The sequence below is a fragment of the Pezoporus occidentalis genome, unplaced genomic scaffold (genome assembly GCF_034315485.1).
Source record: "Pezoporus occidentalis ecotype Australia unplaced genomic scaffold, CSIRO_AGI_Poc_V1 ctg29, whole genome shotgun sequence".
Classification (NCBI taxonomy): Eukaryota; Metazoa; Chordata; class Aves; order Psittaciformes; family Psittacidae; genus Pezoporus; species Pezoporus occidentalis.
The window spans coordinates 2,072,005-2,216,183 of NW_026914829.1; the positions used below are offsets into that span (position 1 = coordinate 2,072,005).

The 144,179-nt window shown below is 38.7% G+C and overlaps 1 protein-coding gene across 1 annotated transcript; it reads left to right on the top strand.

Annotated features, from left to right (window-relative positions):
• Positions 1-1,592: 1,592 nt before the first annotated feature.
• On the top strand, positions 1,593-109,212 carry COL21A1 (collagen type XXI alpha 1 chain). Its single transcript, XM_062626143.1, has 30 exons — positions 1,593-1,648; positions 26,730-26,847; positions 28,142-28,693; positions 33,925-34,093; positions 34,227-34,443; positions 37,784-37,957; positions 40,636-40,713; positions 43,156-43,164; positions 44,862-44,945; positions 47,018-47,080; positions 59,133-59,186; positions 61,729-61,782; positions 64,801-64,854; positions 65,662-65,715; positions 66,859-66,912; positions 66,990-67,043; positions 70,993-71,046; positions 90,101-90,145; positions 90,522-90,575; positions 95,076-95,129; positions 96,449-96,502; positions 96,850-96,921; positions 97,804-97,839; positions 98,262-98,306; positions 100,376-100,408; positions 102,730-102,876; positions 102,965-103,019; positions 103,823-104,023; positions 106,965-107,042; positions 107,798-109,212. The coding sequence occupies exons 2-30, from the start codon at positions 26,760-26,762 to the stop codon at positions 107,983-107,985; spliced, it is 2,874 nt and encodes a 957-aa protein (XP_062482127.1). The 5' UTR covers positions 1,593-1,648; positions 26,730-26,759; the 3' UTR covers positions 107,986-109,212.
• Positions 109,213-144,179: the final 34,967 nt, after the last annotated feature.

The following is a 144,179-nucleotide window of genomic DNA, read 5'->3' on the forward strand; positions in this document are numbered from 1 at the left end:
AATGACACCACTGCTTTATTAATTAATGTAGATTCTGTTAAAAGCAAAGTTTATACATACAGCATTGCAATGTTTCTAAATTCATTCCTAGGAAACACAATTGTTAACAGAGCATCATCAAAAGTTAAAAATCATGCATGTTTAAGGCGTCACAATGCATTGATTTTTTTTTTTGCTAAAATAGGTATTGTCTACCTTATGACAGTTCATATGTAGGATCCCTCAAAAGCCTCTCTTCTAGAGGCTCTTTAACATAGGAATAAAACCCCCACAAAATACACATGTGCGCGTCTTTAGGTATGTATAGACACATTCATATGAATGAATTCACTGTCAGCAATCAAAATGTATCATCACAAACTGAGGTATACATTACTTTGTTGCTGAGCTGCTCGGTTTTCCAAATGTGTGGTCAGAGCAAGGATGGGAAACAAGGTATTGCTATCAGTGACGGTCCATTCAGGTGTTCTCAAATAGTGCCTTTCTGGGATATGATTTAGATTGAAAAACATCTAATCCTCTTGTGTGTTTGGATAGGCAGACAACAGCAGGTTTGATTTAGTTTTTTTTCATTCTTATTTGTACTGAACTGAAGGTGATAGCTCTTTCTGTCAAGTGTGGAGATGTTTGCCTGAACTTTGTGTGGGAGTGTGCAACACACACATTTACTACCTTGTTTGGTCACAAAAATCTGCAGCTCTTCAGCTATCCTCAAAAAAGGTTTCATGTTAAAGTGCGTCCGGTGAAGGTGAGGGAGGCATTTGTGTAACAAGTGCGAATAGTTTTGCATGGACAGAAAAGGACTTGTGCACCTGAGCTCTAGTATGGGTGGTAGTACTGTGGACGTGGTTGAAAGGGTTGTGTGGTGGTTACTGTAGGTTTGTGGGACAGCACAGAATCACACATTCATAGAATCACACATTTATAGAATCACAGAACGGTTTGGGTTGGAAGAGACCTTAAAGCTCATCCAGTTCCAACCCTGCCATGAGCAGGGACACCTTCCACTAGACCAGGTTGCTCAAAGCTCCATCGAACCTGGCCTTCAACACTTCCAGGGGTGGGGCATTCACAGCTTCTCTGGACAATCTGTTTCATTGTCTCACCACCCTCACAGTAAAGAACACCTTCCTTACATCTAATCTAAATTTACCCTCATCACTTCAGAAAGTGTGAAACCACATGTACAACAGGAGTGCTGAGGTGTGTGGCCAAATAATCTTTTAGTAAATTCCCCATACAAAGTGCTTCTGAAGTGAACAGTCCATCATCACCAAGTGACTTTAGGCTACTGGTCTGACCCTCTTGTATCAAATTACTTGCTAATTCCAGATGGACCCCTGAGTAAGGATGTTCTTCTAGAGCAGGGAAAGCCTATCTGACCTCCTGCCAGGGACCAGGCGGGATGGAGAGGGCGCGCAATTCGCGGGTGCATAGGAGGCGCCGGAGGGGCGCAGCAAAGCGGCGGGCTCTGCTCGGGGCCGTGCCGGGGCACGATGCCGGGACACGATGCCGGGGCGCGGGGCCAGGCGGAGGGGCGGGCGAGGGCGGTGCTGCCAGCGGGGCGGGGCGGGCTTCCGCGGGCCGGGGCCGCCGGCGAGCGGGCGTGGGGCAGAGTCGCGTCGCAGCGAGTAGAGCCCTTCGGCAGGTGCGGCCGGCGGGTGGCGGAGGCAGGGCGTGCGGCAGCCTGTAGGTCAGCGGGGCTCCCCGGAGGTGTGGGGAGGCGGGCGGTGGGCTCCCCCGCGTGCTTCAGCCCCGCGGGGCTCCCTTCGCTCCTCCGGAGCGGCTCCAGGGGCAGCCAGGGCCGGCGGAGACGGACCGGGACAGGCCCCCGCCCCGCGGAGCACGGACGTGCTTAGAGAGCCGCCGGTATGCGATGAGGGGATGTGTGCCCTACTTTTAACGGGGAGCTTGAAGTGTATTGTGCCAAGTGATGTGGGCTGGTGGCAGTGTGATTGCAGTGCGTGCAGGAGGGTTGTACTGGCGTGAAATCCTCACTTGTTTTTTGGCACGTGGTGAAATCATTTATGTCATGCTACGTCCTTCTGTCCGTACAGAAATCTGCTTTATTCTTTTATCACGCGTGAAACAAATTAACTAACTTTGTGTGTTAACTTCTGTGATATTTTGTGGCATGCAGTTCAGGCTTTACAATAGTAGAAGGGCTCATAATAACTCCAATTGTACTTGTTTCAATACCTAGAAGGAAAAAAAATTGCTTTGTGGGATGCTTCTGATTACTGCTCTTCAGTTGTGTAGTGCTTAGATGTGCATGGTACTTACAGTGCCAAAAGCATCTGGTCTCTGATTCAAGGATTTCACAGGCTAGAAGAGCAGTCTACTGGTTGATTCTGAAAGTCTTCCACCTTTCAGGCACCTGAGGAAGCCTTGTGAGTATAGTAGACTTAGTAAACATACATGGAAGCTTTCCCTAAGCTGTATTGATTGTGGGATGCTTATTGTATATATCTCAAATATTTATTCAAATGCATAATACTGAACTAAAGAATCATTACAAAATATTTATTTGAAGAACTGTTCTAAGTATTTTCCTTAGAAAATTTAGTTTTCAGCGTGAAGACTTTGATAGGATACAGCATATTAAGGATGTGCAAAATCAAGACAAACATCATTCTGGGATGCATAATAGGATGGTTGCAGGTGTGTGATGGCATCTCTTGGTAGTTGTGACTGGTCAGTACTGTCTGGGAGTTTGGACACCGCAGTTCCAGCAGAGTGTTGCCAGTTAGGTAGGAGATGAGTAGCAAAGGTGATCAGAGATTTAGGAAACATAACGTATGAGAAAATGGTGAAAGAACTGGAATGTTACAGTCTAGGGAAGAAAAGACTGATGAGAGATGTGATAACAATCTTCAACTGTGTAGTTGGTTGCTGTAGAGTGGCGGGAAACAAACTGTCTGCGCATTCAGTGGAGATGTAACAAGAACCAGCATGCTGAGATGCAGTAGGAGAGATAAGATTAAGTGGTAGGGAAAGTCCTATCTGATTGTACAGGTAATTGAGCATTGGACTGTCCAGGTAGGTGCAGAATCTCCTTCACTGGAACTTTTTAAGATCAGATCTGACATTCATTTGCCAGAAATGCTTAAGGCAAGGACCGCTGTGCCTTTGTACTGTGAGAGACACTACATGATCTTTCCAGGTCCCTTACAAGCCCCAGGGGTGGCAGAGGCTACCAGGAAGCCATACTGTGAACCCACACTCTTAGTGATCATGCATGTCAAAGAAGTGGCTTTGTAAGGTAAACATGGCTCAGTAATCCATTTATAAGATTCCACTCACCTGCCTAACTTTATACTAGTTTTTATGATTCTTCTTCCTTCTGCTCAAACTGCGTTTGCAGTTGAAGTATAGGAGCAGTGGTGGATGATCTGATTAAGAACATCACATCTTGGTTTGGCACCATCAGAAGCAGTAAATTCACTTATTGGTAAATGTTAGGAGATTGGAGCTGAGTTTCAAAGTACAGTTCTGTAAACTGTGTCACATTGCTCCCTTCAGATCCTTGGTAATACAGGTGCCTCTCGGGCAATCCATGAGGCAAAACTGCTTCAGTTTAATTTATCTGTATTTTGGCTCTGATTGTAATCTTTGAAATTACTTGGATTATAATTCAGTTCTTAAACATACTCTGAAAAGTGTAGTTTTTTTTTTACTGCATTTTCTACTGTTTTTTGCCAAGTCTAATTATTAGCTCATCTGAAATAGATGGTTGGACTGAGACTTGGCGTTTTCTTCCCTCACCTTCATTACCTAGAGGTTTTTGCTGCTTTGCTCAAGTTTTATTATTTTAGTGAGTTATTCTTTGTATTATTATTATCAATTTACATATTAATTATTTTAAAAATTCTGCCACAATTTTTGCTTTCAGTAACTGCTTGTGAAATTAGCCTCACGGTCCAAAAAAGGATGACTTAAGTTTTCTGAACAGTGCTGTTTTGTAAGAGTGGAAACAGACAAGGCCTAACCTCTCTTTCCAGGTTACTTATTATTTTGTGTCCATGTGTTCTGCCCTTACTGTTTTAGAGAGGCATTGAATAGATCTGATTGAGTCTTTCTAGTGTCTCTCTACAAGACGGGCCTTTTTAATGCTCTTAATAATCTGCATTATTGAGATGTCTTTGTTTCTGCCTTTTTTCTCTTCTTTGAGCTGACACAACCAGAGCCGAGTCCAGTAAAGCCCAGTAGCCCCATTGAAGACATGATGTTCATGAGACATCCTCTGCTGCTTTGTCTTCTGCTGCTTCCCATCACACCCATGGCGGCATGGTTCCATAGAGTACTCAAAGAAACCAAACTGCACCTTACAAAATGCATTGGTTTCCATTTATTGTTTCTGATGTCAGTTTCTTGCCCTATATGTCATTGAAGTTCCTCTGAATCATCTGAAGGGATGCATTTTGTCAGGGCACAGCAGCAGGGGCTCCCCATGGGGGTCCATCAGGGCAGGGCCTGGCAGACAGGGCCTGTCCCAATACTCCAGCCAGGAGCAGGGCAGCCAGGGGCAATGGGGCAGTCTCAGCCCTGGGCATTGGGACCCCCCTGAGGACAGGCTGAGGACAGGCTGGGATGTGGGTCTGTGTTTGGGTGCAGCTCAGTAGAGTCCGTGACTGGGTAAGGCAGTGAGGAACTGTAGACCAGCCCTTCTGTGGCATCATGAGGTAGGGGGCTGTTGGCCCTAGGGGGCTGACAGGGGGTTCTGGGCTGTGGGAAGTGGCCAGTAAAGGCCTGTTAGTGCTATGAGGGCCCTGACATATTTCAAAGATTCACTGATTGTGTGAAATCTATCCATGAGCACAGTAGTGGTGATCTGAAGTATCGGAGGATGTAGGCTTTAGGGTGAGCCAGAAGGAACTGGAAGGCAAGCTTTGCCATTTGTCCAAGGGTGATGGTCCCAAGGAGATTGCTGGAGAGTGTATCTGCCCCAGTTAAACAAAACAACAAGGTCTGATTGTTTTGCAATAGAGATGTGTGTGGTTCAGCGCTCTGTCCTTCTGCAGGACCTCCTTGGCTTGCTTGTGCTGGAGCCTGTAGGGGTACAGGGTTTGATGTCCCATGTGCATGTTCTTCCTGGAGAATCCAGTGCATGTCCTTGAGCCCAAGCAGTGACCACATACAGATCCTTGCATTGCAGAAGGCTCCATCAGCCGTGTTCTACTTGTAAGTAGCCAACTTTACTCATCTGGAGTAAAATATAGGAGTAAAGCAGAAAATTAAGGAGGTTGCTACATATTATACATATAATACATATTGCTTTGTTAAATAAATTAAAAAAACAGAACCCAAAAAACAGTCGAGGCTTAGTGTTTCTTCCCTGCTTTTGCCCATGAAAATAGGCTGGGTCCTGCCAGGCTTCAGTGTTGCGTCAATTAGAACTGGACTGGCAGTGGAAAAAAACAATATATGGCAGAAGAAAACTCAGACCTTTGGGAGGGGTGCATAGACAGAATGGATTGAAAGACTTGTTTCTTCTGTCTAGTTTCTGGGGTGCTGTGAGACTCACAAAAGAAACTTTTCTAAATTACCATTAATCTGCACAGACATTGTTTTAAACCAGCACTGATTGATTTAGCCTTCCAGGGTAGATGTCAGACACACTATTCGTGATTAACAGCAGATAGAAACCAGATTGATGAGCAGTGTTGATCATACTGAATAATATTCTGAATGGAAACGAGTACAAAGTAAATACATGTCAACCTTTTGGAATTTTGCGTGATTTATATCATTTCAGTGTTGGATTGAGTAATTGATCTTTTTATCAGTGTCTTTTATGCTGCAATAAAACAGGATTTAAATAGTGAGAAGTTAATAGCTGCTCTAAGTAAAATACACAGACACTGGAATGAGACACATTCTCTTATAACTAAGAACATGCAAAAATTGCAGGGAAGTTTGTTTGAACTTGATGTGATGAAAAATAAAACTATCATTTATGCCAGTGGGAGATTTACATTTTTTCTTTAAGTCTCTGTGAGTTCAAAGTAAGTCTGTTAAGATTACTGCATTAGTACATAGAAAATCTAAATTTCTGCCTTTTATATTAGTACTTTAAGGCCTCTTCACAGTTCAGCTTTTTAGTCCAAGATTTTTCTTTCTCCCATGATTAGTTCCAGCAGTACCTTGCGCTGAAGCTCTGGTCTGAGGCATGGGATGCTGAAGTAATAACAAAGAGGGGCTGGAGGCATCTTAGCAGCGCAGAAAGAAATAAATACTGATGTGGCAAAGTGAGTGGGTTCTGGAGATTGCAGGGGGGAGGGCAAGGAGGGGCTGGGATCAATTGCAGCTCTCCTAGGGCAGGAGGGGCTGAGAAGTGTCTGTAAGGGCCATCGCTTTTGGCAGTGGGGTTAGGGGTGGAGGTCCTCTGGGAACTGATGCGGGGAGAGGTGCGAGGAGGGCTCAGGGGATTTTTAGAACCAGGAGGGTTTGTGGAAGCTTTGTGGCAGCAGAAGCTCTCTTACTCCCTCACAATTTTCATCCAGACCAGCTTTCCTCATTGTCTTCTCTACTGTCCCATGCGGTGGGTGCCTCTTATACCTCTGCAGCCACTGATTTTTCCTTGAGCTAACAGTTTTCCTTTCCCTATTCATTAGCCCCTGCCAACTCTCCTCCCCCTTCCAGGCTTTGGGAAAAGGGCTGGGATCTCAGTGTCACTTGGTCTGGAAGTTGGGAAGGTAATAAAGGGAGGTATGAGGAGAGCTAAGTGGAAGACAGCACTTCAGTGACCTTGAAGAGCAAGGTTTGCTTCTCTTGGAGTCCTGTGTGATGTGAGAGAGATGTACAGCACAGGGGTATGGCAGTGTGCTATAGGGGTATGTACACTCATCTCTGCTCTTTTAGGTGGTGGCAGAATTGGTATGTAAACAGGAGATGCTGATCAATGGTTTGGGATGCAGCTCTGCCATCCCCATCTTCTTTGGCATAGGTAAAATCTGCTGGTAGAAGTGGACTACTTGCTTACAGGTCTGCAGGTTTGTGTGTGTGTGTGTAGAAGACCTTGAACAAAAATGTCATTGTTGAGGCTTTGTATGTTTTAATTGGGAAGTTGAGATCATCTTGGAGGGCTCTAAATTTGTGTGTGTGGACATGGTGTACCTACAGCTGAAGCAACTGTAGCATGCTGTGATGGGACAAAACTGGTATGATTTTCTTTTTTTTTTAAAGATTTTTTTTCTGTGGAATATCCTAGAAAAGCATCTTTATCCAAGTTGTCTCTGAAAAAGGGAATCTGAGTTGTTGGAATGAAGAATGTCCCAACTTCTGTGGTTGTGGTGTACATTAAAAGTGATACTTGATTAGCTCAGAACATTTTTGTGTGTTTTAAACACCATTTACCCAAAGCTCTCTCTTTTTTCTTGCTATTTAGTCCAATTTATCAAATGTATGGTATTGATTTGCATTATCCAAACTGCCAATTATTTCCCCCTTTCTTTTGTGTAAATCTTCAGAGCCATGGTGATGTTAAAGATGTTCTAACTTGCCGGGACTCATTTATATCCTACATCAACAGAAAGTGGGAAAAAAAACCCCTGAGCTCTAGGTTGAGATTGAGCCAACAATTTTTAAAGCATGCTAGCTTGTATTTTCCAAAATATTTTATAACAATCAGTACTTTCTTCATTAAGTAGAGTTAATGATTTCCAAAAGTGTTTTTTTTTCTTTTTTTTTTCAGTGAAAACTGTTACAGCATATAAAAATGAGCCCAGTTAAGGTGATTTGAAGACACATAAGAGTGCTGCAGTTGATACAACAGGAGTATGTCTAGGCTCAGCCTTTAACAGATACTTGGGAAGTCTTTGTTTTCAAGAGCACCTTGTGCTTCTTTTGGTCTCAATAGTAATTCCAGTTCTCACCCCGTTATGAGTTCCTTAATTCCACAAGAGCTTGCAGTATTTTATGTGGAGAGGTCAAGATAACATTCCATAGCAGTATCAACAGTACAGTTTATTAAAATACCAGATTATTGAGCTCTTTTTAAAATCTTGTGGTATAACCTGTGCTTCACTGAACTGTTGCCAGGCTAGCAGGGGCGCTGCCAGGAAGGGACCACACAGTTCCATGATGAGTTTTCTAGATTATCAGTGTTTATGTGAAGATGTGTGAAGTGGTATTTTAATTCTATTCCTGATATCAGACACTTAAAAGGTTCAAATTATAGGTGCAATTAGAGAAATGCCTACTGCCTTCTGTGTTCCCAAATGTAGTAATTTATTTTTCTTATTTTTTTAACCACCTGGGATCTCCTGGATGGCTCTGTTGGAGCTCTGGTTGAGACAGACTATTGTACAGAGATCTAAGCAAGGCTGTTTCAAAAAATGTCTTTTCCTATAATTGCAGCTCTCTTTGACCAGATCAGCATGTTCCTGCTTGCTTGCTCGCTCTTGGGATCTAACACTGATTTCCTACTATTTCCCCTTTTTCACTGCAAGTAGAGAAGATGATAGAATATCCCCAGTTAAATAAGAGGAGAAAATAATCACTGTAAGCATTGTTGCAGTGTTCTGTGTGAAGAGGAAGCAGGTCATCTATGCAGTAACTTAAATAGTGGATGAATTATGCAGAATATGACTTGAATGGCCCATTGCTGGACTGTTGGCGTTGTGAATTCAGTCCTCCCTCGGCTGTGGGAAATGTTTCAAAGCAGAAAAGCACTTTATTGAGTGTTTCTCTGAGATTAGACTTTATGCCCAAGTCAAAACCCCAGGGGAAAGTTATATAATGCTGAAGTTCCATTTATTTAGAGGGCTGATTACTTATGGGAGGAGGACACAGAAGTCTCTAGCTCTTAAAATCTTGCCCTTGATAGTACAGGACTTAAAGTAGTAGTCTTCTCCTGGAAGAATGTAAGTCAAACTGAATGCTAGTGTTTTGCTAAGGAATTGTGTGCCCTCTTTTCCCAAGTGGAATGATATCTGTCTAGTTGTCTCATTTTGTTTAAAATGTTTTCATTAGGAGGGAGTGGAACTGGACAGGCAGAAGTGAGAGAACTTTTGAGATATGCCATGAGATTCACCATGAACTCCTAAGATAGAACAGTGTGGAAAAATACAGCCAAGAACACTGGAGCTATGTAAAGAGTGGAGCCTTTCATAGAAACTTCAAACAAAGGATACTCTAGGTGGAAATGCAAAAACAAAAGGTGTTAATATGTTGAGGGGAATATTCAGAGACAAGCCCCCTAGTTATCTTACTTACCAGAGGGAAGTGGAAACTCTCACCTACTGAAAAGAAGTCTTTGTCTTTCAGAAACTCTGTCACTTGCAGAGAAAGCAAGGATCAAATGGCAACCATAAGCAAACCAACCAAACAAATTAAATAGCTTTTTGAATAGCTCTACCTGGAAGTGGAAAGAAACGAACAGGGAAATGATGGCAATTAAGAGACCTGGAGGAGATTTTTCCTATGCCTGAAAAGCAAAATTGAGAATCCTTCAGGTCCCATTTAGAATTGCAGAAATCATGAGAAATCACTGATAATAACACTTGTCTAAATGCTGTCAATGTATTAAACGGTGAGAAATATACTCTTGCAGTATCATAGAAGATAAAGTGATAAAGGAGTTGTTTGGTTTTTACTGCCATGGAAAAGAATGAGGCTTGGGGAAAGGAAGGAAGATTTGCTGAATAGGGGTAACAGTGATTTTTATTTATTTATTTCTTTTAAAGCCCTAGACAATGGAGTTTTATGTTTGTTATTCCCTAATGAATTTCAAATGAGAAGAAAGGAATGTAATTGTTTGCCCCTGTGATGAAGTCCATTTGCTGTGTAAAGAGGCCCACATGGTCATGGTGTGCTCATGACTCAGCTTGACAAATTTTGCCAAAAGAGGGGGGAGAAGCCAGGGTGCAGAGGATTTCGCTAAGGAGCTCAAAAGAGAGAACAGCTGCATCTAATTTTCAGAAGCACATACTTGTCTTCGAGGAAGCCGAGCAGTACCAAGAAAAAAGCTTAATTTGTATATCCTGAAGAGTAAAGGCATCCGTTTATTTTATCTCATGTTTTCTGATCTGATTTAAACAAGGTATCTGCCCTCAGAAGAGGTGTTTCTTGCAAAAGAGAATTTCTTCTTTGTGTATGCATAAGTATACCTACTTATGCCAAGTACTCAGAAGTTCATGGTTTGATGGTACCTGAAGTAGCAAGAAAAAGGCATTCAGCAAAACTGCCTTGGAGCTGTCCAGTACAGACCATTTCCTTTGCAAAAGTTTCGGTCCTCTGCAGAAGAACTGATTCTCTCTGCTCCTTGATACTTGACCACATGCAGTTTTGGATTAGTTTCCCGGTTCAATCTGTCTTATTTTTAAATAGAGCTGGGGTAATGGGTGTCTTCTGCAGAATTATTTATAGGTTGTGTTTGGAAAGTTGGGCCACTGCAGGCAATGAAATCCTGCTCAGAAATCAAACTGATATGAAATTTCTGTTATATGCTGATTTCATCCTGGAAACTCCACTCTACCAACACCATAATAGAACTCAAGCATGGAAGATCGACACCTTCAGTAAATAGGTAATCACTTTAAATCATTAGCCTATTTTCTTGTTTGATTAAAGAGGAGTCATCCTTTCTTTCCTGAAAATGGATAGGCAAAGAAGTAGAGAATATTTTTATAATGTGGAAAATATTAATAATTCATAGTGCAGACGGCTTTGAGCAATAGTGTACTCAGTAGCTTCTTTAGGGTTTTGCTATCCAAGATGTCTCTGAGCAGAGCTGAAGAAGTGTCTCTCTGACACTCACTCGGTGATGCTCCATAGCACTGATGGACAAGACTTGCCCATCAAAGGCTGTGCCTGACTCCAATCTACCCTTCACCACTAGGAGGTTGCCATATGGTACAGAGGGTTCCTGTGGTGGTTTAAACCCAGCCAGACAGCTTGTTCACTCACTTCCCCCCCTTCTTGCCCTCCCCCTACTCCTGGAGGGACAGAGAGGAGAATCGAAAAGAATGCAACTTCCCCAGGTTGAGATAAGAACAGTTCAGTAACTAAGATATAACACAAATCACTACTGCTACCACCAATAATAATAGTGATAAAGGCAATAACAAGGGAAGAGAATACATCACCTCACCACCAGCCGACTGATAACTCGCTCCCCCTCCCAGCCCGACCAAGCACCAACTGATACCTCCTCCAGCCCTCCAGTCCCAGCCCTTCCGGGTAACTCTCAGTTACATCCTGGGCATGACGTGCTGTGGTATGGAATACCTCTTTGGTCAGTTTGGGTCAGGTGTCCTGTCTCTGCTTCCTCCTGGCTTCCCCTCCTCCCTGGCAGAGCATGAGGCTCACAAAGTCCTTGGCCAAACCAAAATATCATTGTTATCAGCTCTGTTCCCGGGCTGAAAGTCAAAACACAGCACTGCACCAGCTACCAAGAAGGAGAAAAATGACTGCTACTGCTGAACCCAGGACAGTTCTGTACCTGTTAGTTGTACCCTGTTCTTACCTCTTAGCTTACTAGAGGACTAAAATATAGAAATAAAGCTTTCATGAAATTTTGAACCTTTTTTTAATTCATGTTAGTTAAGTCTACTAAAACTTTGTCTATGAAGCAAACTCCACAGACAGGGAGCATCATATATGTAAGGGAATACATTTAGAAACTCTTCAGCTGGATGCATTTTGATCTCTTTTTTTTTGTGTCTGTTGTCTAACAGATTATTTATTGCTATATGCTGGATAAGTTTGTTGTGAAACTATCTTTTTTTTTTTAATTTATCTTGTTCTGTGTTTGCTTAATAGTTGTTCATGCTGCTGGCTTACAATATGTTTGACAGTTTATGAATCCCGCAATTTAGTGTTTCTAATAACGCTATAAAAATGAACATGAATCTCATGCATCATGGAGAGAAAATATGAATGAAATGATTTTATGCTGGTGCTTCACAGCATAAATGCAGGCATTGAATTCTGATGAATCTGGAGGTTTTGGTTTGTACTATGACAAGCACTAACGACACCTCATTTTGTAACTAACTACTTTGCACTGAGTATTTAAAAATTAACTGGTGAAAAAAAAAGTAAAAACTTGCTATTGTTATCTCCAGCATCTTCAGTGTTCTGGTGAGAAATGATCAAACTCTTAGGAACGCTTACAAAAGGTTAAGGATTGGATACAATTAAAAAGGATCACTTCCAAAAGGGAGGCTGCAGGATACCATGGTCTAAAGAATCTGTGCTAGTAATGCTTTTAAACCATGGCTTTTCATTTACCGTAAGAAATGCAAATTTGAACTGACATTTAACAGATGAATTTATCTCTGCAGGCCTTCTTTATATGAAGTCACGAAGACTGCAAGCTTGGTGCTTTTGTCCAGCTTTGATCCCTAGGTTCAAGTGCCAGAATAAACACTGGAAACGTGTTTGCTCTGAAATAGTGCAAGTGATGCTCAAGACTTTGTGTTCTTGGGAAGACTGAGTATATTAGAATTCCCTCCTATATATAAACAAAGAAACAAACCCCAGATCTACCCATTTTTCTAAGAGTACCAGTTTGGCACTTTAAAAAAAAGCCCATCTCAACTTGAATAACTCTGGATTATGTCTGAAAGTGCATCTGGCATCTTCAGAAATGTCAAATTTCTGGCGTGAATAATAGCATTGTGTTCCTTCCACTTTTTTGAAAACCATGTATTAAAATTTATGATAATGTAAAATCTGCTTTTTTTTTTTTTTAATTTTGAAAAGGTAAGTTATACACCCATTTATGCAAGAAAGCTAGCTTAAGTAAAGGTGGCTGATTCAGAAGTGTGATGCTCCTGAACTACTAGCAAATTCTAGGCCCCTTACTGTAAAAAAGAAATAAAGGGCAGAACTGTTTGCTCTGTTCTTTTGAACAGAAAAATTTCAAGTGGAATGGCATGAAGGAGGCAGAACGGGAAAGTCTTCAGCTATTTACTGTGTGTGCTATAATTCTGTAAAATACATAATTGATCAGAGTATTCTGAGGTAGCATGCTCTTTATGCAAAGTAGTATTTAATTATTGCTCAAAAGAGGGGGAAAAGTGCCTTGTTTATACTAGTTCCCTGGTGGAAATCTAGGAGGTGTGTGGGTGATGAATGCTTATGACTGGGATTACTGCTGAGTATAGTAGCAAATCTCATCTCTGGGGCCCGGGTGACTCTCTGACCCATATGTTGAAGATTTCTTCATAGCCATAGAGTGGGAGGAAAGAATTTGCCCTCTTCCCATGTGCTGTACCTTGCAAGATGGAACAGGATGCTGCATTCCACCCCCACTCCATCCTTGCAGTGCCAGGTTGTGGGGAATTGTCTGCAATAGCTGAAGAATAATTTTTTTTGCAGTTTGTAACATTGAGATTTCTGAGAATTTCCAAGTGCGTAACAAACTTGCATGACTGTGACTGTTGTAAAAACAAGCACCTCTTGGACTTTAGTGTAGTTCTCATGGCATCCTGGAGATTTGGAGTTGTACTCCTATTGTACTATTAAATCCTGAAAGTCTGAATGTTAAACAAGTGGCCTATAGCAGAGATTGTCTGTGGCAAGAGAAAAGAAAAAAAATATATATATCTTGTAGGTAAATGGTTATAGCAGTATTACAGGGCTCAGGGGCTTTTTCATAGGGAAAGATGAGATGGTACTCAAGGTTCTGATACCTTAGTAGTGGGAGAATTACTCCTCAATATCACTGTATAGCTCAACATAAAACAAGAATGTGATAACTGGGCAGTTATGATACAGATACAGTGCTATGTATCCAACTATGAAGTATATGTGAAAATTCAAGCACACAAAGACATGGGAGCATTTTTAACACGCTAATGGAAACTGACCCTAAACAACAAAAGAGAAGAGCTGGAGTTACTCATGAAAGGGTGAAATCCACCAGTACGAAAAATCACAGGCAGTAAGAGGCCACTTTGAATGTTGAAAGCTGAAGAGCTGGTAGATGTCATTGCTGACTTCAAACTGGAAGATACTCGATAGGTATCTAACAGGCAGGAATACAGCTGCATATTCTGTGTGTGTGATTGGGAAGAGTAGCTGCTGGGTGTACTCTGAATACCTAAACTTTGTCTGCTGGTTACTTGCCTGTCTGCTGGTTTTGTTGCCAAGAGGAAAGGTCAAGGTAGGGGTGGCAGTGGACTCCCGTGAAGCCCCATTCTGTTCTCTGTGGCAGCAGGGTAATGTACCTAAGGGACAGGGTACATGCACCTTAAGGGCAAGTGCCCTGCAAGTTGTATTCTGAAAAGTGAGGAGGGTAGTGGAAATGAACTGCAGAGGTATGGAAACGTAGAGATTGGAAGGGACCTCCTGGGTTCATCCAGTACAACCTCTGCTCAAAGCAGACTCAGTGTAGGCTGGATAGGGTCTTGTTAAGTCCAGATTTGAGTAACTTTTGCAGTTGAGATCTCCCAGCAGCTTTCTCTGCATTCAGGTAGGGAGGCTGGGGATAGGGGAGGGAGGAAGAAAACCTAATTTTATTCCTGTTTCCCACTTAGGCTCCCACAGCCTCCGAACAGTATTGACCAGGACTGCACGAAGTTTCCTCATCCTTGCTCCCCATGCCCCAGGAGTCCTATGGAGTCCTGTAGACATCTTGCCTTCCTCTCAGTTTTCTTGTAGTGACTTGTGTCCGTGGCACTCCCCTCAGTTCAGTATGTGCTTTTGCTCTGGGACTGTGACAAAACACACAAGTATGTTTTGATGTTTGAGGTTGTATTGATTTAGTGTGGCAGGGTTTTGGTATCAGGGGTTGTACGGTGTGAAACAAAGCTGGAAGTAGAGGAATACATGGGAATTTTCTGGGGAGGGAATACATAGAGATGTGTAGTGCTGGAAGGTCCTGGCTATCTCCCCACCTTATACCTTTGCAAAACCTTGGTGTGATTTGCCTGTTCATTAGTTACTCCTTTGTGCAGCTACTGGGTCTTTAGTTGCTTGGTGGACTGAAGGAAAAACATGAAGGTGCTTTATGAATGTAATAAAAATTTTCTTCATATAGCAGGCTGTCAGAGTCTCCCATTGTAAAGAATCTGAGCTTGAATACTTGCTGGAATATCTTTAGTCTTCTTGCAGGTGCAAAGCAGCTAAGCGTGTACATTTTGCATGGTTTTAATTTTTGCTTGGGATCATACTTTGGAACTGTGAGTGTTTCTCAAAGTACCAGATTTTGGATATACTTGAAACAGCAAATGTTTATGTTTTCTTCTTTAAGCATGCATGTGCTAAATTTCTGTTTTCTTCCCTCAAAAACCTGTTTAAAATATTAAGGGTCTGATTTAGTATCACGGGAGACAACTGGAGTTCTTTCAGAGTTTTCGTTCGGGTCCCAAATTCCTCTGGAATTTCTACCATTTCCATTCCATCATTCACAGCCTCCTTTGAATGACTGGTTAATATTTTCAGTAAAAAGACTAAGTAAAAAAAAAACCAACAAACAACCAAAAGCTATTGTTTAAAAACCATAGAATTGGTAAAACTAAAATTCTTTTTGTCAATTTACCTCATATGAATTATCTCAGTTTGATGTCAGTGGCTTCATATATCATTGTTAAAATGATAACATATAATTGAGTGTTTTGAGTCTACTTCATGATACCTTCATGTGTAGTCTAAAGACTGTTCTGCTAAGTTAAATGGAAAAAACATCCATTCATTCTGTATCATAAAACAATAAAATCAAGTTTTGAAGTTTGGACAGAGGCTTTAACCAGCTTTCCCCATGGCTACAGATTGCTATTAAAAAAAACAAAGCAAAAAACCAGAATCTGTTTAGCCTTTTATTGTGTTTCTGATGTTTCTGGAAATGGGGGAAGAAGAGGGAGGGCAGTCAAAGAATTGTAAAGGACCAAGCTTTCAAATAAAGTTTTGGAACAGCTAAACCAGCGGTCATCATCCTTATTTCCTGCAGCATTTGACAGTATTTAATTAGCAATGAGAATAGCATTAAGTACAATTTGTGGAAAGAGAAAACCAACATGTGGCTGCCCCTTCCCTGAAAGGGTTCAAGGTCAGGTTGGACTTTGAGCAACCTGGTCTAGTGGAAGCTATCCCTGCCCATAGCAGAGGGGTTGAGACTAGGTGAGCTTTAAAGTCCCTTCCAACCCAAACCATTCTATGATTCTATAATAGCACTGATGGTCTTGATCCATCGTACTCGATGAAGGAATTCAAACCTGTTTGAGGGATAAACAAGACAAATAGAAGAAAAAGATAAGAGAGAAAATATAACTTCTGGTTTTGAAGTTATATTTTGTTGGCCCTTACTTGCATGAGGCAAACACAGCCCAAAAGCTGTCCATCTTTCCTTCACTTAGCAAACATTTCAAATCACCTCTTGTGTATTTCATACTACTGCTCCCTTGTTTTCACAGCAGATGTTGCAGTCATTGCATTGCAAAGTAACATTATAGCTAACCCAGCCCTACCCTCGCTTTTTTAAAAAGTGGAGAACAAAAATAAAAAGATGGAAAGAAAATAAAGGTTAGGGGAATAGAAAGAAGCAAGTGACAAGTTACTGGTGGAAATGGGTATCTTGTGTGTCAGGACCTAGCTGAATTTAGTAGCACTGACAGGGTTTCTGAATCCTGGGCTGGCTTGCTTTTCTCAAGACTTTGAGCCCGCAGCAGTAAAGGACAAGCAATTCTGTTTATCTCTGGTCAACTAGTCTTCAAATTGCATTAGAAATTCTTACGTGGATTGGTTCCATTTTTATGTTGCCTTTATGCCTCTTTCTATGAACATTTGTTAGAGATTGTTGTAGCTTTCTCTCAGACTTGAGCCGATTTCTATAATGCTTTCAGTGTAAACTATATATAATTATATGTAACTATAATTACGATATATAATTTCCAGTTTATTGCATTACATGCCACAATGTCTATTTTCCTTCTGTTTACCAACAGTTGTCACTGGCCCAATTGAAGTCTACAGTCCTTTGCTCAGGCAAAATGGTCTCCCAAACTATTGCTCAGGGTAGTTATTTGTATTAAATAATTTTTTGTTTCCCTCTTTGGTAACATAGATACATATACATGTGCACACGTGAAATTTGAACATTTTGGTTTCCTGTAGCAGTAAGTTCAAACATCTCTCATGCAGGATGCTATTACTGTATGCTAGATGAATTTCAACTCTACAATTTGAGTGTCAGATGTTATCCTATTGATTAGCTGTTTTGTTTTCCTTGGGTCCATCCAAAGAGGGAAAATTCTATGGAATCTCAAGTTGCTTGATAAAGAGAGAAAAAACAGCATGGGCTTTTCACAGATGGAATGAAATCATGGTTTCCAGGGAGATCTCAAATTCATTTGTTGCAGGCAGAGTGCTGAACTGCCAACTGTGGTTGCTTACATACGTTGCCCATCCCATATTGTTTTCCAATCAGTCGTGTATCAGTCCAGCGCTGTGGTAAGCCTCCTTTTTCTTTAATGTATAATAACTAATTGCCAGCACCTGGCCCAGCATCCTCTTGGAATGGGAATAAATCCAACAAAGTGCAAAGTGCCAGAAAAAAATTGATTTAAAAATACAAGCCTTCTGTGACTTCAGATCTTGGAGCATAAAGAGCAAATTTCTCTGCTGTAGACTGGAGGAGTCTGTGGGTTTGCTGTGCTTTACTGAATCATGTGAAAAATGAACAGTCAGGCCATGCCACTTAAGAGGGTTCTTTGCTTTCAGAAATATGTATCTTCTTGCTTGGGTTACAACATCTATTCAACTGCTTACTTTGGTCTTTGATATACAGCATCAAAGTTGGTTTAAAACCTTTATGCAGTTGATACAAAGCCTTCTTTCTGAAATATGTTGAAGATATATAATTTCTTTAATCCTCTCTGCTCCTTTATATGATCTGCATGAAGTATTACATAATCTGCATAATACTTTATGCAGAGTATATATATATATATATATATAAACTATAAATATGTAATCTTACCATGCAGTACTAATTCCCATGGGTTTATTTTGTTTGTATTGAATACCTTTCATAGTGGAAATTGTAATAATGTTTCAGAATAGTTTCATTTAAACTACCAGTCCTTTGTTTTTTGTTTTTTGTTTTTTTTTTTATTTTTGTATATTACGTCTCCCTAAAACGTCCTTTCGAGTGAAGATCAAAGTGGTTTCCTTTGTCAGTAGTTTTGGGCAATACTCTTTTGACTGCTACGTCAGCCATTTTTAATGAGAGATTTAATTTGTGGCTGTGGCACAAAGGAGTGAAATACCAAACATAAATTTGAAGTGGTTGTTAGTGCCTTTAGTGAGTTTTTGGAGAGAAATCCAAAATCTGTGTCTGAGCAGCAGGAGCATGGCTTGAGGGACCACGGATGTATATGCAGAGACAGATGAGACTGATTTTTGAAAATGCAGTCAAGATGTGATGCTTCTGTTTCTCTGAGGTCTCCAATATTCATTCACTTTCTGTCGGTGCTTGGACATTCTCCTTCAGCTCACCCAGATTGCTTTGCCATTTGCCCTGCATAGCTCCCATTGCTGCAGCTGTGGACTTGACATCCTCACTTACTCAGCTACAATAGGTCTTTGCCTGCATCTGCTCTTGCTGTTTTTCATGTGTTTCTCCAGCTGTCTGGAGATCTCTGTTCTTTAGTCTTTCTATCAGGTAGGCTTTTAGATTTTTAGAGATAGGGGAAACACAGCTGAGCTTCTTACCCTTGCCACTGTTGCAAAAAGAAAGACAGCAAAGGTAGTGGAAAAGGGAAGGGGAAGCCCAAGCAAAAACCCCATTAACCTTTTCTTCTTAAGGGAGCCCAGGCAATGCTTTTGGCTTGATTTCAAGGTTAAGCAATAAAATACATCAAACTGCACTCTGGGCACTTTGTATGGCCATGTATTCTTATATAGATGAGAATGGAATAATTTCAGAATTACTTTTCATTCTTGTTGTACCATTAAAGAAAAAAAAGAAAAAAACCCACCTCACAATATGTGTAATTAAACACATAATTTTCTTTCTTGATCCCTCTTAATAAGAGGTCATTTGAACTACTCTGCAATCATGTATTTAATGTTGTAGAACATTCCTGGTATGAATGTGATTATGCTGGTGATTATGCCAAAATAGTTAATTCCAACATAGAAAGAAATGTTATGGCAAATACTAATGTACTTGTCACTGTTGGAGATTTTATCTATTTATATACAACCTTGTATTTATGTATGTGTGTATATATATGTGTGTGTGTGTAAACTGAGCCTAAATTAACAGTGTCTTTGTAACCTTACCCTTCCCAGGAAATGCTGTTATTTTTTCAAATGTTTTTAAGTATAATAACCTCATCAGTTGTGCCCACCAAGAAAAATAAATGAAGAGGAAACATATATCGAAAACAAGAATGCAGAATGGGACTGAAATCCAAGTGAAATAAACACAGATTCACATGTATTACTTGATAAAAGTAATTGACTTGGAGTAACTCCATAGACTTTTTGAATGCTTAGGACTGATAGTATAAGTTAGGAATAAACAGTTAAATTGCCCTAACATTTTATTTGTACAACCTGTTAATTTTGAAAACAGAGAGAACAAATATAAGAAGGTGGTGCAATGTTGCATTGCTTTTCCACATTATTTAATGTATATAAATCAGGATTTTCAGGGTTGCTTTACTCTTACTATACAGTTTCTATAGTATTGTGTAAGTTACAGGAATGCAAAGTATCTCCTGTATGTCCTTTCAATCATTATTGTTGTACTGTTTTAATATTTATTTTTTTGTAGGCCAAACCGAATGATCTCTGGTTAAATTAAGAGATGTTTATACAGTGATGTAATAGGAGAGAAGTGTTAATTTATACTTGGAAGGTGAGATATTAACCTGTGGTCTGGTTATTTTCCCAGAATGCTGGAAGAGGTTAAAATCATACCCTTCCTGGCTTCATTCTTAGGCAGTAACTAGTGATGGGAAGAAGTGAAGGAACTTATCCTCTCAGTATTTATCTTCAGTGTGGTTCTTCAGGAAGAAATCTTTATGCAACAGAGAAGCCAGGGCTTCCAAAGAAAGGAAATCTCTGCCCCTTCCGCCCTTCTGCAGTTTGAATAGTAAAAAAACTGCACTGAAGAAGAGCAAATATTTTTTTATTCTGGAACACTGCAAATTGCTCTGAGTAGAAAGTTTCCTCAGAGAGTATTCCTGGGAAGAGTAAAATGATATGCTTATCTGGGTGCTGGAAAGCTGGAGCTGGGTATGGGAAGACTGCATCAGTAAACTGCCTTTGCGATACAGAAGGTGCTGCTTTTAGGCATTTTAAAAGCAAAGAAGTGGAAATTCTGCTTAGGCACCTAAATTTCCTACTGAAAATTTAGATTTGAAGTTCTTCTGCTGTGCATGGATGCATGAGATGTTGTCATTTGAACCTGTGGGCACTTCCGCGTATCAAAGCTGTTCTGGGAGTTACATGCCTTTGGTACCTCTAACACACTAGCAGCCTTGAATCCATTCAAAAATTGACTAGGAGCTGTTGGTTTCAGTAATGGCTGTACCACATGTCCACTGTGTGGGAAACGTGGGTCCAGTTTGCTTCTCAGCTGGAGGTGTTCAATGGCCCTGTTAGTGCAACTGCTGTTGCACAGCAAAATTGCAGCACCCAGAAGAAAGCAAGAAATAAATTACAGGAATTGTCCAATTGGTTAAAGCTGTGCCTAAAATGACACAACATGTATGTGAGTCAATATGTCACTGATTTCCATACTTCATTGAGTTCTCCTTCCATATGTGACAGAAACTGAATGCGCATTGGGGAGGCTGTAGTTTGTCTGTCACAATTCACACACAAGGGCATGTGCTGATGCAGCCAATTATAGTACCCCCTTTTTCCTCTGCCTTTGGTGAAGATAGAAAAAATACTCTGCTAACTGTTTTGGTGTAGAACAGGATCTTATACTACTGCCCTGTGAGTCATGCTTCAAGGGACTGATGTGCTTAGTAGCACCGCTATGGTTTTATCTTTAATTTACTCTGAAATGCACAGAAACTTGCCTGAGATGCAAGTCTCAAAGATACTCAAAAATAGCTGGTATATTCCACAACCTCTTACTTCAGGGTCTCAGAGCAGAGGCCAGATAAGCAAAATAAGCTGTTTGGGATCTCTCTAAGATAGACAATTTTACTGCAGAGGACTGTTTCCGTTCCCTCTAAACATCCCTTTTGCTATCAAAGTGGCATATAAAAAAAACAAAGATAAAAAGCATACAATGAAGAACAGAAGAATAGCCATAATGAGTCACACTAAAGGCCCACCAAACCCAGTATCCTGTCTCAGTTAATGCCTGATAGGCCATTGCAGCTCTAATTTCAAAGGTTTTGTGGAGTTGAGGGATAGCTAAAGGCTTGCTTCTGATGCCCTGTGTCAATCAGCCTACTGCTTTTAAATTTTTCCAGAATTATAAAGCCTCTGGGTGCAGCGCACAGTCCCATTTATGGTGGAAAAATGACATAACCATGGGGGATGCCTTGAAAAATGCAGCAGCACATATGCTATTTCTCCACTAATACTTTTTCAGTCTGCAACCCTTTGCTTTTGCTGGATGCAGGGTCTGTACTTATTTAGTAAGCCTGTATGGATTTCTCTTCCATGAGCTTCTATGTACTAAGAAAGCAATTTGATAAATTATTTCTTCTGGTTATGTTTCATAAAACCACAAACAAATCTTAACAGAAAATTTGGAAGAAGACGGGGGCTATAAAATTGTTATCTAATTTTTTTTTTTATTTCTCTCCCCTCCAGCTTAGCATAATGTCATAAAATCATAGAATCATCTTGAGTTGCAAGGGACCCATAAGGATCATTGAGTCCTGGCTATTGTTTGTAGATGCGGAGTAAATAAGGAGCAAGTGTGAATCACGTGTCCCTCTGTCTATGCAGTGCTGGGACAGATTTACCATCCCTTAGCACATCCCTGCACAATCTGACCCAGGTACTATAGCTCCAGCAGCTACAGTTTGGCATGAGGACCATTGACTTCTCATGGCAGCCAGGAAAGCTCCCAAAGGCGGAGAAGAAAGCAGTGAGCACTTCCATGGACCACCATAGAGACAGTATCGCTGTTTCTCTAAAAAAAGCCTGGAGATAGAAAGGACATAATCAGCAGTGTTGAATTTTGGCTTTTGGCAACATCTATGGTGAAGTCCTGAGCTGGTATTAATGGTGGTCTCTCCATTAAGGCACTTGGGCAAGCATTTTCTGTTAGTTATTTCAAGTACACTTCTGTTGCCTGTGCTGTAATTACTGTGTCAATGAGGTACAGGAGTTTGATCTGTGGAGTTATTGGTTTGGCATCTCTTTTGACTGTTAAAAGTGCAGTGCTACATTATTATTTTCTTTCAACTAAATTGAACACTGGACAATTCCTGGAATTCTTACTGACTGGTTGCTTAAGTGTTGGGTTTATCCTTTTAATTTTGGTTTCCATTAATAAGTCCATCATGGACTACTGAATAGCTATTTGGCTTTATACTTACAGTGAAGTTCTTAAGTTCAGTATCTCAGAATTTTCAGACAATGTTGTAAATGAAATACAGAAGGACTCTTACAGATGGAAAAATTGATCCATTGAGGGAAGACAGTTTGATTCTGCAAATCAGACAAACTTTTGCCAATTATTTTACTGATTCTTTTCAAGAAATATGACTTGGAGCATTGTTTTCATTGAAAGAAACCTTGCTCTGATATGATAGTTTCATTACTTTAATGTCTTTCAAGTATAAAGATACACACTGAAGGCTGCTGCAGCATTCACTGGTGAAGAATGGAAATTCTTCACTGTGAGAAGTGAGACATTTATGATTCCTGCCCTGTAATTCCCTCCTGTGCTCCCCAGCACTGATGCCTGATAGCTTGTGAAGGTGTTCCCAGTATTATTTCTCTTGCCAGTGGGGCAAGAGTGAGTTTAATATGCCCCTCATGTGAGGCCAGGGCTGTACGAACAGCAGTTCATTCCTTTTGGGTAGGTGGGGCTGGGACCAGGAGGAAATTGCAAATGTTTCTTCTTTCTTGTTTTACCTTTTTACTTTCAGGGTTCCTCTTTTGTGGAGTTTCAAGACAATTTGATGAGAGTTGACTGATAGCATCACGAGGGGTGTGCCATTAATTTTGAATCTGTTGTTTAAAATATAAAGATGAATTAGGTGAATGCAGATGAGTGATAAAAGGAGAACACAAAACTGAAAAATTCAGAGGACAGCAGGTTTCTCCTGGATATATGAGTGGAGCACACCACTGCATATCCTCATGAATTTTCCTTTCCTTACGTCTTTGTTTTTTTTTACTTTTTTTTTTACTTTACATTTTTACTTACTTTCCTTACTTTCCCCTGTAACACCCCTCATCTCCTATCTGCAGTGCTTTTGACATGACTTTCACCCTCTGTTCCTAAACTGGGTTCCCTGGTGCTCTCTGTACTCCAGGACAGCCATTAAATGCTGCTTTCACATGTACTTCTCCCATGGTGAAGTACTGGTGTTTCTGTGGAGCGCCTCCTTCTTCACAGGCAAAAGTCTTCCTTCCAGCCCCCTGTTCTCCCCACCCAGCCACCTCCCAGCATCTTCCTATTCCATGTATCTTCTCTCATTCCTGCTGATCTGGAGGGTTCACCCCTGAAGGTGCCACTGGGTGTGTGTGGAAGGGTGAACAGAGGTGAAAGGGGGCAGTGTCCTTTAAGGAAGGCAGTAATGGCTTCTGCAGGGGTTGGTGAAAGGAGAGCTGTGCCAGCAAGCAGGATCTCGATGTCCCTGCATGACCTGAATTGCCCTTGCTTGTGGCACAAAGCATATACAAGTTTTGTGCTGTTCTTAAAATAATTTTATAGAGTCAGTGTGCTGCTTTATTTGAAAAAAAGCTGCAATATCAATGGTAGCAGTCCCTGTATTCTTTTTAGTGAAGACCGGTACTGTGAAGTCACTAAGTTGCTGTGGCTTTTTTATTTTCCATTTACACAAATTCTATGAATGTTACGTAAATAACCGTTTAGACAGCCACAGAGATGTCAAACACCAACAATTAGTTAATGCATTGTTGTGATATTTTCCTCAGTCATCTTTTTCACAACTACTCTTTATCAATTTATTCTTTATCAGTATGCACTCACAGCCCAGAAAGCCAACTGTATCCTGGGCTGCATCAAAAGAAGCGTGACCAGCAGGTTGAAGGAGGTGTGATCCTGCCCCTCTACTCTGCTCATATGAGACCTCACCTGGAGTACTGTGTGCAGTTCTGGTGTCCTCAACATAAAAAGGACATGGAACTGTTGGAACAAGTCCAGAGAAGGGCCACAAGGATGATCAGGGGATTGGAGCACCTCCCATATGAAGACAGGCTGAGGAAGTTGGGGCTGTTCAGCCTGGAGAAGAGAAGGCTGCGTGGAGACCTCATAGCAGCCTTCCAGTATCTGAAGGGGGGCTATAAGGATGCTGGGGAGGGATGCTTCATTAGGGACTGTAGTGATAGGACAAGGGGTAGCGGGTTCCAACTTAAACAGGGGAGGTTTGGATTGCCTATAAGGAGGAAGTTCTTTACTGTGAGGGTGATGAGGCACTGGAATGGGTTGCCTGGGCATCTGTGAATGCTCCATCCCTGGCAGTGCTCAAGGCCAGGTTGGACAGAGCCTTGGATGCCATGATTTAGTGTAAGGTGTTCCTGCCCATGGCAGGGGAATTGGAACTAGATGATCTTAAGGTCCTTTCCAACCCTAACTATTCTGTGATTCTATGATAATTTTTTTCAGCCTTTTTGGGGGGCTTGTTGGTGGAAGTATCTGTAGGTTTTCTAGTTTGTTTGGGCCAGAATTGTGGGTTTTTTTGATGTATATCAGCTCTATCTACAGTAGTCTGTCTTCTTTTTTTTTGAGTTAGAGGCTGACATTTTTCTGAAATTCTCAAAGAATGCAGTTGTCCTCTATTCAAATTCCCACATAGATTTAATTTCTTTCGTATTGCTCAATTTGGCATAGTGAGAGATGTGTTTTTCTCTTCAGTAAACACTTGCCATAAAAAAAAACTGAAAGTGATTTTAAAATGATTACTCTTACAAACCATCAAGTTTGAAATAATCAATGTAAATTTTCCACTTCTACTATGGTAAGTTTTTATCATGTATTACATGCCTATTACTCTATTGCATAGTTTAAACAGATCCTTTTTCATGTAGCTGGGACAAGGAACTGTAACTTAATCACTTTAAATGAAGTTGACATCCCAGTATTTGTGTTGAATCATTGAAACAGCGTGTTTATACCTTATCCCATAGACCCCAGTGCTTCATCTGGTTTCTCACCCATTCAGATGCAAGGTATGTGAATAACAAAGTATGGTATTGCCTTGATTACCTTGCAATTATCTGTAATCTGAAGGTGCTATTTAATAACATAATAATTACGATTTTGCATGATTAATTTGGGGGATTACATTAGGTAGGAGTAGCATTTCCTGGAAATTGCCTTTTGTGAATTTCTTGAGGTTGTTTTAAGATTGTTTTTTTGTTGTTTTTTTTTTTTTTTTCTTAATGGATGTAGTGCTTTATAAATAGTGGAAAAAGCAAAGCAGCTGACGGAAAAGCTAGAGTAAATCAACTTACTGATTTTGTGGCACATTTTCTATTTGGCAGATACAGGGCATGAACCTACCAGAAATGAACATGACATTGAAATTACTACTTCTCTTCTTGTTATTGTCTTGCCCCCACAACTCTGTAATCCATTTTCTCCTAAAAACATTTTCCTAAAAACATCATGTCAGATATATGCATTGTTAAAGAGAAAGGTCTATGTTTAATTGCTGTAGAATTTTGTTGCAGATAACAGCTTACTGCCCTCTTGACGGCTGCTCAGTATGTTATAGTGATTAAATGGCATTCTCTTCAGTTTACTCACCTGACTAGTCCTGGAAAATAAATGGTTACTGATTTCCATTTACCTATTTCTTCTCTTAAGAGGTACTTACAATAGGCATGCTGAATTGTGTTTTGGTGTATTTTTAGAAACTAACGTTTTCCAGCACTACAAAAGTTTCAGAACATCTGCCAGTGCCTCATCACTGTTAATGTGGTGAACACCTTTTGTACCCTGAAGAGTTCAAAATTAAAGATTAGCGATATAAAAAGGAGAAACACACACAGCCTTCAGTCACAGTTTAATTTGGTTGTGTGGTAAATATTTTCATTTGTATTTGACTTTTTTTAGGTGAGCATGTAGATCGTTATGGTGTGGGCATAAGTAAAGGTTTATGACTAGAAGAAAAAGATACAAAAAGGGAAGGAGTCTTGGCCTTATTCAAGGAAGGCATTTCAGTTTTCAAGAACCTTAGTGATAAACTAATGTGTAGTAGATGAAGACTAACATGACTGACAAAACAAAGCTTGTAGGGAGAAGAGGAATATTTAGTCTTCTGGCTAAACGTAGAATACTTAAATTAGTGACCCTGACAGGTAGTTCTCTGTCCCTGGCTACATAACCTACTCGTGTATGTACCTAGCAGGAGAAGTATGCAAATGTGCCCTGGTGAAAACTTACCTTCCGCAGAAAAATGAGTGTTGTTGAATTTAGAATCTCAATTTTGGGCTTGCATGCCTGACTCACACTTTTTTGGGTCTTGGATCCATTTCAGGCTGGCCTTACACCTGGGCTTGCAGATTTGATTCAAAGTTGTTCCTCATGCATAGGTTTTAAAAACACAGAAGGTTGGATTTATTTTAAAATATGACAACACCGTATTTTCTTTTCCATCTAGTTTAATCTCAAGACTGAAGATACAGTACAAATGGCACAGATCGTGACATTTTTTCAGATGCTATTCATTCTGCTACTTCGTGATTACATCTCAGCTGAAGATGGGGAAACAAGAGCTAGTAAGTCTTGGTTTTTATATTTCACATGAGAGCAAATTCAAAGTGTCCCTTAAAATCAGAGTATCCATTTTCAGGCCCACATGTGCACTTCTGTTAATTGTGATTTTTTTCCATTATAATTTTGCTGGCGAAAGTCGTGCAATATATGATAAGTAACTTAAATATCTTATTTCTCCTTTACAAAGGAAATATCTTTATTTCACTATGTGTCTAGTAAATGCTCACAGGGGCAGATGGAACTGTAAAGCTCCAGTCTTGATTTAACCAGAAGTGTCTGTAGGCAGATGTCAGGGCAAGACAAAGCTGTCCTTCCTGTGGTGGAGCTGCAGCCTTTCACAAAACAGAAAGCACAAATATTTGGCAACCTTGATGATCCCATGTGCCATGGGATCAAAATAGTCTCTCCTGGTTTCTGCCATCTCTTTGGCACCTCATGTAGTAGTTATCTAATCTCCTTTCGTAGTCAATGGAAGGTGTTTCTTTTCCTTGAGAGTTATTCCCTCCATCTGACAATGTTTATGTGAGATGGATAATACTGTCTTATAGAAATGCATGTGTCAGTCCATGGCCTGTAGTTGGCAATTTAGTCTAAAAGTTCCATTTATAAGTGACTACATCTGGCAGAGCTGAATCCATGTCTGAATCATCATGCAGTTACATTATATTTGTTAAATTCTTGCATGATTTTATATTCTGGAGGTTGAGCTTGTCCACTGATCATTTTTCTTCTACTAAAATCAAAATATTCTACCAGAAACATTCTATCAAGACTCAGGATTTTATAACAGCTACTTCTGTAAGTGCCATGTGGCAGTGTCAGAAGTCAATTAAAATATATTTGTAAAAAGATTGGATATTACTGCTGAATTCTGGAGCATTCAGACTATAGTCTTCCTCTGCAGTGTACTTGGTTTGCTGACAAAGATGAGTTTTAGTGTTTATCATCTCTGCAGACAAAGAGATATGGAAAAAACCCAAAATGTATTCCCCTCTGCTGATTGCATGAAATACAATTACCAATTAAGGAACTGAATTCCAGAATTTTTCATCATCATTTCTGGTGATAATGTAAAACCAGAAAATGGCTTGGTTTTCAGATAACAAGCTGGATTTGTGTGGCTTGCAGAAGCAATCTTGTTTTCTCTGATAAACTCTGCTGATTTTTTTTTTTTAATTGAATGTATTTGTCAGTTTTGATTCTAATCCAAACAATAATTGATATGAAAAATATTTCCTGTGGAAGAATAAGGTGGAAGAATTCATTGAAGTATTTGTTTTATTTCTTTTTTTAAAGGTTGCAGAACTGCTCCAGCAGATTTAGTTTTTATCTTAGATGGCTCTTACAGTGTTGGCCCAGAAAACTTTGAAATAATCAAAAGCTGGCTTGTCAATATTACAAGAAATTTTGACATAGGGCCAAAGTTTATTCAAGTTGGAGTCGTCCAGTACAGCGATTACCCTGTACTTGAAATTCCCCTTGGAACTCATGAATCCAATGAGAACCTTATCAGGGAAATGGAGTCAATACACTACTTGGGAGGAAATACAAGAACAGGAAGAGCTATTCAGTTTGCTTTTGACCATCTTTTTGCAAAATCTTCAAGATTTTTAACAAAAATAGCAGTTGTTCTCACTGATGGGAAGTCTCAAGATGAAGTCAAGGATGTAGCAGCAGAAGCAAGGAAAAATAAAATCACTTTATTCGCTATTGGTGTTGGCTCAGAAATTGAGGAGAACGAACTTAAAGCTATTGCCAACAAGCCTTCATCAACTTACGTATTTTATGTTGAAGATTATATTGCAATATCAAGAATTAAAGAAGTTATAAAGCAGAAACTCTGTGAAGGTAAGTAATGGATTATAAAATATTTTAGGTGTTCAAAATGTAGTCCTATTTACCTATTTCATAAGCAGAATGTGTTATTAATGTAACCTAAGACACCTGTTTACTACCATCTTTAATTTTGATCTTGTTTGCAGAAATCACTCCAAAATATTATTTTATCCATGAAACCAAGAGGTATATTTGGGAAAGACATGGTGCTTTAACACAGTGTACATTCAATTACAGCACGTAGAATTATGTTCTAAACCCCCCATCTTTTTGCATTGGTAAAATTTAGAAACCCTAAAATAGTTGAGCAATTCTCATAGTGCTGAGAATATCGGCCTCACGTTATCCTTTTCCTGAGTGCGATTGATACTGCTCCACAATCTAGCATTTCTTCTTGACATTAAAGAGGACAGTCTATCATTACAAACAGGAGTTCTTTAGCTAGATTTGTAAAAAAAAATATAAAAAGAGCTCTTGCCAAAAGTGCCTGGATTTGTTACAATCTGTTATGATCTTTTTTTAGAAGGATTTTATAGAAGAATTAGCCAAGACCAACATTGTAAAATGACTTTTTAGCTTTAGAATGCTAGCAGCATTACAGCATGGAGTTTTCTGATAACTTTGTGAAACAATGGCTTTCCATATATATAAAAAAGATAGCAAATTGCTTCTAAATATATCACTCAGAAGGACTCTGTGATACAGTGAATCTTTATTAGTGCTATTTTGTACGTTTTATCACCAAGAATTGCTGCAAGTCATATTTCAGTTGTACCATATTTCTGCACTTAGTAAGAATGAAAAACAATTTTTGTTTGCTGTCACTTCAAGAATGGAGTTCATTGAAACAATATGGTGAAACTTATGCTGAGGATAATAGTGTTTATTTCTTGCTACAATTAAGAAAATCATAATAATTCCTTGTGGCTGATGTAGCAAGGTGGTTAGTCCAAAAATTAAATCAGCTTGGAGCAGCTGAATTCCTTAACAGAACCACATGCAGGGAGAAACTCCCCAAGTACAATATTTTCTTTAAATAAAGTTTAGAAGAAGTGACATTACATTTCATCAAGATGGATTTTCTGCTTTCAGCATTACCTAGTATCCTTTGAAATTCAGCTGTGGTGTTTGACATGACTCTCACATCAGTAATCTGCAAATGTTGACTACATACACAAAAGTGTACTTACTGTTTAAGTGACCCTTTGCTTCCACTCTCTTCTGTTGTGCTCTTTACTCGTGTTGGCATTGAGATGCCTCTCTCAAAGAGTGATCAAAGCCAGCTGACAGCTTCATTTCTATCCACAATGTCTTTAGCAGGTGAACTGAAAGACTAGTAAACTGGAAGTTTTATAGCTGAGAGGTGTTTTATTCATGTTGTTAAGATTCATATTGACTCTGGAAGAGGAAGTTCCATGAGGGCAAAGCAGCAATGAGTTGGCTGTGATCAACAACATGAAACTGCCTGAATATTTTGCAATTCTCTCTTGATTGTCTTTATTTTAATGTCTAAAAAATGGCTAACCTTTACTCTGTGGTGTTTTTAACTTTGTTATTATATGAATATGGATATAAGAGCATAGGGGTGGTATTTCCGTTATGAAAAAATGATGCTGAGGTTTGGTGGATTGTGTAGTGAGTAGTGCTATTACAGCCTTGTAGATGGAGGGTGCTGTTGTGCCTTTTGGGAACTCTGGTGTTGGTTTTAGAGTATGGCAGGGGGAAAAAAACCTGGTGAACCTGTCATCCAGAAAGGACAATGTGACTAAAGGAATCCTTAAACATTCTGGAAGTCAAATGTTCCTGTAGTATTAATATTCTCTAGAAAAAAATATAGAAAGATTGTGTGTCAGGCATTTAAGAACATTACTCAATGCAGTCCTCAGAAGTATATCTGGAGGATTCTAAGAAAAGTTCCTTTGTGCAAGATAATGGGAATTAACATGAAAAGGTTATTTCATGCTTCAGGAAGGAAAAATAAAGCATCTGAAAGCTAGATAAAAAACGCTAAAAGGGGAAAACAATCAATGTATGCTACAGAGCTGCTGTGACTGATATTTTGCATGGGAAACACATTTCTCATGAAAGACAGTTCTTAATTTTGCCAGTGACTTCTGCATCGTGTATAATGGATATGTATCAAAATAATCCAGCCTGAAGATGATCCAGAAGATCCCCAAAATATCTGTCTTACTGGGAATGTTTTAATTTTTCAGTCTGCCATTAGAAATAAAGAATGGTTTCTTAATATGTAATTTTACACATGCTTAATTTGTAATGTATTGGTTTAGAATAGTTACTTTGGTGCTGATCCAAAGTAATGGCCCTCTCATATAAACTAATCCTAGTTCTGCAATTATTTTTTTGATTTTTACATCAAATTTCTAATACTGCAACTGGTAATAGATCCTTCCATTCATTTTCTTGTCAGTGTATGTGATTATCTGTAATCTGTTTTAATACTGGCAGTGTGACCATTGTTCAGCTTTCAAATAAATGAGTTCAGAAAATGTTTCCATGACAACAGATTGGGAGTCAGGTAGCATTTTGCTGTGAGGAGAAAAAGAAAACTAAGGGGAATGTATGTGGCTTCTTACTGCTGCCCCAAGTACATATGGCATCTTCCCTTAGGATGAATTGTCCTTTCCTACCACAGGTGCTCTATGCATACACTTAGCTGGATTTTCTTAGAGTTTATATATCCTGCCTCCCCTACCAGAACGGGGTAGCTTCTGGGAGCCCTTGGATTGGTTAGGAAGGGAAGTCATGCAGCGCTGCTTGTATTGTAAAGAGAAGCCAGTACAGATCAGTTGAGATTATAATTCTCTGAAAAATGAGTTTTCCAGCCCATGGCTGGTAAGCATGGAGATGAGAGCACTCTCCATCCCTTTTTTGGGATGTATTCTTAACCTCTTCCCTTTCTATGAACTGATGCTTTTCTGAAGAAACAATGGGAAATGAATTATGAAATTGTATTTATAGTAAACAGTTTAGCATAATTTTAATAAAAAGTTGCTTCTTTTCATTGATTCAGTACTCTAAAACAGTGTTGGCTTTAGCATTAAATTTCATTCTGTTCTCACTTTTTGTTTTTAGACAACTTAGGTTCACTGCCTAGTACAGTTTGTGTAAAGAGAATCAAAAAGAGATAACATTCATGGAATAATATAATCGTTAGGGTTGGAAAGGACCTTAAGATCATCTAGTTCCAACCCCACTGCCATGGGCAGGGACAGGTCACACTAAACCATATCCCAAGGCCTCGTCCAACCTGGTCTTGAGCACTGCCAGGGATGGAGCATTCACAACCTCCCTGGGCAACCCATTCCAGTGCCTCACCACCCTAACAGGAAAGAATTTCCTCCTTATATCCAATCTGAACTTCCCCTGTTTAAGTTTTAACCCGTTACCCCTTGTCCTGTCACTACAGTCCCTAATGAAGAGTCCCTCCCCAGCATCCCTATAGGCTCCCCTTCAGATACTGGAAGGCTGCTATGAGGTCTCCACGCAGCCTTCCCTTCTCCAGGCTGAACAGCCCAAACTTCCTCACCCTATCTTCATACGGGAGGTGCTCCAGTTCCCTGATCATCCTCGTGGCCCTTCTCTGGACTTGTTCCAACAGTTCCATGTCCTTTTTGTGTTGAGGACACCAGAACTGCACACAATACTCCAGGTGAGGTCTCCTGAGAGCAGAGTAGAGGGGCAGGATCACCTCCTTCGACCTGCTGGTCACGCTCCTTTTGATGCAGCCCAGGATACAGTTGGCTTTCTGGGCTGTGAGCGCACACTGCCTGCTATGTTCATTTTCTTATCAACCATCACCCCAAGTCCTTCTCTGCAGGGCTGCTCTGAATCTCTTCTCTGCCCAGCCTGTAGCTGTGCCTGGGATTGCTCCAACCCAGGTGCAGGACCTTGCACTTGGCATGGTTAAACTTCATAAGGTTGGCATCAGCCCACTCACAAGCGTGTCGAAGTCCCTCTGGATGGCATTCCTTCCCTCCAACGTATCAACCGAACCACACAGCTTGGTGTCATCAGCAAACTTGCTGAGGGTGCACTCAATCCCACCGTCCATGTCAGCGACAAAGGTGTTCAACAAGACCAGTCCCAACACCGATCCCTGAGGGACACCACTCGTTACTGGTCTCCAGCTGGACATTGAGCCATTGACCACAGCTCTTTGTGTGTGGCCATCCAGCCAGTTCTTTATCCACCGAGTGGTCCATCCATCAAATTGATGTCTCTCCAATTTAGAGACAAGGATGTCATGTGGGACAGTGTCAAGCGCTTTGCGCAAGTCCAGGTAGATGACGTCAACTGCTCTATCCCTGTCCATCAGTTCTGTAGCCCCATCATAGAAGGCCACCAAATTGGTCAGGCAGGATTTCCCCTTAGTGAAGCCATGCTGGCTGTCACCAAGCACCTTGTTGATTTTCATGTGCCTTAGCATGCCTTCCAGGAGAATCTGCTCCAAGATTTTGCCAGGCACAGAGGTGAGACTGACTGGTTTGTAGTTCCCTGGGTCATCCATTTTCCCCTTCTTGAAAATGGGGGTTATATTTCCCTTTTTCCAGTCATCGGGAACTTCACCTGACTGCAATGATTTTTCAAATATGATGCCCAGCGACTTAGCAGTTTCATTCACCAGCTCCTTCAGGACCCGCGGATGGATTTCATCAGGACCCATGGACTTGTTGGCACCATTCAGCTAACTTTAGTTTTCACAGAAAATACTTCACACAATATTCGTCCAGTTAGAACAGCTTCAAGCAGATTTCAGTGTAACAGACAAAGTAGATCAGAATCCATTTTGAGCAAAATAAAATTAAAAAGGTAATTATAGATATTTCTACCTTTGTCTGTTTTTAACCCTTTTTTTTTAGTTTGGGGGGGATTTTGAATGAATTCAAATTGTTAGTGCATTGTAGAAATTAAGTTCTGTAACTTTTTAGCATTTTGAAACTATAGAATTTTAGAAATGACATTCAATTTTTTATTGGTCAGATACAGTAATACCTTTTAACTACACTGAGTAACAATTCAAAATAGTATGTGAGTGTAATTGCAGTAAAATATGACAACTCATTGTTTCATGTCTCAGGATTCTGCATGTCACTTCTCTCACACTTGAGAGAACTGGCAGTTCTCTATTCTCATTTCTTAAAAGGAAAAAAATCGGTAAATGGGAGGTTACTTCTCTAAAGTAATATTTTTGTACTGTATTTGCATTTGTTACTTTGCAGAATCTGTTTGTCCGACAAGAATTCCAGTGGCAGCTCGAGATGAAAAAGGATTTGACATTCTTGTAGGATTAGGTGTGAAGAAAAAGGTTAAAAAGAGAATTCAAATACCAAGCACTAATGCAAAAGCTTTTGAAGTAACCTCACGTGTTGATCTGTCAGAATTGACAAGGTATTTAAATTTATAAATACACTTGTAAATTTAGTATGATTTTTTCTTTTTGTTTGCTTAAAGTGAGACTTATTTTAAGATCTATACTTATGTTCAAGTACTGTCTTTTTTTTAACCCTTCATCCTTATTTAGGAATGTGTTTCCAGAAGGTCTGCCTCCATCCTATGTGTTTGTTTCCACTCAGAGATTTAAAGTAAAAAAGACATGGGATTTGTGGAGAATTCTCAGTCTGGATAAGAGACCACAAATAGCAGTCACTGTTAATGGCGAAGTAAAAACATTATCATTCACTACAACAAGTTTAATAAATGGCACACAAGTTATTACTTTTGCTGCACCTCCTGTAAAGGTAAGGAGTGTCATTGCGCTGGAATACTCACTTAAGTACACATTAGTCCTTTGCCCTTTATGTTTTGTTTTTTTTTGAAAATGCATGGTCTTATTTTTGGCTGCTTAGGCATTTAAAAATAGATGGGAGGGGCTTTATCCATATTTCCGGAGTGTCCATGGTGATCATGACTGTAAATGCTTTGCAGGTGTTTTCTACTCAGTAGTTCCCAGCAGGTAATTATCAGAAGATCAGAGAGATGTTTTTTGACACAGCTCTTTGCTTACCATAGAAAACACTGGAAAGTGTTTTCTGCCTTTGATATGGAGACTAGGAAATGCCAATGAAAATAGTTCATTTAAAGAGAGAGATTTTGTTAAGTGTCTAGATTTCTTGATAATTCACAATGACCAAAGTTTCTTTCTTCTCCAGAAGAGTAAACGCAAGTTTACAAAAAGACAGTTCAATCTGGAGTTGTGTGGTACTCCTGATAAAAAGTTCCTTTCGGCTCTTATTTTTCTCATTCAAGGGATTCCTTATTTGTGCAAACCAATTTTATTGTCTTCTAGTGTAATCTGAAGGTTCTCGTTCAATCTTTCTTCAGTAAGAGTGGTGTCCCTCAGGGATTGGTGCTGGGACCAGTTTTGTTCAACATCTTTGTCGCTGACATGGGCAGTGGGATTGAGTGCACCCTCAGCAAGTTTGCCGATGACACCAAGCTGTGTGGTTCGGTTGATACACTGGAGGGAAGGAATGCCATCCAGAGGGACCTTGACACGCTTGTGAGGTGGGCTGATGCCAACCTCATGAAGTTTAACCATGCCAAGTGCAAGGTCCTACACCTGGGCTGGAGCAATCCCAGGCACAGCTACAGGTTGGGCAGAGAAGAGATTCAGAGCAGCCCTGTGGAGAAGGACTTGAGGGTGTTGGTTGATGAGAAAATGAGCGTGAGCTGGCTTCAGTGTGTGCTCACAGCCCATAAAGCCAACCGTATCCTGGGGTGCATCAAAAGGAGCGTGACCAGCAGGTCGAAGGAGGTGATCCTGCCCCTCTACTCTGCTCTCGGGAGACCTCACCTGGAGTATTGTGTGCAGTTCTGGTGTCCTCAACATAAAAAGGACATGGAACTGTTGGAACAAGTCCAGAGAAGGGCCATGAGGATGATCAGGGGACTGGAGCACCTCCTGTATGAAGATAGGCTGAGGAAGTTGGGGCTGTTCAGCCTGGAGAAGCGAAGGCTGCGTGGAGACCTCATAGCAGCCTTCCAGTATCTGAAGGGGAGCCTATAGGGATGCTGGGGAGGGACTCTTAATTAGGGACTGTAGTGATAGGACAAGGGGTAATGGGATGAAATTTAAATAGGGAAAGTTTAGATTGGATATAAGGAAGATGTTCTTTCCTGTGAGGGTGATGAGGCACTGGAATGGGTTGCCCAAGGAAGTTGTGAATGCTCCATCCCTGTCGGTGTTCAAGTCCAGGCTGGACAGAGCCTTGGATGACATGATTTAGTGTGAGGTGTTCCTGCCCATGGCAGGGGAGTTGGAACTAGATGATCTTGAGGTCCTTTCCAACCCTAACTATTTTGTGATTCTGTGAATTTCCAGTGAAGCATTCAACTCTTGTAAGGAAGTCTCTCAGTTGCAGGTGAGACAGAGGGAAAGAGATTGAATGTCTCTACTCCTGCATTTGTAGCAGTATAGGAATGTGCAGTCCAGAGATTCCCATTCCTACTGCAGATAGTATTGTTTAAGTGAAGAAAGAGAGATGCTTCAGCAGACAAAAGAGTGGGAGAGATCTACCTCTGGTGTGCTTCATAGCCAAGTGGGCTCAGTTTTTCTGAGAAGTGGTGGCCTGCATTTGAATCCTTACTCCAAATCAGGCTGAAGGAATTTGAAATATAAATCCTCAGAGAAGGAAGGACCCCTCTCCAAGAGAAGGTCCTACCTACTAAGCTTTTGCTAGGGAGAGCTATTTCACTGTGTTATTGGATGGAAAATTTTACTTTTTCTTCCCAAATTTCCTCTGCCTTTTTATACTTTTTTGTAGACTATTTATTTATTTATTTAATTTTTAAGAACATTTGCATTTTTGATTTAGTGGAAATTGTTAGAAAATTCAGAAAATTTCAAGTACATTCAAAAATTTCTATTTGTCTCTTTCTTGCAGCTCCAGTGACAAATCAGTCTTATTCTTGCAGTCCCAGGTATCCATTAACTTCATTCACCATGAGAAGAAGACTTTTTCTTCCATTCTTTCTTTCCGTTTTTTATTTTTGTGTTTCTCCATGCTTGCATTGCTGTTATGGATAACAATAATTTTATGCCCTTTTTAGAGCTGTATGTCTGCAAACACATTATAAATGTCACTATGCTTTTAATGAAACTTTTTATTTAATAAAGCTCCATGATAATTTATGTGTTTGACTCAGGAAAATTTGAAACGTTATCTGTTCTGACCTGTTGTTTATTTTATCTTGTAATGAGAGCCCTTGTAAATAAATAAACCCCCAATCTACAAATGAAAATGAAATAGAAACAGAGGTGCTATCTAAGGGTGTATGCTATTAAGTGATGTAATCTTAATTTCTTTTTATGTCTGCAAAAGGTAACAAAGATATATAACACTTAAAGATGTATGTTTTAGTTTACTCTTATGTATACCAGTTTAGTGTGGGATTAATCTATTAAATTTAGCTATATAAAAGATAAGCATCTAGTCTAGTCTAGGCTAAAGAGCTAGGCTGTATTTGAAATTAATAGATCAGCTCAAGAAGAAGGCATGTTGAATTTAATTTATAAGGTAGGTTGAGATATCTTTCATTTTCTAACACTTTTAGAACTATGCTATTTGTTTAAATCTTGAGCTTTAGAAATCTGATGTTTGTGAGATGATGAATGTAATATTTAGTTTATTCATTTCAATATTGTGATTCTTTCTGCCAATATCATGTCTGTTGTCTCATTTTTTTTCCATAAGAGATTAAGTAGAAAGACTTTTAAGTAACAATTTGTTTCACCATGATTGAAGATCTGAAGTGTTCAAGACATTATACCATTGCTGAAAAAAATGCCTCTGGCTTCTTATTTTTAGCAAATACATGTTTGTGCATGTTCAAGATCATAAACTGAAAAAAACTATGTGAGTTTAATTCCTATTTCAGAATTAATTTTTATGATTACCAAATACTGTCTACTCAGTTATGATATTACTTGGCAAATACTTTTTGCCTATACAAATTTTTGTATGATAAAACCTGGAACATTGATCATCTCAGCCACTAACGGTAGTTTAAGTGCTGAAATGCAGTTTTATCCTTATTTAAATTGAAGACGTTTTAAACAATTCTGTTTTCTTTTCTTAGACATTGTTTGATGAAGGCTGGCACCAACTTCGTCTCTTAGTAACAGAAGACTCTGTAACTTTGTATATAGATGGCCAAGAAATTGAAACAAAGCCATTGCATCCTGTTTTAGGTATTTACATCAGTGGCCTAACCCAAATAGGAAAGTATTCTGGAAAGGAGGAAACTGTACAGGTAAGCATATGCTAAACTCTCAATAATAAAGAAATTCTACTGTAGGTTAACACTGCATTAGTGCCTTCTGTTTTCTTGAACTTACTCTTCTAATTTACACTGGGCTGAAATTTAATATACAAAATTTTAATAGTTAAAAGGGAACATAAATGGTGATGAGGAGATTCAGCACATTCTGTGTGCTGGGTGCTTAATTGACCTCACTGATTTGAAGAGGCACAGTTTTCACTGAAACACAAATCTGATGCGGTGTAGTCCCCTGAATTTGGGAAATATCTCTCAAAGCAAGGATTTCTTCTGTGCTTGGCATTGCATATTATTTCCTTCCATCAGTATATGGATTATGCTGGAAAAGAGGGAGAGAACAAAATTTTGATGAAGTTTCTTTCTCATCATTAGCTGGCATAAAAGTACTATCATCAACTCTGTTTCTGTCACACTGCAAATATTTGATACTCAAACTGTCACGGATTCGGCTGTGCTGGAAACTCCCCCTGAAAACCATTCACCAAGGATCTCCTCTGTTCTGAGAAACATTAAAGTTCTTTTGCCTTCAGCTCTTTGCAGACATCAAAAAGCTGGTTAAAACTTCAGGCTGTATTGGTAAAGGCTGTATAGACCAGTAGTGAAGATTGCTATGTTGACAGTGTTCTAGATGTTGGTGAAATAGATAATTTTCTTATATTTATAGCAATGCAGTAATGACTAATTAGACTGATAGTAATAACTAATTAGACTGATAGTAATGGAAACAATACTAAGAAATACTGAATTACATAAGTAGGTATTATTTTTAGTTATTTTGAAAGTATGCTTTTTTTGTACACTCATTTCATGATCCTTACTGCTACTATTAAAATATATTAATGTTCTTTGCATCATCTTCAAGAACTCTCTTCAGATGTCTTTACTTAGTTACTCCTGAATTTTATGAATTTGTAGCCAGGCTTCAGTTCTATTATTACCATGTTCTTAAAGTGTGTATGGGAACTTGGATGATGCGCTGTGTGTGTGACTCAGCATTTCTGGTGGTGACATTGTCTGTATACTGAAGTACCCCTTTGTGAAAACTACTGAATGTTTGTCACAGATTTCTAATGGGACTTCAAGCACTTATTGCAAGAAAAGTAGAGATTTCAGAATTGTACTCAATTGTCTCATGCATTTTCTCTGTGCAGGATAATCCCATTTTCACAGTTTTGTGCATTCTAGGATTAGAGGGTTAGTTATTTGTTTTTGTTGTGCCTTCTATTTTCGCTTAAGTCACTGCAGAAATGGGACTTTTATAGCTTCCCAGTAATGTGGTTACTGAGTTAAAGAATGTTAGTAGCTAGACATGTTATCTAAAATAAAAGCATTTTAGGAATGTGGAATTGTATGAGAGCCGCATCTGATAGTGGCCTAGAAGAAAAGTAGAAAATCTGCCTCAGGTTGCAATTTTATGTTTCCAGATGATTTTTATAATCTAAAAAACATATTTCATTTCTCCACTTTCTCAGTCTGTGATGCATTCTGCAAAGCATTAACATTTAAACTTTGCCAGGATATTTCTATTCAAACTATGATTATAGAGAAATATTTTAGTGAACTTGCATACCACTTTCATATGAAAATGCATACGTACTTTCAATGAAAAGGTATTTGGAAACCCTTAAAGAAAGAAATACCTTGAAATTGCATGCAAAGTATGATACAAGAATATATGTCAGAGATTCTTCGGTGAACATTCATTCTCTTTCTGTGCTCTTATTCAGATGTTTTCTGGTGATATTTTGCAAGTGTTCTTGATTTAATTAGGATCTTACTGGCTGCAGTGCTTGCCAGTATAGCGATGATGAACTTGTGTACGTACTGAAATATGGTGAATTGTAGACAGTTTAAATTTGAAAACATGTATTAGTAAGCATGGTATTAACAGACTCCATTTTCTGTGCTTTCCCTGCTCTAGCTTGTAGCTGTGATTTCATATGAGTGTAATGGTTTTTTTTCTCTTTGGATTAAGGATAATTTATTCTAGAAAAGCTGTCTTCAGTGGTGTAATTTTTTTTTTTAATATAGCTGTAGAGCACAATGGCACAAACTTTTGCTTACCTGGTGCCAGTGTTTTTACTGATTGCCTTTTAAAGCTTTACGTTATACAGCTGAACTCCAAATGAAATTCTTTCAAGCATCAGGGATCCGTTACGCTTCACCAAAATTACTAATCTTACATCTAGTAGAGACAGGTCAGTGTAGAAACATCTTCCAAGGACTCTTAAGGTAAAATGAGAAAGGCTGGTTTTGCCTGTGCTGTTGTAACTTGTTTCCCTGTTATGTTGGCAGCCAGTGTAATTCGTGCTGTGCAAGTTTGGATTTATTGCCAAGGATTAAGGGGATGATTTCTATTATTTTAGAAACAAAAATCTTGGATTGATTATACTTCTTTAAATAATGCCGTTACAGAATGTTCAATTGATTGCATGTAATAATCATTGTAAGTAGTCTGACAAAAAATGTTTCTGCATCTTTGATTTTTAACTATAGGGGGGACACAGAGCTTCCAGTTTCCCTTTCTTTTTAATATTTTGCTCATTTGTTCTATACTTGTGGAAGATACAGTTTAAGAAGAGTATAGTTTAACTTAATGTCAGAAAATGTATACTTTATCTAAAAAAAGTCTTTTATGTTTTGAATTATAGTTTGATATACAAAAACTGCGAATCTACTGTGACCCAGAGCAAAATAATCGGGAAACAGTCTGTGAGATCCCGGGATTTGTGAGTATGATAAATGAACTTTTGAGGACTACTTGGCATTTTTTAGAAATCAGTTTAATGCTGACTCAGTGAATTCTTAAAATAAGTGATACATTGATTGAGCTGGTGCAAACAAATGCTTGTTGCACGTGCAATATCAACTGATGCAGAACTTGTGTGCTTTCAGCATTATTTTTGCACAAATATATTTTAGAAGTTTTTTTAACTTAGATATTTGATGGTAGGAATTTGACTGCAGTATAGAAGAATCTTGGAATCTTCTGTTACAGTTTAAGATTTGAAATGCTTTAAGTTAAGAAAACTACTAGGTTACAGCAGGGTAAAATACTTTAAATATTACTCTTTAGTTTACCTGATATAGTTATTGCTACTTGTCAGGTAATTTAATACCTGATTTTTTTGAATATAATCAACAAACCTATATTTTTAAGTCACTTTTTCCTATCAGAAGTATCTGTAAATATTGCATTAAAGTTGCCAAAATTTCATGAAATATATTGTAGATAGGATGAAAATAAAATCAGGATTTTATGATTCATGTACACAATTAGGAAGCTTATGGGGATCCATCGACTCTTTGGTTGCCCTCTTACTTGCAGTTAATTGTACAGTGAAATACGTAACACATGCAAACAGATTTGGAAACCATTCATGGCACAGGGTTTGGGCCAGATTTTCAAAAGTATTCAGCTCCCATCTCAAAATATAATCAAGAGATTATTTTCTGCATACAGTTTCATTCAAAATGTCCTCCTTTGTTTGGTGTCTAAAACAAACTAGGCTAAAGATAATCAGACACCAGTGTCTTACTTTGTAAATCGGTATTCTTCATGTTGTGATTTGATTTATCATTAGGTCCCTTTAGCCAGTTTGACATTAGAACCTGTAAATCTTCAACATCCACATGCATTATTTTTTTTTTTTGTCAGACTTGCCCAGATGCCCAGCTAGTCTGTTTTTCTTCTATTTATTTGTGTCTGTTGCAGTCAGCACCCTTATTAGGGCTTTTTAAAACTTGTTGCTTTCATTTAAGTAACAAGTGGCTGGCTGAATTATTAGCTGTTCTGAAATCTAACTGTGTGTGTCAAGAGCTAATGGGTTCAGGAATGCTTTTGTGAAGTTAGCTTTAAATCCTGAAGTAAATTTAGTATTTGGCTATTTAACTGCACCATGTATCTTTTTATTCTTTACAAAATAAAAGTAGGCTATAAAAGTAAACCAATGAAAGAAATTTTTGCACGAAGAAAGTAAACACTAAAAAGTCCGTCCTTCCTTGCATTCTCTGTGATTTGGCAAGAAGTCCAAGCAAAAAGATTGCTTTTTGCCATCTTCGTTTCACTTGTTGTTGTTGTTGTGAATTAAGTTTGGACTTTACCCATGAAATTCTGGACTCCGTCAGAAAATAAAAATGTTGAATGATCTCTAAAGAGGAATATGTGGTTTGTGGGTGTGTTCTATCAAAGTGCAATTGTGTCAAAGCTCCTGAACTAAGCAGGGGCTGTATGTACTAATTACAGCTTGAATTCATCCCCTTTCCTGAAGATACATGGCTTCACATTAATTTTAAACTCCCTATACGGTCTCTGGAGGAAGATAACCTTCTCTAGAGGTTGCCCAAGTCAAAAATTGAATACAGAGGATGCTGTCTGTCTCCATAGGACTGTGTATGAAGTCTGTGTTGACTGTGAATTAGAAAGCTCCTGTACATGGTGCAGCTAATGGTGCCTATTAAACCATGAAGACAGACAATTTCATGGTTGGTATGCTGAAATATTTGGGGATGGATTGTTCAATGGCGTTGCAGATATTGGAAAACTCAACTCAGCTAATAGCAGAGCCTATAGTCACACAGGAGCGTGAGAAAAAGCTGGCCTTGCCTCTGTGCTGCTGTGTGTTTTCCCAGATGCTGGATTTAGGCAGAGATCAGAGATTTTAGCAATATTTTGGTACATTCTCTGACATGAATGAGTAAGCAGAGAAATTTATTTTATTTTATTTTATTTTATTTTATTTTATTTTATTTTATTTTATTTTATTTTATTTTATTTTATTTTATTTTATTTTATTTTATTTTATTTTATTTTATTTTATTTTATTTTATTTTATATTTTTATGAGGTTACTCCTGGCAGAAGGTTTGACACAAATCTAAACATGTCATGTGTAAATATTTACATGGTTCAGTATTAATTCTAGTTTTGTCATTGTCTTTTAAAAATTGCTACTGATAGCTTCTGTTGAAAGACCCTTAAATTAAATGAACTAGAAATTCATATATATTGATAGCAGCTGCACTTAAGTCTGAGTCTAAAATTATGAATTCTAATTCCTTGACAGTTACAGCCTGAAATTTATGATTGGTTTTGGTAGTATTTACAAATGAATGGATTTTGCTTATTACAAATATTGCTGTACTCTTAAACTGTGTTTCTTTTTGTTTCAGAATGGAGAGGTAGGCTCAATCATAAACTGCTCAAACTCAATTTAAGGTAGTATTTGACTTTATGTAAACTTATTCTAGGGAATTTACACTTTGTTTTGAAAAGAGGACAGAGGTTTGCTAAGCTTCAAAGAGCTGGATTTTCATTAGTTGAACTCTAGTCAATAGACAAATTAAAAATCAGTTTTCTGAAGAAACCCACGTTTATTAGAATAAATGATCTGATATTTTTTCGCAGTTCAGTTCCACTTCTCTAATTTGCAAGGGTGGATGTAGTTGCAAAATGAATGGGGATACGCGCAGTCACGTAGCTGCTACCTGCATCATGCTAAAGGGAGCTCTCTGAAGGGGGGAGCTTGTTTGGAGGCTTGATATGATAGCTTCCCTAAACATCTTCTCGATCCCCTAGCCTCCACTTGGTTCAGTTGCAAAGGAAACTTGGATTTGTGTTTTGATCTGTCATTTGACCCTGAGAAAGAACTACATTCAGAGAGCATTATAAAAAAATCTGCATTATTTCAGAAAATATGATTAAAATGTTCTAGAAAGTGTTTTAGATAATACGTAAAAAAGTCTGCTTTTTGTATCTTGTGTTCTCAAATTTTGCCTTTCCACAGCTCTAAGAATTTGCTGGTGAAAAAAAAATTCATTTAGTACAGATGCATGTAAATTTGGGTGTTTGACCTGGGGCTGATGGGATTTGATCTAATAGTTCTCCACTCACCTGCCTTGGCAAAACACTGAGGTTTCACGTGGTCTTACTGGTGAGAAGTAAATACCTAAAAAAGTATCTCTAGAGGGTGATTTGGTCTGCCAAGGTTTAGTGTTTACTGCTGTTTGGGTAGAGAGCATATTTTGGAGAAGGTCATCTAGTGGTCTGTGGAAGATGGGTGCCCTTGGGGGCCAGGACTAGTGACTTGCAGGAGTTGGACATAGCGGCCATGCCCCACCTTTCCTTTGTAGCTTCCTAGGTGGGACACATGCCCAGGAGGTAGGAGACTGACTTTTAAGATATTTTCAAGCTTGCTACCCATGATAGCATGCCCGTCAGTTGTGATCATTATGCTCTACATAATATCTATTAAATTCTTTTTACAAACTTCAATGATAGAATCATAGAATCATAGAATAGTTAGGGTTGGAAAGGACCTTAAGATCATCAAGTTCCAACCCCCCTGCCATGGGCAGGGACACCTCACATTAAACCATAACACCCAAGGCCTCATCCAACCTGGTCTTGAACACTGCCAGGGATGGAGCATTCACAACCTCCCCGGGCAACCTATTCCAATGCCTCACCACCCTAACAGGAAAGAATTTCCTCCTTATATCCAATCTAAATAGTTATATTTGATAACTGATCACACTTCAAGTGATTAATATCAATTACTTTAGGAGAAGAGTCTTGCATGTTACCAGATTTAAAATTGTCAAACTGTGTGACAAAATACTTGTGGAAATGCAAATAGGGTTTCAGATATCAGCCCAGTATCAGTACTTAATTTTTTATTTGTTTTTCTTCTGGATAAAATGATGAATTCATGCATGCAAATTCAGGGCAATATTCAGGTAAGCAGAAGTTTCACTGGAACAAAGGAGACAGAGGCAAGACCTACACAACTGAATCATAATCAGCTTCATATAATGTTATGATACATTTGTCGAATGCTTGTGCCATGTGTATTGATGGCTGGTTTCACTCTTCGTAGTGCATGAATGGTCCTAGTGATGTAGGCTCAACGCCTGCCCCCTGCATATGCCCGCCAGGAAAACAAGGACCTCCAGGCCCCAAGGTAAGTTTCCATTCAGTCTTGTTGAGCATACATGCTTTTTTATTCTTTTTTAATCTTTTTCTTGTCCAATCTATCTTGGCCAGTCACAGTCAGACAGGTTAAAACAGTAGTGGACAAATTCTCCTGCTTCTGGTTTCCAGTGCGTGAATACAGTGATTAGAATCCTCAAGGCCGCATTGTGGTGCCATAAATCATAGTAACACAAATGTGTCTTATTTTTTAAAGAAAATGTTCATGGATTTAAAATCCTTGTTTCCTTGTACTTCAGCATGAAATGGTTTGCTAATGGAAGTTTTAATGCAGTGGGTTTTTTAACTTCTTTAACAAAGAATGGACTAGATGCTTACTGGGTGAGTTCCACCTTAGCTGTTCCGATGACTGCCTTGAATGTTGGTGGAGGATTGAGAAACAGACCTGACTGTCAGATGTCTAACGTGGCAAACTGAAATCCCTAGAACTTTGCTGTATTATCTTTCTCAGTAACTGTACCAAGCAGTGCTTCCAGAGTGACTAGCTTGCCTTACAAGGGTGGACAAGAAATTGCCAAACTGCTCTCATTAAACAAATTATTAAAAAAACGCTACTCTCATTATCTAAGGGGTTAACAGTCTGCTGCAGCAACATCAACTCAGAGGGTGTTTTGCTACAATGGTAAGGATAACTATAATCAGGGAATTGGAATCTACAAGCTGGAGATTATTTCATATGATGGAATTATTGTGGTCTTTTACCTTTTTTTTCTCTTTAGCATATTAGAAGAAAAAGAGAGAGAAGCAAGTATTTATCATTTAAAAACCTTAAAGCCACATCCTGTAAAGTATAAAAGTGTATAAAATTTCAGAAAATTGTATAGGTTATTTTAACAGTATGTCTTAACTTCTGAGTACCTGACTTTGGAGCTGTATAAATTTAAACTTAATTTGTGTATTTGTGATACTAATGGAGTGCAATAAAATTAACTAAATGAAAAGAAAAAATAAAGGTAACTGATATTTTAACATTTTCAAGCTAAAGGCATACTATTTCATAGTTTAGATAGTGTATTTGAAAGCAATTTTACTTCTGCTCTAATTTCAAACCTGGACTTCTTAATTTGGACAGTAATTATTCTGGGTAACCTGGTATGCTTTTCTAAAGAGACATTATTCTATATCCCTTTTTCATTTAGTTCAGCATTAAATTGCTGTGGTTTATATGTGAAAACATGTTTTTTCATAGTCACATTGAAAGCTAGTTTCATATCCTGTTTATAACAATTCTGCAGCTGTAATTGACCTGCAGGTCTGTTGATGGTTCAGGTTGAAGAACATAGCACCTGCTTAATGCTCCTGTAGATGTAAAATGTTTCCATAGACCAACTCTTACTGGATTTTGCTGGGCTTAAATCAAGTCTGTTAGTAAAATAAACAGAGAACTTTGATACATTCAGAGGGTATATTGAGGTGGAAGTTAAGTTCCTGCTTTCTTACCATAAGCACGAACCCTGGGGAACTGATTTTTCTTTTCATTTAACATGGTCATAACAGAGGTTATCAAGATAATTGCAAAAGGCTTATAAGAAGAAACCTAATGGATTATATATATACATATATATTTAAGACAGAAATAAGTATGTGGAGAGGAGTTTAGTATTTAGCAGGTTTTGATCCTGGTTCCTGCCTTTCCAGTGCTTTTGCTTTAAGAGCCAAAGCAGATGAGAGTTTTCTTCAGGGTAGAACTACAAGATTAACAAGGGTTTAATAACTATTTCTTCATCTGTCTGGTCAAAAGTGGTTTTATTTCTGTTCAGATGTTAAAAAGCTTGAAAGCATTTGAGGTGCTGGGCCATACTTGTGCTGTGACTGAGGGTGCTCATTTCTCCCAAGTCCTGAACAAGAAGTTAGGGAGAATTTCCCCAGGGAGGGGGTTACAATATCAGTTCTTTTTTTTGCTGTAGGAATTACTCCTCAATACAAAGTATCAGGGCTCGCAGCCACTGTTTTGTGGAATTTATCAGGGCAAAGGTTGCTCTATGCTAATTTTAAAATGTTCTTTCATATATGTTGTGTGTTAACATATTTGCTTCTCCATAGGGTGACCCTGGGCAGCCTGGGAATCATGGTTATCCTGGGCAGCCTGGTCCAGATGGTAAGCCTGTGAGTACTAAAAACTTAGTCATATTGTAAATGCAAAACTAACAGGAGAAAATACATGATACCTGATTTTCAAATTTAGATGATTTTGTGTCCGTTCTTTGAAACTGTGAATATCACTTGAGCGCTATCTGAACATAACAATTCTATGAAGATGTCATTCATAGTGTTTTTGTTTCAAGCTAAAATGTTGTAAATATGGCAGCATGAGTTAGGCACTATTGTATAGCAGAGAACAGGCTATGAGTGCTCCTGTTAGTCTTTGCATCAGTTTGCAGCAGTTACCACCTGACCTTCAGTCTTTACTACTTAAGAATTTTTGCATTAGAAGGCGCTTTCGGGCAGATAAAATCCTGTCTATTTTAGGGATTGCTTCTCATGTTTAATGTGGGTTCATTTAGTTTCTTTTTAGGCTGCCACAAGTAGTCCATCAAAGGATGTATATATGTATATACAATGTTAAAAACAAAAACATTTTGCAGTTCTAGACATTATGTGTTAAAACACACATAATAATAATACCTGTATTTTTCTTTTATCCTAGGTTTTACTTTTTAACCTAGCATTTCATTATTAGGAATGGTAAAGACTGGAAGAAAGTAGATGAATAACATATATCCCTAAAATAAAAACTGCATATTTGGCAATGGCTCATCTGGTCTTCGTGGTTACCATACTTTATTGTAATAAAATTGTAATAAAAGCAAATAAGTATATAAAAATAGCCTAAAGTTTCATTAAAAAGTATATTAGATCTCTGAATCTAATTGGAAGCCTCTAAGATATTGGCAGCCAAGCTTCCCTGTTGAGTAGGGTTTTGTTAACAGACTTCAGTCTGTTATCACCAAAGTGATGGTGTGTATCTGTGTTAAGAGAAGGCAGGCCAAAAGTTGTGAGACTTGACCACCCATGTTTCTAAGAATGTGGCTTCTGATGTTGCTTAGTGTTCTTTAGAAGCTACTTTAATTATATTAATTTAAATATATTTACTAAAAAAAAGATAATTTAAAAGACAATTGGGTGCATTAATTTGCTTCTGAAAAGAGGATAATTTCTCTGCTTGGATACCAAAAGCAGGAAAACAAAAGTGCATGCATGTACTAGAAGTTGGTAATTCATTGTAGCTTTTCATTCTTATTGTGAGGATAAAATATTATGCTTGAGTCCTTAGGTTGTAGTGTTATTTTGAGATCTCCATGGTGAAGTAGAAGGGAAGGTAAGCATCATGTCCTGAAAGCCACAGAAAATACAATTAGGAATGAGTCCCAAATACTGTCAAGAATTAAAATATAAGATGTTCCAAAACATTAGAAAATACAAGTGGATGAGTGCAGAGAAGACAAAATCATTTATGACAGAAACATTGTATTATGGACAGGAGAACTAAAGGTCTAAGGGTTTGGTTGAGACTTAGAAGGGATATTAAGTTTTTGGGGGCATTTTGGTCCACACTTGAGAAACTAGAGAGATTTCAGAGAATGGCAAAAAAGGCCTGGACTGGACCTTTCAACTTCACTTTTAGCAATTTTTCTGTCCTGTGGAAAGATTCATGAGGATACTGTAACTAATCACAAGTCTTTTCCAAATCTGCCCTTGCTTATCCATTTTAGTACCTCTAGCATGTTGTTCCTACTAAATTCCTACCTAAGTTATTCTACTGTGGTATTTTGAAAAAAAAAGTGATACTGTAAAGACAGGATGGGCTGGATTTTGGTAAGGAACTGTCAGTTTCCATTCTCTCTTAGAAAGATTAAGGCTTCATTTCTGAAGTGTCCAGTCAGCTGCAACAGTATTGTTTTAGAAACAATTTATTATGACTTTTTCATACTTTTATTAACAGGTTCCTACTTTAATGCTATATATCTTCTCATAAGCACTTGAATTTTTAACAGTGTGAATCATGAAGGAGAAATAAGTTAGTCTTTCTGTAACTTTGTTATCTGGCAATTATGTTTTTTATGATTTTTTGCTTGTGAGTGAGTCAATGTGCATAGATGGGCATTCAGTGAACATAAAGGTTAACAAAAGCATCTCAGACAATTTGCAGAGAATCAGAAAGCCCCACTAATGGAGAAATGTTAACTATTTTGCTGAATTGAAGTTCCTGTTATTTGAAGTGCTTGCAGTTCAATCGTATAGCTTTATTAACTAATTTCTTTGAAGCATCAACTGTAACTTTTTGCACTTGTTCTTTGTAAGGACGTAATTGCAAACCTATTAGATCATCTGCAGCTCTGGCCGGTACATTACCATTCCTTACAGTAGGTTTTTGAGTGCTTTCCCAGCCAGCTTTTAGCCATGAACAGCAGGACACCCTTTAGATTCACTGTGCAGGAAAACAGATTACTCTCTCTGTCTTCTTCTGTTTTACTTATTTATTTGCTAATGCAAACTCACATTTTATGTGCTATCAGTGATTTTCCTTCTTAGAGATAACTTTGCGTATATGGATCTTTTTAGCTGTATCCCCTGGGATCTCTGAAAAGCAAGATCTTCATTCAGACAGCACAATAGGCTTACAGGTAGTTGTGTAGTCAGTGTTTAATCGAATGACTTTTGCATGAAAAGCTTTTCTTGGAAAGTCAGTCTTCTCTGTTCCCAAACACATTTTTATGTTCTCTAAAGTTATTCCAGTTTGCCTATCTGGTATTCATTTTCTTGGAACAGTATAACTGGTCAACAAAATGTTTCTTCCTCTGAGAAGGGTTTTAGGCATGCATTTATATTACTATATGTAACTGACTTTTAAAGTAAAACAGCAAAGAAAATTTAGTTTATTGTTTGTGGGCTGGCTAGATTGTTGTAAAACTTTGTTTCAGTCCAGAAAAATTCAAAACAATTCCCATGAATATCTTCAATATCCCCAGAAAGCAATTGTTCACCTGCTGTTAGTAAAATTGTTTGCTCTAATATTTGGGAAGGTGAACATAAACATGACTCATTTTCAATCATTCTTTAATTATTTTTCCTTTAATAGTTCTGTTTATAGATTCTTTGTTTTTCCTCATTAATTGCCAGCTGTTTATTTTCCATACTTTGATATATACAGAGAAGATCAGTTGAAGTAACTGGAGAAAAGCAGAAAAGTGAGAAGCATTATGAGTAACTAAAATACTGGTTTTTTTTTTAATTCAAAAATGTAATTTGGGACCTGAAATAATTACATTGTCATGTCAGGAGAAATCCTACTGGTAAATAAGCACAGGGCTAAAAATAGTAAACTGGAACTGATTTTAATTGGCATTATTCATCAGAAAGAAGCAGCTGGAGTGATTGCTGGCCCTGGGAATGTTCAGCAGCCTGACTGCAGTCACAAAGCCATTCTTTTATTTCAAAAGATACTTTATATGTACTGGGGAAAAACTCAAGTTAAGGGGAAAAATAAATGAACAGAGTCTATTCAGTGATCACTTGTGGTTTATAGAGGAGATAGGTTATTGGTCTGCTAAAAGCAATTAAACAATACACTTATTTGACAATTTTGAACTTTGACGCACGTGGCTAGCATATCTGGACAATTTTCCAGTATTCCAACTAGCTTCATTCAGGAAAGTTTGGAAACATCTGTCTTGTCTTTACGGTGTCCATAAACAATAAGTACTTTAAAAATAATCTGGTGAGACTGACTTTACTGATATACCCACGTACATAGTTCATAAGGTTTCAAAACCTTCACATGATAAGTAGTTTCCAATCATTCCAATATTTCTTTTTTAAAAAAGGCCTATAGTACATTATTGCAGTTGTACTACCTAGAGTTTACTAATACTTGGCGACCAACTGAAGACCGAATCTTTTATGATGGACTTAGTGTACTGGCAATAGCCGAGTATTTCAAAAGTACTTTTGGAATAAAAATGGGTAATAGTTTCATGTATATATAGAATCATAGAATCATAGAATCGTTAGGGTTGGAAAGGACCTTGAGATCATCTAGTTCCAACCCCCCTGCCATGGGCAGGGACACCTTACGCTAAACCATATCACCCAAGGCTTCGTCCAACCTGGCCTTGAACACTGCCAGGGATGGAGCATTCACAACCTCCCTGGGCAACCCATTCCAGTGCCTCACCACCCTAACAGGAAAGAACTTCCTTCTTACATCCAACCTAAACTTCCCCTGTTTAAGTTTTAACCCGTTACCCCTTGTCCTATCACTACAGTCCCTAATGAAGAGTCCCTTCCCAGCATCCCTATAGGCTCCCCTTCAGACACTGGAAGGCTGCTCTGAGGTCTCCATGCAGCCTTCTCTTCTCCAGGCTGAGCAGCCCCAACTTCCTCAGCCTGTCTTCATATGGGAGGTGCTCCAGCCCCCTGATCATCCTCGTGGCCCTTCTCTGGACTTGTTCCAACAGTTCCATGTCCTTTTTATGTTGAGGACACCAGAACTGCACACAATACTCCAGGTGAGGTCTCCCGAGAGCAGAGTAGAGGGGCAGGATCACCTGTCCTATTGGATGGTTTGCCTGTGGATTTAAATTGGTATAAACTCTGCAGCTACTTTTCTCAGGAAACTTTCACATAGTTGCTAATTCAGCTGTCAAATGTTGCTCTCAATTTCAGAAAAATAAATATTCCTCAGTAGCACACTGTGACATTGTTCTTCTGAAAGGAAATATGATTACTCCAATCTAATTCAATCATGTAATGGCTTTACCAAGACCTCCTACTTTGAAATCAGGGCGAAGCCTGATGCTGACTTGAGTTGCATCCAGTTATACATTTCAGGCAAAAGACTGTATGATTATCTTCATAAGATAATCATACATAAGAAGCCAAAGGTAGATGATGAGGATAAGCACCTAAGTAGGGAGCCGGAAGTTATACTCCCTTGGTACATCATTGCATCTTCCACGAGTTTGAAGTTCAGGAACTTTTAAAGCTTGATTTATGAGTTTTTATTTAATAATCTTGATAGATTTTTTTTTTTTTGTCTTCCCTCTTGTTGTATTTGAGCCCAGAACATCATTCTCAGGTAAAATATACCGCTAAGAGCTCTGAGCTATGAAAGCCTTTGCAGATGACAGAGTAGCCAATGGAAGGAAGTGTAATCAAATGAATTAAACAGGCCCAAACAAAACAAAGCAAAACCAATTTTAAAATAAGGCAACATTCAAGGCAACAAAACCTGCTTTCTGTACTTCTCCCATAATAATGTTTATGTGATTTATTAATCTTTGATTAAGAATCACCCCTAAATTTGTGTTGGAAGGTAAAAGTGGCATTTAGTTATCTTTGTGATCCAATACTGGATCTACCCTTCATTTTCATGTTTTGATATGTGTAGACAGAGGGGCTTCACTGCAGAGGCAGTTCTCATAGCTTGCAGAAGCAGATGCCATGAGAAGCCCTTCTACAGGGCCGTGCTGTTTAACAGCGGGAGGAGAGAGGAGATGACACTTGTTCTGAGCTCCTGAGTTACCCCTGCTTAAGAGAAAGGAATAAGGTACAGGGTCTAAACAGTCCCACTGGAGAGGACTGCTCAACTGATCCACATGTTCAAAGAGGTGGGAAAAAAAAGGCAGTAGGAACATGAGTACAAGCATAGTGATGTGTTAGAGAAGATTGTTTGGGGGTGAGAGCGGAAAAAAGCACCTTGAGAAAAGGAGGAGGAAGGACCTGAGGCAAAAGCATTAGATGATAAATATCTTCTCAGACAAAGGCTGAAACAAACCAAATACAGAAAGTGCATTCTAACATTTCTGTTGTATTGCAGGATTTTAGTTACTGATATTGCCAATGAGGGAGAAGGTCATATTGTGACTGCAAATTTGAGCGTAGGTGGGGATACATGTCTGAATAGCAATAAGAATTTCTGTCCTTTAAGATGTAATGTATTTTTGAAAGGGGTTTGGAAACTTCTCGTCTAATGCTTTAGATAATTGTGCTTCAAATTGACTTTAAGGAGGCTTCCACAAGAGGTCCACAGACCTCTCTGTCAGAATGTTTTCCTACCATCAAGTAAAATCTTTTTCAGTTGAATTCAATTATGCTTAGTTACATCACCCTAAATGGGTCTGTTTACTCAGTGTTTACAGTCTTTAAATATCTTTAGACCATTACAGTTGATCCTTGGTTACTTCCTAGCCAAGCTGAGCTTGTTTACTTCTCCCTTGGCTTTCCTGCTGTCATGCCTTTGTCATTTATGTTGTTCAGTGACTCCGAAAGCTTTTCAGTAAGTCAGCATGCAGTGCAGTTGTCATTGCCTTATCAATATGACCTCCATTTTTATTTGTATTTTATATATTTCTGATATGATTCACCTGTGAATGCTGCCTGGACTTTTTTCTTTAGGTGAGTGCATTGAAGATACACCTGTAAGATTTACTCTGCTATTGCACCTAAGTTCTTTGGAATTAATAATTGTCATATGTCCTTCTTGCTCAGCTCTTTCCTTTACAGGTAAACAAACTTTTATTTTTCAGCAAGGCTCTTATTCACTGATGATAACAGTGTTGCTAATTTGACTATGTCCTTTATGTAAGTTCTTTGGCCTAAGAAGTCTGTTCAACTTTTTACCTTATAATTACTTGTAAATTATTTCCATTTTCTTTAACATTCCAAAGTTACATTTTATCTGTGGTTTTTGTTTTAAATATCCAGTCATTTGGTACAAAACTTAGTGTCTCAGTATCTTGCTGTTTGTCACTTCACCTTTACAGATTTTTCAGGCACTAGAAATTTATCAGTATTGTTCCACCCACAATAAATTGAGAGGGAGATTTTGTATATTCCTGATTTCAGTTGCATGGATGTGAAATAACGAAAAAAAATGTAAAGAAAGCGCTGTGGAGTAATGCTGATTGACAACATTGATGAAACATTATAGCTGAGGTTGAGTCTGACACCTACATTTAGTGTTTACGTATATACAGAGTTACTGGGTGTCTAAATTCCTGTATTAGTTAATGTATATTTAACTAATTGTCGTGGTTTAAACCCAGTCAGGTAATTCGTTCGCTCACTTCCCCCCCTTTTCTTGCCCTCCCCCTGCTCTCGGAGGGACGGAGAGGAGAATCAAAAAGAATGCAACTCCCACGGGTTGAGATAAGAACAGTTTAGTAACTAAGGTATAACACAAATCACTACTGCTACCACCAATGATAATAATGATAAAGGAAATAACAAGGGAAGAGAATACATCATCTCACCACCAGCCGACCGATAACTCGCCCCCCCCAGCCCGACCAAGCTCTGACCGATACCTCCTCCAACCCTGCAGTCTCCCAGTCCTTCCGGCTAACTCCCAGTTACATCCTGGGCATGACGTGCTGTGGTATGGAATACCTCTTTGGTCAGTTTGGGTCAGGTGTCCTGTCTCTGCTTCCTCCTGGCTTCCCCTCCTCCCTGGCAGAGCATGAGGCTCACAAAGTCCTTGGCCAAACCAAAACATCGCTTGTTATCAGCTCTGTTCCCGAGCTGAAAGTCAAAACATTGCACTGCACCAGCTACCAAGAAGGGGAAAAATGACTGCTACTGCTGAACCCAGGACATTATCCACCCCTTATTCCATACCATTCACGTCATGCTCAGATCCCACATTTTCAATATACCATCACTCTTATCTCAGTGCACTCTTATCTTAGTGCATGGACCAGTCCCTATAAAGCTGCTGAGTCCATCTGGTCCATGATGTCAGGCTCCATCTCTTGTAACAGTCTTCCAGAGCAGGAGAGACTGTGTGCAGTGTTCACACTCGTGAATAACCTGGGCAATAGTGTCCATTGTTAAGTCCACCCCTCGATCATGAGTCCATCTCTATGTTGCATCTCTGCTCTGATGGCCTGAAGTGCCATGGGCCCACCAGGCTCAAAATAATTCACTGTCCCCTTCAGCAGTTTCTGCAGCTTGTTGCCGGGGACTCCATACAGCTGCCTTCCATCTCCGACGCTTCCAAAGCACTGGAGGGGCCCAGTGGACTAGATACTTGCCCATAGTGTCCCACACACCCTGCCACTCATGACTGTCCAGCCTTGGGGAAAATCTCTTGGTCCCCCTGCATCGTCGTCTAACCCCAGACAAGACCCAAACCTGACTCTGCTTAACTTTTGAGATCAGACAAAATGGTTGTGGGTAGCACACAGTCTGTGTGTGTGCCAACATGCTGATCCCCACCACAATCAGCAGGCAGGTCCCAAGGATACCCAAAGGCCATTCAAAACCTTCAGAACTCTCAGTTGACGCTGCTGTACTTGTCACTGGGGCTGGTGTAGCCGCTGTGCTTGTCACTGGGGCTGGTGTAGCTGCTGTGCTTGCCGGCTCTCCCACCGCCAGCTTCTCTTTTCCGGAGTCCAGCTCTTCCTCCTCTGCCTTACTGGGAAATGCTGCGTGGTCTCCTGCATCCTCCTGGGGCTCGGCGGGCGGCTTCCGGGAAATGCTCTCGGCCGTCGCGGGGCTCGGCTCGGCCGCGGGGCTGGGCTCCGCCGCGGGGCTCGGCTCCTCCGCCGCCTTTTCCCGCTGCTCGGCAGCCGCCTCCTTCCGCTCCTCGACCGCCCCGACCTCCTCCATCGGCAGCCGTACCCTCGCGGCCTCCGGCCCCGCTCCCGCCGCCGCTTGGTCCCCGGGGCCGCTCTCCCGGGCCGGTTCGGCTGCCGCCGGCTCCCGGGGCCGCTCCCCCTCGGCTCCCCGCAGCCTCACGAAGATGGAGAGTAGGGTGAGGGCCAGGGCGGTGAAGAGCAGCCGGACGGCCAGGTACAAGTCCACGGCCACGTCCGTCCCGCCCTGCTGCTGGAGCCCGCCCGTATTACAAGCCATTGCCATAAAGCACAGTGAGACAAGAACCTTAGCCCAAGCCCCATACTTGATAAACACTATCACAGCAAATACCGGCTCTACGTAACTTACAACATTCTGAAGCTGTGAGATCAACAAGAACAACTCTGAAAGCCAATAAATCAGCATTGTGACGAGTGACTATTAATCCAGTCAAATCTGTCGTTATCTCAACCCTTCGAGCCCCACGTTGGGCGCCAAAAAGAACTGTCGTGGTTTAAACCCAGTCAGGTAATTCGTTCGCTCACTTGCCCCCCTTTTCTTGCCCTCCCCCTGCTCTCGGAGGGATGGAGAGGAGAATCAAAAAGAATGCAACTCCCACGGGTTGAGATAAGAACAGTTTAGTAACTAAGGTATAACACAAATCACTACTGCTACCACCAATGATAATAATGATAAAGGAAATAACAAGGGAAGAGAATACATCATCTCACCACCAGCCGACCGATAACTCGCCCCCCCAGCCCGACCAAGCTCTGACCGATACCTCCTCCAACCCTGCAGTCTCCCAGTCCTTCCGGCTAACTCCCAGTTACATCCTGGGCATGACGTGCTGTGGTATGGAATACCTCTTTGGTCAGTTTGGGTCAGGTGTCCTGTCTCTGCTTCCTCCTGGCTTCCCCTCCTCCCTCGCAGAGCATGAGGCTCACAAAGTCCTTGGCCAAACCAAAACATCGCTTGTTATCAGCTCTGTTCCCGAGCTGAAAGTCAAAACATTGCACTGCACCAGCTACCAAGAAGGGGAAAAATGACTGCTACTGCTGAACCCAGGACACTAATATACCCCAGGAGGTGTGGAATTCTAATGCTATAAAGTATTTTGTCTTCCCACACTGCTGCTTCAAAAAGATGAATGCCCCCAAATATTTTGTGGCACTATCTTCTAACACTGGGTGTCTAAGGAAGCTCAAAAGGCAGGAGCTGTCTGTGTTTAGGCAACTAGATTCAAGACTGAATATCAAGTTCAGGGTTAGCTAGAATACTTTTCACACCATTTGTGGGTCTTCTGAAGAATTCATGAGTGAAGAGAAAGTCCCAGTAAAAAAAATTCTTTCTTTTTAGTGGTGAATTTGATGCTTTCACCTTACTTGAAAGTTTACCTTCAGTCCTGAACTCACCTGTGGCGATTGAAAAGGCAATTTTCACTTATGTCCCTTTTATGTAAAATGTCAGCTACGGCACATCTGTTCCCAAAGCATATGTATGTACATCACATACATACTGCTATTGAGAGCTTCGAGGTTAAGGGAAGAGGACTTGAGCTAACTGAACTGCAAAAAAATTGTAGGAGTTAGTATGTAGACTGATGGTCCCTACTGGAGAAGGAGTACTGAAGCAAAAGGGTGCTCAGTTTTTATGAAAGCTGATTTTCATAATTGTTAGAAGGTTATTTGTGTTATTGTGTTATTTGTACTGGACGGTGATTCTTGTTTTTGTGACTTTCTGTGGATTTCCTTTTGAATGTTGGCTGTTCCAGCTTTCCGGTAAACAAACGCAGGGACAATGAGTTTGATTTGCTTTAAAATTGCATTACAAGATCTAGCTCTGAGCCAAATATGCAGTTTTGTAAGCCAAAAATTCTTCCATCCTCCATTCATCCTGTGAATTTTGAAATTCAGTTCAGCCAGGAAATTGTCCTTCTCTACTTCTTCCCTTACTCAGGTAAAAGGAAGGGAAATTGCATTTCAGAAATTTAGAATGTGAAATAAAGTTTTATTTATGTAGAATTACATCCTACAGGAAGTCATACAAACTTTTTTACTTTCAATAAATAAATGGATAAACTTTTAAAAGTAATTTTTTTGCTTGGTGAATTGTTTCAGCTACCAGGGAGGCCTGTAATCAACCTGGGAATGCTGCACCATTTACAGTTAAAGCTGATTTCTCTAGAACTGCCTTGAGCACTAAAAATGAAATGCTTGATAAAGTATCTATGTATGACAGAGACCTAGAATTCTGTTTACTTCTGTACTAACCATTAGCAGCTGGCTCACTGGGCATCTGCTCAGATGTGTTTTGGGAAGAGGGCACAGCAAGTACTCTCTTGTATCTAACCAAGCAAATAATTTTAGCTCTGTTTATTATCTCAGGAATCTTTGACTGATTTAGAGAAGAAATGAGACATATACATTGCTTTCTTTGTACTAAAAAGGTTCTATTAGCTCCTTTTTACCACTTTGGAAATCCCCCCATTAAATTTTGTGCTATATTTTAAGACTGAAACTCATTTAGAAATAGGATTATTAGTTCTTCCAGTTCAAATCAAGATCAAGTTCAGGGTATTTGAAATTGAATAGTCCATTTTATGGGATTTATCAAATTCTGTTTGGGCTCTCTGTTGAGAAGTCTGAGCCAAATAGTCTCAGAGATTTATAGGACAAGTTCTCCTCTTATTCTCAAAAAAATCCCTCTTTGTAGCTCATTTTGTCCATTGGAATGACATGTTTTTTCTAGAGCTCAGTAAAATTCCTAACCTTCAGTTACTTTCCTCTGTTAAAAGATTCTTCTAAAGCAATTGTTAATTTTCCGTAAAAACTGGCTGTCTTAGCTGTGCTAATTGAAATCCGTCTACCAAAACAGCTTAGGCATATCTTTTGGGTGCTGTAAAGGTTCCCTTGTTCTGACAATGTTGATTTCTAGTAAAGCATTCCTGAAATTCTCTTTTCAAGTAAGTCACAAATTATTTACCATTTCTTTCTGTAATCCCAGTCATCACATTACTTATTCATTTTTTAACTTGCATAGCCTGTTGTATATCCTGAAGTTCATAGCTAAGTTCTTAATACTGAGAATGGACTATTTTTTTTTTTTTATTTAGAGGTACTATAAAACTAGCTGCATAATGTATTAGAACGTGCATTATTTGTTAACACTTACGCCTGTAACTGGAAATAAGCCTTTAAAAGTCCTGTCATTTTTCAGCTATGTTTCTTGAGAGAGAGAGAGAGAGAAAAGGTGTCTACGTATGTGAGTCTTTTTTTTTTCTTCCTCCAAGTGGACATAAACCAGTGTGTTTGTCACATTCTCATGTAGCAGTTCTAAAATAACAGATTTTAGCATAAGGTTTGGAGTCTGCAGACTTCAGATGAAGAGATAAAAGCTGAAATCTGAATCTCAAATTTGTAATTAGGACAGCATTTACTAAAATTCGTGACCCAAAATGACAGGGTTGTGCCAACAGTTCTTTAGTGATCAGGAAGATTTTTTTTTTCCTTAAATAGGTGTTTGGAAATTTGTAACTATAACTTACAAAAAGTTACAAGTCTTGATTTCTTTTCCTTAGGGATATCAGGGATCAGCAGGAGCTCCAGGTATCCCAGGGACTCCAGGGGTTCAAGTAAGTTTTAGTTTCATGCTGTGAATTTGGAAATCTGAGACAAATCCTACCAGCTCTTTCCCAGTATCCATTGCTTGTCATTGAGAGTTGAGGTGTGGGGAATGAAAAGGGCTCAAGGGATGACCTGAAGTCAGGGGCTGTCCTTGGGGGAATTGCTTTGGAATTCGCATGTCTTTGGGGTTTGTAGGTAGAATGACAATTAGACTGTAATCTAATCAGTGCTAGGTAAGGCCTGTAGGAGCAGGATTCGGCTGGAGCTTAGACGATCCCCAAGCCAAATCATAGAATCACAGAATAGTTAGGGTTGGAAAGGACCTTAACATCATCTAGTTCTAAACCCCCTGCCATAGCAGTGCCTTCAATTTTTCTGAGAATCAGTAACAGTAATCTGAAGCCTTCTCAGTGTGATTGATTACCCACAGTTCAAAAGAAGGTTTCAGATAATGCCCAGACTGATGGAGCAGAATTCTTTTTTCATTCTTCAATGTATTAATTTAGTAGTCCTTACTGAGACAGTTATTGAAACCTGTGCTGTATTTTGCTTGTGGCATGATCCACTCTGGCTGTGTAGTCTAGGATATATTACTTTGTTGAATTAAACATCTGAGAACATGCTGGGGCCAAGAACAAGCCTGCAACATGACATATGTGAAAGCTGTCTGATGGACATTTCAAAGGAAGGGGACATGCATCAAAAAAAGTGTGACCAGCAGGTTGAAGGAGGTGATTCTTCACCTCTGTGTCGCTCTCATGAGACCCCAGTTGGAGTACTGCATCCAGCTCTGGAGCCACCAAAATAAAGAAGGACATGGACCTTTTGGAGTGAGTCCAGAGGAGGGCCATGAAGATCAGAGGGCTGGAACACCTCTCTTGTGAAGAAAGGCTGCTAGAGAATGGTCAGCCTGGAGAAGAGAAGGCTCAGGGAAGAGCTTAGAGTAGCATTCCAGTACCTAAAGGGGCCCTGCAAGAAAGCTGGAGAGGGACTTTTTACAAGGGCATTGAGTGACAGGACAAAGGGAAACGGATTTAAACTAAAAGACGGTAGATTTGGATTGGATATTAAGAAGAAATTCTTTACTAGGATATTGGTGAGACACTGGAACAGATTGCCACAAAAAATTGTAGATGTTCCATCCCAGGCAGTGTTCAAGGCCAGGTTGGATGGGAAACATAGATCAGAACCCTGATCTAGTGGAAGGTGTCTTTGCTCATGGCAGGGGGATGGAACTAGGTGAGCATTACAGTCCCTTCCAACCCAAACCATTCTATGCTTCTATGACATCTCTGAACTAGTACAGACCGTGTTTCCCAGTAATGGGTTATGATAGTGTGCTGGATATATTTGGTGCTTGGTTCTGCTTTCGTATCTGGTTACTGAAATGATGTGATCAACCTGTTGACACATCATTCTGCAGGTCATGTTGTATTACATAGAATCACAGAATCACAGAATCCTAAGGGTTGGAAGGGACCTCAAAAGATCATCTAGTCCAACCCTCCTGCAAGAGCAGGGTAACCTAGAGTACATCACACAGGAACTTATCCAGGCAGGCCTTGAATATCTCCAAAGTAGGAGACTCCACAACCCCCCTGGGCAACCTGTTCCAGTGCTCTGTCACTCTCACGGTAAAGATGTTCACATGGAACCTCCTATGCTCCAGTTTACACCCATTGCCCCTTGTCCTATCACTGGACATCACTGAAAAAAACCTAGCTCCATCATCCTGACACTCACCCTTTACATATTTGTAAACATTGATGAGGTCACCCCTCAGTCTCAACTGCCTTCTTTATATCCTCTGTCTCCAGGGCACCCACCTCATTCAGCAGTGGGCCTGTACTGCTTCTTGTGTTAGTTTTATTCGCTATGTATTTGAAGAAGCCCTTTCTATTGTCCTTGACCCGACTTGCCAGATTAAGTTCCAAGGAACCCTTAGCTGTCCTAATTGCTTCCCTACATCCTCTAACAGCTGTCCTATATTCCTCCCAAGTGGTCAGCCCCTCCTTCCATAATCCATACATTCTCTTTTTCTGTATGAGTTTGCCCAGCAGTTCCTTGTTTAACCATGCTGGTCTCCTGGCTCGCCTACTTGACTTCCTACTCATTGGGACACTCTGATCCTGAGCTTTGAAGAAGTGGTCCTTGAATGCTGACCAACTATCTTGAGCCCCTTTACCACCTAGTACCCTTTGCCATGATACTTCCCTTAGCAATTGATTGAAGAGGCCAAAGTTTGCCCTTCGGAAATCCAGAAATGTGGCCTTGCTAGGTATTCTATTCCTCCCACACAAGATCCTAAACTGACCATCTCATGGTCACTGCAGCCCAGGCTGCCATTGACCGTCACTACTTCAACCAGACCTTTCTTGTTGGTGAGTACCAGATCCATCAGCGCTCCTCTCCTAGTTGGTTCGTTCACCATTTGCATTAAGAAGTTATCATCAATGCACTGGAGGAACCTCCTAGACTGTGAATGACTGGCTGTGTCTCATTCTCTATCTGAGTTAGTATTTGAGCTGGTTCTAATTTTTTCTCTCTTAGGGACCACGTGGCTTACCAGGTATCAAGGGAGAGCCGGGGAAAGATGGGGCTAAGGTAAAAAAAAAAAAAAAAAGAAAAGTGATAAATAAAAAATTAAATTTTACTCTTACCATTTATCATTTTTGGTTATACTGCTGAATATTGTTGGCTGAACAGTCTGAACAGTATCAATATTTTCACATGAGTCTTCTGTGAGAATTGTTTATTAAAAAATGCAATAAAGAAGGTATAAGAATTCTAAAGAATGTGTCTTCAGTTCTGAACCTCTTCTGCTTCATTTATTAGAGTTTATATAGGCTTTAGCACTGCCAGTAACACCTTTCTTCTACTGAATAATTTATATTTAGAAAGCGTATCTTAATATGGATACCTGTAAGCACAGTTTTCTATGGATACCTGTCAGAACAGTTTCTTTCTATCTTTTTGCACCCTTTTTAAGTGAGCATCCAGATGAGCTGGGTAGGAATTTTTGGATTGCACTTTTTATCAGAAAACACAGACTAATTGAAAGCAAACCTTTTTATGGAAAATTGTAGCTGAGGTGTGCCCAGTAGCTTGTGGCTGCAGACAGATGTGTAAGCTTATATAAAACTCTCTTCTCGTAATCATGATGAAGTTGAACCTGGACCTCCTGTATACATGGTGAATAAACTAGCCACTGGCTATAGGCAAGTCTCACTGCTGTGTAAATAGTTGTGTCCACCCTTCTTTCACACTTTTGCCCTGTGTTTAGAAATGTTCTAATTTCCCTATGATAAAAACATATTTTGGTTTTGCTTTATTAAAAAAACAAAGCCTTTTTTGTAAAATACACACTTGTTTTCCAAACAGGTTTTACTGTAAAATTTTCTTTTTCTAAAGTTCCTAATATTAAAAGCATATCCTTAAATTCTTCACTGTGCAGCAGAGTTCTCAAATTCATAATTAGAGCTGAAAAATGTGCTTTTGTGGCTTTAGGCATCTTAATCTAATTGATCTTAGATGTTAATCTAATTAATCATTCAGTATTGGGCCATGTGCAGAAAATAAGACACTGATGATGAAAAACTATTCTCCTGGCAGTGCAGGTGTCGTGGTTTAAACCCAGACACACAGCTCGTTCACTCACTCCCCCCCCTTCCTCCCTCTTTCTTTCCTTCCCCCGCCCCACCTGTTCATGGAGGAATGGGGAGGAGAATCGAAAGAATGTAACTTGCACTGGTTGAGATAAGAACAGTCCAGTAACTAAGGTATAACACAAACCACTGCTGCTACCACCAGTAATAATAGTGATAAGGGAAATAACATGATAAGGGAAATGAGTCCAACCCCAAAAGAGAGCCTGTGCCCTTCCGAGTAACTCCCAGTTACCTCCCCGGGCATGACATGCTGTGGTATGGAATACCTCTTTGGGTAGCTTGGGTCAGGTGTCCTGTCTCTGCTTCCTCCTGGCCTCCTCTCCTCCCTGGCAGAGCATGAGACTCAAAAAGTCCTTGGTCAGAGTAAACATGACTTAGCAACAACTAAAAACATCGGTGTTATCAGCTCTATTCCCAGGCTGAAAGTCAAAACACAATGCTGCACCAGCTACTAAGAAGGAGAAAAAATTGACTGCTACTGCTAAACCCAGGACAGCAGGGTTGTGACAGATAGAATATTTCCTAATGCTCAGTCCAGCCTTGTTTAAAATGTGCCAAGAAATAGGGCTTCCACCACTGTTTTAGAAAACTTCTTCTGCTGTAGAATATGTCTTGCCATTAGAATTTTTTTCCTGATGATGCATCCCAAATTTTCATCTCTTAATTTCATCCCGTTACTTGTAAAGTTTCTGTAGCAACTAATTTAAAACTGTTTCCAGTTTTGGTTTATCCAGTAATTGAATCACTGCTTCTGAGCAGAAATTGAGGCTTCATTCTTCTTCATTAAGAAGCAACGGATGCATGAAGTGTTTATTTTATAAGCTTTGCTGATTTTTTTGAACTCAATTCCATTGCCTGTTTTCAGTACTTTTTTATTGAGTGATATTTTGATACTAACCCACAAGCTATCATTCCTGTGGTCATGTTCCTGTCTTCTGTGAATATGTGACTTCTACATGAATGGTTTTGGTAAAACAGAGACATGATTTCTCTTATCCTTTGTATTAGAAGTTGAAATATCTGAGCATAATTTACTATTACTCCTTTATGATTGAAATATATTAAACAAATTGAAATCTGTTACTCCGTATAAAGTTAGGTATTAACAGAGAGAAAACATTGTGATTATCCAAAAATGATTTGGTGATTGGGTCTTTGTTATGAATGAAGCAAATCCTGTCTACTGAAACAAGCAACTAAGCTTGTTTTTATTATTTCAAGTCAGGTAGTGACAAATTATTACCAATTATTATAAAACCTGTGAGGACAATAAGAAGAACTGATGTTTTGGCTTGTATTTTCAATTACCAACTGCTTTTACCAAAGTGGATTCTTTCTTGCACTGGAATGAGAACTGATTTGTCAAAGTGCCAAAGTTGTTTTCTCAGTGTATTTTGTTTAATGTGGTTTAGTTTTTAGAAAGTATGTAATACCTTATTTTTTAATACTCGCTCGTCTCGAGTAAGTGCTGAGAAATTTGATAAAGTCAGTAGGACTTTAAAATTTTCAGTAAGAGGTAGGAGCAAACCCATCTCAGATTTAGGGAATTTCCTTATTATTTGGGAATTAGGATTGGATGGTGCAATTATCTCTACAAAATTAGATGGTACAATTATCTCTACAAAAAAACTCTACAGAGATTTTTCCCAGCTCTTTTCAAGCTTTTTTTTCCTTTTGTCAGAGTTAAATTGCTGCTTTTGAACCTCCATAAACCTAATTGAAAGATTACAGTAAAATTTATTCTAATAAATACAGTGATTTTTTTTTCTTGTATGTATTGAATCTTGTTTAAAGATCAACAGACTCTCATCAGTGAGCATACCAGTGTTATGTAGTTGATATGGTGAAATATAACATCTTTCTTCTATTTGTTGATCATTGAGAATATGAGTGTTACTGTAGTATATTACTACTGATTTACATATAAGGATTTAAAGTGTGTTTACTCTTTTAGGGTGACCGTGGATTACCCGGTTTTCCTGGATTACATGGGATGCCAGCACCAAAGGTTGAAATTAAATATTTCTTGTTACAATATTCATGTATTTTAACTTACTCTATAGTTTAACATAAAGGAAAAATAAGTTTATGTACAGTACTAGGTAGGTGCATTTGATGACCTACATAAAATGATGTGATGCTGAAACTGAAGGAAGATACATGCCATGAGGCTTCATTATGTACATATCAAGCAATGGAAATTACGTGTTTTTTTAAATTTCTGTTCTGTTCCATGGGATTCTTTAGTAATCATTTTGGAGTTTGATTTGGTACTACTTAGAATCATCTTCATGACAAATGAAAGCCTTGAAGTCATTGAATTTGAGTGATAGCATTTTGAAGGATAGTTCTGGTCTAATACAGTGAGTTTATGTGTTGTGTTCCCATCATCAACCGTATCTTTTGCTCTTCTGTGTTGGTACTCAACTGAATTTGCTAGTTTTTCCAAATTTGTGTTTTAAACTTTTCATATAAGGTTTTCAGAAGATTGCAGCACTTTAACAAACTGAATTTTCACTTAGGTATCTACCTATATTGAAGTGACCAGAAACTCAAAGAAGTGCCTTCTACTGAAAATGGAAGCATAAAGCCTGGGAACTGTCAATAGTCTCACCAGCAGCACTGGACATTCTGGGCTTCTCCCTTAGGAGAGCTTGGAAAATTCAAAATTTGCATTTACTGTCTTGAATACATTTTTTATATCAGATGGAGCTCTTTGCCTGCTTCATTTTACATGTATGCATACTTTGGGTATATATGTATCTGTATATAACTACTTCTGTTTTAAAAATTAACTTACACACATTTTGTCTAGGGAGAAAGGGGTCCTAAAGGAGATCAAGGAGTGCCAGGAATATATGGAAAAAAGGCAAGTAAGCAAAATGGTATTGGTATCTATGGAGGAGTGATCTTGGCTGGCTGCCTAATGCTCCCCTAGCCACTCTCTCATTCCCCCTCCTCAACAGTACAGGGGGAGAAAATAAGATGTAAGAGCTTGTGGGCTCAGATAAGGACAGGGAAATCACATACCAGTTACTGTCATGGGCAAAACAGACATCTCAGGGAAACTTAATTTAATTTATTGACAAGTAAGATAGGTTTGGATAGTGAGAAACAAAGACAAAAATTAAAACACCTTGCTTATGTCTAGTAATATTAAACTCATGCTCTGCTTATTTGAGTATTTTGAGAACTCTCTTTATCCTTCTGTTAGTGGATTGATATAATTTATTTTAACATAACTCAAAATGGAACATGTTCCCCAGAGAAGCTGTGGCTGCACCATCCCTGGCAGTGTTCAAGGCCAGGTTGGACGGGGCTTTGAGCAACCTGGTCTAATGGAAGGTGTCCCTGCCTATGGCAGGGGGGTTGGAACTGGATTTTCTTTAAGGTCCCTTACAACCCAAACCATTCTGTGATTCTGTGATTTTATGATGAAAATGCTCATAAATATGTTTTAAATATATATCTGTCTTTAATATGGGGTATAAGTAAAAATTATATCTTAAAGAAGGCTGTGCTTTTTAATACACAGGAATGAACATTAACAATACAACCAAACAGGGGAGAGGGAGAGGAGTAAGGAGAGAGGAACACATGAATGGAATGAGGCTGATAGCAGCCTGGAAGAGAGATGTTGGTTTAATCCATAGTTCATATAAACCAGTGTGTGCTTGTATGTAAATATTTATATTTCAGAGAGCATATTTTTGTCATCCAGTGTTAACAGTTACATTTTCACCTATCCCTATATTTTCTTCATGTATTTAGAGTTTTAAGCAATTTGGAAGAGGCTTCTTGTTCACATTACTGTATTTTAGATCATATGTATGTTTCTGTAATGGAGGTTAGTTATTAATTGACCACTGGCTGTGTTAGAAAGAAACAGATCTTCCATACATTTTCAAAATTAGAAATAACATACATGAATGATAGGTTAAATATACTGAGTTTACAGCAGTAGTTACTTTGTTCTTTTTGTTTCTTTTTTTTTTGCTTTTTTATTTCTCAGGGTTCAAAAGGAGAGAAGGGTGATATGGGGTTTCCAGGAATGCCTGGGAGATCTGTAAGTTATGTGAAGACAGCTTGCCTTTACTTTTGCTTGTTAATTCACCTGCTGATGACTGTTAACCGTTTCCACAGGGAGATCCTGGCAGAAGTGGGAAAGATGGATTACCAGGAAGTCCCGGTTTCAAGGTATGTACAAATGTATATTTGTATCTTGCCGAAGTCTTCAGTTGCTTTGCTGTTGGTCTAAATACACGCAGGTTATTCTGTGGAGAAGTACTGGAAATTAAAATAATGTGAGTTACTGGGAAATGTCAAAATTTACTGTGGTCAGTGGGCAGACTTCATTGATTTCAGTTGGCTTGTGAGCAGGGGCAAAGCTTTTATTAAGAGTGCATTAATGATCATCAGAGATTGTTTATACTTTGTCTCCCTTACCCTGTTTGTGTTTCTCTAATTCTGCGAATGTTAATAAGATTTATATATAAGCATTCCCTTCAGAACATAACTGTTGTGTACAGTTAAGAAGGAAGTAATCAAATATTATTATTACTTTTAAAGGGAGCTGGGTGAAACTTAGGAGAAAACACCTTCAGGACTGGATTCGTGTTTATGTTTGTATTCTCTTCAGTGTGCAGTGCCTTTTGTATTTAATTTGAACAGTTTTTCAAGTGGACTAGGTATATGTCTACTGCAAAAAAGACTACAGTATCTAATATTTCCATAATGTATTGCAGTCTGTGAGCTTACTGGATGTTTTGTTTACCCAGTTGTTGTGTGCAGTGTTCTAATTGGTGAAAAGATGGATTTTAGCAGTACCAGTTTAAGTTAAGTTCATAGGAAAAAGATTATTAATATGTGATGCAAATGTTAGGTTGAATTGATCTAAAGAAGCTTTTTAACAGCTGCTTTGTTCCTATAATATTTTTCTTAATAATAAAAATGTAGTAATCTGGGGCTGCTCAAGAGTAATATTCCTTTGTTGTCTAAAACTGCAAGTGCATTTATCTAAATTCCTATTTACTGTAGTTGGAGATCTGGGTCTTCCATTTTGTGACCATGCTTGTCTAGAGCAGTTGGAAATACAATGGGTTATCTGTGACACCTGCTGCAGCAGGGAGATGTGACACAAGATGTGTGAGAGACCTAAACCCTTCCAGGCAGCAGCTGCCAACAAGGTGGATCCAGCAGGATCCCAGGCTTGCTCAGGCTGGAGGGGAAATTGTTTGGGACATCTCCTGGACCAGCCTTGTGCTCACAAATGGGACAGTGCTGAATCCATATGAGGTTGCTCAGCTGTTTCTGGAGAACATCCAAGGATGAAGACTAAACAGCTGGGCAGTTTGTTCTGTCCTTGACTGTCTTCATGGTGAAAAATATTTCATCCTTATTTGCAGCAGAAAATGGATGTACATGTCTGTGTTGAAAACTGAATCAAGCTCTTAGAAGTACAATAAATAGAACCTCTGAAGTAAATTATAGAATTAGTAAGATCATTAGTAAAAGTAATTCGGCTGCTGATTGTTACCTGTTATAACTTTTATGAGATCAACTCATAAGTTTGCAGTCCTATTTGCTGGTTTTGGGTACCCCAGTGACCTGTAAGTTTTATTTCAGGAAGACACAGGTCTCCTGTAGGTGGCACCTACATACCAGATGTAGAAGCCTTGGCTGCCTTACATCACCTACACAGGACCAGGTATTTGTGATTAGGTAACTAGATCAAGCCCCTGTTCACTGTAATAGGTTCTTAGATCCCTAATGGATCTCTAAACGACTTCGGGTAGAAAAGTACGTGTAGTCATCTTAATTTGAAGTTAAATGGGGGAGTTATCACTCACACATAAAGCTACAGCACTGTTATCCTAAAAGTTGCCCAACTTCAATGTATAACTAAGCATCCTGCAATTCAAAAATGTATTATTTAGGAGAATACATCTAAAATAATAGATTTTTAAAAGAGCATATGAAACAACTTTTATGGTAGGTAAACTCAGTATTTCCTATTTGTTCTCTTTGGAAGGCCTAATGACACTGTAATAATAGGTAATGGAATAAATCTATTTCATGAGAAATTGGTGTAGTTTTGTTTCTTTGTTTTGTGTTCAGTTTTTTTTGTTGTTGTTGTTTTAGGGTTTTTGTTTTTGTGGTGTTTTTTGTTTTTTTTGGGGGGGTGGTGTTTGTTTGGGCTTTTTTTGGTTTTTTTTGGTTTTTTTTTCAACTGCCCAGAAGTTTATACCCTTAAAATACACTACTAAAAGAAGTTGTAAATACTAATTGTGGAAAAGAAATATTTTCTTATTGCTCATTTCTGTGGTTAACATCGGCAATCAACAGCAGATTATTTCTATGCCATGCAAGGATTTTTTCTATATTTCTTACTTGGTTTAGTTGTAGATACTTCTACATTAATTTCATTTTGATCTTCAAATCCCATTAGTACTTGCCTACAATTTGTCATTATTAATACATATCTGCAAAAGCATGTATCTCTGATACTTGCAAATATGTCAGGCAAAGAGAATTTAACAGACATTCTTAAAACACTCGGCTAAGTTTATGTCTATGGTTGTAGTAGTCACCTGTGTTGCCACTGAAGTCAGTCATGGCTTAACCAGTAATGCCAGGGGAGTCTTCAGAGCAATTCAGCTCAAAGAAGGCAGACTTGTAGGTACTAGTTTAGTTGCCTGCAGAAAAGCATTCAGTGCATTTGAGATGCATCAGTGTCCAAAACATTGTAAAGGTGCTGTGTAAGTCCCATGGAAGGCCAGTGCCTCACACTCACACAAGACACCCTTATGTATCTCAAATGTGATCAAATGTCTGTGTCCAGGCAATGAAACTGAGCTCCTGCTGGCTGGTCAGCTGAAACAAGCTTTCATCAATTGTCTTAACTAGACTTAGTTCTGATAGGACCTTAGTTACCTAGCTGAATTTATTTTAGATGAATGCGGCCTTATTTTCAACATATATGTATAACTACACACAGATATCTCTGTGAAGTTCATGGAGAAATTCCTTTTCTGGTGTTATAGAAAGTATAAAATAGTTACACATTACATTTTTTTCCTCTCTGGTATTTGATAACATGGATGGGTAATAGTTGCAGTTGTTTAACATAAATTTTTATCTATCACTGCTGGCCCTTTAGAGTGAAGTATTATATTGACAAAGCATGAATTCGGAAAATATTTTGATTTGGTTTTTATGTTTGTAAAGAATATGCAGATAATTCAGTATATTAGTTGTGTGAACCTGTGTACATTTAAACTGGAAGATATTTTTTTGACTATTCCCTTAATTACTGTAGTACAAAAATATACTCATTAGTTTTTATTCATTTTCTGATACAATAGTTAACAAAAGCCATATTCTTCACTCAAACATTTTGTCAGCTTGGCTTCAACATCTGCTTGCTATAAAACATTGCTTCATACTGAGTCTGTAATCAAATTCAAAGCAGTAACAAACAGGCTCTCTTTGAAGGAAATTTCTGCTGGAGCTTTCCTGTTTTCTTACAATATTAATTCTGGGAAAGAATGTGGGGAAAAAAGCATGGCTTGAAACCCAGATGCTACCCATTGTTACGTCAAGTCCGTTTTTTGCAATTTTAAGTTAATTATTACCAGATTATATTTTATTTGCATTTGTTTTATGTTATTTTATTACTGGAATTATTCTTCAATTTTTCAAGGTATTTTTGATGTCATACATATTTTGTATCATACATATTTTGAGTAAGGACATAAAGATTTGATCATATCTGGTACTGCTGGATACTGCTTTGAAATAATTTTCAGACCATTAGTTCTACTAACAATTAGAAATGGCAGTTTATTACTATTTTATATGCTTCTTCAACCAGTAGTTGCTGCTCTGGTTCAAAAGACAATTGTCTCTCATTTCTTTTTGCAAACTGTTTTGAGAGCTGTCTGTCCACAGCATGAGGGAATACGAGATTGACACCACTTCTTACTGTGCTTGAAACTGTTCTTAAGAGATGTTTGTTGACGAAGCCTTGATCATGTGTATTGCTTTTGCATTTTACTTATATTGAAAATAATAATTTGCTATTTGAAATATTTTATGCTTTTTTTTTTTTTAAATATTGTATTTAACAGTCCCTTTTATTTCAAAGGGAGAAGTCGGACAGCCTGGATCTCCAGGCCTAGAAGGACATCGGGGGGAGCCCGTAAGTGATTAAATTGCTGTCATGTCCTGATATACTACTGATTGGTTTGGTTTGGGTATTTTTTTTAGTTAATGGATGTTATACTTCATGTTTCATCCATGTTGATTTGAATTGTTTGATATGTCCATTTTTGTAAAAGTGCTTTTTTATTTTCTGGAGCTCATCTTTAAATTTGGATTTAGTAAAAGAAAGAAACAAGCTTTAAAGTCAAAAATGCCTTAAAAGATACTTAACTATATTGCTATTATGTACCTCCTGTGGTTTAAGCCCAGCTGGTAACTCAGAACCGTGCAGCCACTCCCTCCCTCCCTCTCTTCTTTCCCCCTGCTCCCAGAGGGATGGGAAGGAGAATCAAAAGAAGTTGTGTATATGTTATAAGATTTTCTCATTATTGACTTCTTTCCTATTGACAGGATGGTATGGTTAGATATTGACAGTTACTTACACAAGGAAAGATTCTGGGTGTTTGCAGCTTTCATTTCTGCAACACTGTATATGTCCTTTCATATAATTGTTGATTGCATTTTTAAAGTTTACTTTTTTCCCTGTCTACATTCCCCTCTCCATTGTACAGTTTTATTGGCCTTTTACTTCTTGGCATCTTGTTACACTGTTCATGCTATCTGTATCTCTGTTCTTGCTTAGCTGGGAAACATGCTGATGCATTTTAAGTTTTGCTTGTTTCCAAAGACATTGTTGCCCTACTGGTGTTTGGGCAACTCCTCAGGGCAGCTCATTTTTCCTCCTCTTTATATGTGATAACTAGACTTTGTCCTCCTTACTTCCTTGTTTGGCTCTGTAAGGCCACCAGACTTTACTTGAAGCAGGAGAACCAAGCTATATGTAGAAATAGCTGGTGAGTCCAAATATCTGTAGAAATAGCTGAAAGATTTGAGTGTTGAGGGAGAGCCAGCTGTCTTCAAACCATCAGTAATTCTGTAGGTCAAGAGCAGTAAATGAAGCTCAGTTGGTAGAACACTGCCTTGCAGATGAATTATATTCTGAATTACATTTTAATTTGGAAGATGAGATACAGCTTTATACATTCAGATTTTTTTGTGGTATTGAACATAAAGAGAGGCAGTATGTGTTATATGGTACTGAAATCCAGTAGAGAGTTGTGATAACTGAGAGATGGAAATAACACTTCCAGCTGAAAAATTCCCAAGCTCTTTAATTTAATTTTTTGTGTGTATTCCCCAAAATCTCATAAAACACTCTGAGTAGACTGCAAAACACTGGGCAATCATTCCCAAGAGACTTTCTTTCCACTTGGCTGGCTTAAGTGAAGAACACACATAATTGGTCAGTTGGCTTTATTTTTCTTCTTTTGCTGCCACAAATAACTGTGAGATGTATTAACCTTTTACAGTCTATGGTATCTTCAGATGTAAGAAAAACTGAAAGTGAATCTTCATTAAACCCCATGAAATAAAAGTCAATAGGATTTTGTATATAGTTAGGTAGTACACCATAAGAAATGTGTTGGGATAATAACAAGACTTCTGTTATTGTCTCTAGCCTTGTTTTGTCTGTTTTCATTTTTAGAAAAAATGTTATCTAGTCATGGTGATTTTTACTTTTGTTTTTTTTTTTTTTAATAATCTAGAAAACAAGAAGAAGTAATTCCTGATGTAGGGAATGCTAAGTATTTGATACTTTAAAAGCTGTCTTTTCGATCTAGAAGCTTTGGTGAAGGCTGAACTATAACTACTAAAGAAATATATTTTTCTTTAAAATTAATATAAATGCTTCACGATATGACATTTGTAACAGCAGTGTAAACTCATCACTTAAATCCCATACTTTTGCTTTAGAGCCAAATTAAGTGGCAGACTTAAGGCATTAAAATCACTAAGAAGTCTTTTAAAATAACCATAAAATAATATAAAGGAAAACTTTCAATATATAATACAACAACAAAAGATTTACACAATCCTAACATGGCAAGCCATATTGCGCTATATGATTCATTTGTAATCAGTGGAATTTCTTTTGAAGAGGAGGAAGTCTACACATGCTGATCAGAAAATTGCCTTAAGGTAACCAGTAGGAAATGTAAGACACCTAGTTATACCTGCTCATCTGCCTGTATTGCTGGTGTAGCACCAGACTGTATGTGCAAACATGGTGCTCCCATCTATTTAGAGCCTGGAGGAGGAGCAAAGGGCATTTCTGTGCAGCAGTTGTGTTAAAGTGTGTGCTTGTGGTTGTGTATAATCAAAGCTATCCTCAGCCATGGGATACGTGGGTACCCTGTTCAAGTGGAGGGTAGTTCACTTTCATCCGATGGAAAGTGAGCTGGATGTGGGGGCTCTGAGGGATCTCTTGTGCAGTTTATTGCTTTTGTTGTTTCTGTTGTTCCTCCAATGTGTATTTGATGTATAATGAGTAAGGGCATCCTCTCTGCTCCTCTTCTGTGCAGTTCAGTGTGATTTTCTCTGGTGCCATACCCTAGTAGTCAGGGCACTGATTTGGGAAAGAAGGGCTAAACTCTGCTGAGCCCTACCTGTGATAGCCAAATAGGTTGCCTAAGCCCAAGAAAGGCCTTGAACTGTATGACTCCATATAGTTAACCAGCCAGATGCAGCTGTGTCCCTAGGACGGCTCAGCAGGTTTCATGGATACCCCACCTATACAAACATATGTGCAAACAGTTTTTATTTCTTCCATTCAGCCACATTAGTGTTAATAAATTAGACTATGTCTAACTTGGTCTTTATAAAACTAGCCATCTTACAATTGCTCTTGTGTTAGCAAATAGAAAGAGTGTGCTTGCGAAATGAATGCATCTTGAGACAACATCTAAGAGGCAACTGCCTAGGATGGAGAGTGCAGCTGAACTGAACTCCCATTGCCTTTGGCCTCTGAGAGCTGTGGTTATTTTCTGGACAACATACTTGCTGGTATATTATTACTCTTATTAATCCCCAGATTTATGAACAGGAAAAAGTAGGTTGTAAAGCTTAAGTAAATAATTCCAAGTGATGTGGTTATTTTCCCTCAATAGTGCTATTTGGAACTTAAGTTAGCCAGACCATCCCAATCCTACCCACTGTGTGTAAGAATAATGTTTGACAGCATGGGCAGAATAATTTAGATAGTATTTAATAGAACTAGTAATCAAGCTCATTTTAGTGATGGCAAAAATAGGCAGTGCTGTTACTTGAGTAGTTTAATGGCTAGTCATCTATCTTACTGATGACAGGCTGCTTTAATAAATACTTTTTTTTGAGGGGACAACTATCTAAATGATAGAACCAGTCAAGATTTATTTAGCTTAATTTTTGACTGGCTGTCTTTTTTAACGTAGTTAGCATTTTGTCAGAGGTTGATTTCAGTGGAAGCTGTGTTTGACTTCTTGTGTTTACAATCATACAGATGGGAACTTTGCAGTCGGTGCTTGTGGGTGAAGCTGGCAGGACATTAATAGCACTCTTCTAGGCCTAGCATATGCTGTTTTGCCACAAGTAATATATCTGAACATTTGCAACTGCTCGTGTTCTCTCTCCAGGAATCATATTTTTCAGAAACACAGCTGTAAACACTTCATGTGGTAGAGTTTGCCCTTAGTATTTAGGTCACATCACAAGACCTCATGTGGCCTTGTTTCTGCCAGTGATAGCAGCATAGCATGGCTTCCGGCTTCTGACCTGACTCCTGCTGTTATACCTGTACTCCTGGTTTGTCTGTTGATATTATATAACCGCATCCGGAATGCCAGGTCTAGATCAATGCGTTCTGTAAAATATGTGTGTTTTATGCTAGGGTAATATGGCAGAATTATTTTTGAAATGTGTTCAAGGTACACTAAGGGTATAGAAATCTCAGCAGAAGTTGCTGTATTTTTCTTCATAAAGCAGAAATCTTTAGAATAGAACATAAAAGTGGTATAGCCAGAAACCCTCTATGTTTGGAAAGCAAACCTAAACCTAATGTAATTCTACCATATCTATGGCCATTCTGAGATTAATAGAAACAGAAACCAAGGAAAGAAAATTCTTGACTTAGTTATATGGTAATATACATAACAAAAGTTTTTGTTTGTTTGGTATTTTTTCCCTGTGAGCCATGTAATATTCCCCCCTCTCCATTATTGTACAGTTTCCCAGAGCTCTTCTGTACAAAAAAAATTGGCTTTAGTGGAACCCTTAGAGTGCAACATGTTGAGGCAAGATGGCTTGTTAAATAGTCTGGAGTTCCCTGTTTCCTCTCTTGTCTTTCTTTGTATAGACAGACAATGAAAAAAACAGACACAAAGCACAGAGTTACTAGCAACTCTGTTATCTGTATAATGACAATGTTCCTTAGAGATGTTCTCAGAACAAATGCCTGGCAGCCAGTCATAATAATAATATAGGAAATAATTATTAAAATGAAAGTGTGGCTAATTCTAATGAACTTTCTTCTTCTTCACTACAGCTTTACACATATCGCTGTCATTTCATAAACTGATATGTAAATGAGAAAATATTTTGAGAATGAAAGAAATTTTGAAAAATTCTACTTTGCCTCTATTTACCTGCTGCAAAACCATTTCTTTCACATTAGTTACCTCCTTTCATGCCTCTAGGCACGTGTATATTCTCATGAAAATCACCAAGGAGAGAAATAACACCACAATCACTCATATTTGAGTGAAAAATGTGAAATGAATGAATGGTGTGGAAAGAGTAACATCTTTGATAAGATTATCTAGTACAGTTAGATGAGATGTGCAAATTTTAAGGTGTTCAAGTACCCCTTAGAGTCTACAGCAGAATGGTAAAGTAATTTTAACATGATTTCTGTATATTTAACTTGGTTAAGTAGGCCATATGAGTGGAAAAGTAGTCAGCTGCCTGTGGAATAGGATGGGGCTGTGAATAATGGAAAACTTCATAACTGTTTTGAACAATTCATGAAAGGAAAGTCACAGTCAAAATCTTTGCAATAGACAGTGGAGTGTCAGAGCTATGCTAGCCTGTTTAGGAGGAAAGCTGTTATTCAGCTTCAAAAAAATTCATGCTTTTCCACTAGTCTGAGATGCCTCAGTAGTAGCAGCTGAACTGTGAACTCTGATGGCCTGCTTTTCAAAGGTGTCAGCGTTACAATCATAAGAGAAGTAAGAAATAGTATTTGCTTTGCAAGTAATGTCTTGTGGTTCTCAAAAGAATACCTTATTTCTTTGTTGAAAAGTCAGACTTTGACCTTTAAATACATTTATGTATAAAGTAAAATGGTTATTCAGATGAGGTGTTTTTCCCTACCTAAACACATGATGCAGTAAGACTGGTAGGCATATGCCATACCTCATTATTTCTTTACGAATAGATTAGCTTAGTTGAATTAGTTTTTTAATGATTGTTTCTCTATTTCTTCTTCTAATTATTGAGTTGTTGGAATAGACAGGGCAGAGTCTTGTTGATGACTTTCTAATCGCTAGAGCTACTATAACAGATGTCAGATGTTAGTCTTGTTCCCACTTGAGGAAGGGGGAGATGACAGTTTTGACAGCACAATGCTTTCAATAGTTGTTACACAGTACTTTCTTTAAGCTCAACCACATTTTTTTAGACTGAATTCAGGTTTTCCTGTGAATTATAACTTTTAGATCCACTTCAGGTGCGTGCCTTTTTAACAGACTTTGCTTACAACCTAGGTTATCTTCTTTGTTCTGACTGACAAGTTATTTTAGCTAAATTCATTCCATACTACATTTTCAGCAGTTAATTGCTATTAAGAAGAAAAATATGAGAATGGTGCTGTAAAAGAACAAGTAATTACAACTTCTGAAACGTCAGGCAGACTAGTCTGAACTACTTGGTTATTCCCAGTTGACAAAAATGATATAAGACATGACAGCATAGTTGTTGATCCAAAGTGTATTGAAGTCAATGGAAAGATTCCCATAGAGTTCAGTCTGGACTGGGGCCACAATAAATGCTGTAATAAACTTGGACCCACTGACCTAATGCAACTTGGAAAATGCTTGCTTTTCTAAGTTGTAAAACTAACAGTTCTCTCCCATCTAGTTCTTATTTTCTGCCTGTTCCTCATGATTTCTGATTTTTAAATTTTTGTCTTCACACACTATGCAATTAAATTAATTATATTAATTTTCTACAATTGTGTATCTTTGTGTCTTGTATCTTTGTCTTCTATATATAATTGTGTACATCTTTATTTTGTCTACAGAGACTTGGGAAACTTATTTTTGCATTTTTTTCAGTTAGTGCTAATTCAAATCTGTTAACTTTGGAAAATCAAGTGGAGAAAGGGTGGCATACCTTGCTGCCATTTCTTTAAGACTATTTTATAGATGCCGTGTTAACAGAGGCAATTTCTTAAAAAATGTAAGGAAGAACTGAAGGAGCTGTAGTTGTAAGCCGATTATGAATGAATGGCATGTGCCATAGAATCATAGAATCGTAAACAGTACTCAGTCTCGTTTATGCTTTCATGCTGTAGTGACCTTTTTATATGGCTATGCTGGCAGTTCTCTTACTAAATCATGTGCTGATAAAAGTTACATACCAGCATTCCTCCTCCATTATAGCTTGTGTGAAAACATAGTGATAGAAATACCTCTGACCAATATGTTGTACAACTTAAAACCTCCCTGCTGACTACCTGAGCTCTATTACAATAAACAGATGCTTGTTGTTTGTAAAAATGTGTCTCAATAGGTTTTTAATCTTGTATGAATTAAAAAATACATTAAATCAGTGTGATTGTGAAAGAATTCTCCTGCCACAAACATTTGATGGTGCAGCTTTGTAAAAAGAGTGCAGTAACTAAGCACAAAATTAGTGGCAGTGCTTATTTAGTCAGATTCCAGTAGTGATTCCAATGAACTAGTCCTGTTTCTACGCAAAACCACAAACTTCTGAAGAGTGTAATTTCTTCTGTGCATTCAAATAATTGGGACTTCTATTGGAAATTTTAATGAAGAGACTTTAAACTTGATATTATACTTATTAGTTATATGTACTAGAAAGTGAGCTTTCATTCCCAGAATAAGTGCTTTGGCATAAGTTTATACTGTCTGTAGATTAAGAGCAGTAACACACATTGTTCCACCTCTGGTTTTTCCCGTTGAGGAAATTATTATATTCACTTCAGACTGCAGCTTCAGCCTTCAGCTGTCATGCCCTCAGCTTGCCTAAGATGGAGTCTACACAACCAGCACGAAACCGAGTGAATTAAGTTGACAGTATGGATGTATACAGTACACATCTGATAACCCCTCTTGTGCTAATGTTATGCAAAAATGCATAAAAATATTTGCTCATTTAAATGCTGTTGCATTTGGGAGACTGGAGACCTTTGCATCAGTTGCAGAGAGCACAATATGCATATGCTTACAAATATCACTACCTTTTTTCTAGCAAAACCTGAGATTTCCTTACTATTAATATGGCAGTGGATCTTTCTGTAGAGATGTTTTATTAGTATTTTAACATTATAGCTACACAATTTGATTTTTAATGTATTTTTAAGTGGGAAAAAAATCAGTTTACTATAACTCATTATCATGAAAATGCATTTCCGATGAGTTGTTTTGTATTATTTTGAGCAAATGATGTACAGATACATTTCAAGTGTGTTAGCTAATATGCTACTGCTTGGACAGAAAAAAAAATATTCTAAAAAATTACCGGACTTTCTGAGGTGGACATTTTTGAGGAGCTGAGTGGACAAATCCACACAAATGTGTTCTTTATCAGGAATTTCTTTACTCCCAAGGAGCTTGATCTTGAAAGTTACATAGTAAAGCTGGTATGAAGTAGGTATGCCTTAAGTGATTAACATTCACTTCCTTTAACATGTGATATTTGAAAAAAGGACTCATTTGCGTTCTTGTGGATCCACCTGATGTCAGTAATAATACCTGAAGGCATTCCTGAACTCATGTGCTAATTTCATACATCCAGAAAAGGCTTTTCTGAAGTAGGAGATTCTTGAGGAGAATGTTCTTACTGATACATGTTGTGTTGGGCTGACATCTGCCATTTTAGTGCCAGGAAAGTTGGTGTTCATACTTTTCGTAAACAATATTTCACATGTGCTGATAAATCTTGAAACACCGACATCTCTCCATTATTCTTGCCTTACAGTTTTCTTCTTAACTCCCACAGTTTTCAAGGAACACTTCAAGACACTGTCAAATCCTTCAGTAATATAAATAACACATTGGATATAAGATTTAATAAAATGGATTTTGAATATTCCTCAGCAGAAACATTATGTATAGGATCACTATGCATAGTGAAATACTTGTGAATTTAAATTAAGTTCTGGAAGCCAAAGTACCCACCCAATAGTACTGCCAACTATTGGGTGGTGGTATCATCACTTGGCCTGATTTAGTCATATATGCATCACTTTTTAACTGAAGTACGATATGACAGAGTATTTGAAATCATTGGAGTAACATCTTTGTAGTCTTTTGGGAAGAGAGACCAAAAAATTGAAAAAAAGTTCTTTTGTAAAAAAGAAAATATCTGACAACCAGTGGAGTAAGCTTCAAATCTGTGGCTTGTAGCAGAGGAGTTACAAGTAAGTAATATGCAAGATATTTTTATCTCTTTGTGTGTAAATATTTTTTCAGCAATGCCAGCTTTATTAGTTGTGTATTTGTCTATGGTAGTATCTCCTTTCACACATATTAGAGGTTGGATATAAAATATATATAAAATATAAATAAAATAGTTTCTACTATCTCTACTGATAGAATTAAAATTATTTTTATTAATTATAAGTAACCAGACAGTAGATTTTATGCAAAAATACAATGCATAGAATATATTGATTTAGTTTACAAGATTATAGGAATGTAATTTTTGTATTGCTTTCATCTGTAATTCACAGCAATTGTGTTCAAGGTTATTGCTCAGCAGCTGTGTTCAATCACACAAAAAGTGTCATTTATGTTAGAGTGTGTTAGACAAAAAAAAGAATGAATATGTAATTAATATGTGCCTGTCCTAAGGGGCAAGTCGCTAAACACTGTGCTTACTGTGGTCTTTCATTATGTCAGGTCTCGGAAGCAAGCTGTGGAAAATCAAGATAGATTTTTTTGGTGTTGTTTTAGCATATGATGCAAAATGGAAATGTTTTCAATCTGTAAATATTTGTCAGACAATAAAGTTTCAGATCTAAAATTATCATTTATGGTAAATAAAAGCAGAGTGTGCGTAGGGTTTCTCTCCCCTCATTTATGGTGTACAAGTACAAAAGTTAGACTAAGCTTTTTGAAACCATACGTTGGTAATTGCACGTAGTCATGGGCTATGCTATAGGAGCTAATGCTTCACAGTGTGATTTCTGTTTAGGTACACACATTATCGATTGTCACGGATTTGTATCTTTGCATTTTAACATAACAGTAATATGAAGTGTTTGATTTGTATCTTAGTAGTATGGCTCAAAGCCAAATTCCTAGGTGCATTTAATTGTTGCTCCATAGAATCATAGAATCACAGAATAGTTAGGGTTGGAAAGGACCTTAAGATCATCAAATTCCAACCCCCCTGCCATGGGCAAGGACACCTCACACTAAACCATGCCACCCAAGGCTTTGTCCAACCTGGCCTTGAACACTGCCAGGGATGGAAGATGCAGGAAAGAACTTCTTCCTTATATCCAATCTGAACTTCCCCTGTTTAAGTTTTAGCCCGTTACCCCTTGTCCTGTCACTACAGTCCCTAATGAAGAGTCCATCCCCAGTATCCCTATAGCCCCCCTTCAGATTCTGGAAGGCTGCTCTGAAGTCTCCATGCAGCCTTCTCTTCTTCAGGCTGAACAGCCCCAACTTCCTCAGCCTGTCTTCATACAGGAGGTGCTCCAGTCCCCTCATCATCCTCGTGGCCCTCCTCTAGAGCACAGGTACATGGTATTTCAGGTTCTTAGAGAAAGCGCCCTCTTTTTGGTATGAATTGTGTCTCTATTAGTGTTCATGCTTAATAATAAAAAGAAGAGACATCGGAATGCCTTTAACACATCATCTAAATGTTTTTCTCTTCCTTTTCTAATACACTATAAAGTGTAGGATTTTGATTTACAGTTTAGGTAAATATCCACTGGAGTTTCCAGTGGCAATGGAGACCAAACAGAAACTTTGCTCAGCTGATTGATATACTTAGAAACCAAACATAGGCAGTAGGCTATGACACTCAGTTAAAATGTAGCAACCATAAATATTTATTGGTTTAGTTTATTTCATTTCCATTGCTGTTCTATTCTGTGCTTCTCAACACAGTTTTGGTGAGTTACTTAATTACTAATCAAAAGAGGATTACCAAAAGGATGTTTGACTTTCCTTCTTCTGATACAATTTCAAGAGGGTAGTAATAGGGTAGGCAGTTTTCTTGCTTTTCATGATTCTTCTTCAACATATGGAACAGCCCAGGGAAAAAAAATTGCTGTACCTGTGTAACATATGGTTATTCCCTGATATGAAACTTACACCTGGATAGGAGTATTCATCCCATCATGAAGTACTTGTCTCAAATAGAAGAGGTCATTTCCTTGTGAAGTTGCCTGTTTCTTTTAACTGGCTTACACAGTTTAGATATTCAGATCAGTTAAAGATAGTTGAATCTGAACCCTTCCAGAAAACGAGGAAGAGAAAAACAAGCGAACAACTTGAAGCAGGGCTTCTATGTTGTTTTTGTGTTCAGGTGCTAGCTGGGCTTTCAAAGTAACTAGCTTCTTGTCATGCTTCTTCCATGTGCTTGACAATCAATAGCATTGCATTATTCTTGTGCAATATGCTCAATTAGGGTTATGCCAATTATTCAAGATAGGCTGTCACATACTATGTAGTGTAAAAATGGGAAAAGTGAAGATAAGTAAGGGAGATCTGCAGTATTTGAGCCTTAGAAATCCTGCAGTATATGAGCCTTAGAAATCCTTTCATCAGAGAAAACACATTAGCATTGCTTATACTCAATATTCTTGCTGTAAAGATGATAGATAGTTTTGTAACTGAGATCAGCTGGTTCACCTTTGTTCAGGAAGCAATGAGACAGTTCCTGTCCATAAAGATCTTTAAGACTGAAATTGAGAAGTTGATACTGAAGTCTCAGGCACTCGAGTAGATACAGTGCTAGCAAATTTGGGAAATTTGGTGCAGTTAATGTTTTCATTTTAGTAATCTTTATGTATTTAAAATACAGTGAATCAATTTTTTGTCTGAATGCAAGCTGGCTTCCCATCTAAAAGGAAACAAAAACCAGTCTTTAGTCAGAGTGAGTTTAAATCTGTTTGCAAGGTTTAATTGATGTTCCTCCTAAATTAAAATGTCACGATGATGTAAGACCTCTCCCCCTCTCCCCCTGCCATGAGAAAAATACATGTTTTTTCATTTGTAGCGCATGTTGCTATATCGGAAGTCTTCATGATTCTGTATGTTCTGACAAGCTTTTTTTTTTTTTTTTTTTTCCTTTTTTTTTTAAAGGTAGGTAATTAAAAAAAAAATGTGTATGTTTGTGTACAGCCATTGTTCTGAAAAGCTTACATATCACAAAAGAAATAGCACTCTGGGCTAATGAAGCACAAGGAATACAGTGCTTATGGGATCTTGTTCTTAGATTAAGCTTAAAAAAATTGACTTTAGGATTTTGACACAGTCATGTTGGACCATTATGGAATTACTGCAGGACCAGAAAAATTAATGTTATTAGATCCGCTAAGACCAAGAATAAAGAAATGGACTACAAAAATATTAATTAAAGAAACAACCTTTGACTTTTATTGTGCAAATTAATTTCTGCTTTAGTAATTAGTCTTAGTGATTCTTACGTGAGTCAAAAGTGTGATTCTCCTCTTTGTCCTCTGGAAGGGTTTGATCGCAGTCTCTGCACAACTTTCTCATCCATTTTTTAAATAGATAAGAACTACCAAGCAGACTTGGACTAAGAGAATGGTCACAGAACTTCTTCTCTGACAAAGATAGGAGTATGTAGAAAATATTTTGGATTTTTTTCATCTGTTATTTACTGACAGATTCTGTCAGAGCTTCTGGGATTTCCTTAGACAAAAATGCATGCTGGACATCGTACTTAATAGGCAGCAGTGGAACAATTTTCTAGCAATTTTACAGTCCTTTCTGGAACACATTTTTACCATTTTCATTTGCTACAATCTGTGACAAATTTCACAGTATACACCATATGGAAAAAAATGCATGTTTTTGCTAAACATGCTCACTGCTGATATAACTGAGTGGCTTCTTACTACAGGAAATGGGGATGGCTGAAAACCGTGTTCTTCCACATCTGTGTGACCTGTGTGAATAGAACTTTGACTCTTGCAGCGTCAGACAGCCCTGTGTGTTGTGTGCAAGTTGCAGGGCAGCAGCCAGTGCCTTTCGAGGAGGCCCTGCCATCCTCAGCCTGCCCTCTCTTCTGTGTTGAAGGTGCTGGAATTGTGTGACCCATCATGAGCTTTTCTTCATAATTTAAGTAGCAGAAAACTTATAAAACATTTTGAAGGCATGTAACTGCTTGAGTATCGGTGTTTATGTGTGAGTGTTAAATATGGGTCAGTTTGTCAGCTGTTAGAAATCAGCACAAACTTTTTAGACAGATTGGATCTTGGTTTCCAGTGTCTGTAAGGCTAGTGCCTGGTATGGCAGGCAGAGGCAGGGCACTGTGGTGTCACTTCCAGGACTAGGGTCTCCAGTTTTGTCTGGATCCACAAAGACTTAACAAGTCTGAGACTCATATTATTTTGCAGGGTATTTGCAAGAAACAGCGACACCAGTTTCAGCTTGTGACAGGATATACACACTCTTCATTTTCTATTAGTATTTCCAGCTTTCAAATTGCAGTTTTCCCAAGGTCTGTGTTGTTGGCAATGCAACAGAGGTCACTGTGTTCCACATTTAACATGTGTGAGTTTTATTTTTAATAACAGATTTGCCAGAAAATGTGTTTGCGAACTCTGGTCTTATAACTGTAAAGATCTTGGTAATGCTTTTTCCTTTTCTGCATTTAATTTAAAGCTCCTATGCTAGTCTGGTGAATGCTTGTTATGTCTGTGGGAATGCTTCTTTGTGTTTAGCTCATTATTTCTTTGTTATCAATTCCAACTAGTAGCAGATGCAGCTTCATTGAATTTCTTTTACATATATTTTGCTACTTTCTCCCATAAAACGTTTTATGCATTATCAAAATCAGGATTGTTTCTTTCATTCTGTTAGGATTACCAAGTGTTTGCTGTAATCTTTTAAGAAGTATCTTGACTGTTGTACTTTCATCCAAATTATGGCTTGACTTGTACTTTCATACATACCTCCAGTAAATCTCTCATGTATCATCAAGTATGCTTTTTCAAGTAAGAATCAGTAATACATAAACAGTCATATTTTTCAGGCATTTAAAGGGATCATTGGAGCATCTAGATATCTTCTGAGTCTTGTTCTGTTGCTGTTGGTCATGTAATGTGCTGTAGTGTCTTCCGAGAATCAAAATTGCAGATTATTCAGAGTGGAAGGAGCTATTTGATTGAAACATAATTCAAAGAACTTGTATACACTAGAAAAAAAAAACGTTTTTATCAGTAGTCTTGACTTTTATCTGTTTTAAACGTGATCCTTCAGCTGACCCTGATTAACAGCTGTACTGTTTAAGGAAAGAGTAGGATCAAAATTAGCACCTGTGGACTTTTTAAAACTAAAACTCTGATTGCAGTTTCTCAGTGCATTATTTAGAAGTCTTTTGTAAGGGCTGGGTCACTGTCTGAATTATGAATGATCATTAGGGAAACAGTTTGAAGTTTTGTTGTGTGCATGGACAACAGCTTAGAATGTGAGCATCTTTTAACAAAAGCTCTAAATGTTAAACAATGGATCCACTTTTTTAAAAATAATATAACTTAAATGAGATAATCCTCAAAATGACCTCACTGACCATACTGTTTTAGGCATAAAATAAATAAAAATATTTACCAATATTCAGCAATAATAGTAGAGAATATTGTAGATTTTTTCTCCCAGATAATGACCTCTGAAATAAAGGGTCTGTGCTTACCTTGCATTTTATTGCTGTTGCATTGTTTTAAGAGGGTGTCACTGTTTAAACAGGAAGTATTGTTTTACTATAAATTTTTAAATCATGATAATTTTTAATAAAGAAAACCTATATAATTTCAGGTATTTTTATCTTAATGTTGAAATAATGGATAGCTTGAAAAACTGTTCCATAGTGATTTGTCCTAGACAGTATTTATCAAATTTTTGATGTTACAAAAAAAGTCCAGATGTACTGTTTTCAGTGAGGAGTTTAAAGCAGTATGTTGAAAGAGTACAGTTTTGTATGCCTTCTCCAAGAAAGTAAAGCATTAGTAAGATAATTATGCTTATGTTCACTCCATGTTTTGGGGGAATTGATTGCAAAACAGTTTGTTCATAGCAAGGAAGCTTTTGGAGATACTCTATAATTTTGCATCTTCCAGAGATAGAATTTTTATGATAATGAGTATGTTATCTTTAGTCTAGAAACTCGTATTTCCTATGTAGGGCTATCAGCCAGTACTGAAGAATGAAGTGCTACCAGGCACCATTCCAGAGAAGGGTAATATTATAGACAGCAGAACTAATAGAATAGGGTAATAAGTATTCTTTTTAGGAGTAAAATAATTTTTGTTTTGTTTCTGGAAATAGTTTTTATGCATGGTTTCTTCTGCTATTTGAGGCATAAAGTTAAGCATGAGGGAGATACAAATAATCCATAATACTAGAAAAAGTGGAAAAAGTATTTTGAGGAAAGTAGCTTATGTCTTAAGTAAAAATGCTTATACCAAGTTGATCTGTATATAAGACCTCAGGCAATTTACCTAATGGATTTTTTGTGGGGCTGCATGGAAAAAAAACCCAGCTGTTTAATATTATCCAAAACAAAAATAGACATTTCACGATTAATGAAAGCTACAAGAAAAATTTTCCAGGGATTGTGAAACCATGTTCCTTTTACAGTTAAATCCATTGTATCTGCCAGGTATTATCAAAGAATGGAAGATTTATTTAAATTGCTAAAACTGGGATAAAATAGAATATTTATACAGAATTGTATAAATATATAAATGTTTAAGTGTCATTAGTGAAGCTCATTATCACAATAGAAACAAATTCATGGTTTTGGGTGTTCTGAAGTCCTAGCTGTGGGGCCTGCTGCTGAGGAAGACTCTGTCAGGGGACTTAATTGCCTACTCAGATGAGCTGCATTCTGCAGTGAAGCTGTGAGACCCATGGCTAAGCATTGCAGTTTCTTGTAAGTGAAGCATACCCATAGCTCCTTTAACCTTTAGATATCCTTGTTTACATTTATATGCCTTGTGATTCCTAGCCAATGTAAAGACTTTGTCAGAAGCTTTTGCTGTCTGAGCCTATAGAGACCTATTGCAGCAGGCATATACAAACAAGCAAAGAAAAGGAAAGGTGGGAGTGAAAGAGGTAATTTTTGCTTCAGAGAATAAGTTATCAAGTTGTGTGGGATTTGGTCACCTAGGCATTGCCACTGAGGGCCATTTGAGATGTATGAGGGAGACTGCAGCATCTGTTTCAGAGGGTAAGAATTTAGATCAGGTATCCCACAGCACCTTCAGTAAAACCAGAGGTGGTTTCAGTTACCTATGTAGCATTCAAGTGTCACTTTTAGGTCTTGAGGCTCCCCTGCAAAAGCCTTCCCAGGTCTATAACAAGTTTAGAAAGCTGATGGGCTTCTAGGTGCACACAGGATGGAAGATAGAAGATTAAACAGGCAAAAGAGACTGAATAAAGGGTAAAGACAGCAGTGTCTCAGTAAATGAAAAATCTTGGTTAACTGCCAGACTGATACATGATCACATTAGTTCTTAGGCACAAACTCAGCTGTGTGTGATAAAACTGCAGTTGAGAGTCTTTAGAATTGACACATTTTTTTAACCAACAAATTAGGCTCACTTGCTCATCTTGCTGGCTCTAAATTTCATCTGGTTACAGTACTTGCTGATTAAAGCTAAAATAATGAATAATGTTACATGCTTCTACAGGGTAAGGGAAGACTTTCCATTTAAGGGAAAAATTGAAAGAAAGGAGGAAGACATTTGAATTAGATGAAGATAATTGGGAAAGATGCTGAAAAACCAAGGCAGTATTAAGGCTTGCAATAAAAAAGGGAAACAAATTAACTAATTTGGAAGTATAAGATGGCCCAACTCATATAAGGACAGAAATCTCTACAGTGCAGCAGATGCTTTGATTTTTAGCTGTTTTGTCTAGAAATGTAATGCTGTGTTTTATTGGTATTATAGCCAATATGCATATGTGATAAATACAAACAATTTAAAATAAGTTTTCTGGAAAGACAAAGGAAAGAAGATTTCAAATCACAAGCCCTTTTTCTTATTTCATATGGACAAAATGTTGCTTGATAGCTTTGCAAAGGACATCCCCATAGGCATTTTTTTTTTTCCATAGGCCAGTGAATCATGAATTATTCCACAGCATTGATTCTGTTACTCCCAGTGGGTGGCAGTTTTCCCATCTGTAGTAGTTCCAAACATTGTGTTTCCCTTAGTGGCAGAAAACTTGCATGATGAATCTGTTTCATATTAAGTTTTGATTAAACACAGGCATTTGTGATAATATTAGTTGCAATATACTCTTCACAAAATGGAGTAAAACTAGTTGTTTTGCCTCATGCTTTAAAGTAAGAATACATGTCTTGATAGAGTAAGGTTTCCTTGACAGTATACATAGTGTTATGTCACCTTATTAAATATAACTTCGTAATAAAAGTGCCTTATTACTTATGATAGAGAAAAAAACGCTCAGATTCTGAGGATTTGTACTACACGTGAAGACCCTGTTTAGGAACAAGACACATTTCCAAAGCTTGGTTTGGCTTTTGAACTACAAGCTAGGAAAGAAACTCAGGGTATCTAAACTACTTTTTAACCTTGTCTTCTGGGAAAGTACAAATGATTCCAGTTGTCGTAACCAAATTATCCATGTAAAAGGAAATAATAGATTGGGAATAGATAATAAGAAGGAAACCAAATTTAATTTTTTAGGCATGCTGGAGCTAATCCTACAGACATTAGTCTTTGTAATTACTGAACCATAGAAGCTATAGAGAAAAATAACTCTCATGGGAAAGAGTCATTCTTTATGACCAAATTAGCCACTTCATTCTCCTCCTTTTGTGCCAATTGACATGTGGAGAATAACTGAAAATCTCCACCCCATGTACTCTGGGGATCACTCACATAAACATAAGTGATAGATTCATTCTTAGCTCAGTGAATGTCACTGAGCTGTAAGAGAATTTTAAGTGTCTGGACCAGCTCCCAGTGAAATAAGAGCAGAAGTTCCATGTGCTTCAATAGTGCAGAGTCAGTCAGAAGGGCACAAAGGGGAAAAAAAGCCCACACAGGAAATACGATGTAGGTTTACAGTTGTTCTTTGAGCATTATCCTTTGCTACTGATAAAAAGGTGAAGTTAAATGTCTTTTCTCAGCAATTTCTTATAGCCAAGGAAGTTCAACACAGCTCAGCAGAACATTGTGTTTCTTCTTTTAGCTATGCTTATATAGTGGTAAATCATTCACTGCGTTGGATAAGTATGTGGAACTGTCTTGTCTGAGTCCTGCAAATGGCATAGAAATGTAACCATGGAAAACTTTGGTAGACCCTTTCAGTATGAGAAGGTTGCTGCTTAGTGGGAGTTTTTTGCAGGATATATGAAATTGTGTTTTGTATTACACGTACAGATATTTGCAATTTAGTTTTATGTTTTACAGCTCCAGAAATTCACTGTTAAATAATTATACTGAGAACTCAGGGACAGGTCTGGAAGTTCCTAAATGTAGTGATAAATATTCCCTATTTTCCATTTCTTTGTTTGTGCAAAAGGTCTAAGGTGTTTTTGGATGAATGTTTAGCAAGAAGTTATGATATACAATATGAGTAGAAGTCTCAGAATGAGGCATTGTTTTCCAAATCTTTTTATTATATTCTTTGATCTCTCAATGATAGGTACATTGGAATTTTTATGACGTGTAAGTGCTCAGGATGTCTTTGTTAGCTCATACGCCATTAACCAATGAACTGTTTCTGCTTGATGTGGTCATTATTAACTAGAAGCTGTGTGTAAACTGCAAAACAGTTAAGTATCTTTTCCAATCCAGCACTACACAGATGTAATCCATATGGAAGCTATCAGATTATTCCTGGTTGTTACAATCATGTTATTTTTTCTATTTCTCCACACAATGCATTTGTTCTGGTGGTGTCTTTTTCACCACCAGCGTATTCATTTCAATATTAGATTAAAATGTAAAGTCTGTAAGCCAAATTCTTGTGGTACAAATAAGAACAATGTCTAATAAATTTGAATAGTGCTACTTGAGAGAAAAAAAATAGATTAATTGAATGTAGACTGCAGTTTTAAATAAAAATGGAGTTTTGTTTTCAATCTGAATTATGTTCAAGTAAATGATCACTGTGAGAAAACTGTGAGATATACTGTGGAGCTAAATGAGCAGTGATGTGAAGACATGGCAGAATATTTATGTTCAAGTATTTATGGAGGTGGAAGCTAGCATACATCTTTTGTTGTTTTGTGAAAATCATGTATGTTATATAGGAAAATAGGATTTCTTTTACTTGTGGTTCTGTTGACCAGGACTTTTGCTCTGTCTTATGTGGGAAATCTCGTGGATAATGAAAAGTGTTTTCTTTCCCTGTGCCAGTCGAGGATTTCACTAAAGCATTGCAGCTTTGGTGGGCAACCAGGAACATGTGAGCCTGCCCAGCGGCAGATATGGACTGCTGGCATGACAGAACTGGGAAGTGACTGAACTGTTAGTGTTTCATGGTATCCCCAGATGAAATAGTTAGCACGTTGCTAGCTGAAGCTCTTTTCTCTTATGTGTTTTCTGAATTTTCTGTTTCCTGCCCGTATTTTAAACCTCAATCATATGACAGTGTTACACTTAATGAAGACATGAAGGGGTAGTGGTGTTAAATATTATTTTCTGGATAAACTATTCTATATATTGAAAAGGTTTTCTTTTGTCCCCTCAGGGAATTCCCGGAATCCCTGGAAATCAAGGAGCAAAAGGACAAAAGGTATTATTAATAGTTCAAAACACAGCTAAAACCTGCGCATACAAGTACCATTTCCAAAGTAAGGTTTTTTAGTCTGTGCTCAGAGAAGGGTTTTCCTAGTGGAGATTCAGGACATCAAATCAAGCTGCAAATGAATGGAGATGTGCTCCAAATTCTTTGTGGCAGGTTTGAAAATCTCTCATTAGGTTTTATTTCAACTGTTGCAGAAGGAATAAATAATTCAAAAGTAAGGAATGAATAATTTAAGAGTAAGTTTATAATACTTTGAAAAATAATCCTAAGTAAATAAATCTTCATAATTAAGGTGTATTAAAGAAACCCGTCAACTATACATATATTAATCACAGAATTCTCCTCCTTATGTGGAAACATTTAGGGTGAAATTGGACCACCAGGTCAACCAGGATCAAAAGGGTCACCAGGAGATACTGTAAGTATGTATGTATGTATATATGACATGTAAAATGGTGTTATGAACAAATTATTTTGATGCTGTCATTCTCTATTTTTCATATGCAAACAAGCAATGGCAAGTACAGTAGCAACCCATTATTTTCAGGTTGGCAAATATGATCAGACTAAATCTAATCTCTGAATTCCCCCCCAAGTGTTATATACCTACTTTTCTTTTAAAATTGATGATTTTCTGACTCCACATTTGATAAACAAGTTCAGCAAACACATTAGTCTGAATTTAGTCTCTTAATTAGCTAATTTGAATTAACTTTGAAAGTACTCAGTCTTACTTGAAAGGTAAGACTGACTTAAATGTAGTCACAGTGTGCAATAGATTTCTGAAGATGAATTTCAGGATACTTTAGTGATAGCGTGCTTTTGACAAAGACTGTGAGAATATCAGAGCCCACTGAATTTTCAAACAGCTTAAAGAGAGATTTTGATTTTAGAATGTAGGAAACAGAAAATAAACATTCTTTTTAGCCATTCCAGTTTACTGCATCTTTGTTACTGTCTGATTAGGGTGATTTCTGTGTCCTTTAGAAAGCACAGTAGTAAAATAATTGTTCTGGAGGTTGGTGCAAGCACCTGTAGACTTTGCAAAATCGAAATTTTAAAGGCAAAAGGGACAGCTGCATAAAACTAATTAGAGATCTTGCATTAATTAGTAGGAACGGCACAATTGTTTGAACATACGCTGCCTTAAAAATAATGATCTTTTTCAATATGGAAGTTCAACAATGCTTACATGGTTCCATTATTAAGCATCCTCACTGTTAACACTGTTAAACTTCTTTTCTGGGAAGATATTTCTATTGTTTTGTCAGATACCTGAGCCACATATAAGTCCCGAACATGCTGTCATTCTCTTTCACTTAAAAATATTGAATCAGTAGTGGCAAACTTGTTCTTGATGTACTTTTAAGGAATAGGGTTTTCAAAAAATGTTTCTTGTTTTCTTTAACTGTAAATGCAGTCTGCTCTCTGTTAGAGTTCTACACTTCTGGAGCTGAAGTCACAGTAAGAAAGTGGTCTTTTGGTTTCAGTTGTGCATTTGTCAGAATGATGCTGAGATGGATTCTACAAAGGACTCTTAAATCTTTAGTGTGCTGTGATTGTGCTGAGTACTGCTTAGTCATGTGTAATCCAAATGCATATGTGGATTATCACTTGAAGAAGCTGAGAAAGTTTAGTTAAAGTGCAAATAGACTTTTCAAAGTTGTACAGTCCACATATCTGATTTTTCCTATTTATTTTCTTGATTTTCACTTTGCTTTATTGTTTTTCATTTAAAAACATCCAGAACTAAAATATGGTTTGTGCTTTCTCCTCCATCTCTGAAGATAACCACAGACAAAGGAGAGACCCCTAAACTTGCTCTCTAAATAATGCTAGGTTTTACAAAGACCATATACAGGCATATGAATGTCTGTACATGTATTGAAGAGCTCTCTTCTTTTGCAGTGCTCACAGTTCCTTAATAAAATATAAGATCAATTAAAACCAGTGCAGCCCTGGTTGGAGAGAAAGATTTAAACCAGTTTGGAGTTTGCAAATTCTGGGCTACTCTCACTCTGGGTTACCTTGCATCCACACAGCAGCTGTTGATTTCCTGACTGCATCAGGCATGACCACTACATTATGGCTGTCAGAAGCCCTTTTGTATAAAGTTGAGGACATTGGTTAATTTTCCTTTCATGAACTTAAAGGACTTTTCAGCCACCTAAGGATCTTCTCTGGAAAGAACAAATTTCCTTGACAACCAGTAATTGCAGTTGTTTAAACCAAATTTGAACAAAACATTCCCTGAACTAGAAGTTCAAATTTCCATGCTTCTAAGTAACACTTGCACATTTAATCCCTCACCTGTGCCTCTAACCATTTTTATTTCCTATTGCTGGAAAATTTTTCTCCATTTCTTTCTGAGCAAAGTTGAAGAAAATGCCTGAGGCATCAGCTATAATAAAGCCTTGTGGGATTCCAAAGTGTGTGTATTTATTCAAGTAACTCCTCTAACATGTTTTCTTCAAATTCTATTTAGAGAAATATCATCTGGTTCTTGAAAATAATTTATTCATGCTTCCTGTCAGCTCATTTAATGTATCTTTTGTCACCTGATAAAATAAGTAGGAAATTGATGCATGGAATATTTGAACATATTTTATGACATTGGGGAATTTCAACCAGAAAAGATAGTAGGATTTTCCTTGTATTAGTCAGGCTGAATATGTTTGTTCCAGAAAAAACAGATGGAAAGCTTGTGGATGGTCTATTAATACCTTGGGAAAATTCTTGAGTAACAAGTTCTTCTTCAGTAATAATTGCCAACATCGATAATTTATTCATTTATCTGCCACATAAATAGTGTCAGTTCTGGAAAATGGGGGTGTACTGCTACATTTTATGTCCTTGAATTGTTATTTATTTTTATTCAGAACATGCTTTTCTCTTTTAATTTTACATGCTTTAGTGTTCAGATGAAGTTCTCAAGCTTTTTGTGTATTGCATCTGAGAGTTTTCTTCTTGCAGTGTATTGATTTCATGTAGTTGTCTTCCTGTAGTCTTAAAAATTAAATACGTTAAATATGGCCTCGTAATGAAAGTGCAGGAAAGGAAGCCAGGACAGCTGGGGTTTATTTCTCCCATTTCTGCAGCTGTATGCCCGATCCTTAATTATACTAAGTATATTTTTCTGATTTGCCATCTCCAGCCTATGTTTGCAGGTTAACGTGGATGTAGACACATCCGAGTAAAAAAATCAAAAATCAAAAAATCAAAAGCTATTCAGTCCACACAGTATTTCTACTTTATATAAGAGAAATGAATGAGGGACATTTGTGATGAACATTTATCACTTTTGTAATCCAAGGGCTGGTGTGTGCATAAACTGGAAGCGATCTAATGTGGATCTGTTAGAGGGTGGGCTCTCAGTGTATTACATAGCTTGAAACACAAAGCAACACTGACATGGCACTGAGAAAGGAGCCGGAAATCCCCTAATTGCATTTCTCATCCCTTCCCACTGTCCCTCCCCAAACTTGTGCTTGTTTTTCTGTATTGATTCATGTGCTAATAAGGAGCACAGAACAGGACCTGAGGAGAAGAAAATAATAATTTCACAATGTTTTTTGCAAAAGGAAGGTAGCATTCAAGGAATGCAGAAAAGACCACACAATGAAGACATCTGTATTTCAGAAGTGAGGCAGTTAATAGATAACTTGAGGATTGATTTAAAACAGCCAAATTGAATTAAGCCTTACCGAGAAATGAAAATTAATAAAACATTATTTTGTTATGTAAATAAAAAGAGAACAAGTGAAGAAGCAGGTCTGATGTGCAAGTGCATTCAGGAATTCTTAATATAATCAAGGTTTGGTTCCAAACAAAATAAATATTTTCTTATGCTTGCTGTAACAAAGCTGGTGCTGAACGTAGGCCACATGCAAATGATTCATGGAAATATGCTGTCTCTTAGGGTATGAGTGGAAGCAGACCTCAGAAACTTCATGGAACTGAATAGTTCCTAACATTTAGTACTCTACAGAAGGTGATTGGTTTTCTCTGAATGAAAGCAAAGATTAAATAACAATAAGAACAGTAGTTTTTGAAAATACTGTCAATTAGAATCATTGCCAAAATTCTCTGAGAAGTTAGATTTCCAGGGTTTATTTAATTGTTTGACTTTCTGTGTTATTATGCCTTTCTTTTATGCTGTGTCTTAAGTACATTCTTATAGCTGATTATTTTTTGGAGTGTACCTCTTACTTTATGTGTGGAGCAAAGACAACTAAATATGCCGTTATCACCATGTTTCCATGAGAAGAGTCCAAGGGACTGTTGTGGCAATGCTCTAGCTTTTTGCATGTGTTGAAGTGTCAAGCTATTGGGTTCTTGAATGAGCAATTCAATCCTGAAGATTCTGCAGAAGTTGCAAAGGTGTGGCCACCAAGTGAACTGCTCCAGTAAATCTCTATGAAGTTTGCTAAAGCAGTCAAAGCACGGCAGCCTTTGAGGCACACACAGTCGGAAAAAAGGAAGAGAATTATGAAATGCCACATATACTTTTGCTGGTTTTGGGAACCCTAAATGGAAACTAAGGAACTCTTGTGTCACTTTCAATTATAGCTAAGGACATATTAAGGATATGTTAAAGACTAGATCACACAGACAGGGTTTTGAGTTGCAGAATTCTTTCTCTCAGGAGTATTTCATGGCAGCACTGTGCTTTTTTCCTGCATGCTTTTTTTCCATTACACAGTAGCCCTTCCTTAGGCCATCGAAGGTCTAAATAATCCACTGTGCTGTATCAGAGCTACAGCCTGCATTGCGATATGACGAGACATTATGTTTCCTGGTCTACTTATTTCACTATGGTAATATAATGCTAATACTAATCATACTAATACACTATACTGAAGACATTATTCCTCTAGATGAGTATAGAAATGTCATTGTCTTTTTCACAAATACGTAGGGTTTGATGGGACCAGAAGGCTCATTTGGTCTACCTGGAGCTCCTGGGCCTAAGGTAAATGTTTGTATTAATTTGCTTGTGATTTGATGAATGACTGCTTTAGACTGCTTTACAGATGACAAAACACCAGGATTTTGCAGCCCATTTTTTTTGCATATTAAATATTGGTGACTTGCTGCATGATTTTCCCTCTATTACCTTATATGATAGTTCAGTCTCAAGACAGCTTAATATAGCTCAATATATGGTGTCTGTCATCCCATGAGGTTTGGAACAATTGCAGAAATGGTCATGAGACATCGTTTCAGTTTTGAGTCCTGGAAAATATTCTGCAATATTGGGAGCCAGATAATTCTCAGTATACATCAGAACTTTCTGCCTATGTTACATTTATTTATATTTTAATTGTGTTAAAAAATGTTACGTGCTGCTTTTTCCACCCAAGGAGCCAAATTTATTTCAGATGTAACTTTTTTGATCACGCTGCAGCTACAGCAAGAATTAATTTGACCCATGTTCTCAGAAACCAAAAGAGATACTATAAATCCAGATCTGTTAGTGTAACCTTTTAATTTGCTCCAAGATGAGTTTTGGTCAGTAAGCACCAAATTTTATGTCCGAGAGAAAATTTAGGAATCTAGAATCCATTTCCTGAATTTTGTATTTACATTTAGCTCAATTTCCACACATGCTTAATGTTATTTCCAAAAGTACATATTTATTTAAAATTGTATACTGAAGCTAACATTTCTCAAAGTGATCAGTGTTTGTTATGGTAAAGAAGATTGAATACCTATGAAGTGACTAAAATTAGCTTTATTTTCATTTGCGAAGAATGTTTTTGCTTTGTATCTCTCATTCAGAATACAGGCTGATTCTCTCTGAATCATTCTTAATAACCTCATTCTTACGCAACAGCACTAGGAAGTAACCAATAATTCTTAGATTTTAATGAAAATCCTTGTACTGAGTATATTCCTAATTCCATAGGCTATAATAAAAAAAGAAACAAAAATAGATATTTTGGCTCAGACAGGTCTGAGGATTCTCAGAGTTTTATTAAATAAGATGGTGGAAATATGAAATCAATGCGCAAACATGGTATGACCGAGCAAAGGAAATTAGGCAAGTAGAGAAGGGACAGGTGAGCAGAGGCTGGCAGATCACATGTTGTCATCTGCATCTCATCTTTCCTGTGAGAAAGTTGAAACTTTAGGTTTCATGTAAGGGAGTAGAGCTTTAGCGTTTCAGTCACTAGCTGTGCCTTTTTTTAAATGCAAATTTCCCAGCAGTGTCTGGTTTTTTTTTGCTAGTCTTACCACATGTGACAAAACATACAGATGTATTAGCCACACTCTTATATTGTTATATAGGGTGATAAAGGAGAGCCTGGAATGCAGGGGAAACCAGGATCACCAGGAGTCAAGGTAAATATGAATCTGTAAGTACTGTAGTTAAAGAAGGGATTAATTTACTTCTCCATGATATACTGATTTTCCATGATTTTCCATGATCAGTTACAAGGCATTTTTTTTCAATATAATACAGTACTTAAACAAAAAAAGACAGATGCTGGAAACTGAAGCTTAGAGTTAGGGATCCTTTTTGTGGCTTCTCTGTATTCAGCACCCCTTCATGAATTCTTCAGACATTTCAATCAGCCTCAGTTACAAAATTTCAAAATATCATAACTGAAGTATGTAGTGTATTGAGAATACATGAAATACATGTTTTTTACCGAGCACATCACTGACACAGTTACTGTCTTATTCAGGGAGAACTAGGAATACCAGGGGCTCCAGGTGAACCAGGCTACCCAGGTATTCCTGGTACCCAGGGTATAAAGGTAAGGTTTCTTTCCAGTTTTACACTAATTTCATCTTTTCTTGGAAGTGCTTTTCTTACAAGTGATCATTATTAAGGGAACTCCTTTTCCTATACACGCTGTTATTATTAGAGAATAGTTGGTATATTTTGGAAGGCCCATTCTGTGGGAAAATGGTTATTTTTCATAGAGAGTGGCCTAAATGAAGAATCTGTTAACATGAAATGCTATGACATGGGTATTAATGAAATTTCCATTATGAATTATAGTGCGTAATAGTATGATCTGTGGTTCTATATTTACTTTTATATCTTCTAGCAAGTGCCACCACATCTCTAAAGTCTATTGTACAGTCTTTTGTGGAGGCTTCCATAAGAACTGGAGCAAAATATAATTTTATTTTTTTTTTTCTGATGAAAAAGATATTTTTCCTTTGGCATGTCATGTGTAACTTCTGCATTCAGTGGGCTTATAATAAGCATTACAGAAATTATTTATACTCAGTTCTCTGTGGGTGAAGGGAAGCATACTTAGTATTATCTTTCAGATGAAATTTAACCCATCAGCAATACTGCTCCTCTTCTATGCCTACAATCCTTTCCACTCCCATACACTGAGTGGATAAAATCATGTTGGATTTTCCACCTCATTTTGTTGTATTTTTTTAATTTGAACTCGATATATGAGTATCCGCTTTTCTTTTTGATAGTTCTGCGACCGATTCCCTTCTTAGTGTAACTTTCTGTACTTTTCTCAGCGTTTGTGTACATGGGGACAAACTGATTTGTTTTCACTTGTATAAATAAAAGCTATTAGATACTTCTCTAGTATTTACTATGTTAAAATACAGACGACATGTCTCTGAGATGGATCAAGTTACAATGGACTTCTAATATTTTGCAGGGGGACAAAGGAAACCAAGGTGAAAATGGTATGCAGGTACTCAACTTTGTTTCTTAATGAAACCGTCTGGCAATACTCATATTACAAGTCTGAGGTGTTCATTCAGGAGCTTTTTTTTTTTAAGATTAAGGTCCACAGAAGGTTTGCTTGAGTAGCAGCTGCCTACCTGCTATATTCTAACAAGTTACTTTGTTAGCTAAAAGTCATGGAAATACGTAAAACAAACAAAAAAATTCATGTTACAATCCAGATCTTAATTTGACTCCTCTGTGTTCAGAGCAGAAATTTTATCCTTCTGCAATTTCTGGTCTGAACTCTTAAAGAGTAACTTTTCAGATTGATTTGGCCTTGTTTAGGATGAGATTTTAGAGATTTTACCTGTTTGTGTTATTTTTGATAGTTTAGTTATGTCTCCCAGATAAATGTGTATTCTAAGAACATGTGCTTCTTTCGTGAAGGGACTGAAAGGAGAAAAGGGAAGACAAGGAAATCCAGGCTTACAGGTACTGTTCTAGTAGCAATCCTCATTCAAGAGAGCCGTGATTCATTATTTGTTTCTTAAGGTTATTTCCATCAACAAGGATACATCTTTGCATCAGGTGATACGTAGTTATGCATAACGTGATTACATAGTTATATAAATTTCCTCTTAAATAACCTTAATATGTTTAAAATAAACACAACACAGAGAAGATGGAGCCATACTTTTTTTCAGCTGTGTACAGTGGAAGGACAAGAGGAAATGGGCACGAGTTGGAAAGCAGGAAATCCCAGCTTGATATACAGGAGAAGCATTTTGCTTTTGGAGAAGGCTGCTTACAGCAGCTGTGACAAAACTGTCTGAACAGGGTGTTGAGCAGCCTGCTGTAGCTGGATCTGTTCTGAAAAAGAAGTTGAACCCATGGAGGTCTCCCTTCCAGCCTTCATGTTTCTGTGGTTCTGGGATATATATTGAGAAACAGACCAGAAGTACATTTTTCTGGATTATTTTATGAAGTCCTTAAACATTAAAAATTTTCATTAAACAGCTATAAATACAAAATGCAGATAACAGCACAAAGTGGCTTCTGTGTAAAGGCTGTAAGAGTGATGTTTGAGTTCTTAAGATTTTGCATGTACCATGCTACACTTTCATGTAGTTGATTACCTCCTAGACTATACTAGGAGCATTATTGACGTCTTCTGCACAATTACAGATGTTTCCTGTTTCAGCTGAAAATCAGTGAGATCCAGTTGTTTCTCTTTAGCTCTGGGCCAATGTATTCTAATTGTGTCATAGTTGGCTATCTTGTTACACCACAGCAAATAACTGTTAGTATTTATAAATACTTGTTAACTCCGTTGTCTATGTCATGTCTAAACAGAGAAGTATTTGTTAGAGAAGTATTTGTTAGAGGTACATATCTAAAATGAGACTTGGAAGGAAGTCATGGTTGCTTTTTTTCAGAATTACAACATGGATACAGCTTCCTGTCTAGCCAGAAGGAGCTGGTTCCACTGAGGCACGGGCAGGAGATCCACACTGTATGTTAGCCTAGTTTTATCACTCTCAGGGGTATGTAAGTTGACAGGAATCCAATAGTAAAGCTGAGCAGATTTTTTTTAAAGAAATAGTTTCAACTAAAAGGCTGTTCACTGATTTTAACCAAATGTAGTGTCCAACTCTAACATTTTACAAATTACACTTTGTTTTATCATTTTTGCAAATAATGGAGAAATTTTTCATATATTTATTATTTTAATCATAGCATAAAACAAAGTGAAAGAAAACATTAAATATTTTTTTCAGATAGAATGATGAAATTGAATTGCTTTCCTTTTTTTTTTTTTTGTTTTCTGGAGAAAGCTGAAAAAATAATACATGCTTGGTCTAAAATTGTTTCCCATGCTTATCTGGTTTGGTCAGCAACCAAAAAAACAGTCATTCAGATACTTCTGGTAGACAGCACTAGGGCTTTCCAAGGTTTCTCAGACCTTCAGGACTTCTCAAAGGTGCATTCCCTTGTCCATAACAGTATATCAGAAAAGTGAAAAAGCCTGCACTGAACTACCATCTTACCATGGAACTTAATCAATAACACCATTGAACCGTGTGGCAGAAATGACACTAAAATAATTTGCCAACATGCAAAATCTTGCTTTTAAACTGCGTTTGCATTTCAAAGGCATTGAACTTGATTTCTGCCAAGTGAGATGGTATTAAACAGGTAAACTCAAGTGTTTCCTTTTGCTAGAACACAATTTTATTTATTTTGGGTTTTTTTGTCTATATTATGTCTATTTGTTTATAATATGTATGATACATTCCCAAATTATCCTTTTGGTGTATGATATTGAAAGTATTATTAAAGTGCTAATTCACCACAATATACATTTTCCATCCTTCCATACAGCTTGGTTTTTTTTTTGTATAAATAGCAATCACAGAATCTTTAAAAATTGACATTTGTGATTACTTCTTGAAAACAAAAGACAAAAATACTATCTTTTTTATTTCAAGTAATTTGGCTCAACTTGTTTTTTTGTTTTTTTTTTTTTTTGTTGTTGTTTTTCTTCCTATTAATTCCTAAAGGGACTAGAAGGATTGAGTGGAGAACAAGGAGAGGTAAGTGTTTTGTAATGACAAATACAGTATTACAAAATTATTCCATTTCTTTGCAGATTATGTGTAAATCTGTAAAATGTATGTTTGCAATCCTATTTCCATACTATAGAGCTAGCCTTTTTAAGTATCGGAAATCATAGTAATAATAATTGCTTCTGAAAAGTCCTTTTAATACTACTAATTCTTATAATAAATAAATAATAAATAATTCTTACTGTACACTAAGATACAATGATGCCATGGTATTTACTTATCAGACCTATAAAATGAGTTTATACTTTTATAAAATATGTTGTCTTCTGTTGGACTCTGACTCCTCAATCAAAAGTTTCTTCAGTCTGTAATTCTCCACACTTACTGAGCGCTTTTCCTTTCTTTCTTTTTTATTCTTTTTGCTAATAGCAATGGTCAAAAAACAATGCCACACATGGGATGTGGCTGAGCGTTACAAGACAGAGGTATACTGCAGAAAACATTCCCTCAACAGTTTAATTTGCTTTTTGGCAAGTTCTGCAGGCAGTTGTGCTGATGATTCCAGCATTTTGTCTTGCTGTTTCTATACTGGTTTCTTGCCTGTAATGTTTTTCTACAATTGGTGCCACTTTTACAATATTTCACTGGTTCTTAATGCTTTCTAGGCCCTTTAACATTTAGTCCAAATAAATCAGCTTGCAAGTCAGATTCTGTTATGTAAGCATAGTCCAGAGCTGTAAAAGTAGTTAAAATTAAAACAAACAACTTCTAGCTACAAGAACAGCATGATTTTCAGATCCCAGCACATACAGTCTCTAGTATAGCCCTAGGCAGCTGCGTCTGCTCTGTATGTTTATCTCTGAGCCTTGCTGACCTTGTTAAATGAAAAAACATTTCTAGTTATGTAATAGAAACTAACAAGTACAAATCTACATGGTGTAACTAAGAATATAAATTCTGTGACTACAACATTCAAATGGACTGTATCCAGGAAATAAAATACATATACATCTTTGGAAAAAGTCAGTTCTGAATTAGTGTAGAACTTCTGAAGTGGGAAGAGGGTATGGGTTGCTGTTCAGTTCATGCATGCCATCTTACTGGTAGAACATCTTTCCAGCACTACTCTTAGTCACTTGACTGACATCTGTCACATTTTGTATAATTTCTCTTTTATTTTAAGAGGAAAAAATACCTGCCTTATTTTAGTAGCTGTCTGTCTGCATAAGACTGAGTAATCCAATAGTGAATTTGAAGCTTGCAACCCTGTCATGTGGACAGCCCTGGGCATTGTTACTCATTCAGATCAAGCCAAAAAGCTTTGAACTTTTCCTGATGTAAATAATTTTGATAAGTACTATATAGAATAATACAAAATAATATAAATACTGTAACTTAAAATTCAGTGTAAGTTTATGGAGACTGCCTGATTCTTAAATTTACATTATTTGCTCCAATAAGTTTTGTCATATTGCTGCCTTATTTTCATAATTCCATCTTTGATGGTTGGAAAGGGTGAAAGAAAATTTTGAAGCAACTGTTAACATTATGCAGAAGCTGTGCAAAAACGGAAAGAAAAACTCAACAGGGAGCAAACATAGTATGCTAACTTTAGTCTTGATCCCGTACCAAATTGCATTGTACTGATGTTTGGCTCCAGCACAGGAAGGAGTTCCACTTGACCTATTGCAATAGCTAATTCCGTGCGTAGAAAAACCATTACTTTGATGAAGATAATCAAAATATTTTCTAATTGTATTTTAACCTTTACCAATGAAGCAAATGGTCTACAGTTGCTATTAGTCATATCTATATATGAGTACCCTAACTAAAATAAAACCTGCTTTTTTTTCTTCATCTTATATGCTAATAATATGGGGTAAAAATCTTGATTATTACAGGAAGTCTGCCAAGAACTTCAGTGATGCCAGAATTTCAATTCTAATTTTCCAGCCTTCTAAGGATGTTAATGTACTGTAACAAATGATCTAATTCTCATGAAAAAATGAATAAATCCTTTCTTTCTATATGTTAATTAGGAAGACTATTTTAGTTTGTGTTAATTATTAAGTAAAATGGGTCCTTAAAGTAAAAAACAAATAAAAGCTAGTTTATTTCTAGTTATATTTGGTAAGTAATTGTATCAGACAGTTATTAAAGAAGCTGAAAACTTCCATAAATTTAAGTCAAATAATTTCATCAGTATCAAGTTAATTTTCAGTGACAACTTATATTAATTTCATGAGGATAATCGGTGAAGATTTTCTCAGAATTTGTGTGCTTGGTGCTACCTAGCTTCCCAATGGTCTGTGAAGATATGATTGGCTTTTCATTGGTTTGCATTCTAGAAGGGTGAGAAAGGAGATCCAGGCATTCGAGGCATCAGTGGTCAAAAAGGAGAATCTGGTCTGCCAGGTTTGGTTGGACCTCCTGGTCTCAGAGGTCAGCCAGGAGATAGAGGACCCCCGGGACCACCTGGATCAGATGGAAAACCTGTATGTATAGGACCTCAGCCTTGTCATTTTGGGTGCCTTAAACAAATGCATACTGTCTGTTTTTTTAACTGTTCTCTGTTCAATTCAGGCACGAGAATTTTCAGAAGAATTTATTCGACAGGTGTGCTCAGATGTGCTGAGAAGTAAGTTTGAAAGCCTCTTTACTCTTCTTCCCTTGTTTAAAGTGCTAAAGAAGTTTTCTGATAATTATAATACAAATATAATTATAATAAATAAATATACATTTAGGGCCACAAGGATGATCAGGGGGCTGGAGCATCTCCCATATGAAGACAAGCCACGAAAACTGGGGCTGTTCAGCCTGGAGAAGAGAAGGCTGCACGAAGACCTCATAGCAGCCTTCCAGTATCAAAAGGGGCCTACAAGGATGACAGAGAGGGACTCTTCGTTAGGGACTGTAGTGATAGGACAAGGGGCAATGGGTTAAAACTTAAACAGGAGAAGTTTAGATTGGATATAAGGAAGAATTTCTTTACTGTGAGGATGGTGAGGCACTAGAACAGGTTGCCCAAGGAAGTTGCGAATCATAGAATTATAGACTAGTTAGGGTTGGAAATGACCTTAATGCTCAATCCCTGAAGTGTTCAAGGCCAGGTTGGACAGAGCCTCGGGCAACATGGTCTGGTGTGAGGCGTTCTTGCCCATGGTAGGTGTGTTGGAAGTAGATGTGATCTTAAGATCCTGTCCAACCCTAACTATTCTATGATTCTATAGATACTTTCTTGAAAGTTGACATTGCTGATTGATAGTTTTCCTACAGGTGTGGAAATGTATTCCACAGGTTGCATACTTTACCATCTTGTTGCCTAAAGGTATCATACTCTCTAAAGAGAAGAAGCTGGTCTTGTATGAGTGACTAGGGGGAAATATTTTTATATCTTATTGTTCCAACACTCTTAGCAAGTTTTTGTTTGAATTCTTCCAGCCCAGTTGCCTGCCATCCTCCAGAGTGGAAGGCTGCAAAACTGTAACCATTGTCAATCCCAAAGCACTTCCCAAGGACTTCCAGGACCACCAGGTCCAAGAGGGCCTGAAGGTCCAAGAGGGTTTCCTGGTTTACCAGGAAATGATGGCATTCCAGGGCTGATGGGCATCCCGGGTCGCCCTGGGGCTCGTGGGACAAGAGGTACTGTGTGCATGTGTCATGGTGCTAATGGACTTTATGACTTTGTTTTCTGCTTTGAGTTTTGCATGGGATTATTGCAGGGTGAACTAAAGGAAGAGGTGGGTTGGTATCACAAAGTATAACTGAGGACATGGTGCAGTGTGAATGTTTCACCGCTTACAAAGAATGCAAACCAGAAGAAGATAAAATACAAGAATACAACGAGATAGCTAGTGTTCAGTTCTGCTATAGTCAAACTTTGTTTTGGTCATTTTAGAGAGTTCTTAGTCTCACATAAATATTTTTAACTGCATTTAGGTTATTTTATATGGATCAAATGGATTTCAACATTTCCATATTTTCTGGTTTCTTCCAAATGTCTGTTTCTGCTGTTTTAAGGAACAGTATTTATTCACTGGCTATTCGCTATCTGCTACCCTATAGACTTGTTTTTGGCATGCAACAAACTTTATGCTCACTCTGGTTTCCTGGGGTTTTCTCCTTTTGCTCTTTTTATTTGACAAACATTTTTACTCCTTCCTTCATGCTCTTCTTAAATATTCTGATTTCTTTTTAGGAAAGCTAACATTTACACTTTCAGGTAAATCATCCACCTGAGCATTCCAGCTGATATCTGATGTATTTGCAAGACTTTAGGCATGCATATATAGTCTGCAACTAGACCAAGAGACTTTGTAAAGTCTGTAACTTGGTAACTGGTCCCAGCATCACCTCTGTTTCCTATGGTGTCAAAATAATCAGGAAAACTGTATGAAATGCAGTTAACTAGTAATGTCCCAAGGGTAAGAAGGCAAATGGTTAGTAAATATTTGGTTTCTTTGTGGCTTATTAACTATGACCTAGCACATCAAATTAATTTTGGATGTAAGGATGATTTTTCTGCAGTGCTTTTATAATTTCATCTGCAATAGGAGAATGTGCAGATTTCCTCTGGAGCTGGCACTTACGGTTTTGGCTATTCTGTAAGAGTTGGGAAAAGAGATATCTGTTTCTATGAAGAAACTGATTTTTTTTTTGCTACTGTAAGAGAGTACATATTTTGCCCCTCTCAGTGTTTCTTTGGTGAAGAGTTAATTCTGCCATATGTTGTAGAAGATGATTGTCTATATATTCTGTATTCTACAGGAACTGTGGTGAATACCTTAAACTTCCTTCGTAGAACTTCTTAAAAAATTTCCCAGTGTAAAGGCAATGACAGCAAATTTCTTAATTGCCCTTCATCTATTCCCTCAAATCATAGTGGCTGTGTGTGTAACAGGTGTTACATCACCTCTTAATTCAGTAGAAATGAGGATAATTTAGAACCCAGTTAGGCTGTGCAGGTTAACAAAGAAATGCTTATTTTGCATCCCATTTTTTGCTTTTGAATTGCTACCTCTTCTTATTTAAGAAGTATTATCAAACGCTGACTTCCAAATTCATTGGGGGAAAATATTCTTACTGTGCAAAGATAATAGCATCATAGAATCATAGAATAGTTAGGGTTGGAAAGGACCCTAACGTCATCTAGTTCCAACACACGTGCTATGGGCAGGGACACCTCACACTAAACCATGCCACCCAAGGCTTCGTCCAACCTGGCCTTGAACACTGGAGCATTCACAGCCTCCCTGGGCAACCCATTCCAGTGCCTCACCACCCTAACAGGAAAGAATTTCCTTCTTATATCCAATCTGAACTTCCCCTGTTTAAGTTTTAACCCATTACCCCATGTCCTGTCACTACAGTCCCTAACAAAGAGCCCCTCCCCACCATCCCTATAGCTCCCCTTCAGATACTGGAAGGCTGCTATGAGGTCTCCACGCAGCCTTCTCTTCTCCAGGCTGAACAGCCCCAACTTTCTCAGCCTGTCTTCATACGGGAGGTGCTCCAGTCCCCTGATCATCCTCATGGCCCTCCTCTGGACTTGTTCCAACAGTTCCATGTCCTTTTTATGTTGAGGACACCAGAACTGCACACAATACTGCAGGTGAGGTCTCCCGAGAGCAGAGTAGAGGGGCAGGATCACCTCCCTCAACCTGCTGGTCATGCTCCTTTTGATGCAGCCCAGGATACGGTTGGCTTTCTGGGCTGTGAGCGCACACTGCTAGCTCATGTTCATTTTCTCATCAGCCAGCACCCCCAAGTCCTTCTCCACAGGGCTGCTCTGAATCTCTTCTCTGCCCAACCTGTAGCTGTGCCTGGGATTGCTCCGACCCAGATGTAGGACCTTGCACTTGGCATGGTTAAACTTCATGAGGTTGGCATCAGCCCACCTCCCAAGCGTGTCAAGGTCCCTCTGGATGGCATTCCTTCCCTCCAGCGTATCAACCGAACCACACAGCTTGGTGTCATGGGCAAACTTGCTGAGGGCGCACTCAATCCCACTGTCCATGTCACCCACAAAGATGTTGTACAAGACCGGTCCCAACACCGATCCCTGAGGGGCACCACTCGTTACTGGTCTCCAGATGGACATTGAGCCATTGACCACAACTCTTTGCGTGCGGCCATCCAGCCAGTTCTTTATCCACCGAGTGGTCCATCCATCAAATTCATGTCCAATTTAGAGACAAGGATGTTGTGAGGGACAGTGTCAAGTGCTTTGCACAAGTCCAAGTAGATGACATCAACTGCTCTCCCCCTGTCCATCAGTTCTGTAGCCCCATCGTAGAAGGCCACCAAATTAGTCAGGCAGGATTTCCCCTTAGTGAAGCCATGCTGGCTGTCACCAAGCACCTTGTTGATTTTCATGTGCCTTAGCATGCCTTCCAGGAGAATCTGCTCCAAGATTTTGCCAGGCACAGAGGTGAGACTGACTGGTCTGTAATTCCCTGGGTCATCCATTTTCCCCTTCTTGAAAATGGGGGTTATATTTCCCTTTTTCCAGTCATCATAAACTTCACCTGGCTGTCATGATTTTTCAAATATGATGGATATACATGTGTTTGCTAATTCACAGGACTGCCAGGGAAAAATGGTGCAAAAGGAAATCAAGGAATTGGGGCTCCTGGGATCCAAGGCCCCCCAGGACCTCCAGGTGAGGGGTGGTTCAGATGTGCAGATTCAGTGAATGTTAATAATTTAAAAAAAAAAAAAAATGGTTTTGAGAATGTGTTGATATAATTTTAAAAAAAATGTAGATAGTTATTACACATCTTAATTACCATATATGTTTTATGGCTAATTTCTGTCTCTTACATGCCCTTTAAATTTTCATAAAACACATTATTTAATATAAGATAGGTCTACTAGAGATTGATATCCAAGACTGCTATTTCTTCATAGATGGATCTTGAAGCCAGCCATTGTCTGAAAACTGAGCCCTGATATAATCATGCGACTTATAAACATTGCTTAGTGTAGGAAAATATTCTTTCTAACAACAGTGTATTCATGCAAAATGCAAAGTTGAACTTTTGGAAGAGATATTAGGGCCTGATCCAAAGGCAGAGAAATGAATAGAAATAGGAGGACTCTGCTTAATGCCATGGTGGTTCCCAATTATATGATAAAGTATAATAGTGTGCTAAAGTAGATGTTTATATTTCCTTTTAAAAGCTATTTTTAAGTGTTTCCATGTGCTTTAAGAAAAAAGTCTTAATAAGGTATCATGTTGTTTATGTAAATATATAAACAATTTGTGACAAGAAGTGTCTTTTTTAGAAAATGAAGTTTTACTTTATCTACGTACTTCACAAAGTGCTGGGGGCGTTTGGGTCCATGGTTGCTCTTGTTTTCATTTTAATATCAATACTGTATAATGTATTTGTTTATTGCATGTGTGTCATTAAGGTCCTGAAGGTCCGCCAGGTATGAGTAAGGAAGGACGTCCTGGAGAGCGTGGGCAACCTGGTAAAGATGGAGATCGTGGCAGTCCAGGAATTCCAGGACCAGTTGGACCCCCTGGAATGTGTGACCCATCACTGTGTTTTAGTGTAATTGTGGGGAGAGATCCATTCAGAAAGGGACCAAATTATTAATTTGTGATATAGTAATTTAGAGGAATAGGTATGGTGCTTGTCTTTTGTGGTCTTTCAAGTCTCAGGAAGGTGACCAGCAATAATCCCATAAGCCAGAACAAAAGTACCTCTGACATTATAAACATTAAAAATAAAGATCCCAAAGGTTATACATTCCTTTAGAAAAGGAACTCCAAGAATTTTTTACAACTTGCATCAACTGTATCTCTATTGGTTTTAAAGAGATCACTACTTTTAATAGGAGTAAAATTAATGGTAGTATTTGATATTGAGTATTTAGGTGTCCTGTCATACTCCTTTTACCACGGAAGTCCTTTGCAAAATTGCTGGAGACACCACTGGGAGCAGGATTAGGCCTTAATTGGTATTGGTCAGGTATAAATTACTGTGACATTTTTCACATGCAGCCAACAAAAACAGTATTTGAAAGAATGTGGCTGGCTTTGACTTCATGTGTGTGTGAATCTTACTGGCTTGTGTACATTTCATATGTCATAGCTCAGAGTGTTCTGTGAGCAAAAGCATATATCAGAGTTTTATAAATTAAGATAAATATTTGGGCTTATTATGGAAGCAATATCACCTGCTTGCCATGCAACTCTGCTTTAAAACCAAGGTGAAACACAAGGGTAAAGCTACTGGTTCAGTAGGGCCAAGTTTTGATTGAAAATGGTACTGTCAGCTGCAAAAGGTCAAAAAGGTTTCATGTGGGTGATTCAATTTATATGAAAATAGCATTTAAAAATAATAATCCCCCTAAAACCTGTTATAGCTGGCTTGTAGCTATGATTTGACCGAGATGAATATTTAAAAATGCTTGCATAACCCCGATGTAACAGTTCTGTGTAATTAAGTTAAACAGCCTTTGCTGTTTCTCCCCAAGGACTGCAGTTGCCAAACCGGAGAAGCAGGTTTACAAGAAAGGTCTAACTGCTGGCTGATGCAGTGTTTGTTATGCTGATTCCTTTTGCATTTTAAACGAGCTATGTGTAATTTTCATTGTATGCTTTGCTAAGGAGGTGTATTGCTTGCTTTTACATAAAGAGCAAAGGCACAATTCCCATGAGAATTTAAAATCTGTTTCTTAAATTAAGGCAGAGTTTTGTATTGATCTTAACCTGTGCTTTATAAGTGGCTTTTTCTAATGTGTTGTTTTTCTGTTGTCCTGCTATCAGAGATTGGTAATATGCTTGACATTCAAGGTAAAATAAAATTTTATAAAGAACTGATGGTAAATCGATAAGTGATTGCAAGAGTTGCTTGTGTCCTGTGTCACAGAAAAGAGTGATGCCTTGCATCCCTCCACCATGCATCTTTCCACCTTACAGCTGTGGGGTTTTTCCCTAGTGTCCTTCCATTTCCTCTGGAGAAAACACCCTGGGAGCACCACCTTTCTGCTTCGTTCATGTGAACAAGCATTGGTTGAATTTGTGGAAGAAAAAATCTAGGAACCTCTTATTTTGCTGTGTTCAGTCTCACACTGTTTATTTTTTGGGAGCTGGAAGTGAAACACGTTGCTATGTCAGGAAAGTATCAGGATTCCAACATGTTTATAGAACTTTTTGAAGCTGTTCACACTGCATGCTAATTTAAATCCACATTAAGATGCCTTTTCCAGTAAGATGTATCATGTGACTGGCAAGCCTGGGAGGCAAGCTTTTTTTTTTTTCCCTGAAAAAAAGAGCAAGTCAGAACTGCAGTGAATAAAAACAGAAAACCAGGACTCCTTCATGTAGAAAGTAACAGGTCTTTTTTTACTGTTCTGATTCCAAACTAATTCCTGTGTTCTGATCTTGCTTCTTTTGATTCAGTCTTTGTTAGCATGGTCAAGGTCACTACAAAAGACAGTGGTGTTGATCTAAAAACCTGTTCTCGAACCAATCCACTTTTTATCTGTGCCAGTATTTCCCTTCAAATACCTTTCATCTACCTTATTTTTTAATTACTTTTATTGTTCCCTTAATTGGAAACCTGTATCTTCATGGAATCACAGAATTGTAGAATACCAGTTTGGAAGGGACCTCAGTGATCATGTGGTTTAAACTATTTTGGCAAAACCATGGTCTAGACAAAATGGCCCAGCACCCTGTCCAGCTGAATCTTAAAAACGTAGGGGAATCCATCACTTCTCTGGGGAGATTACTCCAAAGGCTGATTGTTCTCATTGTGAAAAATTTTCCTCTTCTGTCCAACTGGAATCTCCGTAGGAGTAATGTGCCCATTACCCCTCATATTTTCCATGTGATTCCTTGTAAAATGGAGTCTTCATCTTTGTTGCCACCCTTAAATACTGGAATGTGGTGTACACTTGATCCTACCTTCCAGATCACTTATTAAGATAATAATCAGTGTTGGGCCCATTATCGATCTCTGGGGGACCCTATTAGTGACAGGTTGCCAGTTTGAAAAGGAGCTGGAATCTGTGATTTAGATTATTGCTCCTCATCAGATTTTATCAATTCAGAATTTAGCTTATTTCTCAATCATTTAATTTTTTTACTTGATTTGATATAGTGGGATTATAGAGTAAATGCACATGTGATGAGACCATGTCTTAATTGGATTCTTTAATTGAGCATATGAGTATTTTTCCCAGATATTCAACTAATTCTAAAGAGGTTAAGCAAATGGTATAAACTTTAGTATTATCTGAGTAATGATCCACAGGAAAAAGACCCTTATTTACTATTCATGAAAACTATATCAAGTTATTGTGGGTGCTGATCGGAAGCTGTCAATAAAAAAAACACAAAACCAACACTGAAGCATGTCACCATCTAATTACCAGATATTGTCTGGAAACAGTTATGACAAACTCTGTTAACTGATGTTTACTTACTCATCTGATGATAAGGCTTTAAAATTGGACCTTGGCCTTGTTTTTAAGCAGATGGCAAAATGCAAAAAGAATTTCTGGACTTATTTTTAGTAGCATCTTGCTGTCCAATCTTTAGTTAAAAAATACACTGTCTGGTTGGTCTGGTGCCTGTTGGTGTCAGCAGAGGAACTACACTAAATTTTAATATGGCTTCAACTCATAGTATCTCTGTGTTTGTTAAATGGATTTAAAATTTACCATTTAACTATGCTTGTTGATTACTATTGCCTCTTAGATGCTGATGCATGTACTTGGACATAAAGATACAGCATTGCAAGCTACTACTGTAGGAACTGAACTTCTTAATGAAAGATTACTGGTGTATGGAGCTCAGCCATTTGCACCTCTGAGAATCGTGATCTTCTTAAGGAATTTTGAAGTAAATACATAGGGAGTGATGTGAGGGAGTGATGTGTCTTTTTACACATATATATATAATTTAGTAAAGGCCAGATGTCACAGATGGCTTCCATATGTGAAGGTTTATTTGGTGAATATATATATATACACACATGTATATATGGTGTGTATGTGTGTATATGTGTATATGTATGCACATATACACATTTATACATATTGTTCTCAGTTAATCAGTTTAACTGAAAGATACAATAGTCTTCCAATTAAAAAAGAAAAAGTTAAATAAAATTTAGTTGTCTTGTAAGAAGAACTGAATTATCACAGTCTTACTACTGCTTCAGAGCCAAGGTGTCGGTGTCAGCTTCAGGTGTAGACAGTGTATTTCAAGGCTGGTTGGCCTCTTAGAGGAGGAGCTGAGAGAATCAGTGGCTGTGCATCTTTCAGAACTAGAGAATCTCATTTCACAGAAAACTCAAGGTATGTTAATTCCCCCAGGTGTGTGAAATTCCTTATCAGTGCGTCTGACTGTCCATTTTTACAATAGGAAAATCATTACTATGTGATTCCCGAGTTTTTCTTAAAGACCGTCTTCCCCCTCCCAGTACTTGCAGCTAGCTCTCCAGAAGGTATACTGGGCAGGTTGGAGGCTCCTTGCTTATCTGCCATAGACTCGAAGAACTATTTAAGTGCTCTGTATTGGCTTTCTGACACGTTTTTGGCAAATTTCCTCTTGTCACTGGTAAACGTACATAGTATTCTTCCACTTAAGGAAAAGGTAGGTGAGAATTCATCAAAAAATTTATCCATGTGACTGTTACGGCATCATATGTCCATATTGCCTGCAAAAAGTATCTTTCCAATGTTGTAACCTCGTAAACTCCATAGAGCGTTCCATTTCTTGTTTTCAGTTTTTCCTTTTTTTTTTTTTTAAGCATGAAAAAATTAATGGTATCTCTATGACATTCAAATGACATATGAACTGTCATGCAAAAAAGGCAATAATGCCTAGAAACTGTGTCTTGAAAAAACTCAAGCTGTTGAAAAATATAATGCTAGCTGAGAGAGGAAGGGGAAGATAAAAAGCTCTCTTCTAACTGGAACATGACTCTTCAAGGTATGTGAAGCTCTTATTGACATGGGAGTGTATGCTACCTTAAATATAGACAAGAGAGAGCCTGAAAAAACAGCTGGCTTAAGCAGTACAGTGGCCTGGGTAGTAAATGCAAGAGAAAGAAAAGGTCATTCACTTTATTCCTACATTCTAATATACATTTTGAATGAACTATGTTTCTCCCTGTAATCAGAGAAAATTATGAGAAAGTACCCTGTGGGTATAACACCCCCTGTGATATGAAGTGACAGACCTCCTAGGAGTGAAAGCTCAAGGCAAATGTGTCAGTGCCAAGCACCAGGGATCTCCGGCATCTGGGACCAAAGTTCTGGATGAGAATTCAAGAGGTCATAACAACATTCCAGCCTGATACTATCCAACTCCTACTTTGGAAATCGATAGGCAAATGAAAGCACTTAACAGTCTTTTTGTTATGGAAGTTTAAAGAGATATTTTTTATATACACAGTAAGTCCTATTACAATGCTTCTTAGAAAAAAACTCCAAACATAGAACTGAGGAAAAAGAATCTGGCTTTGTGTTTTGTGGTCACATAAATCTTGTACTGAATATCCAAAGCCATCTGTGCTGTTTTAGTTTGCCTTCAAAAGGAAGGGGCTGAACTGGCATTCATAAAATCCTCCATGCTTTCTTTTTTGCCCCTGCACCAGAGCAGCTCTTATACCCAGGAATCCAGCAGCCAGGAGCATTCTCAAGGGCAGTTCATTCTTACTCAAGCCAAGGGAAACACACAGAATTCAATATTCATTTACAGTATTCACTGAAACAGATTGCTGCAAAACTGTGAATCAAACCTTTTGTCCACATGAGTACTTGTCAGAATGGCTGCCATATACTAGTTGAGCTGATACACTGACAGTTACTGGTGGTACCCACAAAGTACTGAAAGTAAATAGCTATTAGAAGTTACTATTAATGCTCCTTTGACAGGTAGATATAGTAGGTAATAAGTAGGAAAACTCACTTGTTTGGTGGATAAACTCAAGCAGGGTCTGCCATGGGAAAGTAAATTTTATAAAGCTCACCATTGAAGTAGATCAATATCATAGAATCACAGAATAGTTAGGGTTGGAAAGGACCTCAAGATCATCTAGTTCCACACACCTGCCATGAGCAGGGACACCTCACACTAAACCATGCCACCCAAGGCTTTGTCCAACCTGGCTTTGAACACTGACAGGGATGGAGCATTCACAACCTCCCTGGGCAACCCAGTGCCTCACCACCCTCACAGTAAAGAACTTCTTCCTTATATCCAATCTAAACTTCCCCTGTTTAAGTTTTAGCCTGTTACCCCTTGTCCTGTCCCTAATGAAGAGTCTCTCCCCAGCACCCCTGTAGCTCCCCTTCAGTTGCTGGAAGGCTGCTATGAGGTCTCCACGCAGCCTTCCCTTCTCCAGGCTGAACAGCCCCAACTTTCTCAGCCTATCTTCATACGGGAGGTGCGCCTGTCCCCTGATCATCCTCGTGGCCCTCCTCTGGACTTGTTCCAACAGTTCCATGTCCTTTTTATGTTGAGCACACCAGAACTGCACACAATACTCCAGGTGGGGTCTCCCGAGAGCAGAGTAGAGGGGCAGGATCACCTCCTTCAACCTGCTGGTCACGCTCCTTTTGATGCAGCCCAGGATACGGTTGGCTTTCTGGGCTGCGAGCGCACACTGCCTGCTATGTTCATTTTCTCATCAACCAACACCCCCAAGTCCTTCTCCGCAGGGCTGCTCTGAATCTCTTCTCTGCCCAACCTGTAGCTGTGCCTGGGATTGCTCTGACCCAGGTGTAGGACCTTGCACTTGCCATGGTTAAACTTCATGAGGTTGGCATCAGCCCACTCACAAGTGTGTCAAGGTCCCTCTGGATGGCATTCCTTCCCTCCAGCGTATCAACCGAACCACATAGCTTGGTGTCACTGGTCAACTTGCTGAGGGCGCACTCAATCCCACTGTCCATGTCAGCAACAAAGATGTTGAACAAGACCGGTCCCAACACCGATCCCTGAGGGGCACCACTCATTACTGGTCTCCAGCGGGACATTGAGCCATTGACCACAACTCTTTGCATGCAGCCATCCAGCCAGTTCTTTATCCACTGAGTGGTCCATCCATCAAATCGATGTTGCTCCAATTTAGAGACAAGGATGTTGTGAGGGACATGTCGAGCGCTTTGCACAAATCCAGGTACATGACATCAACTGCTCTACCCCTGTCCATCACTTCTGTAGCCCCATCATAGAAGGCCACCAAATTGGTCAGGCAGGATTTCCCCTTAGTGAAGCCATGCTGGCTGTCACCAAACACCTTGTTGATTTTCATGTGCCTTAGCATGCCTTCCAGGAGAATCTGCTCCAAGATGTTGCCAGGCACAGAGGTGAGACTGACTGGTCTGTAGTTCCCTGGGTCATCCATTTTCCCCTTCTTGAAAATGGGGGTTATATTTCCCTTTTTCCAGTCATCGGGAACTTCACCTCACTGCAATAATTTTTCAAATATGATGGCCAATATGATAGGTTAGCAACTTCGTTTGCCAGCTCCTTCAGGACCCGCAGATGGATTTTATCAGGTCCCATGGACTTGTGTATGTTCAGTTTTTTAAGATGGTCTCGAGCCAGATCCTCTCGTACAGTGGGCCCAAGGTCTTCATTCTCACAGTCCCTACATCTGCCTTCCAAGACTTGGGTGGTGCAGTCAGAGCCTTTGCCAATGAAGACCAAGGCAAAGAAGTCATTCAGAACCTCAGCCTTCTCCAAATCCTGTGTAGCCAGTTCTCCCGAGAGCTTCCTGAGGGCACCTACATTGTCCCTAGTCTGTTTTTTATTCGCTAACTACCTATAGAATCGTATTTCCTTACAATGACACCATTGCCTTAAGGATGCCTTCACATTATGTGAATATTGACAAAGGCTTGAGAAGCCTTGAAATAATACTTTGATAATAACTTACTAGTGTATCATTATGGTAGGTTGAGAAGTTAATAACATAGTCCTGACCACTGTAACATCAGTTATTAAAAACTGGAAGAAGAGCGAGTACCCCACTATTTAATGTATGTATGCTCAATAAGGGAGTGTGATAATGGCTGTGGACATTCTGGTGACTCCTAGAGGGGAGATTTCAGCTCCTGAATCTCATGAGCTGGAGCTCTTGCTGAGCCTGCACATGATAAAAATCATGAGAAAATAATTCCCAGCAGGCTTGGGGGTGCTGCTGCTGAGCGTACCACAGCTGAACTAAGTTCCCAGCTATAATGGAAAATGGTGAAAGCAGTAAAGTGGAAAATAGGAATTAGAACTGTTTTGGGATATTAAAAGTTTCTGACAACAAAGAATGGCTCTGTGGCAAGACTACATGTGGAGAATTTTGATGCATATTCGGCTTATGACAGGTTTGCCTTCAATAAGTGTTCCATTTGCGGAAGAGTTAGTTTTCAACCAAGTTGATAGCAAACTAGTTGCCCTTACAGATCACTTGAGAAAATGGATAGCAGCTAATAAATAGTGGTTATCTTTCTGCCTGTGGACTTTGTATGAATATTTTATATTACATATGTAGCTGGAACAGTGTAGGCTCTATCTCTGGGAGTGCTGTGCAGCCATCTAGCCAGGACCAAAATACCTGCTGTAGAAATGTATGTTCTGCTGCCCAGAGTCAGCTGGAGAAAAAAAATAACCGAAATCTTCTTGTCTCCTCTCCTAGTTATACGTGGCATAGGAAAGTGATTAGAGAAGCAACATTGATGTTATAAAAAAGAACTGCTACCTAGCTAATTTCTTTTGGAGATTAACTCTTAGCCTTTAAGCAGAGTAGAAGGCAATAAGGACAATGTTAAAATGAGGTAAATTTCACCAAAATGGTTAATTTTATGCAGTTAATACTGTTACAGTATGAAGTCCAAGAAAATGGATATATGGTTTGCATTTTGGGATGGATTTTTTTTTTCTTTTTACCATTTAAAGGCTAGGTTTTATCTATCTGGTGATCTCCTGCAAAGTTCAGTCTATGGATGTTTCATGATTTTATTGGCTTCTTCTCTCTTTCCTTCTGCTCTCCTCTCCCACATCACCCATGGCCTATCTACTTTGCACACGCATGTGAATTGTCCATTCACAGGGTCCCTACAGTATATTCTTTAATTTCTTTCATTTGATAGATACCTTATTTGTTCTGGGCTTTTTTCCCTCTTCATGTAAATTACTTTTTTTTTTTCTTTTTAGATTTCACTTTCATTTTCTTTTTTTTTTAAATTACATTTCATCTTTCTTAACCTGTGTCACAATGTACTGAGTGTGTGTATCTACCCACGTCTTCCTTCTACTTTGGTCTCTCCTGCCGTTGTTACAATGCTCTTGTAAATAGGAGGTGCAAAAGCCAAGTCTTTCCTTGGGTCTTGAGGTATAAAGCGAGTTACTGGAAGAGGCACAGGCTGTGGCCTGGCTGTCAATAGCATTGAACATATACCATTACCACTATGTTACCATCCTCCCGTGACTTACCTGGTTGCTGAGTTGTGTGAGAGGGAGAGGACTACTTGCAAGAGGTGAAGATAACTGAACAGATCTGCTCCGGTGTTGCTCTGAGATTTCAACAGGGGAAACCTTCACCTTTCTGGGAGCACTGCTCTTTCTGCTTTGCAGAAAGTAGAAAAATTACCAGAGCTGGGAGAATCTGGTAGTAAAAACAGTTACTCTCAGGAATAAACTTCTCACCTGTTTGAATTCTGTTTTCTACAATGTGGATATAGCAAATACAACTCAAAACCTTTATTCATATCCCTTCCTGCTTAAAAATTGAAGCTGAATGATTTTTTTTTTTTTTTATTAAACAAGCTAGAGTTGGATAGAGCTGTAACTAGATGCACATTAATGAATCGCAATATATTTGTGCAATATAAGTTATATTGTGCAATATAATACAATTGCAATAAATGTTCAATAGAAGTGCTGAGGCACCGGAACAGGTTGCCCAATGTAGAATTTCTTCTACTATTTGTTACCTGAGCTGTACCAAAATAAATGCCTGAGCAGAGGTAGGCAAATACTTTCAAATTAAAGGTTTTTCTTTGTTCAAGCAAGATCTTTTCTCAAAATGGAAACTGAATATGGTCTTCAGCAGTTGAATAAGGAATGGTATTGTTCCTCTGTGGGTGTGAGAGAATGCCAATAGCTCCCAGCTGTGTGAGAACTGTGTGAAATCACTAAAGATACTCAATTGATACAAGGTCCTCTCTGCTTCTCCATGCCAGTTCCTGAAGTACTGATGAGAATGCAGTAGGCAAAGGCTGGTGTGTTCAATTTGTAAACTCTTAACTTCAACTTGAAAATGAAACAATTTTGTCTGGAAATATTACATCTCTGTGAAATTAAAAACATTTCCCATGCAATTCTATACTTAGGTTCTAAAGCTTTTAAATAAATCTTTAGGAATGTAGTCCTAAAATGCTGTCATTTCTAGTAATGCAGATGTCTTTCATATAATGTTGATTATCTGAGACATAATGGAGTAGTTGTTCCTTTTCTCACCCTTAAATTAAAAAGACACTCTATCAAGATATTCAGAAAGAGAGTTTATTACCATGGGAATAATAGATAACCTGAGTAGAGAGCTCAGGTTAGAGAACAATGAGGTCAAACTCAGTAGTTAATTCTAATACTGAAATGCCTGTAAAGAAGAAACTTTCATTAGGTCTGTAGAGTGCTCTGTTATATATCAATGAACATGATATAAACATTTATTCCTTGCAAAATTATGTAATGTAAACATTAATGGTATTACGTACCATTGACTTCAAGGAAGTCAAGTAGAAAAATCTTAACATCAGCTATAAATTCTCCAGAATTGAGAATTTTCTCAGCCTTACAGCCATTTCTTGTATTTACTCCATCTGTTGTGTCCATATGCGAGATAGAGAAATACTGCATTTGGAAGAAGTGAAATTTCAGTTCCCAGTAAAAATATTTGGATTCTGCAGAGATTTATATATACATAACAAAATGCTCTTCCATTTAAATGTGTAAAACAAATGTTTAAACAAATTGTCATCTGTTAAAGTGCCCTGAGAGCCCTGGGCACTGGGTGTTGACAAATGCAAATTAATTTTTATAGCAAGTATACTAATGGGAATTCTTTTGTGGTTATGGGAGTTGTTCCAATGTATCCCTGATGCTCAGCAACTTGTTTGCTATTCTGGATCATCAAAATACACATGCTTGTTCACTTTGGCATGTTGATTTCAGACCTCATCTGCTCATTTTTCTTGTACATATATTTTTTCCACTTCCCCTCTGTCCCTGCTCTTCAGAGTCTTTCTGGAATCACTTGCCTAAGACTGTGGGAGAAATTTCAAGTTAAATGAAGGATTTGGACTAGATGATCTTAAGGTCCTTTACAACCCTAACTCTTCTATGATTTCTCTACTTTCATATCTGCATTATAAGTGAGGTCAGTGTATCTCTTCTCTGTCAGTCTTAACTTCTGTGCTGCTGTTCTTGTGTATGTGGAGTGCACAAACCTGGCCTCCAGGAGATGTTTCACATCTGTTTAGATTCAGAAGGTCATCCATGACCCACCTGGGAGTCAATTCACTTGCCCACATGCAATGTTTGTATGTATGTGGTATATGACTGGCTTGGAGATATAATTGAATCTTGGCTGGTGTGCAGCTTGTGCAAGAGGCTGGAATGAGGTCTTCTCACATATCTGATAGCTTGGTAACAGCCCACAGAAATTACTTCCTTTCCTTATTTTCATTATGGCTTATCCTTCAGATCACTGAATCGAAGGATTACATCTGTACATGCAAGTGTATAAGTAAATTCCTTGCGGCTAATAGTCCTGGAAGTACTTGTAGGCTTCAAACCGGACATGTATAAGCGCTTTCCTTACTTGCGGCCATCTAAAGAGCAGAATAAATATTGCCAGGAGCTGTATGTAGGAAACAATGTTTATAACAGCTTTGTCAAACTTGCAAACTTCTCTGCTGGGATAAAATTCTTATGTGGTTTTCACTAACAAATTATATTCGACTCATGCAGAGGCCTTTCTTTATGTGAAAATGTTTAATTACAGATATAGCCGAGACTTCACATTTTGTATTAAAGATATTTTTCTTTTAAAATACCAATTTAGACGATGCAGCTGAATCCCAGGCCCTATTCTACAGAAAACAAACAAACCAGCAAACCACCAACTAACAAAGCTAAACCCTGAACTTCTGGTCAACACATCGATTATTGAGATCAGTAACAAAAAAAACAGCCAACTACTTATGAAACTGAAAGAAACATTTTCAAATGCTTCCAGCTTTTACAGACATAATAATTGTGATCTAGAACACAAGGAGCCAATCTCATATGCTTGTGTAACTGTTAATGAAAATTTTTTATTGTTTTTTGTTTCTTTCTTTCAAATTTTGCTCTGAAACAAAAGCTAGGACAAAGTTATTCAAACTTTTTGGCGGAATCAGCAGTGAATGAGATCACATGGTGCTCAGTATCAGGATTTCAGTACTGAAAAAAAAAACAGTTACAGAACCATCAGACTTCAGTGGGCTCCAGACAAGGTTTCTGAAACGAGTATTGGAATTGAAGAATACAAAGAAACAACTAGTTTTAAGAATGACTTCACCTTTAACCACCTTTTACTTCGTACTGTATTTCCATACTAATTTTTAAAGGAAGCTGTAACCCTGTATAGAATCATAGAATCATAGAGTCGTTAGGGTTGGAAAGGACCTTAAGATCATTTAGTTCCAACCCCCCTGCCATGGGCAGGGAAACCTCACACTAAACCATGCCACCCAAGGCTTTGTCCAACCTGGCCTTGAACACTGACAGGGAAGGAGCATTCACAACCTCCCTGGGCAACTCATTCCAGTGCCTCACCACCCTAACAGGAAAGAATTTCCTCCTTATATCCGATCTAAACATCCCCTGTTTAAGTTTGAACCCATTACCCCTTGTCCTATCACTACAGTCCCTAATGAAGAGTCCCTCCCCAGCATCCCTATAGGCCCCCTTCAGATACTGGAAGGCTGCTATGAGGTCTCCATGCAGCCGTCATAGAATAGTTAGGGTTGGAAACGACACACTGAAGCCGGCTCATGTTCATTTTCTCATCAACCAACACCCCCAAATCCTTCTCCGCAGGGCTGCTCTGAATCTCTTCTCTGCCCAACCTGTAGCTGTGCCTGGGATTGCTCTGACCCAGGTGTAGGACCTTGTACTTGTCATGGTTAAACTTCATGAGGTTGGCATCAGCCCACCTCACAAGCGTGTCAAGGTCCCTCTGGATGGCATTCCTTCCCTCCAGGGTATCAACCGAACCACACAGCTTGGTGTCATCGGCAAGCTTGCTGAGGGCGCACTCAATCCCACTGTCCATGTCAGCGACAAAGATGTTGAACAACACCAATCCCAACACCGATCCCTGAGGGACACCTCTTGTTACTGGTCTCCAGTTGGACATTGAGCCATTGACCACAACTCTTTGCATGCAGCCATCCAGCCAGTTCTTTATCCACTGTATGATAGAACTGCGAATCAAAAAGGTTAGAAACAGTGGGCTGGAAATACATTGTCTGCCTGGAAGCACTGGTTTTGTGAAGAATTTTGTTCATAAAATACTGACATCTGCCTTTGACAAGTTACTTGAAACTAAAGGAGTGAGTTTGCTTTCATGCAACATTTCTAAACCAATGCAACCATCCCAATGCAGCTATTAGTACTATAATGCTATCTTTCTTAGTTTCTCACTCTGCCTTATGCTTAATGTTGCAGGCCAATGGTTACAGAAAAAAAAAAAATGGGGTGGATAAGAAAAAGTGTAATTAGTGATTTAGATGCCTGAAGGAGCTGCACAGTTGTTTGATGACATTTCTAGATAAAGCTAGGTATAACTTTCTAATGAGCAATTCTCCATGTAGTGGAGATGCAAGTTCTTACCCCTTCTTCCAGTAGAGGTCATGACTTACCTGATTGTGGGAGAAATTCCTTTGTGACTTAAAACATAATATTCTGTTTAAAACTATGTTCAGACAAAACGTAATTCAAGAGACTTTGGTACCATGAGAAGCACTTCTACACATTGCCTGAAAATGCTATTTGATGAGGTGTACCTGATCTCTGCCCCCTTTTTATTGTGATCAAGGTAGTGAATGAACTTCAGCTCTATTAAAATTTCACCTTTCTGTAAATATTCAGTAAATTATGTACTTTGCCATGAAACTAGCTTCTCAGACTGCTTAAGATGATTGAAGTTCTGTCTGTACAGAGACAAAGACCTTATTAGTGTCTATAAATATATAAAGGGGGAGTGTCACGAGGATGGAGCCAGGCTCTACTCAGTGGCAAACAATGACAGGACAAGGGGTAATGGGTACAAACTGGAACACAAGAGGTTCCACTTAAACTTGAGAAGAAACTTCTCAGTGAGGGTGACGGAACACTGGAACAGGCTGCCTGGGGAGGTTGTGGAGTCTCCTTCCCTGGAGACATTCAAAACCCACCTGGACACATTCCTGTGTAACATTATCTAGGTGTTCCTGCTCCGGCAGGGGGATTGGACTAGATGATCTTTCGAGGTCCCTTCCAATCTCTAGCATACTGTGATACTGTGAAAGACAGTATCTTGTGTTTGTACTTTATCTAAGTGTTCATTTCATTCAGAAAGCAGATGCAGCTCATTAATTTAATGTGCAAACATTTCTAAGCAGTTCAGAAATATTCATTTAACTCAAAAAAGTATATTCAGTTCTAATATGTGTGATCAAGTTACCTCTGCAATACCTTCCTTGTTTGAAAGCTCATTTAACATAAGATGTACCCAAATCAATGCACATGAAGTTATGTTGGCTGTAAGACAGTGGCAATTTAGCATTCCAAGTTGTTTAGAACTGAATGTATGCTTTCATTGTGAAAATAACACAGAATTTGGAGAGGAAAAGCATGTACAAAAACCTATCCTGGAGCTGCAGAACTTCAGATGTTGACAGAGTTACAGCTGAAGGAGTACTGCAGGCATAGTTCTCCTGCTTCTCATTAGAGCAAGTGTCTGTCCTGTAAGGAAAGGGTAAATTCCAGGTCTGAAGGGATATTTGCCTTTCTAGATGTAATGATTATGCTGGTTTTCTAACATATTTCTTCAAATTAGGGAAGAATGCAAATCAATAACCAAGTATTTCTTACTTCTTTGGATTATGAATTAGTCTTCTCATACTATGAGTAAATGTATAAGCCTGAGTCCCTGATACCATGAATCAGATGGTATAACTAAAAGAAAGCAGGGGTTGGATTAAAATTGGAAGAAAGATTTCTTCCACACTGATCGAAGACAAAGCTTGAGGTTCACACTGAGCAGTCAGGGAAACAGCTCATCCAAAGAAGTGAAAATTCTCTGATCTCACTGCCCATGCCACTCTGAGAGTGCATATAATCACTCAGAGAGATGACATGAATGGGGTTTAAGGGATGGAAGGGAATTGAACCAGATACAGTACAGACAGTCGCCTCTAAAGCTGCCTTCAGAGACAGTACCTGGATTTCCTGAACTAATGAACAGCTGTTGAGAGTGTGCTGAAAGGGAAAGTTTTAGGAAGAGATCAGCCTTGGATTCTGCCCTGGAGGCAACTCTTTTGATGGAAAGGAGCAGGGCAAAGTTAGCCACATCTGAAGTTAGGCACGTGAAGGTTTTCCCTTGATACATACAAATAGGACTGCCGTTTCCCCTTCCTATAAAGTGGGCTAGTTTTTGAAGCACTCCTCCAAAATACAGGTGTGAGCATTTGACTCCGGCTTGAGACTGAAGGGTTTGATTGAGCTGCAAGGAGCAGGAGGAAGAGAATAACTGTACAACCCAGACTATGGGGCACCTACCCAGAAGCTGTCTATGGAACAGTAGAAATCCTACTCCTGCTCCCACAGAAGTTTACATATGTTTGAATGTCCATTGCCTACAGAAGCAGGTTTTGAAAAGAGAAGTGACTATAGTACTTGCAGTTAAATGTCTTAAAAGTCAGAGCGCTGTGCTGTGCTTCTTCCATGATGCAGATATTAACATTGTGGCATGAGTTAAACAAGACTGACAGCACTCATGAATAGTTTTTTGGCTGGGAACTGAGTGCTTTCAAGCCAAGAAATTGAAAACTCCTTCCTGATTTCTAGATGTTACTCCTGTTGCCTGGGTCACGATGGATGCTGCTGTAGACCACTTGTAGATGGGCTTTGAAGGAGATAGATTGTGAATAGCAGACCTGGTTGTAGTGGGGTCCTGGAATAAGGGGTGGGGCAGGATTTCTGCAGAGGACAACCTAGCCCAGGAATCCTCCCTAGCTGAGAAATAAGCAGTGTGCTGATTATCTACTTTGTTGGTGTCAGAGGGCTCCTGGCATATCCTCTGCTGCTACTGCTCTGCATACTGGATCCTGAGTCCTTAGGTCAAGCCTGCTGCCTTTATGCCCCCTCCCACACAACCAGAATTGGAACTGACAGGACATGCAGTCAAGTGGGGGAGAGAGGGGTTTCTGTCCCCTCCCAGGGCAGGGTGGGGAGGTCTGAGAGCATGGTACTCCCCTTAGGGGCACCTGAGATGTTTGGAGGTAGCTGGGCCAGGTGCAGACCCCACTGTGGGGCCAGCAAAACTGTTTTGTGCCAAAACCACCTTCTTGTGCCCACACATAGATGGTGAAGTGTCCTGGGTTCAGCAGTGGCAGTCATTTTTCTCCTTCTTAGTAGCTGGTGCAGTGCTGTGTTTTTGACTTTCAGCCTGGGAACAGTACTGATAACACCGATGATTTTAGTTGTTGCTCAGTGATGTTTACTCTGACCAAGGACTTTCTGAGCCTCATGCTCTGCCAGGGAGGAGGGGAAGCCAGGAGGAAGCAGAGACAGGACACCTGACCCAAACTAGCCAAAGAGGTATTCCATACCACAGCTCGTCAATCCCAGTATATAAACTGGGGTCAGTTACCTGGAAGGGCGAGATTGCTGCTCAGGTAGGCCTGGGTATCGGACGGTGGGTGGTGAACGGTTGTATTCTCTCCCCTTGTTATTCCTCTTATCATTATTACTATTGGTGGTAGCAGTAGTGGTTTGTGTTATACCTTAGTTACTGGACTGTTCTTATCTCAACCTGTGGGAGCTACATTCTTTCGATTCTTCTCCCCATCCCTCCGGAAGTGGGGGGAGGAAAAGGAGGGAGTGAGCAAGCAGCTGCATGGTCCTGGGTCACTGGCTGGGCTTAAACCACGACGTGAAGGCTTGAATTTGAGCTCCAGATCAACTTCACGTCTGCTTTTAAGAAGCAGTGTCACTACTGTCTAAATGCTTGGGTAACTGCAAAGGAGAAGGTGCGGCAGCACTGAGGTTGGGCTGCTCTCTTCATGGACTGACTAAGGGGGATTTCAGTATTTCAGGTTTTGTTTTTTTTGAATGTTTGACTGAAACATTCAATTAGTTATTTTGTGGGTTTGGCCAGTTCCAGTCCTGGGCCTGGGCCCAAATGAGCTAAGTTGTTTTATACATAAAAGACAAAAATCATTACCCTGTGGTTTATAATTGTCCTCCTATAAAATTCCTCCTACAATTCCATCCTGAAGGACTATTAAATTGTTTCCTTTGGTTCACAACCTGGTATGTTTTTTCATTCCTGAAAAATCAAACACAGCTTTTGGATAAAAGAAAGAAGTACAAAAGAAAAGGGGGATAAGGGGAAGCCAACAAAGCAGATAAACCCATTACAGTCAAACAAATAAAATACATATGTATATACAAATGGGAGATATTAGAAAAGGCAGTCAGAAGGCCCAAAGACTTCTCTGCTTCAGCCAAAACTTTTTGTTAAATAATACAAAAAAAACCAAAACACACCTAGCTCAGAAGTTGCAGAGATAAATAATTATTACTTATAATTTAATTATGAGGCAGAATCCACATGAAATGAAAAACAATTGGGTTTAGTAGTTGGAGTATTTTCTTCCTCCCCTCTCCCCCTTTTTTTTTCTTCATTTTTTTTTGGCAAAACAAGAGATGTATGACAATGAAAGGCATCATTTCTGTGATGGAAACTGAAAAGAGTGGTTTTGCTTGTGTCTGGTTTCTCACTCAGCTGTTTCATTTGCTCATCCAGCCCCCCAGATTGTCTCAAAATGGGATATGGTTTCCTCACTGAACTTCTAAAATCTGTGAGTTAAACTGCTCAACTTTTCCATGCTCTTTGTGATTTTGTAGGTCACTACTGTATCTTTCCTCAAATATCTCTTTTTCAGGTCCTAAACTACCTAATCACAGTATCACACAGTATCACAGTATGCTGGAGATTGGAAGGGACCTCAAAAGATCATCTAGTCCAATCCCCCTGCCAGAGCAGGAACACCTAGATAACGTTACACAGGAATGTGTCCAGGCGGGCTTTGAATGTCTCCAGGGAAGGAGACTCCACAACCTCCCTGGGCAGCCTGTTCCAGTGTTCCGTCACCCTCACTGAGAAGAAGTTTCTTCTCAAGTTTAAGTGGAACCTCTTGTGTTCCAGTTTGCACCCATTACCCCTTGTCCTATCATTGTTTGCCACTGAGTAGAGCCTGGCTCCATCCTCGTGACACTCCCGCTTTATATATTTATAGACACTTATAAGGTCACCTCTCAGTCTCCTCTTCTCTAAACTATAAAGACCCAGCTCCCTCAGTCTTTCCTCATAAGGGAGATGCTCCACTCCCTTAATCATCTTGGTTGCCCTGCGCTGGACTCTCTCCAGCAGCTCCCTGTCCTTCTTGAACTGAGGGGCCCAGAACTGGACACAATATTCCAGATGGGGTCTCACCAGGGCAGAGTAGAGGGGAAGGAGGACCTCTCTCGACCTACTAACCACCGCCCTTCTAATACATCCCAGGATGCCATTGGCCTTCTTAGCCACAAGGGCACAGTGTTGGCTCATGGTCATCCTGTCGTCCACTAGGACCCCCAGGTCCCTCTCCCCTACACTGCTCTCTAGCAGGTCGTTCCCCAACCTATACTGGAACCTGGGGTTGTTCCTGCCCAGATGCAGGACTCTACACTTTCCCTTGTTATATTTCATCCCGTTATTCCCTGCCCAACTCTCCAGCCTGTCCAGGTCTCGCTGGATGGCAGCACAGCCTTCTGGCGTGTCAGCCACTCCTCCCAGCTTAGTGTCATCAGCAAACTTGCTGATAGTACACTCAATTCCCTCATCTAAATCATTGATGAATATATTAAATAGTACTGGTCCCAGTACTGACCCTTGAGGCACTCCACTAGTTACAGGCCTCCAACTAGACTCCGCCCCATAGACTACAACTCTCTGGCTTCTCTCCTTCAGCCAGTTCGCAGTCCACCTCACTACCTGGTCATCCAGTCCACACTTCCTCAATTTAGCTGTGAGGATGCTGTGGGAGACTGTGTCAAAGGCTTTGCTGAAGTCAAGGTAGACCACATCCACCGCTCTGCCATCATCCATCCACCGTGTTATTTCCTCATAAAAGGCTAAGAGATTGGTCAAACATGATTTCCCCCTGGTGAAGCCATGTTGACTGCCCCTCATAACCCTCTTATCCTTGATATGCTTTAAGATGGCACCAAGGACAAGGTGTTCCATCACTTTCCCAGGTATGGAGGTGAGGCTGACCGGTCTATAGTTACCCGGGTCCTCCTTCTTGCCCTTTTTGAAGACCGGAGTGACATTTGCCTTCCTCCAGTCCTCAGGCACCTCTCCCGTTTCCCAGGACTTGGTAAAGATGATGGCGAGTGGTCTAGCAATGACTTCCACCAGTTCCCTCAGCACCCGCGGGTGCATCCCATCTGGACCCATGGATTTATGGACGTCCAGATTGCTCAACTGATCTCTAACCCATTCCTCATCGACTAAGGCAAGTCGCTCCGTCGACCTGACTTCATCTAAGGTCTCAGGGGTATAGGGCTCTTCAGGACTGCCTGCAGCAGAGTAGACAGAGACAAAGAAGGCATTCAGTAACTCTGCCATCTCTGCATCTTCTGTCACCAGGGCACCCATCCCGTTCATCAGTGGGCCTACATTGCCTCTGGTGTTAGTTTTGTCTGCCATGTATTTGAAAAAGCTCTTTTTGCTGTCCTTGACCCTTCTTGCCAGGTTTAATTCTAAGGAAGCCTTAGTCCTCCTAGCTGCCTTCCTACATCCCCTAGCAGCAGCCTTATATTCCTCCCAAGTGGCCAGCCCCTCCTTCCATGACCTGTAAACTCTCCTCTTCCACTTGAGCATACCCAGCAATTCCCTATTTAGCCACACAGGTCTCTTGGCCCTCTTCCTTGACTTCCTACGTGTCGGGATGCTCCGATCTTGAGCACGGAAAAAGCAGTCCTTGAATGTCAACCAACTATCTTGGGCCCCTTTTCCTTCAAGCAGCCTTGCCCATGGGATTTCCCCTAGCAATTGCTTGAAAAGGCCAAAGTTTGCCCTGCTAAAGTCCAGGGTTGCAATTCTACTTGGTATTCTACTAGTCCTACCACACAAGATCCTGAACTTCACCATCTCGTGGTCGCTGCAACCAAGGCAGCCCTCTACCCTTACTGCTTCAACCAGACCCTCCTTGTTAGTGAGGATGAGATCCAGCAGCGCTCCTCTCCTGGTTGGCTCATCCACCATTTGCAGGAGGAAGTTATCATCCACACACTGGAGGAACCTCCTGGACTGCGGTTGGGTTGCCGAGTGGTCCTTCCAGCAAACATCAGGGAAGTTAAAATCCCCCATGACGACCACGGCCTGTGACTGTGAGGCCTCTCTCAGCTGCCTGTAGAAGGCCTCGTCAACTTCCTCACCCTGATCTGGTGGTCTGTAACAGACACCTACAACAGTATCGCCCCTGCCAGCCTGCCCCTTAATTCTCACCCACAGACTCTCAACTCGCTCATCATCTGTCCCCAGACAGAACTCGGTGCATTGTAGTTCCTCCCGCACATAAAGAGCAACCCCACCACCCTTCCTGGCTGGCCTGTCTTTCCTAAAAAGGACATAGCCCTCCATGACTATATTCCAGTCATGTGAGCTGTCCCACCAAGTCTCTGTAATTGCCACCAGATCATAGTCTCCTGACTTAACACAGGTTTCCAACTCCTCCTGTTTATTTCCCATGCTGCGCGCATTGGTGTACAGACATTTCAGGGAGCGAGCTGAGCACACCGATTTCACCCTAGGATTATAGGAGGCCTCCCAGTCTTCATTAATTCTGGAGCGCTGCCCCACTGGGGCAAGCCCAGCAACAACCCCATCCCCCTTTGAATCTAGTTTAAAGCTCTCCAAATGAGCCCTGCTAATTCGTGCCCCAGTATCCTTTTGCCTCTGTGAGACAAACCTTTCTCACTTGACATTGTCCAGACTGGTGCCCTATAAAACCAGCCATTATCAAAGAATCCAAAGCCCTGCCTGTAGCACCAGTCTCGTAGCCAATTGTTCATGAACTGAATCTTCCCATTCCTTCCCACATCATCAGTGGAAGATGGAAGGAGTGCGGAGAAGATCACTTGAGCCCCAGACTCTTTCACCATCCTCCCCAAGGCCCTGTAGTCTTTCTTCATCCCCCTCAGACTGCGGGAAGCAGCTTCCTCCCCACCTGTCTGGAAGACCAGCAGCGGGTAGTAGTCTGTCGGGTGCACCAGGCTGGGGAGCGCCCTGGTGATATCCCTGATCCGGGCTCCAGGCAGACTACACACTTCCCTGTGATGAGGGTCAACTCTGCATATCGGGCCCTCTGTTCCTCTCAGAAGGGAATCCCCTACTACAATGACCCTTCTTTCTTTCTTAACAGAGGCAGTCCTGAGGTGCAGAGTCGACCCCCTTTTCCTATGTGGCCTTGTGGGCTGGCCTTGCCCCACATTCTCACTTACCTCTCCTTCAAGATCCAGGGCCTCGAACCTATTACGGACGGACACCTGGGGAAGCAGGGCAGGAAGGGGGGAGGGTTTCCCCCGACGTCGAACCGGAACTCGCTTCCAACCCTCGTCGTCTTTTTGGTCCCCTACCTCTGCGCTACAGCTACAGGGCAGGGGCTGTCTCGGGCCATCCCCCTCTGCCTGAGAGGGCAGGGGGTCCTTCCCCTTTTGGGGGGTATCTCCCTGGAACCGTTCCGACCAGCACTCCAGGGAGTTACTCCACCAGTCGATCTCCCTTTCACACTCCCTGATGGTCCTCAGCGTCTCGACCTCCTCCTTAAGTCTTGCCACCAGGCTAAGCAGATCTTCTACCTGCTCACACCTCACGCAGGTGGAATGCTGTCCTCCCTCCCCCGGCAGCATCAGGCTCTGGCACTCCCTGCACCCAGAGACCTGAACAGCCACGGTTTGGGACGGGGTCTCCGTCTGAGTTGCTGTAGTCGTCTTACTGCAAGCTCTCTTTCTGGAGACAACCATATTGGTCTGCAGTCTGGGACACCAGCAACACGACCGGCTCGTTCCTCCCTGCACCCGGTGGGCAGCGACCGGTCGCTGCCCTCTCAAAGGCTTTTTCAAGGCAAGCAGTAGGGAGTGGTCGCCGTCACCGTGGGAACGCCCCCCGCCACGTGAGCCTCTCTCTCGCAAGGGCTGCTGGGGCTTCGGGGATCGGGAGATGTCGGGAATCGCGATGTCTCTGCGCTCTCCTCTCTGATTTTCCTGATCTCCGTTGACCCTCGCGGTCGCTGAAGCGTGCCGGCTGTGGCTCTAGCTAGGCTAGCTCCGATCAGCTGACTGAATGGTCTTTTGTAGAGGAGTCTTTCAATATCATCCTAATTCCCTCTTTCCCTGGGTTTTTCCTAGTTTTATGATATCCTAAAAGGCATGACGTCATGGCATGATGTATGTTTTATGTTTTCTATGTTATGTTTACTGTTACCTGATGTGTTTTCTTCTTTTATTTTAGTAATTCCAATTGTATTTGACTTTTGACTGTGGCTGAGCTTGGAGTTAATGTTTTCACAAATATATTCCAAGTGACTGAGATCTTTGAGAAGAAGAAATTCGGACACACGTTTCTGTATCTGGGTTTAGGATTAGGTTTTCACTTACTGGATAATGGCTTTTATGTTCAGGCAGCTTAACTGCCTGATAACTCTTTCTAGTGAAAACATTTTGTTGCTCTAGTCAGCCAGTTTTAGGTTTGATGATCCTGAGTACATCTGTGTCATCTGTGAACTTGGCAATATTTGTGAACTCATTATTTATTCCATTTTCCACATAACTTCTGTATTTGTGGAGCAGCAAAAAAGGCCTGAGAGCAGATTCTCCTCATTCTCGTGTATTTATCTATTATTATCTAGCTTTCTGTCTTTTAACCAATTGCTTATCTGTTAGAAGAGTTTTTCTCTTAGTGCATGATAGTTTCTTTTTTTCAGCATGGCAAGGAATTTTGCTGAGAAGCTTTGAAAAATCAGGCATGCTACATTCCAATGATCATCCTTATCTGCATTCTTATTAATGATTTTTGGTTGTCTTGATCTGGTTTTACATTTATGATTTTAATATTTTTCCTCTGATTGGATATTCATTTAATTATTTAACTCATTTTCTTACTTTGAACATTTGCATTTTTTCCTTTTCTGATAATTATCTATACTTATTTTTCTTTCTTTGCTAAGATGCTGATTTGCTGTTTAAAATGTCTGTGTCGAAAACTTTTTTTAGCCTTTTATTCCATTTTTTAATGAGTCCTCCTATTTAAATGTTCTCCTCAATGAAGTTGAAGGAGATCTGTGTGAAGAGAGGGATTTTTCCATTCTATTCCATTCTGAATATACACTGTGATTGTTACATTTTTTTGTAGCTGTATTTTGATTTTTGTCCTATTAATCACTCAGGAAACTCCATAGTTACTCTTTATGGATTTTCTGCCAATATTTTGGCAGTCACATAGTCATATCCTGTTTTGCTTGAAGTTTCATATTTTTTCTGTTTCTTCCCAAGAGCATGCTTTAAATTATACAAACTTTATGAAAGCATGAAAATAATAAACATGATGGAGTACTTTGCGACTTCTGTGTTACACAGTCCAAATGTGCTATAAAGTATTAATGTTATCATCCAAGTCAAATGCCTTTTGAGTATCTCAGAGAACATCTTTAAACAAGAAACACTTCATATTTCTTCTTTATTTCAATGTACAGCATAAAATACCTTAAACAATATATTTAAGATATGTCAATTTTATCTTTAAGTATAAGAAGTATACTCTGTGCTTTGAAGATATGCCTGATGATACTCTGATGCAGATTAAAAAGGGAAATATAATAAGATGCAGGAAATATAAAGTATCCTTCAATGACTGGAAAACAGAAGAAATCCCACTGAAAACAGGAAATGGCATATTTCTATGCTCTAAAAAGGGGCATAAGTATGAGGCATAAGTGTGCAGGTGTAAAATCAGACAGGTGAAGATTCAAAGACAATTATCAAGAGACAAATAAGAAAATTAGGTTAATAGAAAGTTCAGTCAAAATTAAATGTTTTATTGCACTTATTATAAATGTTAATAAGAATATGGGACACAAAAGGAGAAAAGTCAGTGAATATTCAGATAAATTAATATAGCATGTTATGACACCATAGAGTGTACTTAGGGAGCAAGATGAAGCAATATTTGAATCACTGTACTCTTCTTGGGAAACTCATGGAGGGTTAAGGAGTGCTTGAGAACTGCAAAAAGTAGTTACATTTAACATAGAAGGAAAGGTAGCTTTGAGTGGGACCTATTTTCTGAGAAAATAGTAAATCACAAAAATGCAAATCATTGCTTGTCAATAAGACATCTTCTCAGACAAATTTAATATCATTCCTTCATAGAACAACTATTGAAATGAACAAAAGGTGTTGACGCGGGAGTCACGGATAACGCAGAGATGATCAATGTGATCAAGCGATTGCCAAATTTATTACAAAGCCTTAACTCCTTATATACTCTTTCTTACATGCACTTACGGTGATTTGGCATATTATGATTGGATACATGTCTTGAAGACCCTTAGTGACTAACATATAATTGGTTAAGCACAGGTGTGAGAACTTGACCTCGAAAGCTTGTCAACAGTCCACAGTTCTCATAATTCAGTGAACTCCAGCTTGTTCTTATCTTGCTTGCTTAAGCTTCTTCGGGCCTCTCATGGCCTTGCTGTATCTTTCACGATTATTCAGAGTTTATGTACCAATTATCCATTCTCTTGTGAGAACACTGTCTCCACAAAAAGGAAGCAGCATTTATGATACAACTTATGTAGGCTCCTAGTCTGCCCAACATGAGACTGTCATGAAGAAATGAAGAAGTATGGTTGATTGTGAGGTGGATACAAAACTTGTACAGAAACCTAGAATCAGTGAAGTATTTCTGGTAGCTGGCTCTTAAGGTGATGTCTCAGTGAGGTGAAACCTGCTTCCTCTGGCGCTGGCCTTTCTAACCTTTCATGTGTGACATGTATTTGGCACTGGAGAAAAACAAGATGTTTGCAGAAGACAGGCAACTGGCAGAGGTTAGAAAAATTATGACTGTAATTCAAAATGGCATTGCTAAATTGCAGGAATGGTCTGAAATCAATACAGGGAGTAATGATTTGGTATCTTCATGGTCACCCTAACCACAATGGCTTTCTAGATTCTCTTCATTGACTTACTTATGCCTTAAGTTTTGGGAATCCAATATAAGAGTCAGTCTCCATGGTATTCAAGATTTGCTTATCACACTTAGATTGTTTTTCATGTGAAATCCATCTGACCATATGCAGACGTAAACATTACAGATATTTGTAGCTGAACTTGTAATCATCTTTAGTCAGGAGAGAGAAATAGGCTGTGATTTTTTCTCATTTTGAAGTAAATAACCAAATTATGTTAGATTAAATCCTTTCTAAAAGTGCCTGGTTTTGTTTACTGAGTACTAAGGATTACTGTTGTTGGGAGTAGCATCTACACTGGAGGTATATTAAAAGCAGGAAAGATGAATCCTTCTCTCCAGCTGAATCTGCACTGGAAAGTTAAGCACTGTTAGTGAATGTTTTTGTGTCAGTGAATTGCTGGAAAATTCCCTGGCATGACTAGTGATGTTCTTCCAAAGAATTGCCAGGCACAGTTCAGAAGTGAAAACACTCCCAGAGACCTTCAGCAACTTGACAAGTGACCTTTTTTTTTTTTCCTTCTGAATTTCATGCCACCTTAATCAATAATCAGCAATGGCTGAAATTTCTTCAAGAGTTTCAGATGACTGTATCAAAAGAGTTTCTTTCCTTTGCTTTTGGGTGTCACATCATCTCTATGTAGCAGATTCTTTGCAGCATAGAGAATGAAGCCAGAGTGCCACCAGAATAGGTATACACATAAACAGGGTATATTTTCTCTTCCCTCTGCTAAGTCCTCTTATTTTGTCCTGTCCCTGAAAGCATGTGTATATATCGTATTATCCAAAAGAGGTCAGTCATTGTCTAAGTTTTTTCATAGATATCAAAGAGTTGAGGAGATTATAATCTGAGCCTCTGGCACTAGTAACTTCTGATCTGCACACTTTTAGTCCCAGAGGAACCATTAGTGCCTGTGTGGGTTAGTAATGTGTTGGAGTAGTCTGTGATTCAGATGAGCCCTGGCAGCTTTTCTGTAGTGGATTTGGGGCCCTTTGCATGCTTTGATACTTCACAAGTCAGCAGATCCAGTCTTCCAGCTTCCTCAGTGCTGAGTCCCAGAAGCGAAGCTCTTTGAAATGTATAAGCACCACTACAAAGAAACAGCAGAGTCCTTAAGGCATTTTGGTGTGCTTTTTTTTTTTTTTAATCAGTAGGGTAGATTCCTTATCGGTCACCAAGATAGCCATCAGTTACTGGCACTGGCTGATGGGGCTAAGCAAGCAGTATTTCCTGCCCAAGAAGCAGCCACATTCCTTCTCTCCTGATGGAGCTGCTTCAGATTCCCCAGATAACCTAGAGCCTTCACATTTCCAGATCTTTTCTGCTTCATGTAAATGTATATTTCTCATGTTTCAGTCTGCCCCCTTCCTTCTCAAGCTTTGAGGGTATACGAATAGCAACTCTTGTAATGGATGTTTTTATTTCCCTTTCCTTCCTAACTTCAGTGGATAGAAGACCCAGTCTTTAAAATACCCTGATCAGTACATGCTTAGATTTATTGGAATCCCTGTTTGCACACAGCTTTCATAAAAGTAGTAGAAGATTTGCCAAAGAGGTGCCTGCAATGAAACACTGAGGTTACATCAGTTTTGTCCTAGCATATTATTGTGATCTTCATTTTCCTGTTCCATAACTCTGACAGGAAACACCTCTGCAGCTGCTTCTTCACTTTCTTTCTTTTTCCACGGCTTTCTTTAGGTGGTTTCAGAGAAGGAAATGCTCATTGGAACCTACAGTATGTTCCTAAAAAAATAGTGATTATGGAAATATGTACAAACAAGTGGTTAATATAAATGGATCTCTCCTTTGGGAGTTTTAGTGAATGTTAGTAGCCACAATCTCTTTACAGGACAGAGAAACATAGAATAATTTAGGTTAGAAAGGACCTCTAGAAGTCATCTGGTCTCTCTAGTCAAAGGAGGTCCAACTTTGAAATTAAATCGTTAGATTAACTTTGAAGTTAGATCAAAATCATTATTAGGGCCATTCAGTTATGGACAGTACTTTCTATCTCATGTGATGGCAGCAGCTATTATTTTCTATTAATCTGCACCTAAAAAGTATATTTTTATAGATGTTTTATAGATTCTTATCATTTGATGAAGAGGCTGCAATATTGGTTATGTTAAAGGCATGATGTAGAGGGGACAAGAAATCAAAGCAGAGAAGATGCCCAAGAGCAACAGGCAAGGGTAGGAACAGAAATCTGAGTTATTGCTATAAACCCACTCATCACCAGTGCATTAATCAAGGCAGAGGTAATGGAGTTGATAGGTTAGAAACACTTCCCTTTATTGACCTTTTACATTGTTGGAGGGCACAATTCCTTCACACAAATCTAATTTTCTAGCTGTGGTATTCTTGAGGAAGAGGAGAGAAGAGGAAAATAGACTAAGCCTAGCCCTGAGCAACTAATAGATGTACTGGAAGGGTTCCATAGACACCACACATTCCTGTACAAAATGTGGATTGGGGTATGCAATCTGCTACAAATATCTGTGTTTTGTGAGCTTGTACAAACCCATTTTAGAACATGTTCATGTTTGATGCTGGTTAAACCAGTTGTGCTTTTGTTTGCATTGAATTCTCTACATTTAGTGCCCTTCTACTTTAGCTTTGCTGCTGCCAGATCAGGACATCAAGTGAAAATATCATGAACACTCAGATCTACTTGTGACACTAATAGCCACTGTTGTCCAAAGCAATAGCTAGTATCCTAATAGTAAAACTATTTGCAGGTGACAAAGAAGCAAAAGTTTCTGGTTTGGTTTTTGATACCTTTAATTATTAACCAAAATGTATCCTACCTAATCTTCAAGAATTTACATCATAGTGTAGTTTCATCATAGAATATTCCAAATTAACCATGAAGGAACAAAGCAATGTCATCAGTCTATCAAAATCAAAAGGTTATCTCAGAACACCGTTATAGTCATTGAAGTCCTCAGAACTTGCAAATAACCTTATTGATCAGAATTGGTTATTAGCTATTACACTGAAAATTATTTTATTGTAATGTACTCTAATATTTGCTACTTTTTACCTTTTTTTTTCCTCTCTCTTTTTTTTTTTCCATTTAAATGTTCAAATACGTTAAGGGCAAAACAAACTAAAAAGTTACTTAGCATATGTCCTTCCAAGCACTTAAAATTGCCAGGAACCATCTAATTTCTAGCCAAATTATTTGCACAGTTTGCTGAATTGGAAAAAAGTACATGTAACTTACACAAATTAAGCAGCTCCTGTGTGCAGCTGATCTCTGGGGATTCTTATTTGAAAACTCCGAGCTAATAGAACTACCACATGCTTTGGCTACCAAAATGCATCTTGTTACTTGTTGCTGTAGTCATTGCCTGTGGAAACTTACTTTTCTGCCTAATACTAAAACATAGCACTTCTTTCTGTAAACATGGTAAGGAGAACTGGAAATTTCCTTACTAAGATACTTTATTATAGCTTTGGGCTGTATTTTAACATTATGTGCTCTAAGTTCATTTATAATGTCTATTTTAAACATGTAATTATAAATATTCTGCTTTGCAGTTGAAATTCTCCCTGCAATAATGGCAAGATGCAGCATAGTCTGTTTCTTTGGCACTCTCCAACATGTATCAGTATTTCAGACTTGTCATTGGGTTCTTTGAGGAAAAGCTGCTTTTAAAGAAAATTATTTAGATGCTGCAATCCACAATGATGTAGATAACTAGTCAAATCCTTACTACTAGAGTGAAAAACACAAAAATTACTTTTGGAAGTCAATTATGTGAATTAGGCAGAGAAATACATAGCTCATTCAAAATGTGCTGCTTTTGAGGAGCATAAAAGGAACATAGCTTTTTCCTCTTGAGTTCTTAACCAAGAAGAAAACTGTAACCAAGAAGAAAAAGGGAACTATTCGCTTTTAAGGCCTTGGTGCTCCAGAGAGAATCTGATCATTATTGTGCATCTTGTATGGCCTTTCATCAAATTCATTTTTAAGATTCTGTCAAGTCAAAATGGCAATTACTCAGTATTTATTTTCATTTATATAAATAACAAGCAGAAAAGAGCATAAGTAATGCCATACTGAGTTAGATCATCTGTCCATCATGCCTGTTACTTTGTGCCTTGCAGTGACCAGTAGCAGATTCTTTATAGATAGAAATAGAGTATGCTTAACCTCTTCAGTGCCCTGTAACAAATTCTTCATTTGTGACAACCAGTGGTTGTAAGCATTTCCTGAACTGTGGGTCTCCTCTGGATTATCATGCTATGTAGCCTCTGATGGATCTATTCTACATGAGAATTTTTTAATGCCTTTTGTAAGCTTCTGGACTTTTGACCTCCACAGCTTCCTGTGATAAAGGGTTCCACAATTTAATTTTGCATGAGATTTAATTATGTGTTAAAAATTACTTCCTTTGTTTGCTTTAAACTTTCTGGCTGGTAAATAAATTGGGTACTCCTTGATTATTATACTAAGAAAAACAGTGAATGGTGCTTCTCTATTCAACTTCTCCACATATTTCATGTTTCTATGGACCTTTAACACATCTCCCTTTTGTTATCTCTGTCCAAACTGAAGAGACTATGTAATCTCTTTTTTCATTAAAATTACTTCATATCTTTTTTCAAAGATATGGAAGGGTACATAATGATGGAACAGTGAAGGCGACGATGCTCTTTATGATAATAACTCACACTAAAATGACTGTGACTCCATTCCTTTTCCAAATTAGTGGGACTTTTTGTCAGCCAGTCCTGACCACTGGCCTATTTTAAGTGAATCTTTGCTTATATGTGTTCTTTTCTCAATGTGCCCCTAACTAAACAATTCCCATGACTAGTGCATTACGAACTTCAGAGTTTAAATTTCCACTCTTGAATTACGTTGTCACCTTCACTTTCTTCTCTACAGTCTAAAATCAGTGTATTTATGTATGATTTTTTTCTAACCTAAGAATTAAAAAGTGCCATCTAATTGATAGATATTCTAGACGTTGTCTGACCTGGTCAATGCTAAAGCTACAGTATGTCTAATGACCTGCTTAGATATTAATACCTTAGTAATGCAAGTACTTGATTAACAGATGGTTTTACACGTCCAGCTACTTTGTATCACACAGAAAATCTGCTTGAATCACCTGATGTGCAGCAGGTTGCCTCTTTGTGCATCACTGTCAGTCAGGTATGCTCAGAAGGAGTTGTGGGAAATCATGGAATGAGAACTATTAAAAGTGCTGTGCACAAAGAAACTCAGATCCCAGATGTGCTGTGTTTTCTGGTATTTCTAAACATGACACTTTCATTTGTAACCAAAATAATCATAATTGCAACAAGCCCTATTTTTGTCATATGAAGGCTTTTACCCTACTTTGATTAAACATTGTATTTTATGATACCATTCTGTGATCATTTTCCAGTAATGTTTTTCAGGTGTATACAACTTAAAATCTGATAAAGAAGCAAGTATGTGGGGAGGAAGTCACTCGGGGTAACATTAAAATGCACTGACACCTTGTCAGTGTGAACCACTCTGGACTTCAGCTTTTGTTATATTCTCAGGCCAGGCTCCCTAGGTTTTGCCAATCTTTTGGTGATTCTTGGTCATATTCCACCAAGTTGGGGCCAAGTTTTAAGTACTCTGGAAACTAGAGTTGGCTCAAGCCTTAGAATAATTTATAGTTTGGGACAGTATTTATATAAAACTTACTTTGATTCAGCCAGAATTTGGTGGACTTGTGTGAGGGTTTTTTCCTAATTTTATATCCTATTTGAATGGACCTATGTAACTGGAATCTGAAGCTGATTAATGCGTATACTATGGGAAAAAAAAAAAAGATTTAAAAAATGCTTATCTTAACTAAAAGTAAGAGCTGGTTTTGCGTATTTCTGTGAAGCAAAGAGTTTGAAGAGTAATTTTCTTCCATTCTGCATTGTAAAATTAACAAGGTTCAGGGATTCATTGCAACGTAATAGTTTTCTGTCAAACTGAGATGATGTGCTAATAGGATCTCCCTGTGATCTGAAATTGTCCTGTGCCTATACGGGCAAGCATATATATTGTACACCTACCCTGTCAGTATGAATTTACCCATGATCCTCTTACATTAGCTAGAAACAATGTAGCACAGCACACATGCTAGAAAACATCTGAGATCTATTTTGGAGTGGAACATGCAGTTCTCTCGTACACAGCATTTGGAATGGTTTACCTCTGGCATGTTAAAATGTTTCTTGCTCAGAGAGTGGTCACATAAACCAGCAAAAGACAGTTTGACTGAAGACCTACATCTGAGGCATCATGTGCAATTGGGAAGTCCACAATACTGTCCCCATGGGTATGTTGCTGGGTGACTTCTCACTGGAGACTTTCAGCTCAGCCTGAAAACACTTCCTGAAATAAAAAATAAACCCCAGAAGTCTAAAATGTAGTCTGTGTAAAAGTCCATGATGTGTCTAGTGTGAGTGAATAGAAAGGCTTGCATGTGAGCAGGCACAAGGACCTGTGGAACTGGGGCAAGTATGCACTAGAGGGTGCTGCTAGCGTAGAGGGAAGACCTTAGCTGGTCCAAGGGACACATAAAGGATCATGAAGGTAGTAGACATACAGATCATGAAGGTAGTATAGACATAAGTGATAATTCTTGTCTGCCAGTTTAAGTCAGTTAAGATGAGGCATCTTTGACTTGGCATAGTTTAATTCAGAAACAGAAGACAATGGAAATTTCTCAAGTTTTTTTTAACGTGAATGTTCTAAGTTTGCTTTGCGAGTTGCTTGCGAAAAACTTCTTAGATGTAGATGCAGTATTTCTTTAGTAACTTTGTAATGTCGATAGGTAGCTTCTGTGAGAATGATAACAGTGTGTGATACTGGAAACTGCTTCAGTTTAAATCGAGGATGATGTCTGTCTCTTTGGAAACATATAATTGGATTTTGAGGATTTGGGGTTGTAATCAATAAATGCTTTCAATCAGTGTTCTATACTTATTTAAAGTCAATCTTTGGGATGCAAACTAAAAAAACTGAATGCAAGCACAGTTGAAATTTGGGGACATAAGTTTTTAGAAGCCTGAAATCCAACGGCATTTCATCTTATTAGAACAGATTTTGAGAGGTTTACAGATGCATACAGGGATGTATACAGGCTTGAATATTTGTATGGGATCCTATTAGGCTGAAAAGCTCATAATTTGCATTTTTTCCCCATTGGTGGAGTTGACTTTACCTTGTTATTCACATATTCACACCCAAACTGTACCTTTGGTCATATATTTAGTCATAAAAATGAGCCCTCTGTAATTAATGGAAGATTTCTTGAGGGTGCAATTAAAATGTAATTGTTGAAGGTGCTGCCTGATCTGCTGATTTATATGAATACAGAGATTACTTAAGTAAAATTAATATTTGAACAGATAAGCTCAATGGGAGAAAACATAGTTTACAAAATCACCTCTGCTAATATTCTGGAATAGGTAGCCGGTACTTCAGTTTTTATCCAGCACGTGACTCAGGAATGTCAGAATTAAATTAATGGTGCTTATGATGAGATTACCTATTCTGATAATGTTACTTACTTAAACTTTATTCTGGCATTTGTTCTTTATAGTTCAGAATTTCACTATCTTAAATGAATTATTTATTCCAAAAGAAAGAATTCTCTGCTTCCAAGACCATGCAGTGACTTCTGAATATGCACTAGATGCCTATGAAGACAACTGAATTGACCTATTCGTATTAGTGAAAAGAACGAAAACGTTTTCCTTTATTTAGAGACATGTCTTATTTAAGAAACAGAATAATGTAAACCACATTTGTTTTTTGACTTAAATATTTTAATCTTACATTTCATAACATAAGCCCCTGGAAAATAATTAAGCTGCTATCCTTCAAACACTTACCAAAACAAAGCCTTCAACTTGCAGAATATGCAAGTAGTCACAGCCTTATAGCTTTTTACAAAGTCAGCAGAGTATAGCTGTTGCTGTTTCCTAATCAGAGAGCTGTTTGGGGAGAAGAGTTGTGGGAAACTGACAGGAAGCTCATCTGGAGTCATAGGCAATCTGCTCTAGCATTACCTAGTCAGTTCAGTTGATATATTTCATCCCCAGACATATTAAAGCAGTTGGAAAGACTCCAGTAGACTCCAGTGGGCTTACATCAGGCAATTATATGATTGCTGGAGAACTGGAAATTGATGGGCTTTTACTTTAAGTAGAAATTCTTTTGAAATCAATGTAAAATGATACAAGAGTATCTTAGCAGATATTCATCTTAGTGACATATTTGTGGTTTCCCCTAAGTACTGCTATTGCTGAATATTAAGGACTCGAGTCTTAATCAGACACTTCCTTCTGAGTTGGAGTGGTATGTAAGCTTTGTAGTGTAGAACTGCAAGAAAATTGGCACTGGCATGAAACTGCAGCTGTCTGTCTTGTGCACATATAGTGACACACTCACTGAACCCTCCAGGCACTGGAATGGTTATATTCTTAATACGGTTTCAGTATTACATTTCCACTAAGAAAGCTTTCTTTGTATTGACAAATAGATTGTCTGACAGACAATTGTAGATGTAAATCTTATTATTTTGTTACAAAAAAAAAAAGTTTACTATCTCAAGTCTTAGCATTCTCTATTCCCTGAATGTCAGGTTAGCATCCAGAGTCCTCACATCCTTTGTGTCTGAAGCCATGAATTAGTGCAGACTTCAGTATGGCCAGTGGGGAATAGCTCACAACATGTAAATGATATGTTAGAAACAATTATCCACTCCTTATTTCCCCTAGAGTGTTCAGAGTCTTCACACTTGAACATATGAATTGCCTTACTCAACTCTTGTAGTGAGACTACAAGAAAAAGCTTTAGGATTGAGCCATTTGTAATAAGTTTTAGTCTTCGCGGCTTTCTCATTGATTAGTTTCCATTTCTAAGGTACTGTATGTTGGGTGATATATAAGACACTTCTGATGTAATATTAAAAGATGAACTTGTGGGTTTGGACTATTACTGGCTAGAAATTTTCAGATTCAGAAATAAATGTACTGAAGTCAAAGTCAATCCAAAAAGTGATCCCATAGGCTTGGTAGTTTCCTGCCCAAATATTGTAGTCTTTCTATACTGATTCTTTGTTTTCAGGTTTAGAGTTTCCCCAACAGGCAATAACTTCTAACAAGGCAGATTTTTATTTCTATTGTTTATAGACTCTCCAGCTGTCTCGTGAATGGCATGAAGATGTTTTGCTAGATAAAAGGTGAAGTTGTGAACCAGCATTGACTTTTTCAAATGGTTTTGTCTATAGTGGTCTGCTATGTATACTGTACAACACACAAAGAGTTAATACAATTTCACATCATATGTGCTGACTGCAAGGAATCAGTGTTGACATTCATGCATGCTTATTTCTATAAGGATGTAATTCAGTTATTGCCTTTGTCTCCTATTAGTTTCCCTTCCTTTTTGCCAAGAAGCATGTTTTTTTACATGAATCACTTTTTTTTTTTCCCTCAACACTTATTATTTTGTTTAGCTAACTTTTGAGGCCCTCTTAATAATCTGGAAGGCAATCTTGGCAAGAAACAAAACAGATCTTGAATTGGTTGTCTGAGTCCACTTTTACACTCCTTTAAAAAGACAAAGGAAACATTTCAAAAGAGTTCAAAGAGAAGGAATAGAACATTTGGTGCAGATGTGACTTTATGGCATGTGACTGCAAATGAATGGTAATGCAAAATGTATATTTTGACTTTCAAATATAAACAGCTTCTTTCTTACTGTTTTAAAGAGTGTGTTTTCTCCTTCTTTTTTTTTCATGGCATATATTGATTGCACTTCAGCAGCTGGATTGACTCTGGGTTTTGGATTATTTAGGGTTTTTACGTGATCTTCAATCTGCATTGAGTGTTGCGTGTTCATTATATGCTCCACTACTATTTTAATAGGTCATGCAGTATAATTATAATTGCACATAGCTCGGTGAAGAGCCTCAATGCAGCTGGATCTCCTACATGTCTGTGTCTTGGGTAGATATTTAACAAAAGCTGAGCTGATGCTGCAGCTTTGAGGCATTTAAAAAATCTGTCTTCTGTTGATCTGCCTGTTTCTACCAACTCAGTGAGATCTTTGTCAAATTTGCTTAACTTTGGACACCTCCCAGTCAAAAGTCTCTGAGTAGGACTGATAGTACACTATATTAGACGGATTTTTTTTCCCTTCACAAATATCCAGACAAAAGAATAACACCAGTACTGAGCCTTATCTGGCTGTTATATGTCCCTTCCTCTCTCTTCAGCTTTTGGCAATCAGTGGCTTAGGGATTTCCTGAGATAGAGGCAGCATCTGGACCATCGTATTTTAATAGCCACTGGTGGACCCTTTCTCTACGAATTCGTCTAATCTCTTCTTTAACTCCATTTATGCTTTTGGCCATAACAACATCCTGTGGCAATGAGTTCCAAAATGTAATTACGTGTTGTGTGAAAAAGTACTTCCTTTTATTGGTTCTTAAATACTTGTTATGGGCAAAACACGTTCTCTGCTGAGTGATAACACTAATTTCTTTACTGCCCTGGGAAGTGATCACACCCTGGACAATAGGTGTTCCCAGCAGTAGGCCTGTATGGTTATATGCGAACGTCAGTGAGAAGAGTGACAGGAGACAAGAGAAGTGTGTAGTGGCCCCTAGTTTATTTGACTTGTTCTGTCATGAGACTGTATGTTAGAACATTATAGTCTTAAATAGGAACTGCACTGCTGGGTCATTTATTGATGATGTTCAACAAAGTGGACAAGTGTTTATTGTAGGCTCTTCCTCTTCCCTTACTTTGCAAATGAACTGCAAGTTTCCATTGCTCTGTGTTTAACAATGTATAGTTAATGTATTATGCACTAAACACTTGCATTTGCAGCATAGAAATGTTGTCTGACCCACGTGATGTACTTAATGTGACAGATTTCAGGATCACTTTTTCTGGCCTAGAGCTCAGAACTAACAGCTGTGTCACAGGGTGTCATTAGCAAACCATGCCCCTGAGCATCAGGATCAATACTTTTGTTACTTAGAATGTTTTATTTGGTAATAAAAGTTTTCCCAGGTAAGCTGACTTCAGTGGAATTGCTGATTGCTGAGAACTTCGGCTTTTTACTTATGCAGCGCAATAAGGATATAGGGAACTGTAACCCCACATTAATAAAGAAATCAGTGCCTGATAGGTGGGAAAAATTTCGATGAGCTAGATCCTC

Excerpts from the sequence above, each read along its gene's own strand:
- COL21A1 (XM_062626143.1), top strand. The coding sequence starts at position 26,760 with ATGGCACAGATCGTGACATTTTTTCAGATGCTATTCATTCTGCTACTT. Across the intron at positions 34,094-34,226 it reads GATCTGTCAGAATTGACAAG|GAATGTGTTTCCAGAAGGTC; the intron begins GTATTTAAATTT and ends ATCCTTATTTAG. Across the intron at positions 90,146-90,521 it reads AAGGAGCAAAAGGACAAAAG|GGTGAAATTGGACCACCAGG; the intron begins GTATTATTAATA and ends GGAAACATTTAG.